The following is a 144,179-nucleotide window of genomic DNA, read 5'->3' on the forward strand; positions in this document are numbered from 1 at the left end:
ATGATCGTGTCCGGAACGTGTCGGCTGTTGATAAAACCTTCATTACCTATTTTTATTATCACCTGTATGAATTACGTTGCCCCTTTTCCTCCTACACTCACTTCTATGCCCCTTCCCTTCCCTTCCCTTCCTTTCCCTTCCCTTTCCTTTCCTTTCCTTTCCTTTCCTTTCCTTTCCTTTCCTTTCCTTTCCTTTCCTTTCCTTTCCTTCCTTCCTTCCTTCCTTCCTTCCTTCCCTTCCTTCCCATTTCTTCCTTCCTTCCCTTCCCTTCCCTTCCCTTCCCTTCCCTTCCTTCCTTCCCTACACCTCTTCGCCACTCCTCATTCCTGATATAGTTCCCATACCTCTTCTATCTCTTACATCCACACTCCATTCTTCTCTTTCCATTCCACTTCTTTTCTACCCGTCCCATGCCTGTTCTCTACCTGAATATCCTCTTTCATTTCATTTCCACGCCCCTTCCTCGCCTTTACCCATCACTGTGACATTTTTCAAACCCTATTTCTAAGCCCTTTTGCACGCCTCTTCCCTCCCCTTCCTTACTTCGCGTCTCATCTTCCTCCTATTCCTGTTTTCCTTGTCCTGCTTTTCCTTTCACGCCCCTTCCCCAGCTTCACCTATGCCGTCTCCCCTCATTTTACGCTTGCCCTCCATTCCAAACTCATTCCCTTTATCCACTTTCACGACCCATCCTTCCCCACGCTACCCGCCCAGGACATATGGGACGGAGATAAGCATCGAGGCCACGCGTAGCTTAAGCGTATGCCCCCGACCTTACCTTTCCCCTGCCTTTCACTATACATGTTTTCTACCCACAGCCACCTCTATTTCTTCTTCCTTCCCTCCGAATCTGCTACAATAAGCCAGCGTGTCGGCGCGTCCTGGGTGCAAGGAAGCCAAGGGCGTCCTCAGAGACCTCCCGCGGCAGGAGTGTGGCCTTCAGATATTCACGGGTCCTCGCTTCTTTGCGCGTCTCCACAACTGATCAGCATTCAGGCGCCGCTAAAAACCCTCTTCTAATCTTTCCCTGGAGCTTAGACGCGCAGTGAAGCCTCGCATGGGACTGTATTGTCGAAATTGCATCTGTTATGTGTATTGAATTCGTAAACAGGACGAGAAAAGGAAGGCTAGGGAGAGTCAGGGAGGAAGGGTTAAAACATTTCTCCGTAATAATTTGTGCTTGGGAAAATAATGTACTTGAGAAATGATGAATGCACCGAAACGAAGGAGAAAATCGCGTATAGTTTTCTTCTCTTAATGACGCGACACTCATGAATATGGAACTTCGTCTTGCGTGCCAAACTTTTTCGAGACACCGCCCAGCGAAGGACAAGGGGAAGTGGAGTCCTGGGAGAGTGGCTGACTACTTGGAGTGGCGTGCGGGAAGAGGAGGCGGAGGAGAAGGAAGAGATGGAGGAAGGAAAAAATCAAGAACAAGAATAAATAAGAAGAAAAGGAGGAAGAAAAAGAAGAAAAGGAGACGACGACGAGGATGAGGACGAGAAGAACGAGGACGACGATGATGAAAAAAAAACCTAAAGGGCAAGAAATAAATTAGAGGAAGATAAAGAGGAAAAGGAAAAACAAGAACAGGAACAAAAATATATGAACAAGAAGAAATAATAATAAGAAGAAAAAGGAAAGGAGGACGAGGGCGAGGACGAGAAGGACGATGAAAAGAAAAACAAACGGGACTGAGATAAAGAGGGAGGAGACAGTGAGTGAGTCTGGTGTAGAGGGAATGAGAGGAGAGCAGAAAGATGAGCAGGAGAGGAAGAGTGAGGTGAGTGGTGGGAGTCAGTGGGAGAAGAAGGGAGGACGTGGCTGACAAATGACGGGGGACAGAGAGAAGCGAGGCGGGAGGTGACGGAAGAGGAAAGAAAACGGACGGCGGGGATTTTACAGTGAATGAACGCTTCCCGCTGATGTGAAATACGGGAAAGTGCTACAGTCTGCGTGTGTGTGGAGGGGAGGTTGTTTTCACCATAGCATACGCTGGAGACGACAAAGATTAATCAGCAGACGATTAAAGGCAGCCTGTCAAAGAAGGCCTCTAATACCAGCTGAAGTACAAGGATGTTACAAAACTTACCGACTTTTTTTAATCGCATTCGGGCACATCTGTCTGTCTACCGGTTTTTCGAAGCTGGTCCTCGATCCTCTTTTGTAATGAACGAATGTGGTGCGTGCTCTCAACGGGATCAGTCAAGAAAAGAAACGCGCAGCGGACGATGGTCAACTCCTGAAAGGGATGAACCAAGGATTTTGCGGTGGCGAAACGCGTATAGCTTTTATCTACCTTTTTATATTTTTTAACAGCAAGGGAGGCAGCTCAAAGGAAAAAAAAAACAGCCCGCCCGCTGCTCCGATAAAAGAAAAGATAATAGGTCGCTAGAAAAGAGATCAATTTCGGAAGAAGAGGTGTCTTGATACTCTTCTCTTGAAAGCGTTCAAGTCGTAGGCAGCAGGAAATACAGACGGAGGAAGGCTGTTCCACATTTACCAGCGGAAGGGATAAAAGACTAAAGATGCTGGTTAACTCTTGCATAAGGGATTTGAATAGAATAGGAATGTGCAAGAGTAGAAAGTTGAGTGTAGCGGGGCCGCAGGAGGGGGGGGAGGCATGCGGTTAGCAAATTCAGAAGAGCAGTCAGCATGAAAACATCAACAGAAGATAGAAAGAGATGCAACACTGTAGCTGAATTTGAGGTAGAAGACTGCTAGTCTGAGGAGGGAAGTTGATGAAACGAAGAGCCATTGACTCCACTCTATATAGCAGAACTGTGTGTGTGGATCCCCCCAAACATCAGATGCATACTCCATATGAGGTGGACAAGGCCCCTGTATATGGACAGCATCTGAGAGGGGGAAAACACTGGTGGAGACGATACAGAACGCCTAACCTCGAGGCAGCTGATTTAGCGAAAGAAGAGATTTTGAGTTTCCAGTTTAGATTTTTAGTTATGGATAGGTCGAGAATGTTTATTGTAGACGGTGACAGCTGTGTTTTATCGAAGAATAAATCGTTCCCGTGTAATACCCGCTGTAAGGGATAGGTATTTGGAAAACTGTGTCGAATTGACAAGTGGAGATATTGAGTTTTTGAGTCACTGAAGGACACCAAGTTCCTCCTGTCCCATTCAGAAATGGTAGCAAGATCTGAGGTTAAGCTCTCTGCGGCCTCCAGCCTAGATTCATGTAATTCCTGTAGGGAAGGTCTTCTGTTAAAAGATGTTGAAAATTTGGGCGGCTTTTCCGATACCCTACGCCCCTGTCCACCCAGCAGTGAATGGGTATACCAGATATTAATCGGGGGTTGTGTCCCGTCTCCTGGGATCTGTTCCCTTCTCCTAGAATTCCGTCCCCTTCTGTCTCTCTCCGGCATATGACCACAGATGTTGTGCCGACTAAACGAAACTTTCCAACTTTCCAACTTGCTTAGAATCCATCACTTTTGTCTCTGTAGCCAAATAGATTACTTAAAGGAACTAAAAAACATAAATCGTAGAAAGGTAGGCCAACACACACACACACACACACACACACACACACACACACACACACACACACACACACACACACACACACACACACACACAACGGTCCTTTTACCACCTACGCCTACCGCTCCCCCCCCTCACCCCCTTCACCCCCGCCTTACCATTCCACTCGCGTTTCAGCAGCCCGGCAAAAACGAGAACAGGATACTGAAGCCAATATTTGAGTACATGTGGTTAATTGGAAACCTTATTATTAATACGATTGCGTGTGCAGGAGGGGGGAGTGGCTTACAGGTACGCCAGATGTATTATTTCCTTTGTCTCCCTTCACCTGTTTCGGAAATAATGCAAACAAAAAGGAGCTACTGCGCATTATTCAGTTCTGTAATTTTTATTCCTTCCAGGTTTTGAATATATTTAATGAACACTTACCTAAGGCCCTCGGATTTCACTTTTCCTTTTCCTTTATCTCCTCTTCACCTTCCTACTCGTCCTCTTCTTCCAATGAGCAAGTGATATGAAGGGTAGCGGTTAATAGGCGAGATTTAACATACAGACAGTGCCACCCTCGGCCAGCCAGGGAGCAGTCGAGAGGGGTCTCCTGGTATTGGTTTGAGACCCGATTGATGACAGCTTCGTGTTGATAGGAAGTTAGTCCTTCTAGCACCAACTTTCGTGTAAGCAGCTCACACCCCTCACTGGCATGCATCAAACGTTATCATTGACTTTATGGAATCGTCTTGGTCTTGGTTCGGGTAAAGAGAACCAGCAAGCACGCCTGACAGCCGTTTATCTACTATTTCAATTCCATTTCCGTCCTCTCTTTTAGCCCTGTTTCGGGACACACTCCATATTTCCTTCCCTTCCTCCGCCTAATCCACCGCCCAGTCTCCTCCTCATTCCCTCCGTCCCAGTCTTTTTTTATTATAGTTATTTTTTCTCTCAAATCGCTGTTCCTCTCCCTTTATCTATTTATCTATACCTACCTATTTATCTATGTCTTTACCTCTATCTATTTATCTTTCTATCTGTTTATCTTTTTCGTATAGTTTATGCGCTGCGCTACACTATACTTTCACCTAGACATAAACTCAACTGGTTAAACTTATTACGCGAAACTTGTGAATTCCCTCAAGTGATTTATCGAACTACACAAGATTCATAAAACACACCCGTATATGGGTCGTAATAATTATTGCCTCCACGGCTTACCCTTAAGAAACGACGAGCTGTGAATTTAAGCGGCGGACATATTGAATTATACATTTTTAATTTAGAAATTTCATCAAAACTTCCTTCTGCCGCGGCCTCAGGAGGGGAGGAGGAGGCGCGGCGACCCACTGGCCTACGACAGCAGGTCCGAGGATTTTAATAACGCAGGTGGAGGAGGCGGACAGGCCCTGGACGCACACACACACGCACACGCGCAGGGCAAGATGGATGACACCTCCTTTATATAACAAACGAGTACGCATCATTTTTCATTACTTTGTGTTATTTGATCATTATTTTGACATCTTTCTCGGTCTTCTTACATTATAGAAGCAGAATGTTACGGTTTTCCTTCAAATATAATTTCATGTTGTTCTTTTCCCGTGTATTTTACTGTTTAAAGAATACGTTGAGGTTATAATGGTAGCGGCGGCCAGCACCTTTAAATGCAGAGCTAGTTTCATACGCTTGCTGGAAACAATACTAACAAATATTTCCTTGTTACCAATACGGTTAAACTCATATTCTCTTGTTCCAGCCCTTTTATCACGAGAGAGAGAGAGAGAGAGAGAGAGAGAGAGAGAGAGAGAGAGAGAGAGAGAGAGAGAGAGAGAGAGAGCAGGCAACGAACGCTCCAGCAGTCGCGTTATTGTCGTAAATCTCGCTCTGCCTTTCTCCCGCTCGCTCTAAAAGGTTCTCTTGGCGTTACGGGCACATGGGGAAAGAAAGAGAGAACCACCCGTGCTCCTCCACCCTACCACTCCTCCTCTTCCTCCTCTTCCTCTTCCTCTTCCTCCTCAGCATTGGGAGAGAACCGCCCATGTACAATCATGTCACCGCTTCAACTCTTTCTTTTCCTCATCCTCTTGCTTCAGTTGTAGGAAAGCTACTCGAGAGCATAATTAGAGACAAAATTGTGAGTAACCTTGAAAGACACTCATTAATTACAGATTCACAACATGACTTCCGTAACAAGAGATCCTGCCTATCAAACCTATTGACCTTTTATATATAACGACCTCTTCTCAGCTTATGACGTAACCAAATCATTGGACGTAGTATATCTTGTTTTCCAGAAAGCGTTTGATAAAGTTCCACACCAAAAATTACTTTATAAAATAAAACAACTAGGTATTTACGGCCAAGTACACCAATGGAACGAAAATTGGTTGAGCAACAGAGGGCAAAGAGTGGTGATCGATGGATTTAATTCAGGGTGGGCGCCTATCACTAGTGGCGTCCCTCAGGGCTCGGTTCTTGGCCAAGTCCTCTTCATTATTTACATCAACGACGTGGACGTTGGAATTATTAATCTCATTAGTAAATTTGCAGACGACACATAGACTGGTAACTCGGTTCTCACTGACGAAAACAGACAAAACCTCCAAGAAGATTTGCATAAAATTTCAGCTTGGTTTGATAGATGTAGATAAGTGCTAGGTTCATCAAGTTGGAACAAGAAATAAGAGGTTCGATTATGGAATGCGCGGCGTCAAACTCAAAAGCGTTCAATGCGTCAATGACTTGGGGGTCAAAATCGCGTCAAACCTCAAATTCTCACAGCAATGCATCGATGCAGCAAATAAAGCGAACAGAATGTTGGGCTTCATTAAAAGAAACTTTTTTTTCATAAATAAAGAAGTAATATCTCCGCTTTACAATAGTTTAGTCAGACCCAACTTGGAATATGCGGTACAGTTTTGGTCTTCCCACTATGCAAAGGGCATTGCTAAATTAGAAGATGTTCAACGTCGGGCAACAAAAATGATATCTTCCTTGCGCAACAAACCTTACGACGAAAGGCTCTCAACCCTTAACTTGTTCTCTCATGAGAAACGTCGCCTCCAAGGAAAACTGATCGAATGTTTTAAAATACTTTTAATGGCTTTACGAATGTGAACAAATCTAAATTGTTTATGATCGATGACACTTTGCGAACGAGAAATAATGGCACAAAACTGAAATCTAAACAAGTAAATTCAGACTGCACCAATTTTTTTTTCACGAACGTTGTAGTGCGAGAATGGAATAAGCTCCCCCTTTCAGTGGTCCAGTGCAACACGATTGACTCCTTTAAAAACTAGCTCGACCGACACTTCCTTCAACTTAATATTTACTAAAGTAGAAATGCAAAGTTTTGGAGCTATCCGATTAAAGTAGAATCACTTAGGTGGACAGACCACCTAGTCTGGACCATAGGATTTGTGTGGTCTGAATTTCTATGTAAATCTATGTAAATCCTCTACTTCCTCATTCTCCTCCCCTACCTTCTCTTCTTTCTTCTTCTTCTCCCCCTTCCCCTCCTCCTACTCTTCCTTCTTCTTTTCCTCCTACTCTTCTTTCCCCTTCTCGTCGTCGTCGTACTCGTCCTCTCTCTTCCTCCCCCTTTTCGTCCTCGTCCTCGTACTCCCATTCCTCCTCGGCCCGCAATTACTTTTGCCCCTCGGACGGACAGCTTGCGGCGTCGTCAGTATGGTAGCACGTAGCGGGAGGGACGACATCAGCCCCGCCGCGACGACACACTTACCAGACCACACCTGTGCCTTGGGCAGGGACGATTATCGTTGAGGCCCATTGTTGAGGGGGTCGAGTTAGTCTTTGATTATGTTGATTGATAGGATGGTGCGCGGGTAGACAAGGAACACACACACACACACACACACACACACACACACACACACACACACACACACACCTCCCCCCCCCCTCCCCCCCCACACTCCTCCAAGACTCCTTCATACTTGCCTTTGCATATTAATTCAGATGTTTTGCGGTCATCATCATCATCATCATCATTGTCATCATATTCAGTCATCACTATCATCATCATCATCACTCCAGGAATAAGGCCTGTCCCAACATTGTCCACCTCTCAGTCTTTCACCAGGTAACTTTTATATTAAACTTATAATCTCGAAGCATTATTCAGGCCAGCAGATACAGTATATATATTTAGTCTCACTCTGAATTGAAAAGGAAAAAATGGCATTCAGCCGGATTTTTTTATTTTATTTGTATATATTTTCAATGTGATTAAGGTTATTCACTTTCTGTGAAATCGAAAACAGAAACTTATTTTCTTCCTCAGGAATCCGGGAGTTATCATAATGTATTTTTATTTATATATTTTCACAGTGCGCGGTAATGAAGGAGGGAAAGAAAAGCAAATCCACTGCATACCTCTGGCTTATCTTATTTAAATTTGCTTTCCTTCTGACTAGTTTATTATAACTTGTTTGTTTTTCCAGACTAGTTTACATCTTTGTTGTTAACCTATATAATTGTTTCTGCAGCAATGTATTTTTAAGAGGGGGTGTTTCGTTTATCCATGATGCTTTCTCTTGTCTTATGCAGCTCATGTGGGATCACCGACTGTAAAAGAAGATTTAATAACAAGGGAAGTAGTTGGGCGGGTGGATAATAAGATCCTTGAGTGTAGAGTATTGAGTGTTAGTAAGAGTAAGTAACTAAGAATGCAGAGTAAGATTACAACCAAACTAACGAAGGACAACTATAACAAATTATATTCTAACAAACTATAACAAACAGCCAAGCCACGACTTAATTTTAACATTCAAGCGTCGGCGGCGGCGGCAGCGAGCGTGGCGGCGACGGCGTGACAACCCCCCTGCAGCACTTCTCTCTCCGCTGCCGCTGCGGGAGAAAGAAAGACATTTTTAAATCCACGTGGAGTGCTAGTTTGTGTTGGTGAAGATATTTTCCTCTGATTCCAACAATAAGCACGCACCCTCAGGCCCTCACTGCAGGTCGCGTGTTAATGATACACATATACGTGATGTAGAATTGTATAGCTTCGGTGGTGGTTGGGAGGAGGAAGAGGTTGGTTGGTGCATGCATAGGAGCTGTCGTGACGGGGTGAAAGACATTACCTCAACCATTTCCCTTCTGGACGTTTCCCTCTCGACTTGTTCCCCTCTGAACCCTTTTCCTCGTTAGACACCCCCCTCCCCACGCCCTTTTTAGATATCTATCACCAGTTTCCGAACACACCGTCCCCGACATAATGGGGAAAATAACTGGTCCGACAAAACTGTAAGGCACTGATAGGTAGTTACTAAATATAAAATAATCAGTCAAGAAAACCGAAGTCATGAGGGGTTTGAAGATGGATAGATGGATGGATGAATGGATAACAGGTAGATAGATAGAATGGCAGAAAGATAGATAGACAAATAGATGGAAAGATGAGAGACAGTAGATAGGTAGGTACACCTGTATAAATAAAGACACAGTCCGTATCTTTTCTTTTTTTCAATACATTTTAAACACATTGTCACGTTGTGACATCGTGTGTGTGTGTGTGTGTGTGTGTGTGTGTGTGTGTGTGTGTGTGTAACATAATGGAGAAGGAGCTGCACTACTAAAACACACGACCACCAGCACAAAAAAAAAAAAACTTTTCTGTGCATTATGAAGTGTTGGCCTTTTCCTCTGCGTGGTGTGCCTCGTCCCTCCCTAAAGAGAGGCCCATGCAGGCGAGCCGGCCGAGGCTTGCACTCCAGTGGCCCTGCTTAATGCAAAACCCGTGTACCGGCTTCCCTCCCCCTCCCCGCGTTGCATGGACCCCACGGGGTCCTGGATGTGAGAGTGTTTCGGCACGTCATGTACCTCGGACGCGTTGCTATGAATACCTCCCAGTAAATCTTCTCAAGTCCTATACACACACACACACACTCCTATTAATAACCACTTTTTTATCTCCTCTCCTGAGTACATATGAGTGTTTCGGTGCCACATGCACGGCAGAACACGTTGCCGGGAATAACTCCCAGCTTTCTCAATTCATACATTTTTTTTACAGGTAAGGAAGCAGCTCAAGGGCATAAAAAAAGTGCAGAAAAAAAAAACCCGCAGAAAAAAAGCCCGCATGCTCCTGTTCCTATATACGTTCACTCTCACCTTATACCTGCCCTCGTTCCCCCTCTCCGCCTCCCAAGATACACTCGTTCTTCCTTCCATCTACACACCTCTCACTGCATATGCTCATTTTTACCTTCCCTTTTCTTCCTCACTCTTCCTTCCCCAACTCTGCCTTCCCCTCCCTCTCAATCCCTACACACTGAATCATCACCCTTCCCCTCTTTCCCGCCTACCTCCCTATCCCAAACATCACTCCTCCTCCATAGTCTCGCCGTGAGCTCGTGCTGTCATAAATAAGTTCACTGCTGCGTTTCACTGGAAGGTCTTTTTGCCTCGGACACTGTAGAGAGGAAGGATAATATAACTTGCTAAAAGAGGGTTGACAAAGCGTAAAATTATCCCCATTATTTATTATTTAAACAACTGAGTTTGGCATACGTAGTACATCCAGATGAATGGTGATATTTGGAACTTATGAATATAAGGTTCGGGTATCGAGGGAGCCTATGATAAAACAAAGCATTACAATGTATTTCTAATAAAAGAGAGGGACAAAAAAAAAAACGTACTTGTATGTGTGTGTGTGTGTGTGTGTGTGTGTGTGTGTGTGTGTGTGTGTGTGTGTGCTTGCGTGTCTGCTTACATGTCCGTGTGGGTGTTTGTGTACATATTCGCGTGCACATAAATCAAACAAAAGAAAAGAAAAACGTACAAGCACTTTAAACACCTGCATACTTCACTGGAGGAGTCAGAACACACACACACACACACACACACACACACACACACACACACACACTAGTGAACTCGTATATAATAGTAATACAAAGACGTTATGATATATTTCCTGATGAGATAAAAAGCCCGTCACCTCAGGCAATCCATCGCCCCGCCCCCTTATAGCTCACCCTTCCTTGCAACAGTGTGGACGAGTGCAACAAACTGAGGAGATAATTATGTAGTTGATGCAAACACGACTGAACGTTTTTAATTAATAGTGGTTAGATATCATTATGAAAGGGGAAGAGAATAGGTGAATACTACTACTACTACTACTACTACTACTACTACTACTGTTATTACTACTACTACTACTACTAATAATAATAATAATAATAGTGTTATTACTACTACTACTACTACTACTACTACTACTACTACTACTACTACAATATTGAGAGAGAGAGAGAGAGAGAGAGAGAGAGAGAGAGAGAGAGAGAGAGAGAGAGAGAGAGAGAGAGAGAGAGAGAATGAAAAAAAAGGAATATGCAAAATAAGCATGAGGGAAGCAATAAGGATAAGAGGGAAACGGATGCTGCCCCGGAAACCATCCCAAGGTCATTTGGATGATCTGTCACGTTCCTTCGGCTCTTCGTTCTGCCATCTCGGATCCGACAAACTCCGTGATCGGCGCCTTCACGGTAGTTTCGATTAACTTGATTTAATATTCCCGTCTGGTGGTTTAAGAGGCAAGTCTTGCTCCAACCCTCCTCGCCTCAGCGGGGCTGGGGAGCGTCAGGGGGCCCAAGGTCTCCCTGGCGAGCTCAGGGCCCAGGGGTGTGTGGCCAGCAAGACTCCTGACCATCTTAATAACTAGATGATCTAGGTAACGACACGTTCATTACACGTTGTAAAAGGAAGGTATACTGAAGGCAATCGTGTCATATCTACAATAACAACAGAAAACAGATCAGAAAAGACAAAAATCTAGGCTGGGTTCACACGAGACATGGTCAGTGCCCGCCACAAAAAGTGGCCACCATAAAAAATGGTCGCCACGAAAAATGGTGAGTAGGTGCACCCTGCACAGTGTGCACACTAGCCACTCGGTGGCGGCCACTAATGAGGTCAGTACGTGGGGTTACGGATCTCGTAGAGGTAGCACCTGTCTGTGCTCTCTTCGCAAAAAGCGCAGAAGAAAGTACTGGGCTCACCCCATAGTTAGCAGCAGACTGCTGCGTCTAGCATTCCACACATAATTTACAGAGCTAAAAGAGCACCCTGATACAGGGGCGGATACAGGGGGGGGGGCCCAGGGGGCCTGGGCCCCCCAAAAAATCTCCGCCCCCCCAGAAAACCTCGAGTGTATGCGGATAGTCGGTACATAACTGACAAGCTTATAATGTGCTGCAACTATAATACGGAATGTGTCGTCGGCTGTAGGCATATGCAGGCGCGGATACGGGGGTGGGGAGCCAGATGGCCCGGGCCCCCCCCAAAAAAAAAAAAATATTAGAATAACTAAAATATTTGAAATACACATGAATTGAGAAAACCTAAAAATATATTTAAGATACCCCTAAAAAGCTAGAGCGCTGGGGAGCGAAGCCGGCCGCCGCTAGATAGCTCTGGACGCTGTCCTTCAAACTTTAAAAAATTCCTCCTCTTTAAGTTCCTTGGGCCTTACTACGCGGAGGTGGACGGGATGCTCAGGCAAGATTAAAAAATTTTCGGTGTCTGATGTAATTTTTCACTCCTGCAGGGCCAGGGCACAACGGGCACGTCCCCAGGGCCCCGCGCTCTTATGGGGCCCGCACTCATCTAACAATCTATATCTATATACTCGTACAGGGCCGTAGTACGCCGTACCCAGGGTGTGTGTGGGGGGGGCCGGGGGTGTCGGACGACACCTCCCCCCCCCCCCCCATTTGCTAAAATGTCCACTTTCAGAGAGTCAAAACGAAAACTGATACCTTTCTGTTGGATTTCTGGAGAACTCAGGATTTTCTTTATTTATTTTCAGTATTTAAGTTACGGAATCGTATATTGAATAATATAGAGCAAGATTTAAAGACCTAGGAAAAAAATCTTTGTGACCTCATTCCTCACATGCAAGCAGAAAGTGAATTTTAGTGAAGGCCACTATCATCATTCGGCACTTCGAAGAGGAAATAAGGGAAGACTTCCTTGCCTTTGTGCACACTCATGACCTCACCGGTAAAGGTTTAGCCTGGCTCCTTTTGCGCACCGTTGAAGACCTCGGATTGGACATGGCCAAGTGAAGGGGACTTGGTTTCGATGGAGCAAGTGCCATGCTGGGAAAATTCAAAGGGTGTGCCGCATTACTCATGAAGAAGCACACCCTGGGCAAGCCAATGCACTGCTTTAGTCACCGGCAGAATCTAGTACTGACGAAGGCGTGTGACGTCAAGGAAGTGAAGATCGCTCTTCAAACACTGACCGAGGTGGACAACTTAGTTCATTCTTCGAATATGAGCTCTCTCCGCTTCACAGAGGTTGTCAAGCATACCTCGGCCAAGCGCGAAAAGCTTGTTCCCCTGTGCCCCACCAGGTGGATTGAGAGGCATGACGCAGTGCTGGTTTTCGTTGAATCGCTGTTTTTTCTCGAGGAAGAGCTTGACGCCATCGCTGGGCTCCTCATCGCCATACGTGTTCCCCGTTTTCACACACACACACACACACACACACACACACACACACACACACACACACACACACACATTATATATATATATATATATATATATATATATATATATATATATATATATATATATATATATATATATATATATATATATATGAGAGAGAAAGTAGAGGAATGTTGTACTCAACCCATCTCTTTACACAAACTCCTCTTTTGAGTATTTTGTGATAAGATTAATGTTATCAACTTCAGTGGCGCCTTGTTGAGTGTCAGAAGCAGTGAAGCAACGAAGGTTTAAGTAGGAGTCACCACACGTCCCCAGTGCAGAGACACGCCAGTCCTCGTCGACGGACCGACTTGGTCGGCTAGATTTCGATCGCCGATAGAGTCGGTCTGTCGGCTCTCTGCTACGGGCCGCCTTTGGCAAAGGCCCGTGCTCCCTCGTGCAAGAGGGAGCAATCTTCCCCGCCCGCCCGCCCGCCGTCCCCAGTGACGCTCATGGATGTACACTCTCCACTAAAAGCTCTCGAACGCTTTAAGCACCATGCATTCTGAGATACACGGACGAAGAATTTTGAGACACCTCTCCCTGTGTAAGACGGGTGGTAGCCCTGTGTACACAGACTCTGTGTGAAGGAGTGACATGCCAATGGCTCCGTATTACATTCGCACTGATAAGTCTTGTCGCTTAATCTCGATAATGTATTGCTAATATGCTGTGGCGTAAGGTGAATATATCGATTATGTAACCGTATTTTAATAATCGGTTATATGTTGCGGTGATAATTCCTCGCCACCAGTGCGTTTATCGTCTGCAGGATGACGGCATTCTGGTATTAACTAGTTTAGCACCGGGTCACTGACATTAGGTCGTCATTGCGTTACAGAAATTATTGACAGATTTCATGAGGCTGTCGTGAGGATAAAAAAAAATTGTAACCCATTCCGCTTCAGGACGTTATCAACCAGTTTAAATGCTGTGGCTGACGTCATTCTTACTCAAATGAGGGAATGATAAATCCACGTGATAGTTTGAGTATAATTGCCAGTAAAAGTATGTAAATTTAAAATATCTACTAAAATCAATACTTAAACCACATACTGCGATAGCTTGGTTAAGTGTAAGATATATGAGGATGGGAAGTACTTATTTAATAATGAGTGTATGCACCGCCTGCGTCGATTATACTGTTTAGTCTGCTAGGAAGCTTCGAGGCGTGTCACTAGTGGAGCCTGTTTCCACATAGGCTATCTGTCTTGTGGGGTCTCCACTGTAACTAACGTGAGCATGGCTTACTGCGCCCAGCAAAACAACATGGGATTGAAACGTATCATATACAGTAATGGATTCAGATGCGTCATCACAATCGGGGCACTAACCATTTCGAGGCGACCAGTCTTAATTAATTTCTCGTGTGTTTCGATACACGCAGAGGTCGTGTTGAAGAATAGAAAACAGAAAAGAGAAAAATGAAACTCGGAGCATGACATCCTTATGTTCTTATTTGAGTGGCGCGGTCAGGCCGGGAAGCCACAAGGGGTGGAGGAGGAGGAGGCGTGTTGACAGTTCCGTCTTCCGTGCGGGAGTCTGTCTGTGGCGGGCTGATGATAAATTAAAATAAGGAGGGATAGTGGAACACCAATGGAAGACAAAGTGTGTGAATAAAGAGAAGATAAAGTAAGAGAAGGAGGACCTACGAAGCGATACAAATACAGGTCGCTTTGAGTCCCTTAGGGCGAGACAGTCCCTCGGCGGCCAGGCCATTGAGACCAGCTGATCGTGGCCGTGCTGGGCAGACATGGCCTTGGTACGCTGCTCCTCCCTGTGCCGCGGCCTGGGCGTGCAGAGACAGGCCCTGCTGGGGTGCCGGGCCGTGCTGGGGGGCGTGGCGCGGCCGTGCAGTGGCCCTGGCAAGGAGCTGGGCTCTAACATAACGCGGCGGGAGCAGCAGCAACAGAAGGGGCAGGACAGCGGTGCCACTTACGGAAGGATCGGCCGAGCCGGTGAGGGGTGGGATTGTTACTATAGTCTTGTAGTGTTGTGTTGTGCAGTGATTTATCAGCGTGGTCTGCCTCGCCTTCATGGTGTGCAGGGAGGTTGTTGAGAGCGGATCTGATTGAGTGTTGGAAGATCATTCATGATGGACCATGTGTGGCTGACTGAAGATATATATCTATATCAGCTCAGGAAAAATTGTGAAGTTGACATGGAAAGCATTGATATCAAAGTTAGAGAGTGTTTTCTTTGTTTATTTTTCTATTGTATATTGTTGCCCTGCAATAAGATCAGGATTTAAATCAATGAAATTTAAAAAAAATCAAATAATATAAATTTTGATTTAGAATCAATGATTTTTTTTAAATCATTAGATTTAAATCTTGATTTAAATCAAACAACCCTGCTGGAAGCAGAAGCTGTTGACCTCACTGAGACACAAACACCTGGCCTTCCTAGTGTTAGGGGTGGGGGTTGTCAAGATGCCTGACACCCTGATCATTTTGATAAATTTCACAGAACGCAACACTGATACACCCATGGCAGGTACTCAGCAAATATTGTAGTGTAGATAGAATTTTTTAAAAAGTCCATTTCTGCTTGATTTCACAGGGCTTTCATGCAAGAATAATATTTTATGATTATAGGCTTCCACATAGCATATGCATCTCACGTGTGGGGGGGCTCCACCCACACAGCTCTTCTGGACAGAGTGGAGGCTGAGGCTCTTCGTCTCATCAGCTCTCCTCCTCCTACTGATAGTCTTCTACCTCTTAAATTCCGCTGCGATGGTGCCTCTCTTTCTATCTTCTATCGATATTTCCACACTGACTGCTCTTCTGAACTTGCTAACTGCATGCCTCCCCCCCTCCCGCTGCCCCGCTGCACACGACTTTCTACTCATGCTCATCCCTATGCTGTCCAAACCCCTTATGCAAGAGTTAACCAGCATCTTCACTCTTTCTTCCCTCACGCTGGTAAACTCTGGAACAATCTTCCTTCATCTGTATTTCCTCCTGCCTACGACTTGAACTCTTTCAAGAGGAGGGTATCAGGACACCTCTCCTTCCGAATCTGACCTTGCTTTTGGCCACCTCTTCTGATTCTTTTTTTAGGAGCAGCGATTAGCGGGCTTTTTTTATTATTGTTTTTTTTTTTTTTTTTGCGTGTCCTTTGTTGTAAAAAAAAAAAAAAAGAATGATCAGCTACATTTTTATTAACAACAGTGTCACTTATTGTACTGAAGAGACTATAATGATGCCAAGTTTATTAAAAGGACATCAGCAGGCTATCCATGAAAAACAATTAAGACTCACTACGACGTTGTGAATAAGTGCATATCGAGGATTATTATTGAGGCTAACATTGTAATTGTTAACGGACTTGTGGAGCATGCGCTGGCAATGGAACGGGGCCTGAAACCTCATCAACGGTAAATGGTAAATGGTAAGTGTAATTGTTACAGTCATAGAGAAGCACAGGTAATTTACTATAACAAAGAACATTTCAAGCTTTTGGGGCACAATAACCTATTTGCTGGCAACTCTGAATATACCCCATTAAGCAAACCTATCCACCTCTTACCCCCCTTATCTTCTAACCAACCCTAATATCACCTCCTAATGGGAGAGGGCTTTGACCCCTTAATTTAGCCAATTCTGCAAGAAGTGGTAATAAATAAACAAATGGTAATATAAGATCTATCAGAAAAAAAGTGTCAATTTCTGGAGTGTGACAGGTGCTAAAATAGCTAAATACCTAAGCACTGGCTTGAACAGTATGCCATCATCATGGTAATGTTATAAAAGATCCATGAAAAGTTCATGTTTTCAGTAAATAAGGTGGTTGAACAATGTCAGCCATACAAACCATACAAGTTTGCTGAACCATAAAATGTATGAAAGGATGTAATTCAAATAACTTTTCAATTTTGTTTCCAGGACTCACTGACCACAAAGTCAACAAACTTGAAAGGTACATCTTAGTCTGGGGTGGAAAATTCAAGAGCCTTGATGAAGTTCCAGTTTTTGTAAGGTATGTAATGAGTGAATACATACTGTAATGAAAATGGTTTTAGTAGTAATAGCAGTAGCAGTAGAAATAGTAGTGGTTAGTGTATTATTAAGTAATTTCAAGACAAAATGTTGAAGGAGCCTCAAATTCCTTGGAATATGGAATAAACACAGCATTATACTTGCAGTGAATCTATCCCATCTTGACTGCCCTCAGTAAAGGCAAGTATATACTGTATTTCCCGCCATACACAATAACCGGCTATTTTGTATCTTCACGGCTGTCTCGAATCTACAGCATCAAGACAACAATCTAACAGGCTTTGTTAAGTTTATATTTTAGCATTATTTTCATTTGTACTGTACGCATTATCTAATAATTTATGAACAAATTTCATTCTGGGGACATCTGGGAACTATTTTGTCTAATGGAGGTGTTTTGGGTGTTGGTCTCATACCAAAAACATTAACCCCTAGCCCTATCAAAATGTAACCATCAAGGTATAATATGCAGGGTGATTTTTATTTTTATTTTTTTATTTTTTTTATATATATATGGCGGGAAATATGGTACTTGTCATTGATTTCAACTCATCCTTATGGGCCGCTTTCACAGTCACTTTGTTTTGATCATTACCAATGGCGGCGGTCGACGCTATAGTTTTCCACGTGGAACTGGCCCATGGGGTAGTGGCGGCTGCAGAGGAAGCGAGAGGTGTTGAGTGTGTGTGGTAAAGTGCGGGGCTAGGCTAACCCCGCAGCCGCAACTTCCCTATCAGCCAGTTTTACGAGGAAATACTATAGCAGCGATCGCTGCCATTGGTAACGATCAAAACAAACAAAATGACTGTGAAAGCAGCCCTAAATCCCATAACAATAACACCTCAATTTAACACTATTTGGAATGTCCATTTTATTACTAATGTGTTAAATTGAAGGTTAGTGTAGTTTATGAAATTTAGGTCTAAATTGTACCATATTAAGGAACAAAGTTTCATACAGTGATTTATATATAACTTAATAACCTTGAAGAATGAGCTAGGTGTGGTAATATGTTCTGAGGCAAGGGGCTCAATGTGTATAGTTGACTCCTTCTATTCCCAGCTTCATCATAATGCTGGTTCACTAATTTGCAGATTTTGGGAGGAGTTTAGCAGTTTTTAGTTTCATTTAAACCCATATAATGCATTGAGGTTTGTCATGTGTTTAATATGCTAAAATTAGGAAGTATATGTAGCATATGGCAGATTGTAGTTTGTATATGACTAATGTCTTTAAGGTGAATTGCTAAAGCTTGTATAGTTTTGCCCAAAAGTAAAGCATAGTGGGGTGTTTGCAACTTTTTTATTCTTTTGTAAAGTAGCAGGAATGCAGGCATTGTGTAAGTGAAAGAAACTACCATGCTTTTCAGCCAAGACACAATCGAACGTGCTCGTAACAAAGCCAGAATCAAAGTCAACCTAATGATGGTTGCTGCAACCTTGGTTGGTTGTTTGGTTATGATCTACTCAGGAAAGATGGCTCGGGATGCTGGAGAGTCGGTCGTCAAGATGAATCAGGATTGGCACAAGAAAATCAATGAAGAATATAGGAAGTCCATCGACAAGAAGGAAGAATAATATTTTGTATACCATGACTTCATATCCTAACAGTCTTTCTAAAGTAAGTATTTGCAACCCAAAAATAATATGAAAAAAATGGTGCATTTTGTATGAACACAACCTCAGCCTAAAACTTCATATCTGCCCCTCTGGCTCCTGGACAGTTAAAATCTTTCTTACCAGATAATTGGTTTGATATTTTGTAATGTAGCATTTGATATATATATATATATATATATATATATATATATATATATATATATATATATATATATATATATATATATATATTATATATATACAGTAAACCCTCGATATAACAGACTAATTGGGGGGGGGGGAGGGGGGGACTAACTAGTCCGTTAATGCTAAAAGTCTGTTATAAACGGCAGTAATTTGAAAATATGTATAATATTACCGATGAACCTAATAAACGTAGTTATATATTTTTTTTATTGTGTATGTTGTCTGCACGTTATCTGTATAGCTGCACAGCACACTAGGCGATGGACTGCGAGTCACTGAGGCTGCCAGATTGGCAGTGGGCCCCAGTGGGGGGGCCACATTGTTATGGGTATGGGTAAAATTTTAAAAGTACACCTATCGCACTGGCAGACAAAACTTCTTTTTTTTTCTGTGTGCTATGAAATAATCTGCTAACTGTTTGTCACAAATCGTTGACTTTTTACTGCCTGTTGTACACCCGCCACCGCTGCAGTTGCAAAATTGCTTGCAGAGAGGGGTTCAGCTTGCTTAATTAATGTTTCTATATTTCACACACCACTCACAATGATCACAAGTTGACAAACTAAATCAAAATCAGGTAAATTAATGTTTATCCTTCTGTGCACCTATTCTCCCAGTGCGCATGCATGGTGGATAGCAGAACGACTTGTTTCTGCAAGGAGTTATTTCTCACAACACTGGCCCGCATAGTGGGCGCCCCTGCCCTGTCCTGTCCTGCGATGCCCATTTCCACTACCCCACACTATGTGCCTAATAAATTCAATCTAACCAAACCTAACTTAACCTACCTAATGGGCAACCCCTTAAGCTGTGTCAGTACCAACACTCACAAACACTTGGGTATATTCCATTATATTTACATCCTGGATTGATGCATAAGACTTTCTTGTGGTGTAAATACTTTCATTTAAATGGCAACCACAAGGAGGCAAATATTTTATCAGGTGTGCTGAAAAAGACTACTGAAACCGAAGGATGGACAGCAGGTAAGGCAGGCGGACGAGGTGGCAAGCAGACGATGTTGTAGTTACCGGGCACAGTTGGTTCAAAAACTATTCTCGGTCGGTCCCCGTGGATTTCTGACCCTCTGACCCTGTTCGTTTTATCCGAAACCATTATAAGCAGGTCCGATATATCGAGGGTTTACTGTAAGTATATATATATATATATATATATATATATATATATATATATATATATATATATATATATATATATATATATATATATATATATATATATATATAAAATGCAACTTGTATATTTATATGTATACTATATTCGGATAAAAGTATTTGTAAATAGAGATGCCATTAATTAATGTTAGGTGATAGAATATAGGTATGCATGTTTAATACATAATTTATTGCCAACAGGTGTTGATACATTCTGCAAAGGTTTCAGTTTCTAAATATAATTTTCTATTGTTCTGAATGTTAAACTGTTTTACTTAAAACTGGCAAATTGTGTAGTATCCTCAAAGTTATTATTTAAGGAGAAAATTTATATATTTTAAAGTTAACTTTTCTAAAATTAAAGATTTCTGAGCCGTTTTTTCCTCCTTTACTCCCTTGTTATCTCAAAATATGTACCTTGAAAAAAGGAATAAAACTACAAGAGAAAACGGATCATTTTAAAGCCTCAGATGAAGCCTTACAATTGGCTGAGCTCTGAAAACACGCTTGTGATTCGCTAGGAGTCCGACGACGTCATCGGCGGCGCTCACCCGGTCAGTGACCTCGCTGCCTTGGGGCAGTGTCACACTGGCCATTTTCTTCTAACTGTTGTAGCTACTGGCAACTCCGTGTGCCCATCCGGGAGCGAGTTGTCGGTTTTCCGTAACCTGCTAGTGTCACACTGGGCCATTTTCTTCCTACCGCGTTGGCGGCAGTTTGGGCAACCAGCAAATCCAACTTTTCCGGGCCAAGGTCGGTTGCCCCTATCCACATCCACAACATGACTAAAGCACTTGCCCTGTATCAACATGGCGTCGTCTGCTAAAGTAAGGGCTGTCGCAGCTTGTGCTGTTATTACTCAATTTATGGATTTCTTGCATCAGTTAAATTGCAGGAAGAAGCTGTTGTGGGTGTGGTGTCTGTGGGTCCTCTGTGCCAGTTCTCACTGTCACCATTGCGCATGAGCGGCCAATCCACCCATCTAGACTCCAACCACATAAACACATGGATCAAGTAACAACAAAGACACACACACACACGCACGCACACACCAGACTCGTCATGAACCATGGCAGATGCTTCTCACAAACAAAAATGGCTTTGCCATTTCCTTGAGTGTGTTAGAACTTATTTGGTGAGTGGTTCATACAAACCAAACGTACCCAATGGCAAGAAAAGAGCAGTGTTAAAGACGACTGCTCTCTTCTTGCCAAGAGCTAGGTTTGGTTCATGTGAGCCACTCACCAAATACGTTCTAACACACTCAAGAAATGGTGGTCATTTCTGTTTGTCAGAAACATCTGCAATGGTTCCTAATGAGTCTGGTGTGTGCGTGCGTGTGTGTGTGTTGTTATTCAATCTATGTGTATGGGTGGGTTGGCCGTGCATGCACAGTGGTGACAATGAGAACTGGAACCACAGACACACCACACCCACAACAGCTTCTTCCTTCCATTTAACTGCAGCAACAAGTCCATAACTTGGGTAATGGCAGCACAAGCCGCAACAGCCCTTACTTTAGCAGATGACGCTATGTTGATAGAGGGCTTTACATTGTGGATGTGGATACGGGCAACCGACCTTGGCCGTGTGTGATGCACACCAGGAAAAGTTGGAGTTGCCGGTTGCCCTAGGTGGTGCCAACGCGGTGGGAAGAAAAAAGCCCTGTGTGACACCAGCTTACGGATAACCATGAACTCGCTCCCAGTTGGGGCTACGGGCAACGCCCGTAGCCCCAACGGTTGGACAAAAACGGCCATTGTGACATCGCCTTTAGGCAGTGAAGCCGCTGATAAGGTGAGCATCGGCAATGATGTCATCGGACTCGCAGCGAATCACAAGCGTGTTTTCAGAACTGTCAGCCAATCGTAAGGCAGCCGCCTTCAACTGCGGCTTCAAAACGACCCGCTTTCTCTTCCCGTTTACCCCTCTCTCTCTCTCTCTCTCTCTCTCTCTCTCTCTCTCTCTTGCCATGGCCACAATGTTTGGAGGAAAATGTCCAGTATGATACTACCTTTAAAGGTAGCGTGCGTGACGCCGATGGTAAGTAGACGTGACCCGTACGTGTCAAAGCAGCGCGAAACTCGGAGTGATAATGTGCAAAAGTCAGGATGGTAAGAATTTAGTACTAACTGTGAAACTCGTGGATCGCGAAACTTGGAAAGCACGAAACTCGAGAGGGTACTGTAGTCTTTTGTAGACTATGGTAGAGCACCATTCCATGACCTTTGTACTTTCTGCTCAGTCCCAGTCTTTGGATTGAACTTAGAACACAAAGTTAATGGAAAGTATGATCAGAGTTTGCAGAGACTGAATTTTCAATGATGTGATACACAGTTGGGCTGGTCAAGGAGGAAGAAAAAATTGATGGTGACTTGGGAGTGCAAAGATAAACCACAGGAAGACAGAGGATGCTGCTCAAGACATGAGATGAGCATCAACAGTGTGTAACCAGTTGTGTATGCATGTATAGTACACTTCAAAGTTTTGCGCTTGCTTCGTTCCGAAGGTATAGCACTAAACTCGAGCTTTGTGAAGCTCAGGGGTATTGAAAACACTGAAAAAGCGCCTATTTGTTCCGACCTGTGGAGAAGTTGACTTTTTTCCCCCTTTACTCCCTTGTTATTTCAAAATATGTATCTTGGAAAAGGAAGAAAATGGGAAGAGAACGTGTCGTTTTGAAGCCGCAGTTGAAGGCAGCTGCCTTATGAATGGCTGACAGTTCTGAAATCACGCTTGTGATCCGCTGGGAGTCCTATGACATCATCACTGGCACTTACCCAACCAGTGGCTTCATGTCTTAAGGCGGTGTTACACTGGCCCTTTTCTTCCAACCGTTAGGGCTATGAGCAACGCCCATACACCCAACTGGGAGCAAGTTGTTGGTTGTCCATAAGCTGGTGTCACACCGGGCCTTTACTTCCCACCGCTTTGGTAGCAGCTAGGGCAACTGACAACTGCAATTTTTGCGGGTGTGCGTCACACACGGCCAAGGTCGGTTGCCCGTATCCATATCCACAACGCAAACAAAGCACTTGGCCTGTATCGACATGGTGTCGTCTGCTAAAGTATGGGCTGTCACAGCTTGTGCTGTCATTACCCAAGTTATGAACTTGTTGCTTCAGTTAAATGGAAGGAAGAAACAGTTGTGAGTGTGGCGTGCCTGTGATTCCTCCGTGCCAGAATTTCTCATTGCCACCACTGCATTTGCACGATGGCCAACCCACTCATCCCATGTTCTGAGTGTGTATAGGTAGTCATTATTGAAACTATTGACTTAAGCAAGTATCAATATGATCTTTATTATATATTAACAGCAAACATAACATTATATAACAAACTATATGTATCCTAGAATTCATTGGTTCCCAACCTTTTTTTCAGGCGACCCCAATCATGCACCTCCAGACATGACCACGACCCCACTTGTTCAGTAGTATATGTGTTATGATATAATAACACAATGTTTGATATTTTGAGGTCTTGGCAACCCCAGGGTTGGGAAAGGGGGTTCTAGATATACAGTGCAAATTTATTGCATGTAATTGGAGCCTAAACTGTATTGCTAAGTTTCCTCCTTATTGAACAATGGCTTGAGGCAGCTTGTTGCACTCGTAGAAACTGGGTGTAATATGTAGCTCACTAATGTTAGGCAACATGTTTTGTTTCTTCTTTGTTGTACAGTAGAATGGCTGTGGATCTGGACTGTGATGAAGAAAGTGGTTATGCAGTAATGGTAGAGAGAGAGAGAGAGAGAGAGAGAGAGAGAGAGAGAGAGAGAGAGAGAGAGAGAGAGAGAGAATTATTTATGGGACTAGGTGACATATGTACTCTGGGGTCCTGTGGGCTGAGATGAGAGGAGAGAGAGATTATTTATGTGGCTGAGGGGGTCATGTGACTGTGGGCTGAGAAGAGAGAGAGAGAGAGAGAATAAACTCCTATTATTGTTTAGTATAGTTATAGTTTAGTACTAACTATAATTATTCAATTGAAGCTTGCACCTGATCCAAGGCTGCATTTATCATGCCTCTCCTGATTGACTGGACTGTTTCCTTGCTAACATGGAAGAAGGCTGTTGCATGTTCCTCTACTTTTACCTTAGCTCTGTTCCTATGCAGTAGAAACCATATTAGTTGGTACCATTAGAATTGCCATCGAATTTAGAACCTTGTTAGTTGGACTTCAGTGATAAAAATAAAGAAATTTTGAGTAATAAAATGGAAGAAGTGCAAAATGTTCATACCCCCACATATTGCCATTTGCAGCAGTTATTGAATCAACACCAAAATATGATGAATTATGAAGAAAAGTCCTTGAATACAATGGTGTAATCAGATAAACTTGCCCTATAAGCTAAACACAGATATTCTAAAAACAGTGTCCTCTGAGGAACACCTGGTCGTAACACAACTGCTGCTGCTTATTGGTGTTAAGCCTTTAATGTACACTTTTTTTTGTTCCCCGTAACAAACACTCAAGCTACCTCATTATCTCATTCCTCACACGGTGTCTTTTATTTCAACTTATTTTTCCGGACTACTGAAATTGTGCCAAATGTATTTGTCCTTGTTTTTTTTGGGGGGATAGCTTTTCCCAAGACCCCTTGACCACACCAGTGGCCCCCACTAGTGATGTAACTAATATATATATATATATATATATATATATATATATATATATATATATATATATATATATATATATATATATATATATATATATATATATATATATATATATCCAGTTAGTCAAGATAAAATTGTAAATGCCCATTGCTATTTGCAACAGCTATGGGGAGGTCAATCTGCTGTAGATATTGACAACAGCAAAGCAGAAGCTGCTGAGAATCATAAGAACAATGACAAAACAAGACATGGGTTATCCCCTTCAAATGAATGAGTTATTGTATACATTATCCTTTTAAGCCACTTCAATCAGTTAAAAATGCAGAATTTGACTAAGAAGTGGAGGACAATGAGCAGCAGAAGCAGTAGTGTCCAGCTGTGGCACCATCATGAGTAATGTTACCATACAAGTGTGTTAGATATATCTTAGACTTTGACCTTATCACACATAATCCCAGTAAGTTCTTGATGAATGAGTGGAAATCTGACACCATGTGATGAATGAGAACTGAGGTAGAATAAACAGGGAACAAAGTAAGCACACATTAAGGGGCTGACATCGCCAATAAGCTCACGTCCAAGCACCCTTCGGAGGATGCAACATATTCCTTGATTTAATTCATTGTTTTGCTTATATACTGGTTTATCTTACTGCATCATCGTGTTTGAGACTTTCCTCACGAGTTAAGATAAATTCAGTATCAATAGCTGCTGCAAATGATAATGATGCAAAAAGTGTTAGAAATATTTGAGTGGTCTTTCATTTATACTCACGATTCCTTTGTTATTTTTCCATTACCAAGTTTTAGCAGCCAAAAGACATTAGGGTTCTGCAATCCCTGCAGAGTCTAATTATACCAGCGGAAATGGTCAGTCATGTATAGGAGATGAGCTAAGGCAAAAAATATAGAAAAGTGTATCGCCTGAGCATGTGTGGGTGGCACCTACTTCCCTGTGAACAAGAAAATAATCTAGTCAATCATGAGAAGCATAACAAATGCAGCCTAGGCTTGGGTGCAAGTTTCAATTAAATGTACTATAGCTTCTACCAAAATTCTAAATGATGACTCTCCATTCCAATAGACAAAACTGTGTAAACTTTTCCAGACACCCTTCATAACACAAGAGTAAAGGTGAGGCAGCCTAACTACTTTACTCTCCTAGTGTGAATGTCCTGTGGAATAGTTCATACAAAATAATGTCCTCTGGAATGGGAAGTCTCTAAATCCTCATAAAATTGGTATAAATGTGGGTGGAAGGGCAAGAATGATTATAATTATTAAAAACTGCCCTTCTGTCTTCATAAAATTAGTACATTGTAGGTAGGTGGGCAAGAATGATTATATTACCTAAAAACTGCCCTTCTCTAAATTCTCATAAAATTATGTGGGTAGGTGAGCAAGAACAATTATAATTCCTAAAGGTTACCATGAGCCTCTAAATGTGTAAAGTTGTCTGGAAGTGAAAGGCATAAACCTTCAAACACTTTCTTGAGCTCGGTTGAACTCAAACACACTCCCTCGCTGGATGTGTCGTGCCTTCTTCTCTGGAGGTCCCGTGTAACTGTCATCAGAGTTGCTTTCATCTGCCTTTCCATAACCTCCTCCTCCTGGAGTCAGCAGTTGAAACATGTCCTGGGTAAGAATACTGAATTAGGGACACACACTATAAATCTGCATTCAGTTCAAATACAAATTCTCCCTTTATATTTTACTTTGAAGAGTCTGCTTGCCTTTCATGTGAATTTCATTTACAAAAATTCATTAATGAACAGTCCCCAGGTTATGAATGAATTTTATCATTAAAGCAATATGTAAATCAGATTTATGCTTAGGACCTATAATAGGTACAGTAATCCCTCGTTTATCGCAGGGGTTAGGTTCCAGAACCCCCCACGATAGGCGAAAATCCGCGAAGTAGCGACCTTATATTTATTTTATTATTTATATAATTTATATATTATATTTTATATATATTTTTTATATAAGCACGCATATCTCTGTGAATCTCGCCTCAGCCCGTGTGAACAAGGTCACCCAACCACTAGTTTCTTGAGAGATTCAAAGTCGGCTACATTTCACAGGAAACTCATCGAAATTCTAGTCAGAAACTCAGTCACCAACATGTCGGTTACTCGTGGGGTTGGTAAGTTGTGGTCACAAGAAGAAGAAGAGCGTATCGGCTGTTCGGTTCAGTAGTTCTTTACGTGTTTATTCCCGTACCGCAAAGAGTTCCACGAAACTAGATAAGCTTGGAGTAATCATTTTGAGCAAGTTTAGGACTTTAGTCTTGTTCAAGTGTAGTCATTGCCTCATCCTGTCTGGGTCCTCATTGCCAACTTCTCGAGCATTTAACGGTAGCAAGCTGTGACACAGTCTCCATTTGTCTTCGAGCTAACCACTGACGAACCAACAAATGCTTCGGTCGCTGAGCCAATCAGCGCCCAGGATACAGAACACAGCGCTCTGGTTGGTCGCCTCCCATCCACCAGTCAATACTATGCCGTGTACGATCACACGTGGGCAAACTAGCTCAAGCATAAGCGGCCGTAGCTGCGTTTTACATACGTGCAAGTCTTTGTCTACTCATCTGCAGTGCGCTACATATTTTATTTCAATTTAATATTATTTCAATATATTCATATTAATACTTTCTTAATTTTTTTATATTGTTTACAATTTTTTAAGGCTAGAAAATGCTTCTTTTACTGCAAAATAAGTAAAATAATAAATATATTAAAATACCTCGATACCGCAAAAATTCCATGATATAGCGAAAAATCCGCGAATTTACAATTTTTAAATCCGCGATACAGCGATAAGTGAACCGCAATATGGCGAGGGATTACTGTATATACAGTCGAGTCGCGTATGGTGTGGTTTATTGGTTCTGAGTATTGGCTGTGCCATAGGAATAACTATACCTATGGAGAGAATACAATTTGGTTCTGGCCTTTGCTATTTTGCTCCACCCACACTTTTTTTTCGTTCATTCTAGCCCGTGTGCACTGACAGGCATATCTGCCTTTTGATGTTGTTCAGTCCGACCCCATGCTCACCACCTTATCCACTCAGCCACTGCCAACACCCACTTTTTCACTCAGTACATATGGGGAAAACACAATTTGGTACTGGCTAGCCACCATTTTATTGCACTTGCGCTCACATACGGGGAAAATTCATTGTTTCCCGCCTATCACTCTCAATCCTCCTGATTTCGTCCAGCTTCTGCTTGTACGCCAGTGGGTGAATCTTGCCCGTGGGTTTCCCAGAAGGTTTGCAAGCCATTGCATGTGCAGCACATGTGTGGTAAGCGAGCTGACTCCTTGCCATGTGTGGGCCGAGGGGTTAACTATACGTGTACTTGTCAGGTCGGGACCCGCCGCGCTGCTGCCACATTCTGCCCCAAAACCGCCCAACCATTTACTTTCCCTGCCAACCTAAAATCGACAAAAATATTATTTGGCACGCATATTAATGCAATAATTAGTGGTGACCAACCACTTTCAAAGATCTCTCTCGTTAGTTTCTTTATACACCTTGTCTCTGATTTCTTCCCTTTCGGACTGGGCAGCGGAAAAAAAAAAAAAAAAAAAAAAAAAAACGGATCGAAAGGCTCTGGGAACACCGGCCAATTTAGATTTTTAAAAGCCAGTTTGCCAGCAGGCTGATGTGCAGAAGTGGCGCCTGCTGAAGATTTTAGTAGGCTAGTTAGCCAGATTGCTTTCGTTTTTGCCTGCCAGAATAGACAGTTGGGCCAGGTCCACTTTACATGAAAAAAGGAGCAAAGGAGGGGGAAAAGATTGACAGGAACAGATGCGGAGCGGTCGGGGTGCACGCACCATGACTGTGACTTGGAATTTGAGTGAGGGCCACGGCAGCCGTCTGCGAACGTTCTTCTTGTCTACATCTATAAAGTTTGGCTATATTATCATTCTGAAAGTGAGGATAATTATTTTTGTAACTTACTGAATACAAAAATGTGCAGAGAGAGAGGATTCTGAAACTATACCGCGCCTTACGAATCTGTGTCATACGCGACTTGACTGTACTTATATCTACCTCTTTCCATCACAATCAAGTTTACATCCTATCACAAAGCCTGAAGAGTAAGTTTGTGGCTAAGGGGTGACCTAGGAGTTGTGAAACAGCATATGGTCTCATATTTACTGCCTATGAATTAAAGTGTGATGAAATGGCATGGTGCAAGACCACCCCCCCACTAGGGGGTCCCAAAGAGTGCAGGGCATTCCATCACCCAGAGCCGTTGGGGTAAAAATCTGGCAAAGAGTTCATTATGAAATTGTTCAGCTACTGACACAATGGGCAGAGCAGCTGTTATGTTAATGGTTCTAGTAAACAAAGTATACAGAGAAAAAATTTCCAATACTTTGTTTTACTCCCGAGTCAAAATTTCAAAGATAGGAGCAAATGATCAGATAGAGGGGTTGGGGATTTTTCCAGAATTGACCTGCTTCATGTGGATTTACCGATATACGAGTATATATCTTAATAGTAGCAAACTAATCTGACACTACTTATATCACTTATCAGTAAATTCACTTACGCCTTTCTCCACTTTCACGGATGATTTAGAGTGTAGACGAATCTTGCGTCCATTTTTCCTAATCAAAAAGTTGTTACCTCTTTTTCCATCTTCACCACCTGAAACATACATTCATAAAACACTAACAAATTCAAAATATATCTCCAGATCTTCAGTGCATCTAAAGTTTCAACACCCATAAAAGGTAATTCAATCATTGAAATATTTAACAGCAAGTGTAAATATATGCATCATATCATAGTCAGTAACTTAATTTGCAAGATAAATTTCTTAGCTGACCTTCAAGACCATAAGGAGCAAAAACTCTTCTCTCAGTGAGAATGGAAAGAGTGAGAGGTCGTCGAAACAGAAGTTCTCGTACCACACCATCACCACCTCTGCCCGAAAGAAAGGGCAGGAATATCAGAAGTATAATATGAATCTTCAGCCCATACTGACAGGGTTGTGTTTTATTGAAAGTGGCAGTGAAGTGAAATACTGAGTAACAAACCAGTTTTTCCCCATGTAAATAGGTGGGGTTACATTCCTGACTATCTCCTTGAGCCAAGAATAATTCAATTGTTCTCAATCATGCTTGTTTCCACTTTAAATCATTTCCATTTTTCTTTAGTGCTACCAGGCTGTGTGGTTTGTGTGATTTTCGCTATGCTAAATACTCATGATCACATAATGTTGGCTTCTGCTGCTGTAGGAAAAAATACCCCACCTAATGGCAAGTAACAAATACACGATAAAACATCAGTTGGAGTATATCATTATAATATGAAGGGCCTTGTAGTGGGAGACAGGATGAATGTTACATACCTGAACTTTCCACTGCCCCCTGTGTTCTTGTTCAAGGTAAACCTGTTGAGAATGACAGGGTAGCGGCGTTCTAAGATTTCTGGGTCAGTTATGCGCGTGTTTGTCATGTGCACATGGACCCCACTGCGCCCGTGCCACCCGGGACCCTGGGAAATATTTGACCTTTTAACTTCCAACTAATCCCTTCTGCAGATGTATACCATTTTTTTTTCTATGTGAGCTATTCAAATCTGAGCTACTAGAGGTTCTCATATGTCAACATTACATTATAAAAATTTAAATAATACATTATAAAAATTTAAATTAATAATGTAAAAGAATTATTGAAGCTTAAGCCAGTGAAAGCTATCGTATAATGGAGAAAATAACAGCAGAGGAAAAATCACCACAGAGCATACAGTCTGCAGTTTTGTCCCTTCCAGCAAAATTTTTGTATAATATGAAGCTCAAACACACTACATGAAGGAATCACTTACTGCTCCAGCCCCTTCTCCAATAGCCACACAGTATTCACTGGGTATGAACACAACAGAGAATACACAAAAGAATCACTTACAGCCCCTGCTCCTCCTGCAACTGTCTCATAGTATCCTACACTGTCATCCCCAAAGGTAATGTTATTCATGCAGCCCTGGGAGGCAGCACAGGCACCAAAGGCACGCAGGATGACATCCACAACTCGCTGGGACGTCTGAACGTTGCCACCCACAACAGCTGCATCCTCCGAGGGGTCCAATATGGAGCCTGGAGGGACCTTGATGGTTATTGGTTTCAAACACCCCTGAAATATAGCATAAAAGTATTACAATAAAGAAAGAATTGAATGAATGTTGACTATGTTTGCCTTCGCTATAGTCATACCTACTGTGTGTCCCCTCTAACTTCCCAAACCATAAGCAAAATAATAATACATTTTTTCCTGCTCAAAGTACAACTAAATCCTCTAAACTACAGCTATTTTGTCATTTACTTAATTCTTTTCATCATTTGCTTCTTATTTTTCAGTTAATAAAATTCTGCTTGCTGGAAAACTCTTATCACCTGATTGAGTGGTATATCATGGGCAACCATTGCTCGCAGACAGTAAATGATGCCTGACACGGTGATGGCTCTTGGTGCATTGCAGTTACCCCAAACTTCAGGTCCTGTGCCTCTGAAATATTTAAATAATTAGGGAAGGGAAAAGCAGACAAGTATAGCACAGATGGGCCTCACAGCAGTTTTTTGGGTCATTTTTAAACTTCTAGATCACACAAGACTGATAAGAGCCTATTGTTTAGCAAGACAAAATTAAAATATTTGCATCATCTAAATGTTAAATTAATCTTTGTTTTTAACAAGAATTTTTTTTTCTTCTCAAACTTACCCAAAATCAAACAGAGCAGTTCCATCTTCAGGATTTATGTCAACAGTCAGCTCTATGGGTGAACCATCATCCATATAGTCAATAGCATGCAAGGAGTAGGCTCCAGTTTTTTCATATACACGTGCTCCCACATCTTTCAATAAGTCACGCACAGCATACTCGGCACTCTTCTGAATGTGGCTCATGTAGGCTTGAACTACTTCTAAACTGTAGAAGTCAATTAGCTCATTCACAAGTTGGATACCCTGAAATGCAAAATGTTATATCCACTCATTATTAATTGACAAAAGACTTAATGTAGTATTCTTCATCTGACAAAACTATCCTGGTTCCACTATTGCTACATAATTTCAAATAGGATGCTTTCAACATTTACATCTCTTCAAGGTGACACAATATTAACCTTGTGATTTGCTGCAACCTGAGCACGTAGGTCAGACAGATTATCCTTCAGATTCCGAGTTCCAGAGGATCCTGGGATCTTGCCTGGAGCCATAAGTGCTTCAACTAGCTTTTCCTCCTGTAAAATAGGCACGAAAAGAACACAAACCATGAGTCTGATCCATGTTTTAGGGCTGTAATAATATCTGTAAACAAAGCTACTCGGAGTATCCAGCCAGACACAATGAAACAACATTCTTAAGGAGTGTATAAAATGCCACCAAATACCTGGAAAATTCCTTGCTCAACCAATTTGAAGGACATGAACACTGCTCCTTCTTCCTGGATGGAGGTGGAGTGAGGAGGCATGGACCCGGGTGTGATGCCGCCGATATCTGCATGGTGACCTCGGCTGGCTACATAGAAAACTGGGCTTTTCTCATTTCTGTAAAAAAGTATCAATTACCTATGTACAGCAATGGAAAGAAATGTACACACACACACACACACACACACACATCATTTATTATTGAGCTTTTACTCGAGTGACGGACATAACACAGGAGAGGGATGGATGGGTAGACTGCGTGTATTTGGACTTAAAGAAGGCTTTCAACAAAGTTCCACACACAAGCAGTGTTGGGCGTAGAGGCACTACTAGTAGCGCCGCTATGTAGCGAAGCTATTTTTTAGTAGCTGTAGCGGTAGTGCCACTTTTTTTAGAAAGAGCGGCAAAAACAGTAGCGGCGCTACATTTTTAGGTAGTTCTAGTCACTACTTGCTACTCACTACTCGCGGTGGACCAACTACGTACGTGATGAAAACACAAATGAAACATGTACAGTTCAGTGGGCTGAGCCGCGGCGCCGGGCCATCACTCTTGTCAGTCACCTAACGCTCACTCAGTAGTGAATCTGCGACTGGAGGTGTGGCTGGCTGGCATTGACATTAGTTGATCTTATCATTCTATTATATATTGTGAAGAATGTGGCTATAGGTGTAAGTATGAGTGGGTGACTGTGGTTACGAGAGTGAGGTGAGGGCAAGCAGCAGCGACTGGCGCAGAGTGTGGGTGTGTGTGCCGTCACTGTGTTGAGACTCCCCTCTCACCACTAAAGGAAGATACTTCTCCGCTCTCAAAGGACGAAGAGCGCTAGTAAACCTCATAAAACACCTAAATACGGAAATTATATTTTGAATTTTAAACTGGCTTTAAGTTACATTATGTTCTCTTAATTTTCCGAGTTTGGATTAAATCGGATAATAAACAAGCATTAATAAAAAAACACCCACACGTGTTTGTTTGTGTTTTCTAATAATTAACACAATTTCACACAAACACTGATTCCATCAAATTTGTCTTGCTGAAAACTTTCTGTTGATGTATGGTGATATTGATATGCGTGTTTTTCATTATGCTTGACTTTGAAGGCTCAAAACTCAAAACAAGGTAATTGGCTTGTTCGCCCCTTGAGCACTAGACGCCTCAAATGCACACATCATACACATGGGAATAATGAATTGCATGTGTTATTAACCCTCTCGCGCACGATGATGCATTTAGCATCATCAAGGATAAAAGGTCCTGCCGCACTATGACGCAAAATGCGTCTTAAACTTTAAAAAATTGATTAAAAATTAAGTTTTCGGAGAAAATGCGTCAAATTTGGGAGCTTCATTTGTTGGGATAAGTTTCTTAATGGTAACATATGGCAACCTTTCTAAGGAGCGTAGATGAGGAGCTTTGAGCGCTTTTTGGATTTTAGCCTACTCTGACAGGAGGAAAAAAATACAGTTTTCTCGGTGTAACTCGGGAACTAATGGGCATATGAGGATTTTGAGGATACCATAAGAATCCTCACAAAATTCCGCTTCGAAACATATGTTCAGCTAAAAGAGTTGGCCCACAAAATTTCGAGCTAGCGAATGGGGAAGAATTGGTACTTAGAATTTGTTGTCTACAATACTCTATACAGAGACTTGAAACAAGTCTGTATTGTTTATATATTATATTTTCCTCTATTTATAGTTGCGCATGTTCTAATTCAAGTTTTTATGAAGCCATTGATACCAAATTTATTGGGGTATGATATATCTGTGAGGGTAAAATACGACCAGGAATGTAGAGCATCGTGGCGGCAAAAAAAGGCCGGTCGGGCCTAAGAAATGCGTGGTGAGTGGAATAGAAACTTATTGGAAACTTACAGTGCACGAGAGGGTTAATCATGGCTCATAATATTCAATAACTGGAACATCTCAAAAGTGCATTTATACATCATACCTATAAAATACTGGAGTAATAACAGTCAGGTCAGGCAAATGTGAGCCACCTGCAGATGGATGGTTAGACAGCAAAACATCTCCATCTTTAATTTCATCTCCTAGAACGTTCAACTGGAAAGACCATAATCAATATCAACAACATTGTTATTACTGCAGTCAACACAGGAAGGGTTGCATGAGGCTACAACAAACAAGATATTGAATTACTGCAAGAACTGGGAGGAGTTGAAATTCTTCCGGTATAGTTATCCCCTTACGGGAAGTTACTGGAGGGAACAGCATCAGAGCTATAGATAGATAAATAAGATACAGACCTACCAGAGGAATTGGTTATTGCTATACTTATAATACTAAAGTGTTATAATTTCATGCTTTTACAAACACTGCTGCCCATAACACATGATCCTATATTAGTTTAGAAGCTTTCTGGGTTCTTGGAATGATATTTTTTTTATTTCTTCTAAACAGTCTTACCCTTTTCCAGTCTTTATTCCAAAACAGAATTTTATTTGCCCTTACACATGCATAGGTGGCAGTAAGTGATTTGCTGTGGCAAGTTCCTTGTTATAAGTCTCTAGAAGTAATAAAGAATGAGGAATAGGCACAAGGATTAATTTCTAAAATATGTATACAAGAAATAACAAACCTGGTATTGGACAGTCTCTTGCATTGCTCCAAGGTGAACAGGAATATGAGGAGCGTTGGACACCAGCCCTCCATCAGGACCAAAGAGAGCACATGAGAAGTCTAATCTCTCTTTGATGTTTGTTGAAATTGATGTTCTCTGTAGGATTCTGTGAAGATCAGGATATGTAGATGTTTAATACCCAACCTCAAATAAAAAAAACTACTTATTCATTACATCATACTGATCATGAAAGACATACCTTCCCATCTGTTCAGCCAAACTCATAAAACGATGAGAGAATATGGAAAGCTGGATTGCATCCATTTCCGTGCCAATCTTCTTTCTTTTAGTCTCCCCAATCTTGATTAAGACATCCCCTTTGCTGGTGATACTCGCTGTGCAATCTGTAATTATAAAAAATCTAGTAAATAAGCAACATTTTGCTATCACACCTTGGATACCTCCATAACTTTGTTTTCTGGAGATTCCAAGTCTTGTATTTTCACATTTTCTGAAAACACACTCCATCAGATGGTACACAGTGCCTGTGCCTCAGCTATCCCTACTAAAGGAGTGTAGAGTGGTGCTGCTGAAAACAACAAAATATTCATAGGATGAAAATACAGTAATGAATATGAGGTGTTTGAAAGTGAAAAAAATCATGTGTTGAGACAAAAAGAATTGGAAAACCAGGACTATTTCTACTTGAGAGGAAATAATTGTGCGTCTTTGAATCTTTAGCCTACATCAAAAGATGTGGACATGCTGAACAATGTTTTGGAATTACACAGAGCAGTGAGGATAAGAAATTAAAGAAGAGTGAAAATCACTAAAATGCAATAGTTGAGGTTAATGTGCTACCTCTGGCAAATGACCAAGAGAAAAGATTGAAAGTTTCATGAAACAAAGCTTCATTTCTAAATGATAACTATCAAACACATAACAGAGGGCTAAATCCCTATATGTGCATTCAAAACAGATGTACAATAACAACAGTGATCATGCTGTATGCACAGTCAATTCAGAACATACAAATACAGTTATTTATTCAGATCTTGTGCAGATCTTTTGTTATGTTGTACAGTGCTGAAACATGAGGAATGACAGGAAGAGTAGAGGATATCCTAAGAAGATGTGATTGAAGGGTGCTGAGGTATATGGCTGAGTGAGGCGGCAGGACAAGGTATCCAGTGAGGAAGTAGCTAAGAGATGTGGTTTGCAGGATACAGGGGACAGTGAGACAGAAAAGTTGCAATGGTTCAGGCATAGAAGAGAGATAGACAGAGGGTGGAGTGCTGAGGATGGTGGAAGAAATGGAAGTACCTGGAAGATCAGTTGGAAGACCAAGGAAAACATGGGGAGAAACAGTGCAACAAGACTTGGAATTATTAGAATAGAGGAAAGATTAGCACTGGATCAAGCAAAATGAAGGAGGATCATCGCAAATAAGACCCCAAGAATGGGAAAAGACGGACTATAAATGAAGATCTTGTGCTTGGATATGATGTCATTTCCATTGGCCTATCATACTCCCTGTGACAGATGGTTTTGGCTTCTTAAGGAACATTCTCTATCCTCCTGCACGACTGAAACTGAATAATGATAATGATCGTTTCACTTACTTGATACAGATAATTAGAATCACTTTGTTTATCCAGCACATATAGTGTCAAGTACACACAAGTCTAATTTACATACACCAATATGAAGATTAATTATACATATTCAAATGGTCCAGTTACTGATACAGACATGACTGAACATACCTGGTTCAATCAAAATTGTGGATAACTTGTCCATGATGATGGCTGGGCCAGCAATACAATGGCCAGCAGATAATGAGGACAACATGAAGACCTTGGTGTCCAGCCAACCCTCCTCGAAGTATACACTTGTTACCTGTTAACAACATAAGCCATCTTGTACTTGGTGAGCCTTAACACCTTGCTGTGTTAGTAGATTGCTAAAGACTGAATTCTACTGCACAAAAAAGTTCATTATCACACAAATGAAAATATAAACTGTTTAGGAACAGTGCTTACAATTTCTGATGTAGGATTTCCTTCACATTGAGCAATGGTTTCTTCTTCTTCAATAACAGACTTTCCTATTCCACGGACTCTTATGTCATCAACAATGATCTCTCGGTTTTCAATAATAAAACCAAACTCCCTCTTGTATCTGAAATAAAAAAAAATAGAAATATTTCAATGACTTTCTTTTTGAACATCTAAAGGGTGGTCATTAAAAACTCTAAATAATACTGAGGTAATAAATTGTGAAGCCCTGAATGTCCGCAATACATTACAAAATATGGATATTTTTAGTGGCACAGTCTTGTATAACTTTTAATGTCACTTTATAATTACAAGAAAACCTTTTGGCATCTCTCTTTAGCTGCTAACCTTTCTATAAAGGCTTCTTGGAAGTCACCAAATGAACACACTTTACTCTTCTCAGTACTTGTTTTCTTGACAGCTGAACACATCAATGCACAGTCTGTTCCTTCATACCGAAGATTCAGGTAAGCTTCACAAACGATGTTTCTAGAGCAAAAGCCTTGGTTCTTGAGTGACTTTATGCATTCAGCTTCTAAAACTTCAAGACGAGAGTCAAAGTACCCAAAGTTCTCTAAAACAGAAAAATATTTACAATAAAAATCATTGAGAAGATACAAGATTTTTGTTTCATATATTTTCTTATTCTCAAACTAAGGTGAAAATAAAATAACCCAAATGAAGTAGACTTACCGTATTTCGCGGTGTATAACGCGCACCGGCGTATAACACGCACCCCAAACTTTAAGACAACAATTTTGGGAAAAAAAAAAAAAAAAAAAAAAAAAAAAAAAAAACTTAAAATGCTCAGAAATACGTACGGTTAACCCTTTCATTGCTAAACGCTCGCAGTGAGCGTTAGGCGTATATGCTGGTGGTGCAAAACACTCACTGCGAGCTCCACCCGCACTCAAATCTCCCGTGTATGAAAGTGTTCCAACACAAATTCTCACAACACAGGATTGCCAATTGAGCGGGTTATTCACTAAATTTGGTGGAAAATCATATCAGCCCAGCGTGGCATATCTACAGACGAGTAACTGGTGGATGTTCTTGCCCAATATAGCGGCATTTTTGCATAGCTTCACCTATCGCCTGACTGATTCTTTGACCAAATAGTTGTAAATATTGCCGTTGGCAATACTCCCTTGCCAGAATCTGAAGGAGAGATGTCCGCAGTTCCCTCCATATGGCTGATCATCCCGCACGCACCGATGTAAGTGTTAACATTCAACACTCCCTGAACGTGCATGTACCTTCGCAAGAGAGGAATACATAACCGACTCCTATAGATCTGGACCTTCTCTTTCCAATGGTGTTTTTGGTTTTTAGCTGTGATGAATAGTTTTTGAGTTACAGAGGTTAAAAGAGACCCCCCATTGGGCTGCCTGACTGCGCCTGAGGGGATAGTCGCGTCCCGTCCCGCGCGCAAGGAAAGGGTTAAAGAACACTGACGATGTACAGTTTCCTGAAATTTATATATTTTTGGTGTAACCTGTAGCTACTGCTTGAATTGACAAGTGTCCTTGAGTAAAGCAATGAAAATGGCAGTCGGGGTGGTGTTGTGAGAAATACATCCCGTACATACTGATGATGCACAGCTTTTGATATCATAATTAGCGTATTATTCTCACCATCTCTCGTAGGTTATAACAGACAACTAGGCAAGACACAATTCACGCGGTTCTGGTGACACGCGGCATGCAGCTGTTTGTTGTATGGGTGTGGTTGTGCGGTTTTCAAACAATGTAAATTGCGGCCGGGTTGGTGTTGCGCGAAATAACTCCTCGTACAAGACTCATGATGTACAGTTTCTGATATCATATTTACCCCATTATTCTCACTAATATTAATAATTAATAATGAACACATGGATATTTTTTTTCCAATATGATTTTTTATGTAGCTTAATGCTCGAATTGGCAATGGTGCTCCTTAGTCATACAAAACAATGCAAGTGGCGGCCGGGTCGTGTCGGCGCCTGACGGAAAAGCGGGATAACAACAAGGCATGGGCGATCCTCCACAGATTTCATTTTTGTATAGCAGTTATTTGATCGTCCTGTATTCCATGGTAACATATTATAAGACATCTATGGACTACGAAGGATTATAAACAATAATAAAGGTAAGTCTGCAGTTGTTATTGGATGAGACGAAAAAAAAAAAGACCCTTAAAACACCCCAAAGAAAAAAAAAAAATCAATAAAAATTTGTATCTTCGGCATATAACGCGCAAGGGTAAACTTTCAGGCATTTTTATGTGAAAAAGGTGCGCGTTATACGCTGCGAAATACGGTACCTGCTGCTTCAAAGGATAAGCAAATTTAGTCCCTGATACAAAGTTACAAACAATACTTCACTACTTTACTGACAATTATTAGTAAATAAATATACATCAAATCAGAGCTCTACCCTTCATGTATAATTATGCTTTTAATCATATACTTACCTGGCTCATAGACTTTGGCACAGGGCTCTTGTGCCTCATGAACAACATCTGCAAGGGCCATTCCATATGCTGAGAGGATGCCAGCATACTTATGAATGATGACAGTTTGCATGCCAAGTGCTCGAGCAACAGCACATGCATGCTGACCCCCAGCTCCCCCAAACACAGCCAGGGCATGCTGAGAGGTGTCATGACCCTTGGCCTGTAAATAATATTAGTCTCACAGTGTGTTCTAATTATCAAAACAACCACGACATACATACAAAAAATGTTTTTTGCAAAGGTTAGGTAATGGATTATAAATGACAAAAATTAAGAAAGGAGAAAATAGATCCTTTAGTGAAAAGACAACATTTTTGCATCATAGGATGTATATGGCATCAATGAAAGTTTGAGGTGATACAGCAACTGAATTGGACCTTGGTCATGTATTGTCATTTTGTCCACTTCAATCCACCAACCAGGAACTATTTAGCATAAGATTTGTTTTTAAGTCTTTCTCCATTTTCTATCCACCTAGTCAGTTTGCATACAAGAGAAACCTGAACACCACTGATGAACATCTGATAATTGGTCAAACAAGTGCAGCTAGACTTTTCTGTGGCACTTGATCGTGTCATCCATGATGGTCTCTAGTTTAAACTTTGTAACATCGGGGTAGGCAATGCTGCTCACTCTAAAAGGAGATGATCGAAAAGCGTATAAACTACTAAAAACTATACTAGATGTAAGATAGGCCCTACGACTGGACAGGAATTCTGCTTGAGTGCTCAAGGAATACAAAGAACAACTGCCAGACAAAATGCCTACTCTAATTGTGTGTTCAGTGGGAAAAGGAAAAATGCCACAGGAATGGATAAGGGATAATGTGGTACAAATTCACATTAGGGACATATTGCAAAAGATGTATGAATGGAGTCAGGTGAGGAAAATGAAATGAAAATACAAAGAAATATTGGAAATGGATAAAAGTACTATAGTCTGACTCGGCTAAACGTGCGGTTGGGGGGGGTTAGTGTAGGGGGATCCCCTTGTACAGCTTTGCCGCATGTCTCCTAGCCCACGATGTAGAAATGTTCTAATATAAGTAAAACCATGGCAAATATGATCAGCAAATATTCATACACATTTAATCTTAGAATTATAACGTATGAAAGAACAGTTAACTTATTATGGATAAGATATTTATAAGCCTATAAAGAAACGTGGCATACATATTTTAGTGTTGCTAAAAAAAATGCTATACTTATTATTGAGTTTCCCTTTCGTTTATGGGATGTGTAATCCATTCTATGAGCATGCATCTGCATGTGTCAAAATTACTGGAGAAACAAGTGAACATTTTGAGATAAAAGTGGGCTTAAGACAAGGGTGCGTCATGTCACCATGGTTATTCAATATTTATATGGATGGTGTCATTAGAGAAATGAAGGGCAAAGTTGGAGAAGTTGGAGTAAGACTGTTCGATGAGGGAAGGAAGTGGGTACTGAATTTGATACTGTTTGCTGATGACACGGTGCTCATTGCAAAAAATGAAAGTGACCTACAAAATTTGGTCAGTGTTTTTGAGTGTCTGTAATAGGAGAAAGCTGAAAGTAAATGTCAACAAAAGTAAAGTGATTGTTTGTGAGTTAAGTAGAAGTGAGGTTGCAGATTTTGCATGCCCATATAGAGTGGGAATTGAATGTGAAAAAGAATGCAAAATAATTTTGAATGGTGAAGAAATGGAGGAGGTCAATGAGTTTAAGTACCTTGGATCAATTATGTGTAAGCATGGTGGTATGGAGGGAGAGATAAGAGAAAGGGCATTGCAAGGAAGAAGGGTGGTAGGGTCTTTGGGACGAATCATGAATGGCAGAAGTGTGAGCATGGAAGTAAAGAGGGATTTGAGAAATACAATAATAGTACCAACCCTCACATACGCAAGTGAAACGTGGGCCTGGAATGAAAGTCAGAGGTCTAGAGTGCAGGCAGTGGAAATGAGTTATTTGAGGAGTGCTTGTGGCGTGAGTAGAATGGATGGAATGAGTAATGAAAGTGTGTATGAGCATTTTGGAATGTGTCACAGGGGTGAAGGGAAGAAGTGTGGAGTGGTGGAACAAGTGAAGCGACAGACTTTAAAGTGGTTTGGCAACATGGAGCGAATGGAGGAGAGTAAGATGACCAGAAGGGTGTATGTGAGTGAGACAGAGAGAGGGAATGCTAGAGGACGACCTCCAGTGAAATGGAGGGATAGGGTGCAAGAGTATGTTGGGGAGAGGGGGAAAAGATCTTTGAGAAACTTTGAGCAGGCAAGGAGGGAGTGTCTGGATAGAGAAAGTTGGAAGGTCTTCTGCCGTGGCCATCCCCTGGTGAGAACTCCTAGGAGCAGGCGTCGATGAAATGATGATGATGATGATGATGATGATGATGATGTAAGTAGTTTCACAATTATATTTAGATTATATCGTGAAGGAATGTACGTTAAAATAAGCTGACATAAGTAAGAATAAAAATACATTCAAATCCTCATGGCGGTAACGCCACGAGAGAGAGAGAGAGGCAACCAACGTGGGGTTAAAAACGTGGAAACACTTTACTCCCGCTTGTTCCTCATAGGGCACCAACACAGCCGCACTTTAAGGTGAGTCTTACTATAAGAAGTGGTCATTGAGTGATTCAATGGGAAATTAAGATATCATAAGAACAAAAGAGGAAAAGGACCAGGTCCAGGATAATGTCACTCAAAAAGAATAAAAACGATTGTAGGTGTGACGTATAAACATAAAAGTAGCATTTCACTGCATAGACAAAGCGATGAAAAAATGAGAAGACGTTGATCTGTCCATGGTTGGAATATGCAGTAGAATTATGGTCCCTACATAAAACCAAAGATTAAAATAAGATTGAGAGAATACAAAAAGTAGAAATCCAGATGGTCCCCTGTCTGACGTATTAATCATACAAAGAAATCATACAAAAAAAACTAAAGTTGTTATCCTTGGAAGGAGAAAGACAGGTGGGACTCCATGAGAATAGCTTATTTCCTGCATATAAGTACGTAAATATATAAACACACATGCGAACACATGCAATTAGAAAGATTGCCTGCCTATGTTTTTGGCAAAGCAACTACCACAGATCTGCAGTAATAGATTACAATTCACAGGAAAGTGGTAAGGCTCCACACAATGAAAACAACGTGCATCACAAGAATGTTACATACCTGTGTGAGGGCTCTAATGGGCCGACACATTGCTTCATTAGCCACTCGGATGAACCCCATGGCCACCTCCTCAACCTTGATTTTCTTGTTATCTAAGTTGAAGGCATTGACCTGCAATGGAAAACACAGGACATATATATGAGACCCATGAATAGCAAACTGCATGCATTTTTACACCTCACAAAAGGCAGAGAATAAAATCAAGAAGGTTGCATCTTTACACAAAGTTAATGTCTATAGCTTATCATAAATTCCAATTCCAACAGCAGCAGGATTGAGTCAAAAAAGGCCTCAATAAAAAATAAAGCAAGCAAGTTGGTCTAAGATAAGTTATTCAACTACATAGGCCACGTACCACTGCAAAACACCCTGCTGATCAAACCTCCAATTATATGATTACAAGCCATTGACATTGAGTGATGTCTCACAACTATCTGGATCTGCTAGGAACATATTTCAGCATTCTACATTGAGAACAATATATCCCCCCTACCCTTTGCAGTATTACCGCTTTGATTTTCAATGAATGTGTTTGACAACACAACCCCATAAAGGTTTCCATTACCTCTTTAGCAACTTGCTTGAAGGCTTCCATTGTTCTCTTTTTATCAAGAGGCTCATTTTCTTTGGGACCAAATATCTTGGGGAAATACTGAGGCAACAGTCTTCCTAATGCTAAGTTAGCATCAGTAACAGCCAGTGGACCTCCCTTTTTGTAACAAACAGGGCCTGAAAAAGATTGTGTATAGTAGCACTGGTTATCTGATTTGTCATATTATGAAAGGGATTACAATGCTTTTTGTTCTTATTTCTAATAACAAAGGCAGGGAATCACTACTGGTGAAAAATACAAAGAAATGCCTTGAAAGTTTAAAATGCTCAATGGGCTTGCTAAGTACAGTACGCGACGAAAACACTGGCCGTGTCAGCCATAAACTAATAAACTAATGCAGGAGTACACATTATATAATACAAGTAAAAGATGCCTGATTAGTGTATTTTTATCTCCATACATGGCATCCATCTATGTCTTGTGCATTCCCTTGTGAGTGATAAAACATCATCTTTCATATTTAAGAGTGTTGAGAGGGTTTTTTCTACACTTCATGAACAGTAACGTTAGCAGTGCTGCCTCTTTACATTGTAAGCAAACGCAAATTGACCCCAAGACAAAAATGCTTAAAATATGAAAGGTATCTTTCATCATATTAAATTTATTGGGTACATGGCAACTCAGTATGAGTAACTGACACAAGACATCTGTCACTGTCCAATCTCAAGGTCACTCAGTACCCCTAGGCCATTGTTTAGTGGAGTTTTTTTGCTCGTGTGTTCTGTGAGGCGCTTGGAATGCCTCATTATTTCGCCTTTTTTGTAGATGATTGTGAAGTACAGACCAGTGTCCAGTGACGATATTGGTGCTATTGCTTCACTTTAGAAAGCAGAGGACTCAGTGAATGATATTGCACAAAACACAGGCGTTAGTGTAAGAACTGTCAGACGCTGGGTTTCCCGCCTCTCAAACACAGACAGGGAGGCTTTAGCTCACAAGGCAATACTGCCTGGCAGGCCTCGTAAAACCCATCCAAGGACACTCAACATCATCAAGCATGATGTTGAGAATTGTCCCAGCATCTCTGCAAGACAGTTGAAGGAAAGTAACAGTCAGTTGCTTGGTGAAGTATCAGTGAGAAAGGTGCAGAGGTGAGTTCACGACGACCTTGGGTTCAAACATTACGTGGCGCGCCCTAAGCCTCTCCTCACCAAGGCTCATAAAGAAAAAAGACTGCAGTTCTGCCACAAGTACCTCGTCTGTGATGCTGAGAAGTGAGAGAGAGTGTACCGAAGACCAGGTAGTGACCCATACGAGCCAAAGTTCACCAACAACTCTGCAAAATTCCCAGATTCTTTAATGGTGTGGGGATGTGTCTCATACTATGGTGCTGAAAATCTTGTAGTGTTGCCCAAGAATGTTTGCATGAACCAATATAATTATCTGGAGCTGCTTTGTGACAACCTATCTGAGTGCTTCGAGGCTTGCCAGGCTCACACATTCATACAGGACAATGCACCCTGTCATAGAGCAAAATCAGTTACAACTTGGCTTAAGGACTGCCATATAGACTTCACTGAGGACTGACAAGCGAATTCTCCTAACCTAAACGTCTACAGGAGTGCGTAAGAAGGAAGGGGATGCCGACAAAGTATTGATATTAAGGTAAGTTGTCCTTGTTTATTTTATAAGCGATGTTTTCATCACCATGTTAAGTTACAGGCATACACGGCCAATGTTTTTATCGTGTACTGTACTTTGAAAATGTAATCATTTAAGCAATGGGGGCATAAGCTGGGGGATATGTTGCCTCACCCACCCTATATCTGTATTTATGTGTGAGTTGAAGTGCACTAAGTTTACATTTTTATTGGTCAATATGAAGCTGATAATCATGTTACAGGCTCTCTGGTTTTGCTCTTCACTTTCACTTTACTTCCTACACCAGTGAATAGTGACTCTAGACACTATTATGACCCACAAACCTGGGTGAGCACCCGCTGACTCCGGGCCAACCACAAACATCCCAGAGCGGAAAAATAACTGTGATCCACCACCAGCAGCAACAGTGTTCACGTCAAGCTGGAAAAAAATACTGGTTAGAAACTTTATTCTCATTTTAATAGTGTGTTTAAGCGAAATATGAGGATGGTCATTTTAATTTTTGGAGAATTATCTCTTTTCTGTCTTTTGCATGAATATGCATCAAGCTCTCTGCCCAATTAATAAAATAGGCACAGAGTTAAAATGTAAATTTAATGAAAAATATGTAGCCATTATTTTATTATGCTGCTTGAAAAGGACTTACCTGTGGAGCCTGAATTGTAACTCCAGCTGTTGTGCTCTCAAATACATGTTCATATTGACCAGCATAACGAGATACATCTGTTGATGTGCCACCCATATCAAATCCAATGACTGGCTGACTACCAAGCTGCTTATAGCTGGTCATAGCATATCCAACCACACCACCAGCTGGGCCAGACAGAATGGCTCGAGAGCCATTGAATCTGAGGATCAAACAGGAAAGTGAAAAGGAAAAGATGCTTTAACAATATAAAAAATACAGCTTCCCCAGTAAATGCTTTGAACAGTGGAATAGCCTAGACATATAGGTTATAAGATTCTAAAAGTTGAATAATTTAACCCCTTTCCTGCAGATTTCCTACCAGAAGACATCACCAAGCTACAGGAATGGAACAAAAAGTGGCTGCTACAATTCAATGAAGAAAAGTGTAAAGTCCTGCACCTTGGGAGGGGATGTCCAGCACACAAATACCACATGAGAAACACTCCACTATCCACCACCGAGGCAGAGAAAGACCTGGGACTATATGTTATCAGACTACCAGTGAAAGGCAAATCCGTGCCAATCACAGTGGGCGGGTTAAAGCTAAGTTTGATCAATTGGAAATAAGATGGGACCCCACAGGTGTGGCTCATTTCCATGTCACTGGACAAACACATCAACAGGATAAATAAGAGTCACAATGATAAGGCCAGGTTGTAGTATGCAGCAGTGGTCTGGTCTCCTATAAAAAAAAAAAATAAAAAAAAAAAATAAAAAAAAAAAAAAAAAAAGCTGGAAAGAGTGCAGAGTGGCAGCTAAGATGATACCAGAACTTCAAGATCAGACTTATGAGGAGAGACTCAATAGCATGGGGCTCACAACCCTGGAGAGAAGAAGAGGAAGAGGGGATCTGATAGCAGTGTACAGGGTGGCGAACGGAGTGTAGCATTTGGACAGAGAGGACTTGTGTGTGTGTGGAACGAGAGAGGAACAAGAGGACATGGAAAGAAGCTGAGGGTGACCACGTATAGGAGAGATGTGAAAAAGTTTAGCTTCCCAAATAGAAGCATTGAGGTATGGAATAGACTGGAGGAGGTGGTCTGTGCAAGAAACATTCAGGATTTTAAGGAAAAGTTGGATAAGAGTGGATATGGAGACGGGACATTGCAAGCATAGCTCTTTTCCCATATGTCACAACTAAGTAAATAGTATTTACCTAGTGACGATAATAGCAACCTGTGTACCACCAAGAACAAATTCATGGAACAGAGAAGAATACGAGACGATGATTGAAGACACCATTCATAGTTTGAATAGGTTAATCAAAGCAAACAAAAGAGTCTTGTTAGTTGGAGATTTCAACTGCAAGGAGGTAAACTGGGAAACATTTGAAAGTGGAGGTAGTGAGACAGCATGGGGGGAAAGATTTCTAAGACTGACTATGGAAAACTTGATGATGCAGTGGGTGACGGAGAACACAAGATACAGGAGTGATGACGAACCAGCGAGACTGGACTTGGTGCTGACGAAGGGAGTGCAATTGTTAAATGAATTAAGATATGTGTGTCCCCTGGAAGGAAACATGATTAGTGTCCTCTGCTAAATTTATAATTTGCATTCAATCAAAGTTAAACTGTATCTAGTTTGTCTAACAAGCTTGTTTACAGGTCATTTTCATGATACATGGGATACAATAAAAGTAACACACCTTTTCCATCTTACTGCTCTAGTTTGTTTACTATGCCTTCAGCAATCAACACAGAATCAAGGTACAAAGTAATGGGTGCACAGTCTTTACAAACCTGTTCATTTGTGTAAGTCCACCATCACTCTGCATGAAGAGCACATTCACATCTTTCAAATTGTTCTTGAAGCCCCCAGAAAATCCCTGCAAAATATAAGCATATTACATCTTTAAAGCTGTCTGTTACGATCTTCAGTGTTTTTATAACAAAAAAATATGATCCAAAACCTGCAGTGGAGGTATCTTTTAATTCTTTATCATTACTATCACTCATCATCACTATAAGCTCCCTGTTTCCCACATGCACTGGGTGGAGAGGTGAATCCCGGGAAAAAAGGCAGTAAGTAAAACCACCACCAAGCAAAATGGTCTAAACTACACAATAATGCACCTTTTTGTCTAAACTCAAACATTACATATGCTCAGGACATTGATAATGACACCATAATCTACATCCCACAGCATATCCACAGTAAAAAATAGTCAGTGTCTCCAAATACTTGCAGTAACTTTATGTTATCCTACTCAAACATACTTGCTGAACACGGCAATCATATAAAAAGCAATAAAAATACAAGGAAACTTCACTGAAACACTACTTTCTGGCAATCAAGAATGCAATACAATAAGCAGTAATTTTTGTGAAGATTCAATTGAGTAGATAATGCAAGACTAAGAATTATAATTTTTACAAGACATACAATAGTGAAAAGAAAAACAACCTTGAGATATGCCTTGATGTGAGGGGTGAGATAAGCATCTGAGCTTGCAGTGAAGCCTCGGGGCACAGCCTTCACCATAGGAATGACATGTGAGGAGAGAGAGACGTGACTGAATCCCATTTCAAGGGCAATGGCTCCAACTTTTTCCTCGTGAACCTTATACCTGAAAGGATATGAGTCCCTTACTATCCCACACCTCAAAACACTCTCTCCCATGAAAGTATTCTTTGTATGTAAATCTATCATCACAGTCACCATTTTTCCAAGTTTTATGTAATCTGATCAATAACTTTTGGGCAAAAAATGTTAATAATTTGCAGAGTGAATAGCATGACAGTGATGCTTAGTTAGAGCAGTTGTCTAAAGAATGAGGCAACATGGCCACTGCTATGTCTATGCAGTGGTTTGGTTGTCTAAGTGGAGTATGTACAGGGTTTATTGCAATGTGTGTATCAAAACACAGTATTTGGTGTTCTATATCACTAAAGTATAACTAGTATAACTAAGTAACTACCATTCCAAAAGTAAGATAATTTAGATAGTTTACTGTAACTAAATACCAAGGAAAGAGGAGCTCCTTAGGGTTGTATTTAACAATATGAACAGACTGAATGAAGAATAGAATAGGAGACAAGTGATAGAAGTATTCATGAAAGGAAAATAGATATGTTAAGTGTTGGTGAAACACGTACACCTGAAAGGAAGTGGTGTGTGGAAGTGACATTGAGATGTGGATAGGCTGAGGAGTGGTGAGAGCAGGGGTGATAGGAAAGGAGTAAAGGTAAGGGAGGGAGCAGTGAGGGGCAGAAGGAAGGGTATTAGGTGCATTGAAGAGTTATGAAAGGAAGTAGTGTGAGCACGAGGATAAAGAATGATATAAGAAATGGCATCATTCTCCCAACTTTGCTCTGAGATGGATTGGATATGTGATGAGAATAAATGGAGATGACTTTGCAAAGAGAGTATACAAGGGCAAGATTGAAGGAAAGTATCAAGGAAGACCACAACTGAAATGGATCAATAGAATGGATGAGTATTGGAGAGAGTTGGGAGGCAAGGACTGAGTATGCTGAGAGGGAGTGCCAGAACAGGGAAAGTTGGAGACACTTCTGGTACAGCGGCCATCCCTTTGAAAAATGTTCCTGTAGGGATAAAGGGTGTTGCAGATACAGATAAATAACATGGTAAAATGATAAAAAGCTATACTAAAAAGCAGTGTTACACATGCACGTGTTATCTAAATACATTTCCAGAGTGAATCCCATTTTTAGTGGAGTAGGGAAGAAAATGTTCCTGAAGAAGTTTAATAAGGATGGAAGTCTAAGAAAGAGTGCACTTAAACAACCATTCATTATGAAGTTGGCATTCTAACATAAATAACCCGAGGTGGGCAGCATAACCAACAGACTAGTTACAAGCAAGAGTGATCACCCTCGTGGAAGGGGCCAAACATCCATTCACACACCAGTCAAACTTTCACCATGTACAGATCTACTTTACATGGTACTTGGCAGGCACAGTCACATACTACAATTATTTTACATTGAGACTTTTCATCTCATTTTTTCTCTCCTACATTGCAAGAGGACATAACGCTGCATGTACCATAGTAGTAGATGAAGATGTGTCTGCCAGTTCTTGATGGTTAGGAATAGATAACTATTCTGTTCCTGATGAGATGCTCCCTCTGTGGGTGGCCACAAGACATTTTAACACTAATAATATTGCTCAGCTTACAAGAACATGTTCTGCATAAAACTAATTTGAGAAAGAAATTTTCAAATGATTTGTTCCTTTGGAAATGTTTGTCAGATATTTTTCATACAAAGATGTTATGGCTTTGTTAATTAATCTGCTAAATGAAAATCATCTACAGTGATGTTCAGGTGAAAGGGTGTGAGACTCCTTCATGTACTAGATATTCAATTATGCACCACAAAGTTTGACATGAGTTGAGCTTTCATATTTAATGAGAGTCATAGACTGAACTGCACTTTTCATGTCAAACACTTCTCTTGCCTCCAACCACCCAGCATTTTGGGATGGGCTAAGCCCCCAGTGTTTCAAGGTCCTAAATACGCCCCTGCCTGCCACACCGCTTTTTGTATTGGGGAATGGTGGAAGGCGGGAGGTCCCAGCTGGCCGCTAGGAGATGCATGATGGTCGACTTGCCGCGACCTGTGCGCCTCATGATTTCTTTGACTGGCACTTTCTCCTCCCTAAAACCCAAGATCCTGGCCTTCTCCAAATCAGACACCTGGGTAGGGCCCATAATGAATAGCTGATACAGTCTGAGAGTGACAAAAAGCGGGATATAGAAAATGTCTCTCTCGGACAAGGAAAGCTTGCGAAAAGCAAACTTCCCTATTGACTCCCATGATCCAACTGCTACTCAGACGCTCTCCTGGTTTGAAGCTGAGGCATGGGAGAATTGCCATATACCACCAGAAACTTGCTGATTGCTACATATCATAATATAGGGACACTTATAATGGCACATACAGAGCAGCGCGATTACAGCAGGCGGGTCCCAGTACTTGCGGCGCCCACTGTACGTGCTCACATTTCTAAGACTACCCATGTCACTAATAAAGAAGGCAATGGGGTCAGATGTCTTAAGGAAGGGGAAAACAAAGGAAAATACTGTACAACAAGGAATTGGAAAAATATCAGCCCTGGGTATGTCAACCACAAAGGTGGAGCCACCAGATAACACCATATTTACATTTCATGACTTACTACTGATTAACCAGGATGAGTGTAGGGAAATTGTCTGGCCTGCAATTACACAGGAAAGTAGAAAGTTTTGTTTAGTCGGCGCAACATCTGTGGTCATATGCCAGAGAGAGACAGAAGGGGAAGGAATTATAGAAGGGAACAGATCCCAGGAGATGGGACACAACCCCCAATTAATACCTGGTACCCATTCACTGCTGGGTGGACAGGGGTGCAGCTGTAGGGTATCGGAAAAGCCGCCCAAATTTTTCAACTCCACCCAGGAATCGAACCCGGGCTCTCTCGGTTATGAGCCAAGTGTGCTAACCACTGCACCACGAAGCCCCGAATTACACAGGAACATTTCTAGCAATTTGAGGTATATATGGTGACATTTATAGGGGAGTATATTTTCCCTCATACAGTAAATTGCATTTCTCTTGTTGTAAAAAATCCAGAATGGTGTTGATTAGCTACTGAACCTTGGGTTTACTTATCTTGTGTTATATACTTTGAAGGATACTTAGACATTAGACACCCTATGTATGGTTATGATTGCTGGCAAGGCATGCTTAAATGCTTATCAACTTCATTAATTAAATTATTCATACAGAAGGCGGTGGCCAAGTGGTCAGCGTGCGGGTGTGATGAGCCTGTGGACCTAGGTTCGAGGCCCACCAAGACACGCTGATTTTTCAAACCATTGCCAAGTGGCGGAAGATTACCCACATGCTGCCCAGATCTTCAATCAACCCCACCCTCAGCGACCTTGTTCAAGTGGAGCACCGGTGGGCAGCATGGGCCAAGCAAAGAGTCATATATCATGATAAACACTATAAATAAAATTTGCCTGCACCACTAACAGGCTGAGGCCAAGCAAGAGGCCCTTCAAGAGAGCCTATCGGTGCTACAGGAAGCACCTTAAAAAAATATATATATATATATATATGTATATATATATATATATATATATATATATATATATATATATATATATATATATATATATAATAATAATAATAAATAAACAGAATAAAAAGTATTTTCTTCTCACAATAAACTATTTAATGCAGTTTCTTCAGTCAAAAGTTAAACACCAAAACAAACAAAGCCTTTTTATTGAAAGGAATTGTAGAGAACTAAGAGTACCAGGAAATGGTTAAAAAATCTGTTAACCCTCTAGTGCCCAGACAGAGAAATTTATCGGCTGTATTTCTATGGCATTACAATCCTAAGGTTCCACAGCAGCTCTTATGCTTCTGATTTGGACATTTTTGTCCTTGTTATCATATATCACTTGCATGCTTCCCACTGACTAACTAAGCTTCCACACCATGGGCAACAGACAATACAGAGGGGGAATGCTGCCACAAAGTCTATGTAACCAACTCACTATCAGTCATCATGGAGAATGCTGAAGGAAAGCTTCCTTGTCTACATAACAGTCAGGGATATTTCATGGTTTTGTACAGCAGTAGCAGCAACAGCAGCAAAACCACAAACAACAATAACAGAGCGAGGGAATGCTCCTCCTCCATCTATCATCCGTGCAATGTTTTTTTATATAAAATTAGAATATCTATGGATGGAAGTGATGGAATAATTCAAGTGATTTAAAAGGGGTTTCAAATTAAATACTAATTTATTTGAAGAACATGAATGATGAATACTTACATGTATGAGTGTAAAAGCACAACAGCCAGTGATGTTATACCCTTATCCAAGATTTGCTGCAAATCTTGCCTAAGCTGAACTTCATCAACTTGTTTCATAACAAGAAGCTCTTCTCCTGTTGACCCTTGTTCAACTCTCCATTTTTCTAAAGCAATTTCCTCTGTTGATGTATCTAAGCGAGGCACAATTCGTTCTCTCACTTCCACTACTTCTTCATAGAGTACTTCAGGGCACACTATTTTCTGTTAAGGATAAACAGCTATAATAACATTTATGTCCTGCCACTACAATGGAGTAACGTGCCTGGCTAAATAAATAAAACTTACTGTATTTGACGGCTTATAAGACACACCTTTTTTCCAGAAAAAAGACCCAGAAAATCACCCTGCGTCATATAAGGTCAAGGTTCAACTTTTGTTTACTGGCTAGTGAAGTTTTAGTGGTACAGTGGCACTTAAATTAAAGCGGATGGTTGTTCACCAAGCCTCTCCACAAACGTGAATAAAGTGGCAATCACTGCTACGTCAACAATGTCAACTTTTTCTAAAATAACTACTGTATGTATAACAGTAGTACTTAATGCTACTTCATATAAATTAACAAGAGTCAGGAAGAAAATTAAGTGATGATGCTTAACCACACTTGTACGTAAACAAACTAGCGGATGGCTCCTTCCTGCTCAGCCAGCGTTGCCGAATTATCATAATGGACATCGTATTTACCATCCTTAAGCCTCAAAGTCTCATAACCTACACAAATAACGATGGAAAAGCATAAGTTAGTGTAAAGACTTATTCATTGATGTTTCTTTGTTTTTTACTGTAGTTATCGGTCGGAAACTACAAAAAAATGCAATGCGATGAGTACAATGGTTTGGCAATGCTGTGCTCAGCCTGTGGCATCAGTGTTTGCTGGGCCCTTGAAAGGTAAGAACGCCGCACTGCTCGTTTTCCACCCCACCACCAAATATTGGTGAATTCTCGTCTCTCCTCTTTGTGTTAATATTCATGTATATCCATATACATTCAGTATATTATTAATTAATTTGAGTGTTTGCTGGGCCCTTGGAAGGTCCGTTTGTGTCTGTTCCTGGCAGTACGCCCATACAAACTTTATACCCATTACCCCTCTGCCACTGTTGCAGTCTCCACCATGTCTGTTTACTCATCAAAGCAGTAGCCTCGAGTCTCTTAGAAGAGGACCAGCTCTGGCAGGTCCCAGTAAGTATAAAGCATTTTAAATGTAAAATACTGGGATTTAGTAAGGATCAGATTACATATGAAACTTTAAAAATTACCTGTTAGTGGTGAGGGAAATGAATGTCAGGCAAAAAATCTTCACCAGAAACTCGTAGTTTAAACCCGTTTATTTATTTATTTATTTTTTTCAAACGACAGCCCAAGTTGGGGGTACGTCTTATAAGCCCGTGCCTCTTATAAGCCAGCAAATATGGTAAGTCTTCTTTAAACATTGTTTTAATGAAAACACAATTTAGAACACTGCAGATATCTGAACTAAAATTGTCACTTAAGTAATAATGGGCATATAAAAAGATATTCTTGAAGGTATTTCTCACAACATATTTATGATTGACAGGACAATCCAATAATCCTTCTGCTGTGGGTTTCTGATCTAGAATTATTAAGGACAAATTTGAATAAATACCAACCCTTTGACAATATATGAAAAAATACATGCAATGTTTCTCAAAATATGATGTGATAACTTCTTCCTTGAACCCCCAGAAACATTGCCCATTTCCTGTCCCGGGAAGACTGGAAGAACCAGAGATGAAAAGTAATAAATAGTTGCATTTCAAAGAGAACATGATCTAGAGATATGAGTTACATTTGCATCCTTCATCCACCACATCATTATTTCAAATGCACTACAGACACTTGCTCAGCCACTTGTGCCATCAAGATGTACTGGAGCCTAGAATTCCACTGAACCTCATTCAGGAACTCCCACATCTAACAGGGGAAGATGGGCAAAAGTTATATCACCATGTTAAACCTTCAAACTCTTAAAGTGAAAAATACAGAAGACTGCTTAATTGCAACATGTGGTAAGGTTTCCACTTTCTGCTGCTGGAAAAAAAAAAAAAAAAAAAAAAAAAAAAAAAAAAAACTTACCAAATCAAAAATATTTGGTCGAGCTTGGTTGCCAATGTGTAGTACGTCCCTGAAACCTTCAGTTATTGCCAGTGCTATTCTCTCCCCTTTCCTTTCCAGGAGGGCATTGGTAGCCACTGTTGTGCCCATGCGAATCCAACCAATATTGCTTGTATCCACTGGCTTTGTTCTCGGAGAACTTTTTCCAGTTTCCTACAAATGAGATATTTCTGTTAGATACCTACCAATCACTTATGATAATTTCATTCTACAATTAAAGAAAATTGCTAATATGCTAAGAATCACAAAGATTATTATACTAAAAAATTAACAAAAATGTTAAGCCATGCATTATCAAATATTCAACTAGATATAACTACACCTTTACAAGTTTTGTACAAAATCTGATTCTACTTTGAATAATACTAAGTACTGACAAATACTCACATAATTAAGGTACTTATATGAAAGAGGATAAAAAATTAAGAAAAGCAGATAAGATAGAGAAAACTTTCCTTCAAGAGATACACTCACAAGTCATAATTGAAAAGTAGTAAATAGATAACAAACCTTTTATCTTTTCATTATCTCCTTAAGGAAAGCTGTAAACAACAATGACATATTACATTACAGAAGTCAAGAAGCATTGGCAAATCATATTTCATCAGGGGTTTCCACACGTGCTTTCAAATAGTATATCAGCATTGCAAATGACTGCCAGATGACATCCTCATGGGCTGGTATCATACTGACACTCACCTGCCTCATATGGATACACTCTTCACTTCACTTATTACCATGTTGTCAACCTCATCTAAACATGTTAACAAACAATGTCCAAACTTTGATGCAATCATGCATTCAACATGTTGCGCAAATGGTAAAGGGCATGTAAACGCGCCTTTACTGGGAAATATATTTTTTCCACTATATGTATTGCTATATTTGTTATGCATAACTTAATCATTGACTTGTTTCAAGTGTTTTATTGAGCAACCGCAATGCTTTTACTTCCTAATTGTGACTGTTTGTTTCCAGAATGAAAATAATCTTTAGTATACAGAAGCATTTCAGGAGAAATGTTTAAGTGCTTATGGGGCATGTTATCATTCCCAACTATGAGTCTGTGGGCCTAGGTTTAAATTTCGACCTTTGCAGTTGGTGTACTGCCCACTCAACAGTTTTTCCTCCCTTTTGGGTTGGTTGATAAATAGTCTCTGAAGAAACCTGGGGAAGGAATGTAGTGACCTGCCTGGCATGGAATGACTTCCACACTCACTTAGTGATGGGGGTACTTCTGGACAAGTAGTTAAGGAGTGGCTTTCCTATCTAGCTGGTTGCAGGTTCGATCCCCGGTGCTGGCAAAATCCTTCCCAGTTCTGGATTAATTTCTTGTGTGTTTCAAGACACGTAAAAATAGTGTGGAGGTGTGATAAAGTGGAATTCAAAGCATTAAAGTTAACCTTTGGTACCCGGATGTCATACTCCCTTTGTCAAGGGGTAATGGATTCTTACCCACAACAGATGGCATATAAGACTGAAATAAACAGAGGCTAACTACACCTATGGTGTATGCCTCAAACTTTACCTTTAGATTTATGCTTGATCACAAATAAATGCCATCACTGTAGTATTCATCTAAGTGCATGAAAAACTAACCAACAACACAAGAACTGCTGAGCATGCATCTACTTACCTTTTCTTCTACAGATTTTGTATGTTCAAAAAGGTAAATTCAAAGGGTTAGTGTTTAGTCCCTACAGCAGATATACCTCCCTTCATTAATCCATACGGCATATTCAATATATGCTGTCATCAAATCCTTATGGATTTTAACAATGCATAAAACAAACATAAATGTAGTAATAACATGGGTGGAAATGGTTGACTAATATTGTGAAATGTCATAAAACATTTCCAAAATGTCACTTCAATTTTATGAAATCTCAGGTACCTAACAGCCAAATGTTGAGTCACCAGTAAGCTGTGTGGTGAGCAGGAAGGCCAGCTTGATAGTGCCCACCAAACACCCCAACCTAACCATCAGAGAGTAACCTGCCATTGTTAAAGTAGTAATCTCTTGCCAGTTGAGAACTATCTATGAACTGAAGCCCATCATAAGTTAACAAAATAACCTATCATTGCTAAGGAGTTAAATATCTGACATTTCAGACTTTAGTATGGCTGCCACTTGACTAGCAGATGCTCCATTACCAAGTGAAAACTCTGCCAACTTTCTGAAGCAAGTCACTCCTAAGCATGTGTACCTTTGGCCCTGTACATGCCCTTCACATGGTCAATACAAAACAAATCAGATATGGGGACTGGAAAGCCATAATATGACCTGGGCAATCTTTACCTTGGCTTCATTCATATTAGCAATGACTTCCCTTCCTCTGTTCCCCCCCTAAACCTTCCCTCCCTTTTAACATGACACTGTTCTGCAGCCCTCACCTGGTTGGTTTTATATATATATATATATATATATATATATATATATATATATATATATATATATATATATATATATATAAATATATATATATATATATATATATATACTATATTATATTTAATGGCCCCCCCCCACACACACAGTGCCAGCCCATGCCAGCTGAAGGAACCAAACACAGTGCCAGCCCATGCCAGCTGAAGGAACCACTCACAGTGCCAGCCCATGCCAGCTGGAGGAACCACACACAGTGCCAGTCCATGGCAGCTGAAGGAACCACTCACAGTGCCAGCCCATGGCAACTGAAGGAACCACTCACAGGGTAAAGATTCGTATTAGGTCCGTGCCAGTATCTCATAATCTACTTTATGAAACATCAGTATCTCTTCATATATCTTTTCTACAAACCTTCAACAGTCATGGAAACGCTTTGAAAATCCAATTCAAGGACTTTTTTTTTACTCTTGAAAATAGGGGATAATGTTTACGAATGCGCGTCGCCTCCTCTGCTGGCCGCAGCCGCAAAATAGCTCGCAGAGGGCTTAGGGTCGGGGAGGATATTTAAACTACTCCAACCGAACTTTACGACCTACTAACGGGGGGGCTGCGCCCCCCTGGACCCCCCCTCATGTATATGTGACTTATTTCAGCGAGGAGGTATTTCTCGCAACACCCGCTGCAGCCTCGCCGTGGCCAGCAGAGGAGGCGACGCGCTTTCGTAAACATTATCCCCTATTTTCAAGAGTAAAAAAAAAGTCCTTGGATTGGATTTTCAAAGTGTTTCCATGACTGTTGAAGGTTTGTAGAAAAGATATATGAAGAGATACTGATGTCTTAACCACTCACAGTGCCAGCCCATGCCAGCTGAAGGAACTACACACAGTGCCAGTCCATGGCAGCTGAAGGAACCACTCACAGTGCCAGCCCATGCCAGCTGAAGGAACCACACACAGTGCCAGTCCATGGCAGCTGAAGGAACCACTCACAGTGCCAGCCCATGCCAGCTGAAGGAACTACACACAGTGCCAGTCCATGGCAGCTGAAGGAACCACTCACAGTGCCAGTCCATGGCAGCTGAAGGAACCACTCACAGTGCCAGCCCATGCCAGCTGAAGGAACTACACACAGTGCCAGTCCATGGCAGCTGAAGGAACCACACACAGTGCCAGTCCATGCCAGCTGAAGGAAGCACACACAGTGCCAGCCCATGCCAGCTGAAGGAACCACTCACAGTGCCAGCCCATGCCAGCTGAAGGAACTACACACAGTGCCAGTCCATGGCAGCTGAAGGAACCACTCACAGTGCCAGCCCATGCCAGCTGAAGGAACTACACACAGTGCCAGTCCATGGCAGCTGAAGGAACCACTCACAGTGCCAGCCCATGCCAGCTGAAGGAACCACACACAGTGCCAGTCCATGGCAGCTGAAGGAACCACTCACAGTGCCAGTCCATGGCAGCTGAAGGAACCACTCACAGTGCCAGCCCATGCCAGCTGAAGGAACTACACACAGTGCCAGTCCATGGCAGCTGAAGGAACCACACACAGTGCCAGTCCATGCCAGCTGAAGGAACCACACACAGTGCCAGCCCATGCCAGCTGAAGGAACCACTCACAGTGCCAGTCCATGGCAGCTGAAGGAACCACACACAGTGCCAGTCCATGCCAGCTGAAGAAACCACTCACAGTGCCAGCCCATGCCAGCTGAAGGAACCACTCACAGTGCCAGTCCATGGCAGCTGAAGGAACCACTCACAGTGCCAGCCCATGCCAGCTGAAGGAACCACTCACAGTGCCAGCCCATGCCAGCTGAAGGAACCACTCACAGTGCCAGCCCATGCCAGCTGAAGGAACCACACACAGTGCCTGCCCATGCTAGCTGAAGGAACCACACACAGTGCCTGCCCATGCTAGCTGAAGGAACCACACACAGTGCCTGCCCATGCTAGCTGAAGGAACCACTCACAGTGCCAGCCCATGCCAGCTGAAGGAACCACACACAGTGCCAGCCCATGCCAGCTGAAGGAACCACACACAGTGCCAGCCCATGCCAGCTGAAGGAACCACACACAGTGCCAGCCCATGCCAGCTGAAGGAACCACACACAGTGCCAGCCCATGCCAGCTGAAGGAACCACTCACAGTGCCAGCCCATGCCAGCTGAAGGAACCACACACAGTGCCAGCCCATGCCAGCTGAAGGAACCACACACAGTGCCAGCTGCAACCGCAGCAGGGCGCGCTCCTCCCCCCCAGTCACCTGCTCCACGATGCGCCTGATGCCCTCGGTGGGGGCGTCGGGGTAGTTGCTGGGGTCCTCGGAGAGCAGCTTCATCACTCGCACCCTTCCCCCCGGACAGCGGGCATACACGTCGGTGAAGGTGCCGCCGCGGTCAATGGCGAAGCAAAACTTGTCCTCCATGGCGGGCAGGTGGTGCTGACACTCCCGGGTGACGGCTGCTGCAGGCGCTACTTGGCTGACTCTCCCCTGGTCCCTGCTGGCGGTGCCCGGCTGGCGACACAACGGTACGTCTGCTGCTGCTGTTGCTGGCCAGTGTTGCAAACCTTTCCACGGTCGGTTTAAGTAATGTGTGCATGCCGGCCGTATATATTTAATCTACAGCCCCATTAATGACATGTGCATAGCTGTAGATAGCTGATATATGAGACATGACATTAATACTTGAGTAACGAAATGTCGACTATATATTCATAGCGCAACGGGACCCATTTTCATGTTGCCTATAGAGGTTAAGCTGGCTAGCTTATTATTATATCAAAGCAGGAAATAACTTATTTAACTATTATTTCATATATAACATTTCAGAGATAGTCAAACCGATGCATAGTCAAGACAAAGAAGCAGATCGGTATGTGGTTAACTTGCTTTAAGTGAACCGGCCAACGTATTAATATTTAACTTTGGTGCATGATTTTAAATTAAAAAGTATGTAATATGAATATATCGGCGAACTATGTCAATGTAATGACAACACTATGGTACCATTATCCTTGCTGAAACCTGCGAAATAATTTCGCCATTAAACAGTGCGGTTGGCAACACTGACCCTTGGCAGGCCCCGCCTACACCGATACCCATGAACAGGTGTCTCTAAGGCTGACACCTGTTATAGGCTATAATTTTGTCCATTCACTTCCTCGACTGAAGTATTTAAGACCAAATTTTAATGCAACAAGACTCATACGGAGAGAGAGAGAGAGAGAGAGAGATGTTGATTTGTCCTAGGGGTGGGCCCGTCAGAGGATGTCTTCAGTGTTCAGCTTATCGAGGAGGTGGGGATTTTGCCACCACTTCTGCCAGGGTGGAGTCTTGGGTGAGGCTCACTCGCTCTGCTGCAGTCTGGGGAGCCGTGTCGTCGTCAGGGTGGAGCTGTGGGTCGGGCGGGTGCAGCGGGGTGGTGAGGGGGCACTCCAGGATGTAGTGCAGCAGAGGTTTACGGGTGGCTTGCCAACAGTTGGGGCAGGGTGGGCTATCCTTGTTGGGCACCTCCTCGTAGCAGGCAAACCCGAGTCTGAGGCGGCGGATGGAGGCGAGGATGGTATTGGGTGTGGTGTGGGGGAGCTGTATGACACTGGACCACTGAAGGTGGGAGCTTATTCCATTCTCGCATAACAACGTTGGTGAAGAAAAATTTGGTGGTCTGAATTTACTTGTCTACATTTAAGTTTTGTGCCATCATTCCTCGTTCGCAAAGTGTCATCGATCATTAACAATTTTGATTTGTCCACATTCGTAAATCCATTAAGTATTTTAACACAAATTCAATCAGTTTTCCTCGGAGGCGACGTTTCTCAAGAGAGAACATATATTAAGAGTGGAAATTTAAGCCTCTCGTTATAGGGTTTGTGGCGCAAGGAATTAAGGGATCATTTTTGTTGCCCGACGTTGAACACCTTCTAATTTAGCAATGTCCTTTGCAGAGAGAGAGAGAGAGAATTTATCAGCGTGCGCGGTCTACCGCAGTATTTGTAGTCTAAGTATACACTAAACTAGGGTGACCAGACGTCCCCGTTTTCAGTGACCTGTCCCCGACTACTGCTGTCCCCGGTTTTCAGTGACTGAAAGATCCTCTTATTTTTACTATATATTTTAGAATGCCAGGAATAATGAGGAGGCATTAGTTTGGGTGAAGTGTCTGGCTGATAGGCTACTTGTTTTTTACAGCTGATTTTATGGATGTTCTTGATCTCAGCTACTTTGATCAGAGAAAAAGTCAGTTAATCAATTGAATTTTTATTAAATTCGTTTGCAATTTAGGATAAATAGGGTGAGATAAACTTTTGAATGCTGCTTTATGAATGGTAAGGGCAAGGGTAAGGGTCCCCGTTTTAGTTTTTCAATGACAAAAACACTACATGTTTTGGAGGTTTTTACGCTTCGATTTGAACCGAAAATGTCCCCGGAATTTGTCTCAGAAATCTGGTCACCTTACATTAAACATCGCGGTCTATATCCTTAACTCAAAATTTTAGCTGGAAACTTCACATCTCTTCTCTCGCTAAATCAACTTCCTCAAGATTGGGCTTTCTGTATCGTCTCCCACACACAGATGCTGTCCATATACAGGTGCCTTGTCTGTCCTCGTATGGAGCTTGCACCACATGTGTGGGGGGGTGCTCCACACACGCAGCTCTACTAGACAGAGTTTAGTCAAAGGCTTCGTCTCATCAACTCTCCTCCTATTAGTAACAGTTTTCTACCTCTTAAATATTGCCGCAATGTTGCCTCTCTTTCTATCTTCTATCGTTATTTTCATGCTGACTGCTCTCCTGAACTTGCTAACTACATGCCTCCCCTCCTTCCATGGCCCCGTTGCACTCGACCATCTACTGCAGCTCATCCCTATGCTGTCCAAACCCCTTATGCAAGAGTTAACCAGCATCTTCATTCTTTCATTCCCTTCACTGGTAAACTGTGGAATTGCATTTCTTCATCTGTATTTCCTCCTGCCTTTGACTTGACCTCTTTCAAGAGGAGAGTATCAGGACACCTCTCCATCCAAAATTGACCTCTTTGGGCCACTCTTTGCTTTTATCATTTTTAGCAGCAGCATTTAGGCTTTTTTTCTACTTTTTTATGCCCTTGAGCTGCTTTGTTTCCAGTAAAAAAAAAACTATAATGACCTGACCGGTCTCCTGATACCTCATCTGATGTGGTCTTGTCGCCCGTGTTCCTGCCTCCTGACCGGTCAATATAAAAGGACTATCAACGAACACCCACAACACTATCCTTCTTATAATGAATTAAGCTGATGCCATCAATATACTGTGCCTCATTCTGGTAACTGGAATGCTGTTAAATGTAAATGGCCGAGTAGACTGCATGTGCAAGCAGCACTGAGAAAGGATCAGTGAGAGAGAGAGCACGTACCTTGGCACTGTCCACAATACAAGTTCATGCCGTTGGGGAGGTGGAGTGATACAGCTAAGGATCAGTGACAAACATGACTGGTTCAAACAATGCATTTATAGTGAAATTTTATTCCACTTAATTTACAACAGGATTCCATCTGAATCATTTATTTAACAAACAAGTTAAGATTTCCCTTTTACAATAATGTTCAGAAAAAAATACGAAAACACCTATTTCGAAACCGATTGTACCTAAGCTTAGTTTTGGTCCAAACGTTCTTTATACAACACTGAGGTGAAAGAAATTATACCCAGCACCAAACTAGTGATAGCGACAACAAGGTAATACTGTGTCTACTAAAAATAACTGGGCTAGTGTAATGGAAAACCTCTAAGTTCTCGGGACATCTAACAGCCACCTTCCATGAAAACGAATCTAGCTATGCTACAAGGATGAAGTGGCGAATATAAATAAAAGTGACTATTTACACTAAAACAGTAGTTACCCTGTAGAACAAATTAATGCGTGACACCCAACAGAGATAGCAATGTAAGTGACCACACGCCTTTCACTGGTAAAGAAGAAACAGAAAACAACTGTGCCTTGTATGTTGTTGCTTACATGAAGTCACTGGTCTACTTTATGCAAAGTAGTTGATCAGCAAAATAAAGTTTCCCCAACTAGACACCTTGCAGCCGAGCTAAGAAATAGAAAAGCTAATTTTGTACTTCCTTGTCCTTGTCAGGTTTCTCACCGAAACTGTGGTAAGGCGCCTCCCTGGTCTCATCCTACGTGTAAGCAAATATGATAAACTAATTTATTAAAACTTCAATAGCAGCCACCAGGTATATAAAATTATTCCATTAATTACCTGTTTCAGTCAAGCAACTTAAAACAATACTTGTTGGTCGCCATTTTTAGCCTCTTTTGGTGACAAAATACAAATGGTGTTGCATAAATGCTCTCAATAACCAGTAACTTTTCTCCTCAACTAAACAACTAATCCTCCACAGAGTCTGCTGCAGAGGAGGCATGGCCATTGGTTGGGCCGATGTCAGTCTCCTCATGGGCAGGAGAGGTGGAGTGGGCTTGTCTTAAGTCAGGTTTCCCTGGATTTTGAGCGACATTAGTGATGGAATTTGGGTTGGTTGAGCCGCAGGAAAGTGATGGGTGCCTTGCACTTCGCCGTGGCAGATCAGGAAAACTTGCCAGACACTCACGGCATCCACCCTCAGCGGCCTCAGGGTGAGAGAGGGCGTGGTTTTCCAGCTCTGCGCGGAAAAAGAAGCGCTGATGGCAGTGGTGGCAGTCATAGGGGCGTGCGCTTAGGCCATGCTCTACCATATGCTGCTGAAGCCTGGATGCGGTCGTGAACACCGAAGAACACATATAGCAGGTAAAACTCCCGCAACCCTCAAAGGTGTGCTCAATGAGGTGGCACTGAAGACGCAGTGGTGTATCAAAGGTGGCGCGGCACAAATGACACTCATGCACTGAACCCTCATGTAGCAGATGAGAGGCGACGTGAGCTTCAATCTCTGCCTCAGATGCAAAACTCTCTTGGCATTTGATACACTGATAGGTTCGTGATGAAGATGCCATGGAACGAGCATAACTGTTTTGCTGCTGCTGTTGTTCCTGTTGCCGCTGTTGTTGTTGATGCACTGCAGCATGAGCCTCAGCTTCTTCTGCAGTTTCAAATTTGAGATGACATTCCTGACACCTCTGTAAGGGGGAGAGACGAGGGCTGCTGCTGCCACGACTACCATTGCTGTTACTGCTGCTGTTGCTACTGTTAGTGGTTGTGGTGAGAGCATTGCTAGCTGTTGTCATAACCAGTGAGTTTGATGTATGAGGATGTAATTCGCCACTACTTAACACTGATGCAACAGAAGCTGCTGCAGCAGCTTGGGCGGCTTGGGTGGCATGGAATCTGGCATGAACACCAACCTCCATATCAGTGACAAGCGTCTGTCTGCACACAACGCATGGCTGAGGCAGCGGGGATGGATGGTGCTCATTCTGGTGTTGAGTGAACTGCTGCTCAGATGTCAGAGGTTCGCGACACACAGCACATGCACTTCCTGACACAACTTTGACGTGTGTAAGTTTGTGTTGAGCCAGCATAGCAGCCGATGGACATAATTCATCACAGATATTACATTTATGACGACCACCATTTCCTTGGTGAGATTTCATGTGAGCCTCCAGGTCTCCTCTAGACTTACAAGCTTCGCTGCAGTATGCGCAGAACAGACTCAAGGATGCAGCGGCTACCTTGGCAGTGACACCAACAGACCCACTCTTGATGTTGTGAGCTTGTTTCCTGTGCGTCATGAGTCCTGATTCCGTGGAAAACTCTGCATCACAAATATCGCATCTCAAGTCCTTTTTCTGGGGACTTCGGCGAGGCTTGGCCAAGTTTTCTGGCTGGGGAACATTACCATTGAGCTCAGAATTATGTTGGGTTTGCATATGCTTGTCCAACAGGAATTCCACATGAAAAGCATCATCACAAAGGGAACACTGAAACTGACGCTGGTGTGTGGAGACGTGTGCTGCCAGCTCGGCCTCAGAACTCAGGCTGAGGGTGCACAGCAAACACCGGTAGGACCCTCCCCCAACCCCTACACCCCCACCCCCTCCCAAGTCACCACTCATCTGGCTGCGTCTTATGTGGCTGACACGTATATGACCCTCAAACTCAGACTGTGACCGAAATATGAGCGAACATCGGGTGCACTTGTGTACTTTACACTCATTGCTGTGCTTGACAGCAAAGTGTACTTGAATCGATACTTTGGAGTCAAACATTTCCTTGCAGAGAGCACACCGGTATAAGTGATGAGCATGAATGTCCATCAAGTGTTTTTGTAACTCATCTGGTTTTGAGAAGAGCTTCAGACAAGCCTGACAGCCATATTCCGTGGAGGTGATGCCCAGGTGCGTGGCAAGATGACCCTCAAGGGCAGCCTCTGAGGTGAGGGGCAGCCGGCACTCGGGACACGCCAGCTGGCCTCCGCTGCCTCCTGTCGTGACCAGCTGCTCTCCCCCATCCAAGTGAGACTTAAGGTGTCTACGAAAAGCTTCAAAGTTTGTAAATGGTGCATTGCACTGACTGCACAACAATGTTGAGGCAGGAAGATCTGAAGTCAATCCATCATGCCTTGATTTTTTACTTAGGTCAGTTGGTGTATCTGTGGGCGGGGATGGCGGCCGTTTGTTGAGCACTGCCGAGAGAACAGGTGACGCATGAACCAGCTTGATGTGTTCGGCCAAGGCACCTGGGTTACTGAAGGGCAACAAGCACTGTGCACAGAACACGCCTTCTGCAGCACGTGCCAGTAGATCAGTGAAGGTGTGAGCTGTAACCACATGACGTTGCAGAGCTGTGACACCACCCACACGTGCGCCACACAGCTCACAGCTAACCCCTCGGGAAGACCCAGGCCCAAGAGGGGATGCCAGTGACGTTGCCATGCCGCCCGCGCCAAGAGAAGCGCCGAGGGATGGGTGAAGGCCCAGCATTGTTGTCATGTCTCGCATTTCACCATTCATTACAGAACCTGCAAAGAATTGGAAAAATATTTTATGAGACTGAGTAAGATAGTTGATTATATTATTAATTAACCCTTTCCATACGTGACGCAGACATCGGCATCACAGTATGGAAAGGGTCAAGAGGAAATGGAAGAGGATTAATCCACTTCTAAACCTTTCAATCCTCTTCTAAATTCCTCTTAATCCTCTTCCACTTCCTCTTAAAGAGGTTTAGAAGATAATTAAGAGGAAATGGAAATAAGAGGTTTAGAAGAGGACTAATGGTGATGAAGTCGGATGCCCTTTGGACACCGACGTCGGCGTTGCCGGATTGAAGGGGTAACTGAATGATTAATAACATGTTGCACTTTAAAAAGGAATCCTGAGCATTAGACTAACCAGCACTTATAGAAGTAGATGTCATCTTCTGTTCAGTGTTTGGAGGTTGAAAAGATTCTAAATGTGACACAGCACTATTGCCCCTTAAGGAGAGAGAAAACACTCTTTGACCTCAAGTGCTCTCCAATATACTCCATTGTAGCTAGGAGAGTTTGATGTTTGAGGGTGTCCTCAATGGTACCAAACACACTGAACTAATTTGAAACAGTCACTGCATACACATCAAGCAGCATAGCAATAACAAGCCTATGATTAACTAGCAGTTGCAAAGAACTCTGCACTTCAGAAAACAACTCCAATGAGTATCCACTATAAACAACTGCCTGCACCAAAACAGTCTGGGGCCAACCACCAGACCCTGCTGAGGAAGCCTCGGTGTTATGGGCAAAATGTAAAAAAATAAAAAAGTAAATAACTAAATAAGTAAATAAAAATTTACAAGGCTGTGGCCAATCATTTTAGCTACCCCTTCAGCTTTGCTATACCATGCCTAGCAGTGCAGCTTTGGTAATTGATACCAAGAACCTTCAATTCTCAATCTTCTGAATCTTTTGAAATTCAGGAAAACTCATAAATACACAGTGCAAAAATGTACAATCATGAATGAAACTATTATTGCAACTTATGTATATGATTATTATTATTCACTGTAGTCTGCTAAATAATTACAAATGATTACTTTATCACTATAAAAGCCCTACGACTGCAAAAACGAACCTCCAACTTCCCATTGGTGCACTGAACACTGCAAGTACCAACCCACCATTTCCCATCAATAGTTTTGCTGACATAAGAGTAATGAGACACACCATGAGAGGACTGAAGGTGCAGTTGCAGTGCCTCAAGTGAGGGGAAGCCATCCCTGGAGCAGTAGAGGCAGGCCAGCTTCCCTGACACCAAGGACAGCAGTGGGTTGGACAGCGGGCGTGGCGAAGGAAGGGAAGAGGGTGGGCGGGGTGATGGGGTGGATGCTGCTGATGATGCCCCACCCACTGAGGAGGTGCCCGAGCCTCCCCCGCGTGAAGCAGGTCGCTCTAGGGGCACCAAGTGCGGGTCCTCCCCGTGGTAGCGAGACACGTGACGCTGAGAAAACCAATTACTAAGCAATGCATTCTGAGCTACAGAAACATTCAAATAACATTACATATAGCATCTGTAGTATGACTGAACACAGAAAAATACGTATAGTGGTAGTTGTGTAGTATTTTATAATTCACTGGGGTAAACGTTGATCATTGCCAACAAACAGGGCCCGAAAGAGATGGGGAGAGCTGGTATCTCAGCACCAGGGCCCGGCCTCAGAGGGGGCCCAGTCGCCTGGGCATGATGTGTGTAAATTAAGATACTTAGGGGCCTAGAATTACTTGCAGCACCAGGGCCCAATGGCAGCTCTATCTGGTGCTGCCAACAAGACCCAAGGAATTCACAAAGTTGAGTGTATTAACATACCTGGAGATGAGCTTGGCTTCTGCAGTGTGTGTGGCAGAGTGGGCAGCGGACTGTGGCCACTGGGGACAAGGAGGGCGAGGGTTCCCCAGCAGGTGAGGTTGTCAACTCTCTCGGGGAGGATCCAGCTCCTATCTCAACTCTTTTTGGGCTCAGCAGCTGTTCCTTGTGGAGAAAGGGCTGTTATTGAAAACATTCTTGAAGAGAGGAAACAAAGAACATTTTGGCAAAATAATATGGCACAGAGCAGGCCTGTAATTTTGGCAGATTTTTTGGGGTGGGGGGGTAGAGGGATCATAGTTTCATGAGTGTGGTGGGAGAGGGTGGCGAGTGAAATGACCATGCCCAGCTGGGGGATTTCTTTAAATCAATCACTTTTAGGGGTATTCTGAGCCTCAACCCTGCAGAGAAACTTGTAGCTCGCCATTTTAAAGTAAAATTACAACCCTGCAGAGAAACTTGTAGCTCACCATTTTAAAGTAAAAAAAAGTAAGCAAAACACATATACACACACACACACACACACACACACACACACCTTCTGTCCATCCTTAAGGAAATGGTTGAGAGACTGGGTGTGAGCCTCAGCTGCTGCGGAGTCCCTGAGCAGCTGGGTGAGAGTGTGGGTCTCTGCGGGTGCTTGGGCATCCTTCAACAGCTGGTTGAGGGCATGCGCGGTGAGCTTGGCCTTGTGGTTCTGCATGTGCGCTGTCAGTGCCGCTGCTGTGTTGTAGCCTCGGTTGCACACGGAACACTGGTATGGCTTCTGAGTGTCATGGGTCTTCTTGTGGATTTTGAGGTGATCGCTAAACAGGGAGATAACAAGTTAAGGTTGTACAATATCTTAAAGGGTGGTGGTAGTGATGATGATATGGATGATTATGATAAGGAGGAGAATGAGGAGGCAGCAAAAGACAGAGAGGAAGGGGAAGAAGGGAAATAGGTGAAAGGGGAAGAGGAAGAAGAGGAATAGAAGTATACAGTCAATGAATAAACAAACACAATAAGATGATGATGACAATGAGGAGGAGAGTCCATGTATAATAAATATACTAACAGATATTTCAACAGCTGCATCAGAGATTATGTGCATACAGGGTGCTGCCTCACCTCCTGGAGAACGCAGCCTCGCAGTGGCAACACTTGTATTTCTTGTCGCCCGTGTGTAGCTTGACATGGCGGTCCCGGGAACGCTTATGCTTGAACAGACGTCCGCAAAACTCACAGCGGAAAGGCAGCTGGTCAGCATGGGTCTGAACGAAAGACAATCTGTAGTTAGTAAGCAGCAAAAATGGTGGAATTATGATAAAAATTAAGTACTCGGAGTATCAAAACCCCCTGGATCTAAACTGAATTCTTTTTTGGCATCTTTTGTTCTTTATAGAATGAGCATCAATATTTTTTTTATACTTTTTGATCTGTCTCGTTTACCATAAAAAATTAAGAAGCAAGTCATCCAAAAAAATTATTCTCAAAGGTGCTGTATGCAGAGTACAGTGTAACAGGCATGGCAGCTTACACACATTACACTGGTGTGGGCATGCAGGCAGGTCAACGTGCAGGGAAAGACTGTGTTGTGTCCATGCATGACTCATATACAGGAGGAATATGAGGAAATATATTGGAGACAGGGAAGATGGACAAGGAGACAAGAAAAGGGTGCAAAAGAGAACATGCAAAGGGAAGAAACACTATATGAAAAATGGAGTTTAGGCCAAGCAAGAGTAACAACAAACACACACACACACACACACACACACACACACACACACACACACACACAAAAAAAAAAAAAAATTCTTAGACTACATGTATACATTTTCTACGATGTTTATCCTTGTCATGTTCCTTGAACTTGAGCTCGAGTCGATCAGATACCTTGTAGGTCCATGAATTCTAACACAAATGATAAAAAAATACATAATAGTTAATATTACCAAACAGGCGAGTTATGTGAAGTGACAAATGACACTACAGAGGAAGATCGTATTCAAAGGTAAGTAAACTCACCGGACTGTCACAAGCATCACCAGAGCTGTATTTTCTTTCTCTGTCCTCGTCGTTTGATTCGGTTCCATCTGATTCCCCCTCGTCACTGCTCACCACATCATTCATGAGCTCAGAGTCAGATTTTCCTTCCAAATTAATGGTGGAAGTCTCCTTTTCTGCAAGTATTTCTTCAACACCATTGCTGGTCTGAGGGGGTGAGGATGTGGTGGTGGTAGCAGCACTTTGACCTAGATAGGCCAAGGACACATCTTCTTCAACTGCTCTATGTCCATAATCAAGGTTCCTTTCACAACTTTCCTGAGTGTGTGCTGAAGTCTCAGGTTCCTGCTTCTGCAGCTCCCTTTCCCAGCCCCCTCCTATGGATCCCTGCACTGAAGCTTCGTTGTCCATGGCCCACGAGCATCCTAGTCCATCCTCAGTTGTTAAGATGTCAAACAAGTCTGCCTGGATTGCCTGACGAAGTATGTCCTCTCCTCCTACAGTTTGGGAAGTTTGAGTTTTTTCTTGGGAGTCACACTGTGAGGATTGCTCTTCATGATGAATGTGTGAAGTAACAGAACTTGAGATACACTCAGGGTGGTGCCACGCTTCCTGGTTGCATAAGTCCACCCTTTGTTTATTCGTCCCTGGTGTGTTACCAATCAACTTCCTCTTTTTGAACTTTTGATAAGGAAGATCATCCACATGAGTGCTTGCAGATGAATGCCAAGATTTCTGGTTGTGTAAGGTACTGCCAACATTACTTATGGCACAGGTATCAGACTGATTTACTGAATAACTTTCATTCTGCTTCTGTCTTTCCTGAGGGTCAGCTGGAGTACTGTCCCACTGGTGTATCATGCCTTGAAGGTCAGGTGATGACTCTGTCTGAACATAACACTGGTCTTTGTCGTTCATTTGTTCTTGTTCCAGGGAAATGGTTGGATTAGCATTTAATGAAGGATTACTAACTTGCAGCATGCTACCAACAAAGGAATCCATAGGTGGGCAGCTTTGCGAAAATTTCTGCCCACCAGACTGACTTTTACCAAATGATGTCGAGGCAGAGCCCCAGCCCATGGAACACTTTCCCTGGGGCCGAGAATTTGCTGCAACCTGTGCCACATCCACCAGTGTCGAGATGATGGAGGCAGTGCCAGCAACATTTGTCACCTGCATCTTGACTGGAGATAACATTTTTAGCTTTCCAACTTTAAGATTTCCCTTAGTGATCTTTCGTGTACATGTGCATGACTCTTTAGAGAGGCAGTGCTGTGGCGATGTTTTCACGCTGGTGGCACGAGCCTCTGAGGTGCAAGGGGCGGATGGTCCCACCTCAAGGTTTCGCCTTAGAAGTATGGCACTATCACTGCTCCAGGCAGCCTTAAGGGATGGAAGGAGCTGGTAATTTATGGTGTATATAGACAAGCTTTTATCTTTATTTTCCTCCAGCAAAACATCTGCTCGATACACCTCTTGGAAGCGTGGACTTAATGCAGGAGAATGCAGTTTATGAACGGTTTGGAAACTTTGCTTCATGGTTGCCCTTCCTTCACGTAAATTCCATGTCAAAGGAACATGACAATATTGACTCCCAGTGCTTGGCTCACTTTTGTTTCCAGTTAATGGATCACCAGACCAAGCACTGCTACCTGGCTGCTCCCTCTGGTGAACATCCAAATCCACCCTTTTGGGGCTGTTCTTGTTTTCAGGTTCTTCGTTCCCACAGTCTGGCTGAGAAGGAAGAAGAGACCCTGGAGCACGTGTCCATTTCTTGGGTTCTGTGCTCCATAGTTGAGGCAGTTCATGGGATAATGTGTTTCCTGTCTCCTCAACCCTGGTTCTGTTGACATGGTGTGTCTGTGTGCTGGATGACCTCATACTTTTCACAGGGTTGTCAGTTTTATTAGGTTGGATTATTATTCTGTACGTGTTTCGGGCTTCTGTCTTGTACACAAATTCCTTGTTAGTCAGCGAGTCTGCACGTATCCTGCCATCTGCTGGATTTACAAGAGAATGACCAGCACCATTTTCACCAGTAGAAGAAAAATCCAGAACGGCAGAATCTGAATTTGGGTTGAAAGATTCTTCTCTTTCCTGAATGGAGTTTCTGCAGTGCCTGTGAGTGTTTTTGTTATGGATGCGTTGTGAACAACTGGAGCTGAATTTATTATATGTATCTAATTTATTCATATTATTAGATGAATCAGCACCAGGAAGACACTTGCCTCGTGTACTGATGATAAACTTTCTATATTTGATTTCTTCCCATCTGCTGATATCCACAGCACTCTGTGGTCTTGGGTTTGCTGTCCCTTTGCCTCCATGACCTAGCTTCTGTGGGGTCTCATTAATCACACTTTGCTCTGGTGCACTGCTAGTCTTCATCTCCAGTTCTAGGTTCCTCCGAGGTACTTGAATGATCAAATTACATGGCTGGTCTGATGGAAGGTCAAGTGCCCTTTTAAGAGTTTTCTCATTTTCTTGATGTTGAGATGAAGTGGATGTGGCATTCAACTCTGGCTGAGCCATGTTGTTCTTGTTGACTTCGTTTTCCCCACACCCCAACAAGCCGCCTCCATGCTTGGTGTTACTCACAAGGCTACATAGTAAATCAGATTTAGCCATTTTACCATGGTCAGAACAACCCTCTGCCCGTGGCCTTCCATTTGATGCACATGGTGGTCCATGTGAAGCATCAGTAGAGGGTAAAGAGTTACTTTTGTTCCTGGTCTGACTTGCAGGAGGTCCTTCTGAGGCCATGGCTCCACATGCACTCATGAGAGGGGTTGACCTAACACTGGAAGGAGCTTGCTGCAGAAGAGTTGTGTTTGTGCTTTGAGTCAACGTCTGGACCAAGGGAGGTGATGATGAGACACACACATGGGGAGCAGAACAAATGCAAAGAAATGCTGGCGAGAGAAATGGGAAAATGGTAGAGGTGCTGCTGATGGTAGTGATAGGAAGATGTTGTGTTGGAGTGGCTGCAGCATGAGGCTTGGGGACAGCAGAGGACATACTTGGTTCTTTGGAAACACTTGAACTGTCCCCATCAAAAATATCCAAATGAAACTCTGAAGGTCTTGATAATTCTGAGACTGGCATTGCTGCAGGCAGCAAAGGAAGTACATCTGAGACTGGCAAAGGGTGTGATGGCTGACCCTGGATGCTCAAAACACCTGCTGATTGGCCATTCACCTGCTGTGGGAGTCTCTGAGCCACCTGAACACTGGTACTCGATGTTCTGAAGTAGCCTACTTGTGCAATGCCTTGGTAGCTGCCAGTAGCCACCAAGTTTTGCTGTTGAAGATACTTCTTGGCAGGGGTGGTGGTGCTACTGCCCGAGCAGGTGTATGGCTGAACCAGATGAGAGGCACTGTGAGGGTTGATGTCACTCATACAGGGAATGGCAGTCTTGCTGGGCATGGGTGGAATACACTTTTTGCAGCCTTCTGTGCTCAGAGTACAAACTTCTTTAATGTTGTTTTTAGTTTTGTGCTGGTGAGTAATTTTAGATAGTTTCTTATATCTAACTTTTCCCTTTTTAATCTGCAAATTTGTTCTTCTCTTTTTAAAGGAATTTCTTTCTGTACATTCTTCATTGTAAGACCGTTTCATTGCAAGAGAGGAAACTCTACCCACCATGTCATCTTGAGCACCTTTACGGGGGCCCCACAGTGCTCTGGCTGTTGAAGTGGAGCGAAAATTAATTGATTGAGATGGTGGAGACTGATCAAGATCTTTTAAACACAACAAGCTCTCATAAACCTCTTTTTGATTTCTATTGTTACCTTTCTTTTGACTTCTATGCCAAGAGAAATTTTGCAGCAGAGCTTGAGTGGTTGATGTCCCATCGCTGGACACAGTTGACACCGTCCTCTGTTGGTCATCATTTCTATCAGGGCAATTTTCTGGACAATATTCACTTTGAGGAAGAACTTGGGGCGAAGTCTCCAGTAACAGTGTGGAATTTAATTTCTTCAGTTCCATCTCAATGAAGTGAAACAAATCACCAGAAAATGGAAAACATTTCTTCACAGGAGCAAGCTTGTCTTCCATCTCTCTCAACTCTTTCTCAACGTATGTGAAGACACTGTCCTGCATCCACACGTTGGTGTACTCCTGGACCTTCCCTTGCTCTTGGATCCTCATGTTTTCTATTGTTCATGAAATTTCAACTTCAAACACCAAAACACAGCAACTATTTTGCTTTCACTGTAGCTACAAGCACATGTTTCATTGCATTAAGGGCAGGATTTTCATCTTAAATGACTAGATGAACATGCTTTCCAAAACAATTCTGCAAGGAGCGGCCATGAAGGAGACATCTGGCACAGGTGGTAACGAGGCAAGGATCATGCACAGCACAACAGGGAGAGCATAGACTTTCCAGTCAACATGCAGCTGAAAAAAGGGTTAAGAAAGCATGGTGATATCAGACAAAAGCAAGCCTTGCATGCACACAATATTTTTTGCGCCCTAAATTTTAAATACTATGGAGTAGGCTACATCAGAAATTTATATAGGAATTGCTTCAAAATCATTCTTTTGGAGTATTAAGTTTACATAGGTATCTAATTAAAAAAAAAAAGGCCATCATAAATCACATTCATAAGTGTCAGGAACACACTTTAGCTGTATACACAAGGAGACTGTGTGTGCAAAAACGATTCATGAATTTAAAGCCAAACTGGATAATAAGCGTTATGGAGACAGGACAGCACGAGCCTAGTATGGCTCTTTTCCTGTATTTCACAACTAGGTAAATACAACTAGGTAAATACACACACACACACACACACAAATAACTGGGGAAACATACAATCTTCTTAGAAACATAAAAGCGGCATTTACATATCTAGATGAAGAAATGGTGAAGAAACTAATAACATCGATGATACGTCCAAGACTAGAATATGCAGCATTAGTGTGGTCACCTAGTTTGAAGAAAGAAATTAGAAAGTTGGAAAGAATACAGAGAGCAGCGACCAAACTACCGGAAACTCTGATAGAACATACTTATGAAGAAAGACTGGAGAAATTAGGACTAACAACACTGTAAAGAAGACGAGAGAGAGGGGACCTAATAGCATTATACAGGATACAAGAGGGATTGGAGAAATTGGACAAGGAAGACTTAATGGTACGTGATAGGAGTGAGACAAGAGGGAATAGTAAAACTTGAAGAAGAGCATCTGTAGGAGAGACGTCAAGAAGTACAGTTTTCCATACAGAAGTATAACAACATGGAACAGACTTGACAAGGAGACTGTGTCCAAAAACAATTCATGAATTTGAAGCCAAACTGGATAATAAGTGTTATGGAGATGGGAGACGGGCTCTTTTCCTGTATTTCACAACAACTAGGTAAATACACACACACACACACACACACACACACACACATGGCCTGGTAGCTCAGTGGTTAGAGCATCTGCCTCACAACCAGAAGGACCGGGGTGAAGATAAGTTGGGTTTATCTTCTTTCACGTGTAGCCCCTAGCAGTGAGTAGGTACGCGACGTCAGGCAAGGAGTTGTGACCTCGTTGTCGCAGTGTTTTGTGTGTGAGTGGTCTCAGTCCTACCCAAAGATCGGTCACAGAGCTCTGAGCTCCTTCCGTAGGGGAACGGCTGGCTGTCTCGAAAGAGAACCGCAGCAGACCAAGAGGTGAATTACACACACACAAAGTGCGAGTAGTTTAGCATGCTCTATAGAGACAATTCCTCTGACTTTTCACACTATACTACATGCACGCAATACACACACCATTTCCTCAAACATTAAAAAAATTCATAATGGCTTTGAATATTTGTGCATCAGTGCATCAGTCCATCTGGGGCGGGAACCATAAATGCCCCAGGATTGGACTCCATTTCTGGTCCACGAACCAAGAGGTGTCTTGATAACTCTTCAGTCTTTTTCTTCATCAACTTCTACAACATTCATGGTCTTTATTCTACTTTCCATTCTGTGGAACACCACCTCTTCTCCTTTAAACCTCACCTTCTCTTCCTCACCGAAACACAGGTTTTTTGAGGCTACTGACAGTAATCTTTAGTAGTCACAGATGTACACGGTAAAGCCACAAATGTGGCCCGTCGCTGCTACCAGGTTAAAAATTATGCTTCCGTGCTGACACCCTGCCTAGTCAAACTCTTTCGTCTCTGCCTTTCAACATCTACCTTTCCTTCCTGCTGGAAACACACCTACATACAGCCTGTGGCAAAGAAGAGTGACCATTCCAGTGCCTCAAACTACCATCCTATAGCTTTACTTTCCTGCCTTTCCAAAGCTGTTGAATCAATCTTTAACTGGAAGATTCATAAGCATCTATCCACTTCTGACCTATCTGGATCGGCAGTATGGGTTTTGCAAGGGGCGTTCTAATGCTGATCTTCTTGCTTTCTTGACTGACTCCTGGTCATCCTCTTTTAGGCATTTCAGTGAAACGTTTGCATTTGCCTTAGACAACTCAAAACCTTTTGACAGTGTCCGCCACAAATCTTTGCTCTCCAAACTACCCTACTACGGATTCTATTCTTCTCTCTGTACTTTTATCTCCAGTTTCCTTTCCGGTCATTCTATCTCTGCTGTGGTAGACGGTCACTGTTCTTCCCCTAAACTTATCAACAATGGTGTTGCACAGGGTTCTTTCCTATCTTCACTCTTTCTGTTATTCATCAATGATCTTTACAAAACAAACTGTCCTATTCACTATATGCTGATGACTCTACTCTGCATTATCCAACTTCTTTAAACAGAAGACCCTCCCAGTAGGAATTACAAGACTGCAGACTGGAGGCTGCAGAACCTGGTGTCCTTCAATGCCTCAAAAACTCAACTTCTCCTTTACTAAATCAGCTTCCTTGAGGTTAGGTGTTCTGTATCTTCTCCACCAGTTCTTTTCCCCTGCACAGATGCTAATCATGCTATCCATATACAAGGGCCTTATCCGCCCTTGTAAGGAGTATGCATCTCACGTGTGGGGGTCTCCACACACACAGCTCTCTTGCACAGAGTGGAGTAAGGCTCTTCGTCTCAACTCCTCTCCTCTTACGATAGTCTCCTACCTCTTAAATTCCGCCGCCATGTTGCATCTCTTTTTATCTTCTACCGACATTTTCTTGCTGAATGCTCTTTTGAAGTTCCTAGCTGCGCCCCCTCCTGCAGCCCGGCTGCACTCTACTTTCTACTCTAGCTCATCCTTATACTGTCCAAATACCTTGTGCAAAAGTTAACCAGCATCTTCACTCTTTTATCCCTTCCACTGGTTAACTCAGGAATATGCTTCCTTTGTCTGTATTTCTTCCTGCCTACGACTTGACCTCTTTCAAGACATGAGTGTCAAGACACCTCTTCTCCCGAAACTGACCTCTCTTGTGGACTCTTTAAGCCCCTTTCACACTGTGTCGAATCTGGGCCACGACAACCCAGCGACTTTTCCATTTGACAAGTTGGTTCCCACGCTCCAAGAAGGGGGGGGGGGGGTTATTGGGGTCTTGGTGTCTTGCTGACTGTCTGGGACAGTCTGCCGAGTGCCAACTAGTTGCCAGGATGTCGTACTAACTCTCACGACTCCTGTCACGACATCGGGGCAGCATTCGGCAATTGCCGAATGCGACTGTTAACAGTCTCAAGACCTCTTTGAAGACATGTCCGACCCTTTCACATCAACACTCAAGACCTCGTGTACCCTAGAGTCGTGGGTAGTCGTGGCCCGGAGTCGGCACAGTGTGAACGGGGCTTATTCTGTTTACCTTTATTAGAGCAGCGCCTAGCGGGCTTCTTTTTATTGCTTTTTTGTTTTATCGCCCTTGAGCTGTCTCCCTTGTTGCACACACACACACACACACACACACACTAGAAAACTAAGAAATCAAATCAGCCTTGCACAAATGCCCAAGCTATTGACTTTACCAATGGGGGGAACGGGAATAACATTTTCATGAGGAGCAACTGCTCATCCTTAATTGCCACCCCCCTCTCTCCAGACGCTCATGGGAGTACTATAATATAATTCAAATAATATATATATATATATATATATATATATATATATATATATATATATATATATATATATATATATATATATATATGTATATAGTATGAACATATAACAAAGAACAAAGCATTACTCACCTTGCTCCTTTTCTTGCAATAACAAAGCTATTCTGCTGTAAATCTAGCAGTCTCATTTTCCTTTGGCAGTCTTCTTATGCGAAATCAGGGTTCTGAGATGCGACCATTCAAATTCAAATAACTATGCGCATGTATCAAATGTCAGCCACGTATTTTGACGAAAATATCTTTAGAATAAATGATCTTCCTCTTCAGTGCCTTATAGGGGTCTGGTTGGGCCATGGGACCAAGGCTTCTGAAGCCCCGGCACTGCAGCTTGTACTTGATTAAAAACATTCTTTCATGTTGTTTACGAAGGCCAAGCCCTGCCCACCAATACGGGAAACGATCACATAGACAAGGCAAAGCTGACACAGTCGATGCATGAGCTTAGTTAAACCACAAGCATTATAGCCTACATCGCGTCAAGTCTGATTCAGTCACCATTAATTATAGCTACCAAGACGGCGGGAAAAAGCTGGGGCTGCCAGGTTTGCAACATAATTTATATATTTCTCAAAATATAAAGGTAAGCAGTGTTTTCTTCAATTCTATATTTTCATACAAAATTATTTGAAAGAAATAACGTAGTCGTTGGCCTACAGCCCCTTTAAGGAAGTCTCCTTTACGGCTACGCCGAGGGCCCGGATACAGTGCTGCCCTCTTCTAAAGTAAGCTTAGAAAGTCCCCCATTGTAGCACAACCTTAATTTCCGCGGCGCCAGTAGCCAAGGAAAGAACATACAGCAAGCAGGAGAGCAGCAGCAGCAGCAGCAACACGGGCACAGGGCAATACAGACGCATCGAGCACTCACCTGCTCATGTCGCTTGAGGTAGGAGAGGCGTGGGAAGGCTCGATCGCAGAAGGAGCATTGGTAGGGCGTCGTCTGAGTCACGCCCACCGTAGCCGCCGCCTCCACGTCCGTTTCTGAGGCTGAAGTGGGCGTGGCAGACGATGCAGGAGAGAGGGAGCCTCGCCCATCAGAACCCACGTCCCAAGAAGACCCGCCCACGCTCACCTCTGCGAAAAAAAAGTACATGTGAATATTAATTAAGTGGTGATCAGGCAATACCCTATTTTCTACAATGGTTTAATGCAACTTTTTCTTTTATTCTAGTAGTCTGTGGACCATAGGGTCTGTGTGGTTTGAATTTATATGTAGATCTCTAACGGGCAAAACAAACTTGTGAGTCTGACGAGTTTAAGAAACATATATTAAAAAATAAAATGCAGGAAGCTGGACTGAAAAAAAAAAAAAATCAACGTTGAAACAAAGGTTAAAATATCTACGAAGCAAGTCAAACCGAATATAAAAGAGATGGAAAACAGCCGTAGTGCAACGTGTTTTAAATGGAGGACGTAGGTGACGGGCAGCGGCGGGGGAAGAAGGGGAGGCCGGCGAGGGAAGTTGAGCAAGGGGAGGCGTGAAAGGAGAGAGGGGAGCACTGTCGGAGGGGAAATAAGAGGGAGACTATGACAGAGGGAAGAGAGAAGACTGGAAAAAAAGGGAGAAAATGGTGACAGACTGCAATAATATAGTTGAAAGGGAGGGTGAGGGAGGAGGGAAAGGCGGGAGGGAATGGCGTAAAAGAAAAAGAATATTGTGTGATGTGGTGACTGTGTGGGGGGCAGTTGGAGGGCGTAGCAGAAGCAGGAGCAACGGCAGCAACGCTCTGAAGGGATGAAACAAAAAAAAGGCTTGTATTCTTAAACATTTCCGCGCCCAAGTACACATATTTGACAAGGCTTTCGTAGGAGTTTGGGGCGTTTCCAGGGGTAGTTTTGTGACCCTGGTGGTAGTTTGACCCTTCTACTGTACCATGAACCTAGAAGAAGCACTCATGAGAACCCAGCTGATCTCCTTTTTGGCCTTTGGAAGTAGTTGATGTGGGAGGCAGAAGTGTTTAAGAATACCAGCCTTTAAGATGTGATGCAGCAAGAAGGAAAAGTCTGAAAGAGGAGAAGGCAGATGGGGCCTGAGAGGAGGGCGGGAATGTGTCCGCGGGGAGAGGGACATAAGGAACTCGAGGAGGATGAGGAGATGAAGGTGTCCGGGAGGAGGAGGAGCATCTTCCCCTGGAGGCGCACTCACTCAAGACGGTCGCGTTAGGTGGTGTCCCTAGGCGGTCGCTACACACGTGCACGCCGCCCCGAGAACTGCGTCATAGTGCCCTTATTATCAAGACTTCTGGCGGAGGAAAAGTCCCCTGAGCTACACCTAAACCTGGCACAGTGTCGCCGCTCCTGCTTTGCTTCCTCCTCTTCCTCACTCCTGCTGCTCTTCTTCCACCATATTATTATACCTTGTCTCTAGTCCTGCTCTTTTTTATTTTTCCTTATTCCTAAACCCACTTCTTGTCTCCGCATTTTCTTGTTCTCTTCCTCACTTCTTGACTCCGCTCCTCTACTCTGCTTCCTCCTTGTCTACGCTCTTGCTCTTCTTTCTCCATACTCCTGTTCTCAAATACTGCTCTTTTTCCCCTCATTCTAATCCTTTTTCTCTTCCTCCTCCTTGTTTCCGCTTCTTATTTTTTCTCAACTCCGCTTTGGCTTTCTCTTCCTCCTTTTCAATTAGTGTCTCTGGTCTTGCTCTTACTCTTCTTTCTCTTCCTTCCCATGAGTGAGGCGGCTGACACTCCAACCACCCCAGTATAGTGCCTTCCGCTCCCCCCTCGAGTTCCAGCGCCCGTTCGGACCCACCCAAGTCATGAGTAAAATACTGTCGCTCTGCCATTCACTGTTTCCATCATGCACGCCCGCCAGCCACGCCGCGTCAGGCTTATGTGGAAAGGGCGCAGTTTGTGGGGTCCCTATATCGCAAGTGAATCTTGCACGGAAAAAACTGTTGTATATCTAATTTATTGCTGGAGTTTGGAGTTCAAATTGGCCGAAACGGAGGTGAGTGAGTGCACTTTGGCCCATCAACCAGCCAGCCAGCCAGCCAGTGCTAGACCCTGTAGCCCCGCGCCGCCACCACCCTCGCTGGATTGTGAATGAAGTAATTTTTCGGTACAGGGCGTCGGCGGGAGATGCAGCGAGGGGGAGGGAAAACCTGCAGTGGAGGAACGCCACGCTGTCTGTCCCACTTCTGGCGGAGGCTTGGTGCTTGTTGTGGTTGTAAATAAAGATTTTGTCTCGAAAAAGACAGAACGAAGGGAAGCTTCTGAGCGATTTGATTTTATTCGCCTGTGTGTTAATGGTGGATTACGGTTGTGGATAAGTAAGACTTAGGTGACCTGAAACAAGTGCTGGCGACCCATTAGTGCTCTGTAAGGATACATTTCAGGACTGCAGTAAAAGTGACAAACTCTAAAAAAAACTTTTGCAACTAGAAAATAATCATACAGAAAAATGCAGGTTTTCAGCAAGACAAAATATAAAATCAGAAAAAAAAGCGAGGAAGTCCAACTCATGTAATACATTTCACTAACAACTTATATAGATAAACACAAAACACTAAAGATATCGTAAAACAATTAGTCGCTTTTCTCACTGCACGATTTGTTTACCACTTTTCATTATCCCCTTTAAAGTAGTATTAAAACAAGTGCCTCGGCAAATATTTTCCGTACTTTATACATTTTCCTCCTATTTACTTACTGGCAGGAGCACTTAACGGGAAGGAATTATTAATGACGTGTTAGAGCGCTCGCTGCATAAATATAGGAAAGAGGGAGGAAGGAGGGGGAGAGGGAGGGGGGAAGGAAGGAGAGGGAAAAGGGTTTGTTGACTTGAAACTGTACCGATAGGCGCGTCAAGGCAGAAAAATACGTGTGTGTGTGTGTGGGTGTGAAAGAGAGAGAGAGAGAGAGAGAGAGAGAGAGAGAGAGAGAGAGAGAGAGAGAGAGAGAGAGAGAGAGAGAGAGAGAGAGAGAGAGAGAGAGAGAGAGAGAGAGAGAGAGAGTAATGACAATTGAAAAGTTTATACTCATACAACAATAACCCGTGAAAGAATAACATGAGCGTGCGTTCTCCCGTCAAGTACTGGCATTATTCAAAGAAAATATTCATGCCCGTTTACGCACAGTTAATTTGGCAAAGAAAACCAACAGGTCTGCAATCATATACACAAATCTGGACAGTTTACGAGTGCTTCTTGCCTCGGGACAATGGGAACATTCAACAAAATTGCGCCGGTAGGGAAAGGAAACAAAAATTACATCGGTAATGATACTTCACATGTAACAAACTTTGAAGTCTCCACACCACTTCCTCTCATAACCACAGACGCTCCTCGGGTAAAAACTGTGATCAGTTAGTTCAACACGCCACCGGGAAGGAGTGCATTTTGGGAAGTCTTGTTACATGACCACTTCTACAGCAGTAACGTAACCGTCTCCTAAGGGTTTGCTCGTGGTAGTCTACATGTGGTATTTAGTGATCACCGAACGGCAGGGCAAAGGCATGTATACTCATCAACAAAACACTGCTGCCCGTGTACGAACCCCACAGCCGCAGCACAGAGCCCAGTCGGCCGCCGCTCTTCCCGTCGGGTTGTTCCTACGCCGGCGTGCAGACGGGCTTCCTCGCAACACGCCGCGCACACACAAACACACGCAGGGTCGCCACCTTACTGCTGCCGTAACCTTCACATCCCTCCCACATAACTAGCCTCGCTCACATCCACCACACCCACACCGCCACTCCCGCGGCGCCACCACGCCTCCCCCTCGCATGAGGGTGAGGGAGGGAAGACCCCCTCGGGAGTCGTGGGGAGGAGGGCGCGGACTCCCCGGGGAAGCAGCCGGCGGCGCCCACCTCTCAGAATTACACCAAACTCTGCTCCACCATTGTTCCACTGTCGCTGGCTGTCAATTCTTGTTCCACAACACCGCCTGAGCCACACACGTTGCAGGGAATCAACAGTAAATAATATTATACTCTATGTGAATGCGTGTGTTAGACCACTACCTTGTGTGTGGTTGTTGCTCATGTGTTCGAAGGCCAGACACACGGTTGACAATTTATCTTTGCATCATTCATGCACCCAACACATCCTCCACCACCTTCAGGTCACATTTCAGACCAAAGCTTCTCCAGCTGTCACACACATCCTTGTCACTCTCACGCTGTTCTTGACCCCCTCTCACGCCGCCCCTGGCCATAAACCACACCCCCTCTCGCCCCCCCTCACTGCACACCGGCCACGCGCCCCACGCCCTCCTGCCTCGCCGCCCCCGTCACCACAACCACTACTTCGGCAGGTCATCTTATAAAATCGGATGGAAAATCCTTGAATGATATAGCAAAGATTACGAGGATTTACCACATTTCTATCACCTCCAGTGATAGATAGCGTCAGAGTCTGAAAATCTAAACGCAACTGTGTGAGCTTTTATTCATTTATTTATTTTCATTAATATTTATCTGAATGATGCAGCAGGCAGAGTCTACGAGGATAAACCTCAATCTCCAGTGCCTCTCAGTCTTGCGTGCACTGGCACAACGCATCGACAACCATGTCAACAGCGGTCTGCCTTGGTGCTGTGGCAGCATTTAGCGGCGACCATGCAAGTGCCGTCAATGGGGCGCTCACTGACCCGTGTTGCACGCTAAAGATCATCGCCAAATGTTTTTCTTTTCAACCCTGGCACGACTGGCTGCGTCATGACGGAGACGCAGTGTACGCCGCCGCAGGCTGGGGCACGCCGCCTGCTGCAGGCGCGTCCGCCGGTGCAGTGGTGCCACATTAGTCAAGATTTAATTTAAATATGAACAATATGCGAGGTTTATTATATACACGCGCGTGTTATAGTGAGCCTGCCAGCACAACAATCTCTCAGTCGCTCAATATATGCGACCAAGAACCTTGTTGAGCTATACCAAAATTTCCAATTAAAGTAGCGAAGCAGCAAATTCCCCTGTGGCGAGGAGCCGGGCGGCGAGGGAGTGGGCAGCCAGGCTGCTCGGCGGCCAGACGGCACTGCTGGCACAGCGGCGGCCCCGAGCACCTCTTATAGGTAACTTAATGCGATAATATCCTAAACATGTAGTGAAGGGCGGCGGCCATAACCGGCCGCTCCCCAGGTGGGTCTGCCCCAGGTGGCCCAGGCACTCAGCTGGGGAGCTGGACGGCGCCAGGGCTTCGTATTGATCCCCACCCGAACCCTGCGGCCCCTGGGGAGGCTGAAGACCCCTGGGGACCACCGGCACCACTCCCTTCACCGCGCTCGCCGGGAGGGGACGGCGCAGCCAGAAAGGAAAGGAGGGAGCGGAGCCGCCGCTGCAGGCTCCTCAGCATGGCTGAGTTTGAAGGAAAGCGAAACAGATATTGGAAAATAAAAATAGGAATTCAAATACACAACACCCTGGGAAATAAGGGAACGAAGCGAACAATTTGGGATCTTTTTAAAAACAAAGACAATGTTTCGGGGATGACGTGGAATGAAGACAACACTTAAGTCTGTTGCTCTGAAAACAAAACAAAAATACATATAAAATTAATAAAAAGAAGCATTACATGCATCCATAAGCTTTTAGTAGATATGTTTAGTAAACTCTCCAGCCTTCCTAATCATAACCCTTTACTCCTTCATTCACCATAAAAAGAGAATTTTCTTCATAAAATTTTAACACATTAAAACGCGCCCAGTCTATGAGAAAGCTGCGGCAATCCTTCGTGCGCACATCACGGCACTCCACTCCACTCCACGCACACACCTCGACGCGAGCAAAGAATGAACTACGTAACACATGAAGGCAAAACAACGCTCAGTCATTACCACAACATGCCATTAAGAAAAAATAATCAATGGATTAAGGGTCTTTAGGAGGAGGAGAGGGAACTCGAAATACCTACAGATTAACGCACACACAAAAAAAGTGTGTGTGTGTGTGTGTGTGTGTGTGTGTGTGTGTGTGTGTGTGTGTGTGTGTGTGTGTGTGTGTTATTTGCATTTGGCGGTGCCAGACTACCATCTCTATGGGCTGGACACGACCCCGTACTGATGCCCTGTGCCCATTCACTGTTGGCCGGGCAAGGGCACAGGTGCAAGGAGACTGGCCATCAGTCTCCACATCGCCAAAAAATTAAACCTGCAGGATCACTCGGTTGTGAGTCAAGCATGCTAACCCCTGCACTAGGGTGCATCCTATTTGACCCCCTCCCCCCTCCTCCCTCTCCATCTACCCCCACACACGCACCGGGGACACGCCCCAGACTCACACCATGGACCCAGTACCCATTCCCTGCTGGATGGACACTAGACAGGGACACGTATGAAAAGAAACTGCCCATTCGTCTCTATTCCGCCCGGGAATCGAACCAAAAACCTTCTGGTTGTGAGCTGGGAGCTCTAACCTTTGTGTGTGTGTGTGTGTGTGTGTTGGTCTGGAGGAGAGCCGTGCAGAGCTGGGGCAGGTGGGGCGGGTATTGATCCTCCACCCTGCAGGCGGCGCCCCTGGAGAACAGCAGACCCCAGGGGAGGCCACGACACTCTGCCTGCCAGCCTGCCCCTCCCACTCCACCGGCGATCCCAAGAGACTCTCCCCCCAGGCCGTTCGCCGTCCCAGCCGTTCGTGGGGGGAGGGGCGGCACGGAGGCGAAACAGTGAAGCCTGGAAGGAAATGTCTCATTGTTGCGGGGAAGGCCGGAGGAAAGGAGCAAAAGGGCCCCGATGGGAGGCGACCTTATTTGTAGCGTTGGGTCCCTCACTTGTCCCAGCTGGCGCACCACGACGCGGCCTGACGTGGTTCTCCCTGCGGCCGGTGCTGAGGGGGCGGCAGGGGCAGGAGCGAGGGACAAGGAGGCAGCAGCAGTGTGAGGAAAGTGGTGCGTCTAGGAGGGCCGCACGGAAAGGTGAAGGTGTGAGGAAAGTAAGATGTGGAGGCGTTTGTGCATGGGTCGGTTTGGAAAGACTATAAAGCTGCATGCTGCCCGGAGGTAGACAGTTTCTGAGACTTGGCGCTGCAACATGCCACATTGTATTCTAGGATTTACTGCCCCTTACTTAGTCAGCTGATGAATAATGGTTTAGTGTTTGCCTCTGTCATCTGCAAAGCATGAGACCTCCCTTCCACACACACACACAATCCCTCCTACCCCCCCAAATACAAGCTTCAATACTCGTTGGTTTATTTGATGCATGAAGTAATATTTCTCACAACGCATGTGGGTTCAATCGCGCGGCAGCCATCTATACAGTGCGGGGCGAGGTGAGGCGAGGCAAGGCGAGGTGCAGGAAGAAGGTTGTGGCCCCGAGCCGGGTGGAGGTCGGGGCCAGTGCCGACGAGCAGGATAGATTGGCGTGGAGTGGCTGTTCTGGCCTCCCAGGGGCCTCGTGCACCACTACAGCGCTCTAGGGACCCGCTCACGCATCACCCCGTGCGCGCGCAACGAACTTCACGCACGCCATCAACATTCCACTTCCCGAGGAGGTGCGGACTGCCTTCTACTGCTACACCACCCTCGTGAGATGGCATGACGCAGTGAGGAGATACAGATTCTCAAAGTGTGCATAAATTGTTCCTGCTGCCTCTCCTTCTTCAGCCCTTAAATGTATATCGTGCTCAGGAAAAGGCTTGGATAGTTAACAGTACCGAAGGGTTTGCCAAATCCGATATTTTCTCCCAACCTCACCCTTCGCTACGATTGCCTAAACGTTCTCCAGTTCGCCGATACAACAATTCCCTTTCCTCGCAATTCCACGCCCACCTTTCCCCTAACGCCCCGCCCCGTTTTGCACAGGGCTTGGAGACTATCATGCCCAGAGGATGCAAATGGGTTCGCTACTCCTCAGGGTAATGTGTTATGGTCAGGTCGCCCCTCTATCTTCCTTCTACATCACTTGATAGTAAAACAGAGACTCGTCGTCTACTTCCCCCTCCCCCCAATAATAAGACGGACGTGCGGCAACAGGTTCCCGTAGAGTGCAAGTAACTCGAGCCACTGAATCTTTCATGAATGGGTTTCTGAAAGACACACTTTTCTTCTTTTACTGGAGGTTAAAATAACATGATAACGAGGGTTGCTGTGCCCACGCTGTCAACAAGGTCGACACAAATGTTTTCCCGCTACGGTGCGCAATCGTATTGGACCGAAGGAGTCTCTCTCCTCTTCTCTTTGACTATGCAACACCCACACCTGCTGTATTGTCATCCAGCAAGAATGCTGAGCTAGGAAATGAATCCTTGCAAAGGTAGAAGGGATGAAGAAAAAAAAAAGTGGGATTTCATGTGACTAAGGAGACACCGCAAGGAGGACGACCGGTTGTCTTGGGAGAGGGAAGTACGAGTAGTAGACATGTAAGTAGGAAGGGGGTCGAGATAGTTACTTTAATAATACTATGAGGAAAAACAGCTAAATAAAAAGAACAGCAACACGGTGGCAGGTGACTACAAGGTAGCGCTGCGAGAATGAACGAACGCACATACATAAGGGATCAATGAAGGTCTGACAGCGTATGAATTTAGATTATGTTATCTATGCATATTATTCATGACAGGTTGGCCGGATAATGCCGGGTTACGCGGCTCAGGAAAACTATAAGTACCAGTAATAACACCTTTGGGCATGGCAGGACCACATCACCAGCACTAAAGTTAACGAATAAGATAATGCTTCGCCCGGTAATTTCAGCCATTTGGGGACGTAACAGCGACACGCTTGGCCGGGCATATAAGCTGACCTGCCCACCTCGGGAGCCCTGACCCTGCCCGGGGGTAGTCAGGTGCGACTCACAAGAGTCATCTCCAGCAATGTGCCACAATGATGCCTGCCAAACATTACAGTGATCGTTAATTGTATTTTAACCAACGCTCCCTGACCTGGCTCATCACTTTTCCAGATTGCCTTCCTGGGCACGCCAGCGCCCGCAGCCCCGCCTTGACCAAGGATGCTGCTCCCGGCGCCCTCCGCATCAAGTGCCAGGGACACGGATAATAAATTTGTTGAAACCCGACACTGATATAAGTGAAGGAATAACTGAACTAACAGTGAATGAACAAAGGTTCAAAACTAGCAGGACCTGAAACTTCTCATTTCCGTATTCATGAAAACATGAGATGCATTGAACGCTTGGCCCACATCCTTCGACAGACAGTTCGAATACTGCTCGAGTTCTTTGGTGGTCCAAAGCGATGCTTGTTTGACTCAAGTTATTGCAAACCAAATGGGACAGAACCAGTATTCACTAGTTTACACACACACACACACAATATATATATATATATATATATATATATATATATATATATATATATATATATATATATATATATATATATATATATATATATATATATATATATATATATATATATATTACACACACACACACACACACACACACACTAGTTTTACACAATCTCCTCAGCACAGCCACCCAAACATGTGCACCCTATTGCTTGCCTTTACTGAGGCAAGTCAGTAATTTCCCGTCACCCGCTGTGAGATTCACCCAAGGCTGAGATAGCTTATCTAATAACAGTGTGTCGGCGATGCAAACCTGAACCAAAATCTTACTAGAATTAGACCTGTTTAATTTTTCAATCCGGCGGCCGAGTAGTACTGGCAGCGGGCCACGCCTAGGCCGCAGACACTGCATGTGGTTGCCCACTTACCTTCATTCGCCACACTGCCGGTTTCACTGTCGGCTCCGTTTTCCTTGTTGGCTTGTATTTTTTCAATCAATAACTCCAGCTTGGAGCTCTTGCCTTTAAAGAGCATTTTACAAGGAAACCGAGAGCCTTTGCGCCACGCCCATCACAGCGCTTTGCGTCACCACATCACAAAACACACGAGCAGCGTCAGCAAAACACTACCACCGGCCCAACTAGCGCAGGGGCTTCCCGTCAACTGAAACAGAGGTGGCTCCCGCACCCATCCTTGGGGGAGCTCGGCTGGGGGTGGGACGTCGGGGGAGGAGCTTAGCACCCACCAGGCTCGCTCATTGGTTCTCCTCTTCCAAGACCCCACTTCCATTGGCTGAGATATAAATAAGCCAGATTGCACTAATTGCTGCTTGTCTCGTGACGGTAGATGGCCTTTATAAGGTGCAAATTGTAAGAGCGGTGAGAAGTTGCGCCTCCCGTGAAGTTAATAGCGCCATTGCCTCATGAAGACAGGTTATGAGCCCAACACGGGGGATGCAGAGAAAGACACTAAGCAGCGTCACCCGTCAGTCTCTACAATGGTGATTACAACATACTCTTAATCTGTCACACCACAACAGTAGATTCGGCGACGACTTTCTCAAGCCAGTGACATGCTCAGAAATGACGCACAGGAGTTCCTTCCTCCTCCCTCGTCCGTGCGCGGCAGGAAGGGGTGGCGGCGGCGGCGGTGGTTGTGGCGGCAGTGGAGATTGGCTGAGCGGCGGCGGCGGCGGCGGCGACTGACAGGTGCGACAGGTTCACTGACGGTATTCTGCTCCCGGACTTCGGCTCCCGGGGCCCGGTAATCAATTGCGGCACTTGGGGCTGAGGAGAATATAGGCGGATAAGCAAGTCGCCCTAATGATTTATTTTTACTTAACTTATTTCAAGAAGCAAGACGTGTGCGGCGGAGGCTGAGCTGGGCGGCGGCGGGAGAAAGATGTACAGAGTTGTTTAGCATTCGCTTTGTTTGTGCTGTTGTTTCTTCAGCTGATCCTCTTTGCTAAACTGCGATGGAGCTTGCAATGATCCTTTTTTTGTTGCTAAGGATTTTCTGATGTATTTAGTTCCCGCTCGTTTCAAACATATTATGTTAAGTATTCCCTCTCATTTTCTCGGGTCATCTTTTAAATGCAAACGTGCATATGCTTCTCGAAATTAAGCATACCCTCTCACACATTTACAATACATACATAACATTAACGAGAGAGGTTTACAGGAGCAAGGATAGGAGGGGGAGGAAGAGGAGGAGGAATAAGGATGGACGACGGAAGCCCCTCCGTCTCTACCCTTGTCACCGACGGAGAAACCATCGGCTCTGCTCAGGAACTCTGCTGAACACTGAGATGCGACTTTTCTGCGAGGGACGACCGGAGGCTGTAGTGTTGGATCCAAAGGCGAACAACAACTAACGACATCCGTAAAACTCAAAACGTGATTCTTGCCTCAGGGAAGGGAGAGAAACCATGACAAAGCGAAGATAAAATACAGAAGGTGAGTGTATACTTGATTTATCTGACTAAAAAGAGATTGGTAGATATAGAGACATAAAAAAGATGGATAGACTGTCAGAGGCAGATGGATATGGCTAATATCTCTCTCTCTCTCTCTCTCTCTCTCTCTCTCTCTCTCTCTCTCTCTCTCTCTATATACAGATAGATTTATAGAGATATATAGATAGATAAATAGTTATATATATATATATATATATATATATATATATATATATATATATATATAGAGAGAGAGAGAGAGAGAGAGAGAGAGAGAGAGAGAGAGAGAGAGAGAGAGAGAGAGAGAGAGAGAGAGAGAGAGAGAGAGAGAGAGAGAGAGAGAGAGAGAGAGAGAGAGAGAGAGAGAGAGAGAGAGAGAGAGAGAATGCACATAACACACTATATTGATAGCCCCAAGAATCGCATTGGTTACACCCTCGTCATGCATGGGCGAGGTGGCGAGGGACGGCAGAATTATACTGGCACGCAATAAACTTCAGTTAAGAAATAACGGGCGTGCTGCATTATCCTCTCTCTATTCTGTCTTAATAGAGTCATCTGCCTGCTTGGCGTGCCTGAGAGTGGTGGAGGGGGGAGGAGGAGGGGGAGGCTTGTAACAACGCCTTCTGGAATCCGGGCTCGGCGTCTAGAGTGTTGTGATGTGATGCAGAAACGGGAGGAAGTAAATGAGGAAGGTATTACAAGGCATAGAGGTGATGCGGTGTGTGTGTGTGTGTGTGTGTGTGTGTGTGTGTGTGTAATTTGCATTTGGCGGTGCCAGACTACCGTCTCTGTGGGCTGGACACGACCCCGTACTGATGCCCTGTGCCCATTCACTGGTGGCCGGGCAAGGGCACAGGTGTAAGGAGACTGGCCATCGGTCTCCACACCGCGTAAGAATTAAACCTGCAAGATCACTCGGTTGTGAGTCAAGCATGCTAACCCCTGCTCTAGGGAGCACCCTATTTGACACCCTCCCCTTTCCTCCCTCCCCATCTACCCCCCACACACGCTCCGGGAACACGCCCCAGACTCACACCATGGACCCAGTACCCATTCCCTGCTGGATGGACATAGACAGGGACACGTATGAAAAGACACTGCCCATTCGTCTCTGTTCCGCCCGGGAATCGAACCAAAAAACCTTCTGGTTGTGAGCTGGGAGCTCTAACCTTTGGAGTTATTGATTGAAAAAGCCAACAAGGAAAACGGAGCCGACAGTGAAACCGGCAGTGTGGTGAATGAAGGTAAGTAGGCAACCACATGCAGTGTCTGCGGCCTAGGCGTGGCCCGCTGCCAGTACTATATACTCGGCCGCCGGAGTGATAAATTAAACAGGTCTAAGGGCCGCTTTCACAGTCACGTTTGTTTGTTTTGATCGTTACCAATGAGCGGCGATCGCCGCTACCAACAAGAAATCTGCTTTCACAGTCGTCTTCGCGGCGCTGTTTGTTGGCATCAGTACCAGAGATTGGATGGAACCTCTGGTAACGGAGCTCTGGTAGCCGCGGGGGCTCCCCAATGGAGCTTACCAATGACATTAATTAGTAAATAGTACAGATTCTTTCTCTCTCAAGTGGTTATATTATGTATTTCTTTAAATAGATGTGAAATAATATTACACAATACAGCAACACGTTGTGAAGGGACTGTACGAGTATAAGTCACCCGGTTTCACACACACACACACACACACACACACACACACACACACACACACACACACATACGCGCGTCTCCAGGAATACAAAGAGGGAAGAGGAAGAGTGCACGCACGCAAATATTTTTTATACGAAGCGGAAGTAAAAAGAAAAAAAAAGTGCAAAGATGATGGACGTAAACAACAACATCACGAGGCACAGGAATAAGTGACATGTAAGGTATTTAGTAAAGAAGCTATTTATAGATCGCAGACACGGGAAGGGAAAAAAAAAACAATTACAAGGCGCCTTAACCAGTAAAGAGGTAGAAGGTAGCCATGATTGATCCATAGAGAGAGAGAGAGAGAGAGAGAGAGAGAGAGAGAGAGAGAGAGAGAGAGAGAGAGAGAGAGAGAGAGAGAGAGAGAGAGAGAGAGAGAGAGAGAGAGAGAGAGAGAGAGAGAGAGAGAGAGAGAGAGAGAGAGAGAGATACTTTACTCCTCATCCTCTTCCATGACACATACAAACACAGTAACAAACAAACAAGCATGCACGCACGAACGCATACACGCCGCTGACATCCCCGCGTCACACGACAAATGCAAGCTATTAAGACGACCATTTTCCCAAGCTTTGTATTTATCCCAGCGGGTTATTCAGCGCTCAAGGAAGTTATTCTGACCTCACTCTTTTTACGCCACAGAGAATATTGTTCCTCAGCTGAATGCTCGCCTCCTCCTCCTCCTCCTGCTCCTCTTTTTCTTCCTCCTTCTCCTCTGGGTGCTTCTTACAAGTGGCGGAAGGGATTATTTTCCTCGCTTCCATTGTTTTAAGACCCAAGGTGGAGCATGACAAGGCGACCACTTACACTCTCGCCTCAACCTTCTATACTTTATCTTTCTTCCCCTCCCTCCCTCTATACCTCCTCCTCCTCCTCCTCCTCCTTGTCTCTCCTTCGCACACTCACCACAACCACGCCCCCTCCCACCTGCCACCCGCCGTTCCTTTCTTTACCATATTTTTTATCTTTTCCATTTTCCTCCTACTTCTTCCGTCTCTCCGTTTCATATGTAGTTAATCGTTTGTCTTTAGTAAAATCTGTGTGTGTGTGTGTGTGTGTGTGTGTGTGTGTGTGTGTGTATAAATGGTTTCTATATAAAAAAAAATCCTAGATGAAGCGCTATAAAAAGTTTGTTCTCAACGGTGTTCATAAGTTGATTGAAACTGCAAAACGAACTAAAATAAAAGTAAAACAGAAATGTAACATAATGAACGTATTCTTCTGGAACAATCTGACCTAAAATCTCAAAGGCATCAATAAACTACACTTTTCGTTTTGTTGTAAAATAATTATATTTCTATTAAAATCGTATGAACTTTATTCCCTTCTCTGTCTCGAGATACTCTGACGAACTTTAAATATAAACTTTGTGGCTTTGCCCGTCTACTTATTTATTTATTTATTTACCGACGAAAGTTTTAGTTGAGATTAATACAACTTATGAGGCATTGCGATCGTCGCGGCGAGATGGTAAGGTCTTTACTTTCGTCCCATGAGATCAATGAGTCTGTGTCCTTTCAAAAAGATTCGCCTCAGTCTCTCCTCACCACGGACGGCCTCTGTATCTCTACAGAAAATGGAAACTAAAACGAACTTTCCTGCACAGAATTAAAGAGCAGCGCGAAATAGCCTGAACGGAATAACTTCTCGATATTTATTACTCACAGTGGTTCGTGTATAACTATTAGAGTAATTAGTAACCCAATGAGCACATAAAGGTGATATGCCGATTCTGGTACTCCTCCTCCTCCTCCTCCTCCTACTGCTACTACTACTACTACTACTACTACTACTACTACTACTACTACCACTACTACTACTTCATCGGTAACAGGAGTCAGATCAAGAGCTAAATACACACACAGGTAAACAGATGGATCGACTGATGAAGATCTACTACTACCACCACCACCACCGCTACTACTACTACTACTACTACTACTATTACCGCCACCACCACAACAACAATCACACCGTTCCTGCCACAAACACCGCTGCAACACAAATCCCATCACAAACACTGGTTCTTACCCCCTACAACAACAACAACAACAACAACAACAACAACATGCAAGACACCCAACCACTTCTATTTGCCACGCGACTTCCCTGAAAACGATTTAGAAGCAGTACAACACGACGCGAGGAGGATGGATATTCGTATTCAAGTCATCTCTCCAACGTCTCTCTTTCGTCTCCTCCCGGCGGAATAAAGAGGAGATCCCCGCCCCCGTCACACTAGCCAACCATTACCCTTCACAACACGGCCGCGACCACCCCCGCAACACAACCGCCGGCGCCACAACGCACAACAACAAGCCGACACGCACGCCGCCCACCGCAAACCGTCGGGGAGGTTCTGCGGCCGTCTAATCAAGCAAGGCACCAAGGAAGACGTCGCATTATGAATTCTCGCACACATGAACGTTCCGCAGACGCACCCCGGAACCTTTTTAACGGAGCTTATAATTAGGGTAGAGAAGAGAGATGAAGACGAGATGAAGAAAAGGTTGATAGATAAAAAGACGAAAAAAAAGGAATCCAATAATAATACTTCTGTGACTGAGCTTCTAAACAGGAACGAAGGAACTCATGGCTTGGTAATTAGCTTAGTCTTTTTTTATTTATTCACTTTTCATGCTACATCTTGAGCTTTTTCTAGGGGATTTATCGGTTAAAGGATATATGGACAGCATAATTCCTATCTAAAATCTTGCTGAAGTAAAGGCAGGCAAACTCTCTCTCTCTCTCTCTCTCTCTCTCTCTCTCTCTCTCTCTCTCTCTCTCTCTCTCTCTCTCATAGTCACCACCCTTTAACTCGTCAACCTCCCTCCAAAGACTCAAGCATCCATAACTTCACCTCAAAACCCCATCCCCAAGCACATACTCCTCTTCCTCACCCCTTCCCCTTGCACCCCTGCTCCCCCGGCCACCCCTCCAGCTCCCAGGAGGCTGTGTTGAGGCCGGGAGACGAGGGCGCTGGAGAGGAAGAGAGAAGAAGAGAAAAAGAGACAGAGACCACCATCGGACGTCCTCCCCCTGGGTTTGCGCGGCTCTCATCCTTAACGGAGTCAGAAAAGTCCCACGACGGAAAAATCAGGTCCAGGCTGCGTCTCCAGACTCTCCCTGTTTTCGACCCCCATCCTCCTCCTCCTTCTCTTCCTCCTCTTCTTCCTTGGAAAGGCAACCTAGAATTCCCAAAGGTGTGTGTGTGTGTGTGTGTGTGTGTAATTCACCACTGCCTGATCACGAGTTGGACTCGCTTTCGCCAGCAGGTACCCTCACGACGTTAACCAGTGCTCCATGTTGTCGATCTCTGGGTACTGCGCGGACTTCACACACCACACACCCCATCCCCCTTGCTCAGGGGGGAACAGTAACCACTCCTAGTCAACGGAAAGAATCCGGCCTGAACGGGGCTCGAACCGCCGCCTGTTTGGCAGTGAAGCGTTGCAGCGGGGCGCTCTAACCGATTGAGTTACCGGAGCGGTCTCTGTGTGTGTGTGTGTGTGTGTGTGTGTGTGTGTGTGTGTGTGTGTGTGTGTGTCTTTCTGAGTCTCTCTCTCTCTCTCTCTCTCTCTCTCTCTCTTCTTCTACAAAACGGACCAAGACTTGTCTGCTATCCCCGCCGTCTGCAACAGGGGATCAAAATTTTAACTTAAGGGGTGAGGGGAGAAGGGGAGAGAGTGGAGAGGCTGGGAGACGTCCTGGGGAGTCTGGGGAGCTTGGTGACGTCACAGAGTCTCTGGGGAGTAGCGGGACGGGGAGAACGGGGGACAGGAAATTATGGACAGCAGGGGAGGCCGAGCTGGATCAATTGTTTTAGTCAGGGTAGCGGAAGAGGAGGGCGTGGCTGGGAGGATGTGTTGAAGGGTGTCTATGGTGATGATGATGGTGATGATGATGATGAAATGGGTGCCTATGATGAGGAAGAAAATAATGGTGATGAAATATAAAAAAAATACAAACGAAAAAAAAGGATTTAGAAGTAACAACAAAAAACAACAGCAACGATAATAACAGATGTAAAAGAAAAGAGTAGGATGAAAAAGTAAGTAAAGAAATAAGGAAGAAAAAGAACAAAGACGAAGAGAAGAAAATCAAAAAGAAAAAGGAAAGTAAAAGGAAAAAAAAAAAAGGAGTGTGTAGGGTCGAGTGTCGAGGGTACAGTGAAAGAGAAGACACTGTGCAGAAGAATAAGAGGTCAAGAAGAGGAGGAGGCGAGGAGGAGAAGCTCGTTGACGGAGAAGATAGTGTGTGTGAGTAAGGGGGGCGAGGGGTGAGGGGTGAGGGGCGATTTAGTGTCACAAACAAGGAGAAAGCAAGGAAGAAGGTAAAGAAAAGAAAAACAAGTAGAAGGAAGAGAGGAAGGAGAATAAAAAAGAGTATATTGAAGGTAGTAGGAACACGAGATGGGGGGGGGGGGTAGGGAGGAGGGAGGAGGGCATTAGAGTAGAGGTGTTCTGAAGGTACGGGAGAGAAGTAGAGAGAGAGAAGAAGAAAAAGGAGTAGGAAAACAAGTAAGAGGGAGAAGGAATAGAGAAAGAATGAAAAGAACAAGAAATATAAGCAAAACAAAAAGAGTAGAAAAAAAGTATGCAGAGGAGAATAGCTGAAGATAGAAGGGTGAGGGGATGAGAAGATAAACAAAAAACAAAGTGTGGGAATCCAAAGCCAGCATAATTGAAGGGACAACTAATTCATATCCTAGCCGTTGCATACTTCATCGAAATGTACCCGGGAAAATACTAACGATTGTGTGAATAAATGAGAAAAATGAAGGGGCAAGTATGTAGTGTGTATGTGTGTGCGTGTGTGTGTGTGTGTGTGTGTGTGTGTGTGTGTGTGTGTGTGTGTGTGTGTGTACGGGAGGGTGAGGGGATTAGGTCCAGCCCCGTTTAGTCACCTGTGAAATTGGCCCCTACACGTCCCATTGCTCGGCCACTTAATAACATGACTCTCCTCTAGTGGTGGTGGTGGTGGTAGTGATGGTAGATGTGAAGTAGTGGTGGTGGTGGTGGTGGTGTGATGTGGTGGTGGTGGACTGGTGGTGGTGGTAGAGGTGAAGTAGTGGTAGTGGTGATGGTGGTGGTGGTGAGTCATACGGAGGGATGAGCGGCCTTGGCTCTCGCGACTCATCTCTCTCTCTCTCTCTCTCTCTCTCTCTCTCTCTCTCTCTCTCTCTAACATACACACACACACACAATCACAATTTGCCAAAACGTAATTGTATGCAACTAGATCTACACACCTCCTCCTCCTCCTCCTCCTCCTCCTCCTTCTCCTCCTCCTGCTCCACTAAACCCCATCACCTGAAAGCAAGAACGAATAATTATGCCCACAGGTAATACAAAACATGCGATAGGGACACGCACATCAATACACCAGGTGGAGACAGAACTCAGGTGACTCGGTAGGCGGCCTTGGAGAGAGAGAGAGAGAGAGAGAGAGAGAGAGAGAGAGAGAGAGAGAGAGAGAGAGAGAGAGAGAGAGAGAGAGAGAGAGAGAGAGAGAGAGAGAGAGAGAGAGAGATGGGTACGGGCGTGGTCAGGTGTGTGAATCGGCGGGGGGTGAGCTGGACATCTACGGAGGCTTGGTGTGTGCTCTTAGGGCGAGGGGGACACTTTGAAGGAGGAGGAGGAGGAGGAGGAGGAGGATGAATAGGACAAGTTAAATGGGTGGTAAGGGATGCAAGGATTAGAGGAAGAGGAGGAAGAGGAGAAGGAGGAAGGGAAGAAGAGGAGGAGCAAGGGGCGTTTTGGAAGGACAGTGAGGAAGAAAAGCATGGAGATGAAGAGGGAAGGAAGGAAAGACACAGAAGAGGAGAGGGGACAGGAGTGACGTCTGTGGCTGTCATGGAGGCAGATGAGGAGGCGATACGGACAGCAGGTGAAAGACGAACATGGGGTGTCGGCGGCGGGGCGCGGCGGGGGGGAGTGCTGGGGTGATGGGGGGTGGAGTGTGGTGGTGATGGGGGGAGTGTTGGGGGTGTTGCCATCAGTGCAGGCGATCATTTCCCCTGTACGCAGAGGAGCCTTGCAAGCAGCCTCCCCCACACACGCGAGGTGAGATAAGAACTGACCTGCCTGACCTCACTCCGCCTTGGGGGACACAGAGGAGGACAGGAGGACTCGAGGATGATGGAAGATAGTCAGGAGATAGAAGAGGAGGAGGAGGAGGAGGAGATCAGAAAGAGGACAAGAGGTGGAAGTCAAAAGGAGGAGAGGACGAGGAAGATGATAGGAGTAGGTGGGCAGGTGGAAGAAGATATGTAGTGGAGGTTAGGAAGTGGAGGAGGAGGAGGAGCAGGAGAAAGAGGAAAAGGAGGAGGAGTAGAAGGAGGAGAAAACAGAGGAGGAGGAGAAAGTGGAGGAGAAGGAGGAGCAGGAGAAAGAGGAAAAGGAGGAGGAGTAGGAGGAGGAGAAAGTGGAGGAGAAGGAGGAGCAGGAGGAAGAGGAAAAGGAGGATGAGGATGAGGAGGAGAAAGTGGAGGAGGAGGAGGAGCAGGAGAAACAGGAAAAGGAGGAGGAGTAGGAGGAGGAGAAAGTGGAGGAGGAGGAGGAACAGGAGAAAGAGGTAAAGAAGGAAGAGTAGGAGGAGGAGAAAGTGGAGGAGGAGGAGGAGCAGGAGAAAGAGGAAAAGGAGGATGAGGATGAGGATGAGGATGAGAAAGTGGAGGAGGAGAAGGAAACTAATGTACTCGACGGCTTTGATAAGACAACAAACAAGAAACTGGACCTGCAAGAGCGACTTTGTATCTTGAAGCAGGGAACCCCAGCTTAGGCGGAGCGTGCAATCGAAAAAAGAAAAGACAAAGAATCCATCTGCATCATTTTAGTTCTGCTCAGGATATAAATTGTCTGAATACGAAATCTTTAGTCCTTTTCATTTTTTGTTTTACTTCCTCAACTTCAAATAACGAAGCGTATTATGAAGGGTCAACTCGAAAAAATAGTAGATTCTTTAAAACAAACTAATTGACTTACAGATAAAGAAGCATTATTTTCAGTTCTGCTCAGGATATAAATTGTCTGAATACGAAATCTTTAGTCCTTTTCATTTTTTGTTTTACTTCCTCAGCTTCAAATAACGAAGTGAATTATGAAGGGTCAACTCGAAAAAATAGTAGATTCTTTAAAACAAACTAACTGACTGACAGATAAAGACGCAAATAGAGACAGAGACTCACTTGCTCACAATACAACACCTCAACACAGCACAACACCAAGCTACACACACAAACACTCTTCACACAACACAAACAAAACAAACACACACAACATAGCCCCCGTCGCGCATGTGGGCAATTCTTCATCAGCATTTCCCTGTCGCCTAACCACGAGCGGCTGTCGGGGCGGCCTCGGGGACCCACCACGAAGCTGGTCCGGCGAGGTCAAGACAAAGCTCCTCCGAATGACAAGAAAGTTACGTCTCGCAAATGGGGTGAACTCTCGAGGGAGCCGCGGCGGAGTGCTGGGTGCTGGAGGAGGAGGAGGAGGAGGAGGAGGAGGACGGCGAGGGAGGGAGAGAGAGCAGAAGAGGGGAGAGAGGTAGAGATATTGAAGCACAGTGTAGTGTACGGTGGAGTGCTGTGCTGGCCGGGCGTAAAGGGGTAATGGGAGGAAAGGGAGGGACAGAGAGGAAAGATGGAGAAAGGGAATGAGGGACGGGAGGGAAGGGGACATACTCGACCAGGGGAGGAGTTACAACAGAGTGGATGTCCTTACAGGGAGGCATGCAGAGAGGGAGCAAAGGGTAGGGAAGAGTTGTGGAGAGAAAGAGACGAAAAAGGAAAAGAAGACTGCGAAACTAAAGCATAATGTAAATATATAGAGACGAGGGTGAGAAACAACAACAACTACAACTACAACACACACACACGCACACACACACACACACATATACATACCGCTCCGGTAGCTCAGTCGGTTAGAGCGCCGCGCTGCAAGGCTTCAAGGCTAAACAGGCGGCGGTTCGAGCCCCGCTCAGGCCGGATACTTTCCGTTTACTAGGAGTGGTTACTGTCCCCCCTTGAGGAGGGGGGATGGGGTGTGTGGTGTGTGAGGTCCTGGCAGTACCCAGAGATCGACAATAATGAGCACTTGCTCACGTCGTGAGGGTACCTGCTGGCGAAAACGAGTCCAACTCGTGATCAGGCCGTGGTGCACACATCACCGTGTTTACCCAGAGTACTATGATAAGGGTAAAGGAGAAGGGGGGGGGGGGTCCGTGTAACATATATATACACTTTCAGGATGAAGCCCAAGAAGATTGCTTTTAATTAATATCACCTCGGTGCTTCCTATTAATGCAACGGCCTGATTAATTCCCGGCCCCGCTACTACAGCCCGGACCCGCGGCCTGCTGGGCTTCCTCGCGTGGCTGCCATTAAACGCGGACCTTTACTTATCTCATTAATTTCGGGCCCAGCCAGCTTTGCATACTGTTCAAAGCAGAGGGGCTTGAATCTACACAGGCGATATATTATGCCTACCTGTCTACCGGTGCCGCTACCAGATGTGGCTCGTGGAGATAAATAGGGACAGAAAACAATGTGTGGGGATGAAGACATTTACTTATCTTTTATTATTTTTTTTTTTTTTCGGTTAAAGAGGCAGCCGAAGGACCGAGTAAAATGATAGACAAAATCCTGCAACATGCCGCTCTTAAAAATACAATATGAAAAAGCCAAGAGGTGATTGTTAAGTAGATCTGAGAGTTGTCTTGATGCTCGTTTTCTCTGCTTAACCTGCTTTGTTTTTATAGGAGTGTGGCACATAGAGTAAAAATATCACAGAAGGAAATACAAGCGTGTGGTGGTGGTGTATCGCATATCCAGGTGTAAGCACAGGTATGTATGAGTCGCTGCAGGGGCACGACGAGCGTGGGTGTGGAACCTCCATCTTAGGGCGTAGGGCCCCGCAGACCCCCACCCTGTGCGTGTGTGTGTGTGTGTGTGTGTGTGTGTGTGTGTGTGTGTGTGTGTGTGTGTGTGTGTGTGTGTGTGTGTGTGTGTGTGTGTTTAACTTATTACAACACAAGGAGCTGAAAGACGAGAAAATACCGGTCAGCCTTCAGTGCCGCCGGGAGCAGAGGGCACAAGTAGTGGACAAAACGATCCAGCTTTTTACAGTGACTCATTAACAGTAGAACTCACTGGTTTGATTGCTCTGAGCCTAATTAGTGCTTACACCTGGGCATATTAAAGATAAGTTTTGCGCATCACTTAACGGCCTAATTTGAGCTAATACACCATGGAGAACGTAAACCTTAAACACGGGCAGCCATAAGGAAAATAAAACAAGATAGATATACACGTACAAGGAACGCATACGTGATTAATGGCAGGACGTGAAGTCAGGCACAGGTAAAGGTTTAGGACATCAAGAACAAGGATGAGAGACAGCATCAATAGGCAGAAGACAGAACTAGGGACAGATATGTGAACAGGGACAGGGAGAAGCGATAAGAAAAGGGCATGAATGGGGCCAGGGAAGAGAATAGGAACAGACAGGCATGGATATGGAAAAAGCCAGGAACGGATTCAGGACACACACTGGGACAACTGTTAAAGACTATACACACGCTATCTAATGCTAATGATTATGATATGTCTTTTGAGGTTACGAGCAGGACATATACTTTATTCATCGAGTCTTTAAGTAACAACGACGCGAGGTGTGCTTAAAGATGCTGAGGTAAGTGTGAGCAAATCTGTGTAAGGAGGCGTGAAATATAAAACAGAAGATACGTTTCCTTTGAACTTCACACAAGGGTTTGAGGCGTGTATAACTAGATTCAATTTACAATATACTCATCAAGGCTCATAAAGTGTCTGCGTGCATAAGGAATGTGTAGAATCGCTTTTTACGTCTGGCAGTGAACTACGTAATGATGAATGTGTAGCACTCGTATCAAGGCAAAACCGGAGTGATAATAAGCGGTAATGTGTGTGTGTGTGTGTGTGTGTGTGTGTGTGTGTGTGTGTGTGTGTGTGTGTGTGTGTGTGTTACTTGTGTGATTTTGTCGGTCTTACGGTTTAAATATACGTTGATGGAGGCTCATTACAAGGATTTTGATTTTAGTGTTATTGTGTATTTTTTTTTATCCCGTTGCGAGGACGAACATGAGGGTTAAAAAAAAAAAAAAAAAACTAAGTACCACTCGGATTAAGAAATCATGACTTGCCAAAAAACTTATATGATGTTACGACAAAAAATAAGTATAATAAATAAAAATCTTGCCAAAAAAATAGGAAGAACAAAGGACTTTTTGATACTGCCTTCTTGAACGCGTTTGTCGCTTGTAGTGGGAAAAATGTAACTTTTTTTTTTTTACTTTCTTTGTGTTGCGCTTCCTACAACTTCTTCAAATGTATCAAACTTTAATCAGTAGTTGAATTTAACTTATTATTTACGAAAGTGTATTAGTTTAACCTCTCTCTCTCTCTCTCTCTCTCTCTCTCTCTCTCTCTCTCTCAAAGCGAAGGGGCGTGTGCACATCTTAGGTGAGGCGAGACAGCGCGAGAACAACTGGTGGTTTGGGTGTCCTCGTGTGCGTGCATGTGTACGTATTGCTACACCTCCGACCATGCCTCGGACGATATAATAGGTGTACGTGGCGCCAAGGTCCGTGTGCGTGACGGTCGGTGGTGGTGGTGGTGGCTGCCCGCGAGTCTCCTTTATGACCTACACTAAAAAAGAGGAAAAGAAGAAAAAAACTCGACCGCAAATACGCTCAGATTACAGCCCGAGAAAGTCAACTGCATCCGGATCCATATCGTGTGTGTGTGTGTGTGTGTGTGTGTGTGTGTGTGTGTGTGTGTGGGGGCGCCCCCACACACACACACACACACACACACACACACACACAGAGCCCCCCACCCCCCACTCCGAAGAGACATCTCGTGTTGGGCCAACATTTTATTTATGGTTTTAAAAACCGTGTCTTGGTTTTTAGCTTCAACGATGTGAACAAGAGAGGGATTTTATCAACGGCAGGATTAACATAATATAAGTACAACAATATCAACGAAAACCTACCACTGCCACTGTTTCATGATTACTACAACAAACGATTCCTACTAACATCAAAACATTTAGACTCACACAACTATAAATCAGAGGACTACTGGGATAAAATTGTTCTTGAGGACACACACACACACACACACACACACACACACACACACACACACACACACACACGGGGCGCAGCAGGGAAGGGGGAAGCAGGGATCGAGTAAGGGAGGCCCCGAGGGACGCTGCAGGGGCTCGGGGCTGCTCAGCGGGGGTGCCGGGAGCCCAGCCAGCCTCGCCGCGGGGGGGGAGGGGGCGGCTGGGTGGGGCACTGACCCCCCTCGGTGCCAGACCCACGCCACCATGTTCGACACACCTGGCGCGGCTCACCGGGTGGGGGCGGCGGCGAGGCGTGCGGCGTGGCGGAGGGTGTGCGGCGGCGGGGGCGAGGAGAGCGGAGACGGGGCGGGATGGACAGACACAGGGAGAAGACATGGACAGGGATAGGACATGAATAGGGAGACAAGGACTGGGATAGGACAGTGACAGGGATACATGAACAGGGGGCGACATGGACAGGGACAGGACACAGACAAGAGAGATATGTGCAGGGGTAGGATATGAGCAGGGAGATACATGGACAGGGGGAGACATGGACAGGTAAAGGAATAATCAGAAACAAGAAAAAGACAGCCGGAGCAGGTAAAAACAAACAAACAAACAAACAAACAAACAGAAATAAGGACTAATGAATGAAGAGGACCAGAAAAAGGGTAGGGATATACAAGGAAAAAGATAGGAACAAACGATACATGGATAATGAATACGTCGGAAACAGATACAGAAAACAGAAGCAACAGGAACAGTGACGGCAACAGAGGAACAGGAACAAGATAAGGGGATGGAGGAATAAGACACGAGTAAAATATAAACAGAGAAGCAGGAATACGAAAACGAAAAAGGAACCAAAGAAAACGATAGGAATAAGGAGACAGGAATAAATAAAGGGAACGGGAAGACAGGGGAAAAGGCATCGAGGAAATAGGGACCGAGACAGACATAGGGACGGGTTAAAACATGGACGTGGGACTGGTCTAAAGAAAGGGACGGAGATTAAACAAGAGAAAGGGAAAGAGACAAGGACATAGGAACACAAATGCGAGCGAGCGAGAATATAAATAGATAGATAGATATAGATAGAGAGAGAGAGGGGGGGGGGTGAAAAGAAGGCACATGGGGGAGAGGGAAGCAGGGAAGGAAAGGGAGACAGGAGGAGGGCATGGAAGAGGAGGCAGGGAGGAAGGGGAAAAGGAAGAAGTCAGGAGATAAGGAGGGAAAGGGAGAGAAACAAGCTGTAAGGGAAAGTTGGTGGGGAGAAAAAGAAGAAGGGGAGGATGGGTGCTGGGAGACAGAGGGACAAGGGAGGCAGGCAGGGTGGAAGAGAGGGGGGCAGACAGGAGAATGGAGGGCAGGGCAGGGCAGGGCAGAGACAGTCGATGTGTGCGTTGGGAGTGACGCCCGCCAGGCCACCCCCGAAGGCTGTCACGACGGGGGGCGGGGAGGTCGAGGGCGTGTGTATGGAGGCGCGGCAGGGCGTGGCGGTGGCGTGTATGAGGAGGGCGGGGGTGCGGTGATGAGCCCGGCCGGAACAGAGGGTAGGACGCGGAGGGGTGATGGGGTGTGTTTGTTGTGTGGGGGAGGTGACGGTGTGAGGGGAGTTGAGAGGGGTAGGGTAGGGGGGTTAGTGTGAGTGATGGGTCGGCAGGGGACGGTGGGGTTAGCAGAGGGAGGGAAGGGTTAGCAGGGAGTGTGTGGGCTAACGAAGAAAAGGACTGGCAGAGGTGAACGATTTGGTGTGTGTGTGTGTGTGTGTGTGTGTGTGTGTGTGTGTGTGTGTGTGTGTGTGTGTGTGTGTGTGTGTGTCAGACTTGGGTCCAAGTACATGTACTCGTACTTAAGTACAACATATCATGTACTTGTACTTGTACGTGGGATCAAAAGTTCCTCAGTGCTTGGACTTGTATGTGGCCTCGGACTCCAAGTACTCGATATTTTGTGAGTATTTTCAAGTACAACAAAAAAATGGAAACGTGACTGGCGTGGTGTTTGACGACCTGCATGGATGGAAGTGAGTTCAGGTTGAGGGATTAGCAAAGGTGTGTCCTAAAGTTGGGACTTGGGGAGGCCAGGTGACCTGGGCCCTGGGGAAAGGTGCCATTGAGGTCATGTGAAGTGACTCAAGGCAAAGAGGGGCTGGCAGTTTGCCATTTAACAAAAGCAGAAAAGCATAAAAATGTTAAGGTTAAGTCAGTAAAAAGTATTTGTACTTGGATTCGAGTGCAGTATAAAAATACTCGTACATAGATTCGAATTTAGTTATATACTGGGTAATTGTATTTGTACTTGGATTCGTGATATTTTATGTAATCATACTTGGACTTGAGTACAATAAATGTACTTGAACCCAAGTCTGGTGTGTGTGTGTGTGTGTGTGTGTGTGTGTGTGTGTGTGTGTGTGTGTGTGTGTGTGTGTGTGTGTGTGTGTGTGTGTGTGTGTGTGTGTGTGTGCTGATCTATTTGTGTTTTCTACAACTGAAATACAAGCTTGTGTGTCCCGGGTAGGAGGGCCTTGTGTTTTCATTCCTGGGTTACCCCGGGTGGCGGGACGCAACCCCCGACTGATACTCCGTACTCACTCACTGGAAGGGGTTATATTTAAAATTCTAGACTTAAAAAAAAAAACAACTTTCTTAAAGGTGTAACACGTTCGGAAAGCCTCTATGATAAACAAACAAGTTTCTTGCTTGTAGGACTTTGGCAACAATTTTTGAGCGAGACTTAGAAATCCAGGGACGCCGCGAATCCAGACGAAATAATATGACGGAATAATATATAAAGGAGGGAAAATACGTCCCCATGAGACCTTCCATGCATGCCCTGATTAGTCTTCGCGGAATCATTACACGAATCTCGACATGATTACCGAGGGACCATTTCCGAGAGGCAGTCAGTCGACCGGACCAGCCCAAGTCAATACTACAGGCGGACCGTGACTCTGCTCCGTAATGATGATAATAATAGGCGGGACAAATGGAGGGGAGAGGAATTTAGTCTGTCTCCGTGTGTGTGTATGTCTCTCTCTCTCTCTCTCTCTCTCTTGTAGTAGCAATAGTAGTAGCGGTACTGGTTGTATTAGTGGTATTATTATTATTATTATTATTATTATTATTATTATTATTATTATTATTATTATTATTATTATTATTATTATTACTAGTAGCAGTAGTAGTAGTAGTAGTAGTAGTAGCAGCAGTAGTAGCAGTAGTAGTAGTAGTAGTAGTAGTGGAAGAAGTAGTAGTGGTATTATTATTATCATTATTTTTATTATTATTATTATCATTATCATTATTATTAATGTTTGTATTACTATTATTAGTGGTAATAGTAGTAGTAGTGGTAGCAGTCACATTAACCATAGTAGTGGTAGTAGTACTAGCAGCAGCGGTAGCAGTCGCATTAAGCGTAGTTATAGTAGGGGTAGTTATAGTAGTAGCAGTGGTAGCCGTCGCCTTAAACGTAGTGGTAGTCGTGGTAGTAGTAGCGGTAGTCATCGCCTTAAACGTAATGGTAGTAATAGCAGTACCGGTAGCCGTCGCATTAACCGCAGTGGCAATGGTAGTATAGAAGTAGTAGCAGTGGCAGCATGACCGGCAGGACCCAGCAATGCGCCATATAAACTCCAACCGCGCCATAAAAGAATCGAGGTGCCGCGTGGTGCATGTTGTGGCGTCTGCGGAGACTCGGTTCAAGTGTTTCGTGGGAGTTTCATTTACTCGCCTTTTTTTTCCAGCGGGTGTGACGTAAGAGGAGCGAGGTGAGGGTGTTGGAGGGGGGGGGGAGGGAGGATGGACTGCCGGGAAGGCGTAGGAGGAAAGTCGGCAGTTAAATTGTTTATTGTGGCAATGCGTGTGAGAATGATGTGTGTGTGTGTGTGTGTGTGTGTGTGTGTGTGTGTGTGTGTGTGTAGTATTTTTTTTTCATTTTCTTTAATCATTTTTTCTTGGGACTTGTATTTTTCGAGTGTTTATTTTGTTGAATGTTCTATGTGATGTATTACCTATAATTATTGTGGACTACAGTATTTTGATCATGCATAACTCGGAATTCAGCTTATTCATGTTCAGGTCATAACGTGTGCGAAAAAAATTATTGTAAAGCTGTGGTCAATAAACTACTACTACTACGGTGTGTGTGTGTGTGTGTGTGTGTGTGTGTGTGTGTGTGTGTGTATAGTACCCCCTTCTAACCTGATGTACCAGACAATTAATCATGTGAAGTTTTATGATAATCTATATATGATAACACACTAAACGAGACAAGGTAAATCATAAAAGAAACAAATTTAGAATAGCGATTTGGCCTATTTCGCGGGTGTGTATATTAAAATCAAACAACTGTAGCTAACACAGGGTAACCATAAATATATCAAACTGTACTCTATATTTTTTTGGCAAGTCTTGCGTGACACGTTTCAGGCTCGTAACGAACAATTGAAAACAGGCAGGTGACAGGTATAGTGGTGCTTCATATTAATAATTCTGGATGTCGGGAGGAGGAGGAGGAGGAGGAGGAAAGAAGAGGAAGAGGAGGAGGCAGGAGTAGTAGTAGGAGGAGGAGGACTAAACTCAGACTCAGATACAAGCCAACCTAACCCACACACGCACGCACAACGTCTTCATCAGCGGGGAGGGGGTGGGGCCGAGGCGCCTGCTGCGTGTCTGTCAGTCTCAGGGCTGGCGTGATAAATGACACAATCTGAGGAGCGCGGGGGGCGGCGCCGGCGCCCCCGGCCCACCCGTGCCCCTCACCCAGCGCAATTATCACCTCTATCATGCCCCGCCATAAACCTTCTTATATTGCAACAGTCACATGAGCACTGTAATACATATAGTTCCCCTTACCACCTGTTTCTCTTCAGGGTAGTCGGTGACTTCTGAGTGTCATGGGCGGGAGGGGAAGGGGGGTTCGGGGTGGGTCATTCGTTATCGCCTTAAGCCCAGCCATTGCCTTCTGCGTGTCTTTGGCGGCGCGGTGGGGGGAAGGGGGTTCCGGTGGGAGTCTCATCATCGTCTTAGAGTAGCCAGTGACTTTTTCAGGAGTGTCTTGGGCGGTTGGGGAACGGGGTTTGGGGTGGAGCCTTTGCAATCGTCTTACGAGTAGCCAGTGACTTCTGAGTGTCTTAGGGGTGGGGAAGGGGGTTCGAAGTGAGGTCTCTTCGCCATCACAAGAGCACAGCAATACACATAAGTTCCCTCACCCCATCTCGCCTGTTCTTTCATATGACCTTGTTGCCAGTGATATATTTCCTCATTTCTGCCTCATCCCTTCTACCCATGGAGGTATAATTATATCTCCATGCTTCTACGTATATGTATGTTGAGGTGGTGGCTCCTGAAGGTGCTTTTGTCTGGGGGAAAGGAAGGGAAGGGGCTGGAGTCGGTGTTATGGGAAGTGGATGACTTGTGCGACATCATCCATATTTTTACTGAACACTCCCGGAGCCTGGATCAGGTGGATGGTTTGTGTGGTCGAAGATAAAGAAGCTAAAATTCAACCCTATATCTACATTTCCTGCCCTTCTGTCACACAGCAGAGGCGAAGTACATGGGAACAGTCCACAACACAGGGAAAAGGAAAAACTAGAACAACCTTAACAACTGCAACATGAACAGCTTTACTAAGAACAGCAAGATAAACAACATAGCGAACAACAGCAACAACAGATAGCATTATCAACAGTGGCAGCAACAGGGGCCAACCTTACCACCAATAACTGAAAGATAAACAGATTTGCCACTAACAGCAAGAACAGGAACAACTAAACCAAAACAAGATCAAGAAAACAACACATGAAACTCTTTTATCAAAAGAGAAACAACAACTACATCAACAACAAAAACAGAAACAGCAGAAGCTTTCCAGACAACAAAACAACAACAACAACAACAACAACAGCACAAGAAGGAGCAACTTCGCCAACAACAGCAGCCACAGAAACAGCAGCAGCCAGGCACCACGCAGCTATCCCGGAAGCCCCTTGGACAGACCAAGGCTCCTGCTGCCATTCACTCGTAACCTCGATGCGTTTTTAGCCGCGGGGAGGCGATGGGCTACACGGCGAAGGAACTGGCATTACACCGAGTCAAGGCCAGTAAATGGTTGAAAGGAGAAGCCGCGGGAAGGGAGAGGGAGGAGGGACAGGGCAAGGTGGAGGAGGACGGGCGTGGTGAGGGAGGGGCAATGGGGAGAAGCTGGTGGCGCTGCTGTTGTTAGGAAGAAGAGGAAGACAGGCGTGGGATCTGTAGGTTGGGAGTGAAGGGAGAGGAAGGGAGTCAATGAAAGGTGTGGGGCCAGCACGGGAAGGTGACTGCTGGTGTAAATGAAGGTGGTGTACAGACGTGTCAAAGTGTGGGAGCGGGTCTGGCCGTGCTAAAGATGACAATGAGTTTGGAATTGGCAGCAGCAGAAGTGACTGACTTGTATTGGGGAATGAGAAGGCGAAGGAGGACGAGGCGTGCGGGAATCAACACGTGTGTGAAGGTGCGGGAACAGGTTTGGGAGGCAGAGGACAAAGGGGTGACGTGTGAATGGAAGGGAGAGAAGTGAAGCCCTGCAGTGGGTGAGCGGGAATGACTCTGGGATGCGTCTCGGAACAATCACGTTCTGGGGAGACTTCATTAAGGGGTGCCATGCTATAGAGAGAAAAAATAAAAGGATTAAAAAAATAAGATATGTATAATAAATAAACAAACAAATAAGAATAAGTAAAAATAAATGAATAAATTTTGGAAGGGTGTTCGCCAATTCATACCCATCATTTACATTTGTACTCAAACAACTATTAAAAGAAAACAATTTACTGGTGTCAAAACAATGGTTATCAATCTTTATACTGACCAAACCTTTACTTAACCTTACTTTAATCTTGAGTACTGATTGGAATCGTGCGTACGAACTGGCAAGGATGCCCTAAAATGATTACGTCTCTTCCTTAGCCAGTTCCGTGTCCTCCACAAGAGCTTTTCATGTGTCCCAAGCGCGATGGGGATGAATGAATGAATTTTTCTCTCTCTCTCTCTCTCTCTCTCTCTCTCTCTCTACGGAAAACCTAATTAAACAGCCGTGAATGGAGGCCGAGAAAATAATCAGGAAAGAGACGACACGAAGACTGAAGTTTATTTTTATTTTCATTTCCAGCGCCTCTGAACGTAAGTAGGTGAGGATACCGTGCTGGTGTGTGTGTATGTGTGTGTGTGTGTGTGTGTGACAATTAGCACCAGCCACCGACACTTTTAGCAACACGCGGCCTGAAGAGCTTTGGGGCATAACGTTAGCTGCTTAACCATCAACGGGAAACAGCAGCATTACAACTTTCCCGCGCCGTCAGCCAATCAATTATCACGATCATTAGCGCGGTGTAAAGACGCGGAGCCCTCGGGACCCCGGGGAGCAAGGGCGGGAGGGAAACTTTCGGATTGTGGCTGGGGAGACTGGGGGACGGACGGAGGAAAGGGGAGAGGACAGAGAAGTGGAGGGGAATAGGAGGAGAAAGAGAAGGGAGAGGGAAAGAGAGGTAAAGAGGGTAAAGGAAGAAGGGGAGGGGAAGGAGCTGTGATATGGGAAAATATAAAGACGGGAAGGGAAGGGAGGAGGGAGAAGTGATATGGGAAGAGAAGCGGAAGGAAAGGGAGGGGAATGGAGAAAGGAAGGGTAAATGATGTGAGGAAAGGAGAAAGGGGAGAGGTGAAGAGGGGGAAAAGAAAGAAGTGGAGGAAACGAAAAGGTAAAGAAAGGAAGGATGAGAGGCAAGGAAGGAGGTTCGAAAAAAGGGAAAAGGAAATGAGACGAAAATAAGGAAAGAAAGGAATTGGAAAAGAAAGAAAAAGATGCAGGAAACAGACAGGGAAAGACAGATGGAAATGATGGGGTCTCTCTCTCTCTCTCTCTCTCTCTCTCTCTCTCTCTCTCTCTCTCTCTCTCTCTCTCTCTCTTACCCGAAGGTGGTCCGCGTCACCAAATAGATATGTCAAGCGAGGTGGGTGGACCCGCCCAGGTGACACCCACTCACCCCGGGCCGCCCCGCCACCCACGGCCCACCCAGCCGCGGCGGGGGGCCAGACCCGGGCCTCTGCCTCCTCGGAAACCCACCCACCTCGCCCACAGCGCCAAATCCAGACCAATGAAAACCCACCATTCCTCTGCAGCCGTCTTCTGATTGGCTGGGAGCGGGCAAGGTGAGGGTCGACGTGAGGCCCCGCGCTGCCCAGGCTCCCGGTAAGTGAATGCCCGGTAATTGGCGGTGTAAAGGCTTCTGTTGTGTTGTCCAATATAATTTAGGAAAGAGTCGATGTAGATGTTGGGATAATCTGCATGAAAGGAAGAGGAGCCGGGACAAAGGCGATGAAGATGGATGTGTCGGGGCTATAAAAAAAGAGGACGTTTCCCGGCGCGGGCAAACTGGGCAATAAATCTGGGTGTTGGAGGACGTCTTGTGTGCGCCGCCGCCCACCAGACAGCTCGCCCCCAACAGCTTCATTCACGGTGCTCCTCCTCATTCCACTCTCCCTCTACGGCCTTCCTCTTCCTTTCCCTCAATGCCCTCCTCCTCCTTCTCTCCCTCCATGAACTCATATCTTCCTCCTCCTCCTCCTCCTCTTCCGCACGCAGTCTGTTGCAGTGATATCCCTGCGACCCTCTGCGTGGAGGACTATGGAAGTTTATTTGATACATACGAGTAAAACTTAAAAGACCAGAAACGAAGGAGACACAAGGCATTTTGGAGACATGAACGTTGAGGAGAGTAGGCACATCAACCTTTACTCTTACTCTACAAATGCTTACAGTTCACTGATGCTTATTCAAGAGTGGTAGCACCATTTTTTCTAGTTCTTTTTTTTTTATAATGCTGCAGAAAATGCAGTCTTTGTAACTAATTATAGGGAGGGGGGCTGAGCGTAGAATGAGGGAAACAGATGGACGGAAGGGCAGACAAGACACACAGCGACTCGGTGAACAACGAAAAGACAGACATTTACATACATGCATATCCATTGAATATGTATGGATGAAGGGAGGACAAGCAAAACAAAAAACGAGGAGGAACCACCGGAGCTTGTTCGGGGCCATCAGGTCAAGCCACGGAACTGTAGGGATCAAGGCAGGCAGGCAGGCAGGGCGCAGGGCAGGGTGAGCGAAAAGGGAGGGCAAGAAGGCAGAGACACCCTGTATTTATCGGTGCATAAAGCATGTACAGGGTCACGCTTTCCACCACGAAGTTGCCAAGCCTCCCAGCGACCTCCCTTTGTGTGTGTCTGCGGGACCGGGAGGGAGCCAAGAGGGGGCTGAGAGGGGGCCGCCGCCGTCAGTTTGTGGTTGGGCTTGTTTTGAGTGGCTTGGGAAACCTTGCGTCAGCCACACCTCTAAGAGCTGCTGTGTATTAGACGGCAGTGAAAGGGAAGGCGGGGAAGGCGGAGGGGTGAAGAGGTGGGGGTGAGACAAAGTTGGGTGTAGGGGTGTATAGGTGACTTACATAGCTTTATATAGTACCGCACAGACCTTAGGGTCCAGACTAGGGGCTCTTCCTTAACCGACGAGTATGTGAAGCGACACCAAGACGCGTTCTCTTCTTTAACATTACTGACTAGATAATCCCGGGGCACTATAGGAACAAAGAGATTCGTTATAGTAGTTTGTCGCATTGGAATTATAACTATTTAATTTATACAGTTATCTCATGAATTATGCGTTTGTCATACGGTATCAAATAGTGACGTTCATTCCACGTGAGAAATGTTAAAATCTAGAGTTAGGGACTTATTGTTGTGAGGTGTTTTAAGGCTGACGCCCTACTTGGCAGTGCTCCTGAAATGTTGATGCTAATGCTAATGATGATAGATAGATAGATAGATAGATATATAGATAGAGAGAGAGAGAGAGAGAGAGAGAGAGAGAGAGAGAGAGAGAGAGAGAGAGAGAGAGAGAGAGAGAGAATAAGCTCCAGGGAGAGTGAGTGAGGTTCAACAACTTTGGGATAATTGTGGCGGTGTTGAGGCGGCGTAGGGCGCGTGGCTGCGGGAGGACGAAGATTAATGAGCCGAGTAGGCGTTGGGCGAGCTAATAATTGGACTACTTGAATGTAATATGATAAAACAGCTTTCTTAATTTTATTTTATCAATTTTACAATGCTAATAAGGATAAAGGCGGGTGAATGAGCGGTCAAACTGTATCCCTGAGCCGACTATACGTTGTGTGTGCTAGTGACTGACCGACATGAACATCAGAAAATCAATTATTACTCTCTATACGTGCTGATATAGTAATTAAAATGAAAAGCGATTTTATATTATTTCATATTTTTTAATTTTGAAGGTTGCTCCTTTTTCATTGCTGTATTTGTAGTGAAATGAATATATTATACCTCAGAAAACGATAATAGGCGATGGTGGTGAGAAATATCGAGGAAAAAAGACCCATCAGAAGGTAGCAGTCAGAGAAATGGATAAAAGTTGTGAGACAATAAAAATACATTTGCGGAGTGCAATAATGAAGAGGTGTCGGAGAAAGACCCCAAAACACGTAGCCAAGTCAAATGAATAGATAAGAGTAAAGAGATTGTTTATGAAAGAGTGGAATGACGAAGTAAGACAGGTAGATAAGTAAGACAGGTAGATAAGTATGACAGGTAGAAAAGTAAGACAGGTAGATAAGTAAGACAGGTAGATAAGTATGACAGGTAGATAAGTAGGTCAGGTAAATAAGTATCTAAGAAAGACCCTAAAACACGTAACCAGGTCAAATGACTAGATAACAGTAAAGAGATTGTTTATGAAAAAGTGGAATGACGAAGTAAGACAGGTAGATAATCAACAATACGAACGGATGACGGTTTTGAGAATTAACATTGCGAGTCCGAAGCGAGGAATGATGAGGAAATAACGAAGAAAGACTCATTCAATTACACAATCAGAAATATGAAAGGATAATAGTTGATGATTAACCTTCCGAGGCAGAGGTGATGAACGACGAGGAGGGACTGGGACGAGGAGGAGGCGGCCGGAGATCGTGGCATAGAAGACGAGCGAGGTACGTAAGATGAGACGGTGCGTGCAGGTGGTCTGTGGTTGAGCACGAGACTCGCAACAACTGGGAGTGAGTGAAAGGAGGATGAGGAAGAGGAGGAGAAGGATAAGATGAATAAAAGTAATAAGAAAAAACTAAGAAAAAAGTGAAAGGAGTGAGACGAGTGACAGGAAAGGGATAAAAGGGATAGGGCGGTATGGGGAAAGGGGATGGAGGGAAGAAAGGGGGAAAGGAGAGAAGAGAGAAAGGATGGTAGGGAGATATGGGTGAGAGGGGGCAAGAAGAGGAGAAAATAGAAAAAATGGGGAAGAGAGTGGAAATGGACAGAAAGGGGCTAGAAGGAAAAATGAAGGAAAAGATAGGAAAGGGTGACAGGAGGAAAAGATGTGGATGAAAAAGAGATGGAAAGAATGACATAAGAGAGGAAAAGTTAGGAGGGATGGGAAAGGATAGCACAAAGGAACTAAGAGGGTGGGAAAGAGGCATTAACGGATGACAGGAAGAAACTAGGAAAAACTGAATGAAAAGAGGGATTGAAAGGGGGACTGAGAGGACACGGTTGAAGGGAACAGGCCGCAGCATTGCCAGATTATCGTATCCACCATTGTATTTACCGTTTTCAGACACTTAACTATAGCAAAAAGACACTAATAATTAAACCTTTCAACGGTAACTATAAATAAATGTAGTTATTGGAGTGGAGGAGACAGTTTTGGGGTCGGAAATCGGAAAACATAAGAGGCTAAGTACGACAATCTGGCAACGTTGGAACAGGGATAGGAAAGGAAGACAAAGGGCCAGTTTCACAGTTCCCCATGATGGTTAGTAAGCTCCCAAACCAATACCAGAGCCTTCGAAATTTCCTTGTATAGTGTCTGGTGTTCACAAATTTGATGAAGCTATACAGGAAAAGTCTTGTGTATTTAGTGTTGCATCGAAGACCTCACCATTTTGGATTGTATGGGATTCTATAGTTTGGTTCGGGCTGTAACGAAGACACTGTGTTGGACTGTGAAATCGGCTCAAAGGTACGGGGAGTAAAGGATGGAGAGAAAGAGGGATGAACAGGATGATATAGAAGAAGTGGGAGGTAAATGTTTGGGTGGGAAAGAGAGGTGGGGTAGAGGAGGAGGAGGAGGAGGGTAACAGCTGCAACAGAACATGGCGGGGGAGCATCGCTTACACTCTCAGCATTCCTCTTTGGTGCGTGTCCCGTTTTTTCCTCCGCTGCGATACAGTTCATTAGCATGGCGGAAAGCGTCGCGCGGCCCATAACGCATTCCTCGGCGCATTACATGAGTTATATGGTCTGTAAAGCGTCTGTAAAGTGTCTCAAGGCGTAGAGCTACAGCGAGGAGGGTGGACTGTGTGGGTGGGTGAGTGTGGAGGGGTTTTGTGGCCGGGGAAAGGGGAAGTGGGTGGTGTGTGGTTGTGGGTGGGGTGGTGGTATGGGGGTAAAAGGACACCTGTTGACTGCCACCCATCTTCTTTTTCCTCCTCCTCCTCCTCCTCCTCCCCCTCCCCTTTCCTCCTCCTCCTCCTCAGCTAGTCACCCACAAGACTCCTTCCTTGATTATGGTTCTTTGGCTTTCTAACTCACCTCCTGTAGCGGCAACGTGATCCCCGGTGTGTGTGTGTGTGTGTGTGTGTGTGTGTGTGTGTGTGTCACGTGCGGGCGTTTTCAAGGGCCATGCGGAGTGAAATCATTATCACACACACACACACACACACACACACACACAGCAAATCTCACATTCATGCTTATGCGTATCTCTCTAAAGCATGCAACATTACTTTTACCATTATCAATAATAATAATAATAATAATAATAATAATAATAATAATAATAATAATAATAATAGTAATAATAATAATAACACAGGCAACTCACCCTCACCAAGAGCAACAATACCCTACATCAATACCACCACTGTCATCAAGAAGCCTGTCACCGTCACCATCACTACCGCTGTCTAACGCACCCACCACCACCACAATCACTACCAAACGCACCCATCATCACCACTTGCTTGAGCACCCATCTTTCCCACGACGACCTGAGAGCAAACACACACTCGGCGGATCTCTATAGGCCTTGTTTTTTTTATACTACTTTATAACACTGGTCTGATGATTTAAGCCTAATAGTAGGATAGTGCACGCCCGGGAGGAGGAGGAGGAGGAGGAGGAAGGCGTCGTTTATTATGGACGAGGCAGGACTATTTTGGCTGCTTGTGAGGAGGAGGAGGACGAGGAGGAGGAGGGGTGGGCTGGTGGTTATGGGAATGAAGACATCAAGGTCACTTACGTTACGACAGGTGTTTCTTATTACCTGTGGAGTTCTGTATTTCATTTTATTTTATGTATTTTTTCTTGGCGTGGTGGGGGCGAGGAGGGGGATGGGGTGTTTGAGCGTAATGTTTTCGTTTGTTTTTTCTTTTTCTTTGCTCATATTTAGATTTGCACAGCAGAGTTATAACAATTTTGGGCAGGCAGAAGTGGGCGGTTTAGGAAAATGAACGTTTTGATCAAAGTGCCCTTTTAGAATAAGTTGACTGACATCTATTTACTTTTTCATTCCTACTTAAGACATGTAAACATCCCCGGAGCTTAAGATTACTGCCGGGGAAGGAAATAAACAACTATATTCATGCTCATAAGTGGTCAGCAGCAACAGCCATTATAGTCAACTGAAGGACAAAAAGCTTTCCCAACCCTTTTCCATTTCTCTTCTGGCTTAAAGAATAATAATATAAAAAAAAGTTCCTATAGCAATAAACAAGTAAATAAAACAAGCTCACATACAAAACAAGGCAATAAAAATAATTCATAAAAGAACTAACACTAAATAATAATAATAATAATAATAAAAAATACTCATATACAAAAACAGGTCGGCTGGAATATACAAAGAAACAATGTATAAGAGAACGAACTATCCTTAAATAACAATAAAGAATAAAAATACAAACACAAAATAAACAAAATGACCGATAAAAAACATATAAAAGAACAACTCTAAATAATAAAAAAAAAAAATAGCTACACAAACACATAGATTAAGTCATAAAACGAAGAGCCTGTCGTGTGTTTGCAGGAGCTCGGGGGTCTACAAAAAGAGGAAGGTCAAAGCTCAACGCACGACAATGAAGCGAAAACGAAGAGGTGGTCTAGGCCAGCCACAAAGTCCTGGGAAGAGGGAGGGAGGGAGAAGGAAGAGGAGGTGGGGTGGCTGGTGGGAGGAACGATGGGAAGGTGGAGAGGGACGGAAGGAGAGGGGCGGAGGGAGGGAGAGAAAGATTGGGAGAGGTGGTGGAAGATGGTTAGTGGGAGGGGGAAGATGGGAAGGTGAAGGGACGGAGGGTGAGGGGAAAGGGAAGAAGGCGAGAGGAGGAAGGGGAGGGTTGGTCGGAGGAGGAGAGGGACGGAGGGAAAGAAGGAGAAGGGGAGAGGAGGTGGAGGGTCGGCAGGTAGGAGGAGCGGAAGGAGGAGGAGGAGGAGGGAGGATGGGAACGTAAATGGCGTGATGAGGAGAATTGGTGGTCGGTGAATAGAGATTTAGTTGGGAAGTTTAGCAAAATACGAGACAAACTAACGAGGCAATATGCTAATAAACCTTCAAACACAAGTAGGGAGAGGTTGGATATGAAGAAATTGAGGTGATGAGAGGAAGGGACGGATGAAAATGTGTTTGTTAACGAATTGAGGTTAGGGAGCGTTCAAAAGGAGGAAATAAATAGATAGATATATAGACATAGCGTGTGTGTGTGTGTGTGTGTGTGTGTGTGTGTGTTATATGTTAGATGTTCTCCGCCTTACCTATGCAAACGAAGACTTGAACCTGTATACCCAACAACAACAAACACAAACTCTTACACATCTATCCTTCTATCCATCCCTTGCATGTCTTTAGTGTTGGTCAAAGCTGCATTGTTTCCTGGGCCATTACATCCACCTTTACGGCGCCACAAAACACACCGGACAACCATAAATCTCTCCCGACTATGCGGTGATATTCTTATACGAGGAGAGAAGAGGCCGGGATAATTTTTGTGGTCGTTTTGGTGGTGATGGTGATGGTGGTGATGATGGTGATGGTGGTACTTTCCCTGGGTTATCGTTGTTATACGGGCGTTGCTGTCATCAAGGGGCCGGAGTTACATCGACGAAGCGGGAGTTACAGCGATGGGATACAATGTGGTTGCGTTGGAAGTGAAACTGATGGATGTACTGGCTGGGTTACTGGTGTTGTGATGGAGTGCGGTGGTGGTGGTGGTGGTGTTGAGGATGGTTAAGTACGAGTGGTGGTGACCGAGAAGGCAGGCAGGCGTGGGTGGTTGGTGTATTATGGTGGCGGTGGTGGTGGTGGTGGTGGTGCTGAGGCTGGTTAGATAGGTGTGGCTGGGTGTGGTCGGCATGCAGGCAGTGTGTATATGGTGTGGCAGGTGATGCGGACCTTTGATTGACTTCATTCAAGACATCCAAAAGCAAAGTGAATAAAAGAACGCGTCCTAGAATCAAAGTGAAGCTAACGCGACTGAAGCTCTTCCGATACTTGAATAAACATGTTTAATACTGTAAGTTATGAAGAAACTCAGGAAGGAGCGAGGTCAATTTCATTTTCTTTACTACTTTCTTTGGATCAATATATAACGGCAAGTTTGGGTCGTTACTGAGTTTACCATGAGTGGAAAATCTTACCGACACACACACACACACACACACACACACAAAAAAAAAAAAAAAAAAAAAAAAAAAAAAAAACCCCAAAATCGGTTAAAAATTGTAACATGTAATACACTGTAATATTTTTGGTGCTAAATTTTGATATTATGGGGAATAGAGATAATCTGGCAGACGTCCTGTACTACCGCCATCGCCATCACCATAACCAACCATAACCACCGCCATCACCATAACCAACCATAACCACCGCCATCACACCGCCATAACCGAGCACAACCACCACCATTACCACCACCATCCAGTTAAGACGATTCAAGGGATCAGAAAAATTCATTCGTGAAAAGTGGAGGAGGAGGAGGAGGAGGAGGAGAAAGAGAAGAAGGAAGAAGAGGGAGAGAAAAAGAGGATAAAAGAAGTTGGAGGAGGAAGAGGAGAGTAGAAACACCAAAGAGGAACAAAACAGGTCACTAAACTCATCGACACTTCATTACCTGCTGCTTCTACCTGCTTCTGCGTGTTCACCTGCAATTATTTCCCCCCGTTCACGAGATGGCTTATTTTACTCATTAACTGAACACCTATATACAATTTAGGATCATCTCTGTAAGTGGTGGTGGTGGTGGTGTGCGTGAGTGGATGTGCGTGCGAGAGAAGTATAAAAATGTGGAAGCCGGCATGGAAGAAATACGTAAAGAGGTTCAAGAGTGGAAATTAAGGGAATGCAAAGGATGAAAAGGAAGAGGAAAGGTGAGTTGATATGTGTTTACTTTCTTTTTGTTTATGAGCTCACCATTATTGATTACAGGTGATACGCTGCGTAGGAAGAGTGAGGGGAGGGAGGCGGGGGAGGATGATGTGAGGTGGAAAACGAAACCTAGGAGGGCGTGCAGCGGATGGAGGTAAAGTATACAGTGAAAAGTCTGAAGCCTACGTTCAGACGTTTTCGGCTCTCAAAACATATATTACCAAAGGTCACAAAGACAAGAAAAAAATATAGCATGCCAATGTGTTTATACATAATTTCATGTGTTGGAGAAGGGGTGGAGTAGCGATGCGAAGGACATCTCTAAAGGAAAGGAATAATAATAGTTAAATAATAATAATGATAATAATAAGATGAAGAAGAAAAAGAATGTATATAATGACTATATAAGAACATAAGGAGTGTGCAAGAGGCCGGTAGGCCTCCTGTGTACCTAACCTCTTTTTTTTTTTTTCTTTTTTACATCCCCGCCTATAGCGCCGGTAGGCTTTCTTCAGGGGTCAGATGGTCGGCCCAAGCCCGTCGTGGCGCAGGCAATTTTTTTATAGTGGCGCCAGTTATGCTTGGCTCATGCTGCCCCCCGGAACTCATTCTTGATTCACTGGACGGTTTCTTCTAGAGTCCGGGTTGATGGGTGGTCTTCTGGACAGCATGTGGGTAGTCTTAGGCCACTCGGCGCTGACTGAAAAATCCCAGGTGGTAGCGTGGGGATTCAAACCGACGTTGTCCATGGCGCGGTGAATGTGAGCCCAGCACGCTAACCACTCAGCCACCGCCTACCCTACCTAGCCTCACTATCCATAAATTTATCTAATCTTTCTGATGTACCTATCGTGTTGGCCATCACATGACTGCCAAGCCTGTTCCTCTCATCCACCACTCTGTGGTGGATGAGAGGAACAGGCAAACGATGCACAAGTAAGGAAAAAACCCGAGGAAAAAATATACCATAAACCAAAGAAGGTATACAACTCGACTGGAAAAGGAAATAGAAAGACAGTGAAGAACATGTCATCCACCCAACGACCCTGCTGGTCTGAAGGAGGAGGAGGAGGAGGAGGAGGAGGTAGTGGTGGTGGTGCCCAGGCCATCACCATTACCTCGCCGGCGTGTGTTGACTCTTCAGTGTTGGATGGTGTCCGCACAACAACAGCTCATAATGGTCTGGTGTTGACCTTGTGGCCGCCCGTGTGTGTGTGTGTGTGTGTGTGTGTGTGTGTGTGTGTGTGTGTGTGTGTGTGTGTGTGCATGAAATTATAGATAAAAAGATAAAGCAGAAATAAAAAAAAATGAAAACAGACAAAAGTTCACCCACACACGGACGCAGTGAACAAGAAAACAAACCAATACTAAAAAAAAAAATAAAAAAAAAATAAGAAAAAAAAAAACAAGACAAATACACTGCACGCACACCAGCACTGAAAGTTCTTGACAATAATAACACTTTTGCAAATTACCCAAACAACCAAATTGCCGGCACATAAACATGCGCCATCAATAACGTGACTCCTCCAAAGCGAGAGTTCCAGTGGTCCAGAAAACAGAACAAAATACTCACCAAGATGATGATAATATATATATATATATATATATATATATATATATATATATATATATATATATATATATATATATATATATATATATATATATATATATATATATATATATATATATATATATATATATATATATATATATATATATATATATATATATATATGTATGTATGTATATATATATATATATATATATATATATATATATATATATATATATATATATATATATATATATATATATATATATATATTTTATATATAAGACGGAAGGTTCAGACAAGACAACAATATACATGATTCCTCCTTCCAAACCTTGGAAATAGTTATTTTTCTTTGCTGACTTCACTTAAGCATAATGAAAGTTTATAGGTAAAAAGATGTATATAAATTTAGCAGCGTATTTCCAAGATTACGTATGGCCTGTAGTGAGTATGATGGTGATGGTAAGTTTTGAGGTGCTGGGTAGTGGTTACCCTCGCGGGCTGCATCCCTGAGGCTGGCCCGCCTCTCGTTGATGGTCGTCTCACTTAGGGATCATGATGTCTCTCCATTGGTCGAAGCGCCGACATGCCAGAGGAAAGATGGGCGATCGGAAGTGATGCGCCGCTCCTAGGGCTTCGAGCAAAACCGTCAGGATCGGATTTTCCAGCTCTCCATCTTCGCTGTCGGTTGAGCAGCTCTAACCTCGTTAACGTCACTGACGACACGTAGTGCCTTTCCCACTGTACTCGGCGGCGGTTGGTGTCTGCGCTTCTCTCGACTCGGTCTCTGGAGGTGACTGGCTGGCCTGGGTCACTTGGTCCTTGGTGGTCGGTGGCGGCGGCGTCTGCGATTCTTGCGTCGTGGTCTCTTGGGTCGTCTGGCAAACCGCCTCCTCGGTGGGCTGGGGGGTGGTCTGGCAGGCCCTTCTTTTTCTTTTCCGGCACGTTTGTGTTGAGGCGTCTTCTTGCGGTGGTGTCGGTGTTCTGGTAGGTTCCGGGGCGGTGTCTACCACGCTCGCCTTCGGACTGGGAGAGAGGGGTGAGGCAGGAAGAGCTGCTTGGGAGACAGCCTGGTTATTTGGGGGCAAGGTGTCTATAACACCCGAGGGCCGAGGGGGTAGCCTCGTCAGCCGTTCGGGGCAGCCCTTGAACCAAGCGTGGTGCCTTCCGCCACAGTTCGGACATCGTGCAGCCCGGTTGGTTCCGGTCCTCAGTGTCTCGATATACTGTGAGGAGGGATGTTTCCCGCTGCACACGCCGCAGAGAGCTCCGGTCCTGCAGTACTCCTGCACATGGCCGAAGGCTTGGCAATTGAGGCACCGCAGTGGCTCGGAGGTGAACCTCCTGACAGAGAAAACACCCCAGACGCCTAGGTCAATAGACGCCGGGAGTGGCCCCCGGAACGTCACCTCGACCTGCCGCGTGGGCTCTCTGCGACAGTGACCTATGTTGTAAGTACACCTCCTTGCGAAGGTGACGAGCGGGTCCTCCAGGATCGGTTGGAGAGACTGGCCAAGAGGATATCGCGAAACGATACCCTTCGACCTGCCCTCGACCTCTCCCAGGGAGATGCCGACTGTGGTCTCTCTGCTCAGGCGAGCGAGAGAGAAATCAGCTTCCTCGTCCAGGGGTTTGATGTAAATCGCACCCCCGGATTTCTCTTGCATCCGGACCCGGAGGTCGGGGTGCTCCCTCTCCAGCCGTCGGATGGCGTGGAAGGTGCTGGTCTCGTTGTGGCTCAGGATCTGATAGAGTCGGTAGTCCGGGGCCGGTGGTGGGGTCGGGGCTCGTCGACGGCGCTTGTCGACGAGGGTCCAGCCTTCTTCCTCTCCCTCGAGTGGGGAGAGGTTCTGGCGCTTTCGAGGGCGAGAGCGTGCCATGCCGGGTGAAAAAGAACCCACTAACCCGGGACACAGGGCCAGTGTGACATCCGGGTTGCCACAATTTACCTTCCTCAGGTTTCCCCAGACACCCATTTATTGACCATCCCGAGAGGGAGGATGAACAGCTGGATGCCCTGGGCGCTAACTGTAAAGGCCGGGATCAAACCCTGGACCGGAACGACATTGCCTTAGTAAACAACTAAAACAAAATGGATTACGTGAAAAAAACAGCATTGACAATAAGCTGTACAAGACCTGACCTCTTCTCATGACCAGTTCTGATTTTTTATTATATACGGTTAGGGAGAAGTTAATCTGAAGTGCCTGAATACCCAAAATGGCTTAAGTGACGAAAACAAACAAACAGTTAAACAGCACTTGACAATGCCCGCCGTGGACAAGACCTTTTGATCCTCATGACCACCAGTTAAGCTGAAGTGGGTGGCTGGGCGGCTGGCTGGCTGGTGGCCCCGATACATTGTTAACAGCGGCTGGCGGCGAGGCAGGCCCCGGCGGAGGCTGTGGAGTGCCGCGGGGCGTGGCCATAACAAGGACATAATGTCACACTGTGCTCCTCCTCCTCAGGCGTTTCCAAAGTGTTCGTGTGGATGAGATTTTTTTTTTTTTTAGATTAGTTTTTTTTTCTTTTATTTGAAAGGTATAGTTTTATTATGTTGATGAATACTGATGATATGATTATAACAAAAGAGAATATGAATTATATTAAACATGTTATTGATGGTGTGAAAGGTGATCTGTGGGGGAAGCATGGCTGATCTCTCTCTCTCTCTCTCTCTCTCTCTCTCTCTCTCTCACCTGTTCTCTTTTCTTGTTCTCTCTACATATCCATCTTTATCTATTTATCTAATTTTCGATCTATCTATCTATCTACCTACCTGTATCAATCTATCTGGGACTAACCCCGTCCACCGCAGCCTCGCTCAGGTACACCGCCGGGAGAGGGCCGCCCCCAGGTGTGTCCGCAGCCTGCTCGTCCAGTCCCCAGGTGCTTATCATCATACTCCTCAAGCCCCGGCAAAAAGTGGGTGGAGGAAGGGAAGAGGATGTTTGGCGTCTTATCATCAATGTACTAAAAAGTGATATAACAACCGTTGATGTCTTCAACAACAGTAGTTTGGATTACTAAACCTTTCCTGTTCAGTGCTTTGAAAATAAAATACGAGGAAAATGACGACGCTAAAAATAATTATAAAATCATTTACGATGATTTTCAAATTCTTTAAGCAATAAACTATATATTACACGGAAGTTATGTTTAGTGGCAAATAGCCTGAATGAAAACTTACAATCATACAAGGTTTCTACAGGTTCCAGCGGTGTTTTTGTATTAATGCTTCCGGTCGCCCTCCTCCCCAAAGAAGGAAAGTAAAAATTGCGAGGTTATGACGTTCCGATGTTAATTTTCATCCACGGCGGGTCAGAGCATCAGCCATCAGTAACATCCGTATCCTCCGCACCCTCCACTGTCTCGGTCCCCCTTCACCCACGAAAAAGAAAAGAAAAAAAAAAAAAAAAAAAAGAAAAAAAGGCATAGGTAAGACGTTCCGAAGCAAATTTTCATCCACGGAGCGTCAGGGCACCAAGAGGCCGCCATCAGTAAACGGCGGGGCCACTGCCTCTGCTATCTAGGACGGCAAGACCGATATATTCCGCTGTAGGTATTCTAAAGGTATCGTAAATACAGACAGTGATGCAGGAAACATAAAGCTTGATAGTTGTAGTGGTAAATATAACAAACTAACCAGACCCATCCCCAGCACCCTCGTCATCACTGATATTACTACTACTACTACTACTACTACTGCTGCTACTACTACTGCTACTACTACTACTACTGCTCCTGCTGCTGCTGCTGATGATGATAATACTTCTGCTAAAATAAACGAATAGCTTTTTTTCCCAAGCGATGGAAGCCGACTGCATAAGAAAGAGGACGAGAACGAGGACGAGAGCAAGGCGACGACGAGTTTCATTTTGTTTGTTTTATGTCTTCCTTCTGTCAGTTAGAGACAAAGAACAGGCGGCCAGGAGACGGCCTTTCCCTCTACACCTTTCCTTTTTTTGTGTGTGTGTGGCGTGTCGGTTAAACGTGTGTAGTGCAATAAACACGTACACAGATATACAGAACCAGACATACATTCCCTCTTTTTTTTTGTCAGTCTGTCTGCCTGTCTGTCTGTCTGTCTGTCTTTCTCAGAGATTCTTGGCTGCCCTGAAATCCAGTATACTAGACTAAGACACTAAGCCCAGCTGCTGCCTGTAGTTTCATGCTTAGGCTCAAGATTCACGAGCGACAGAACCTTCATTACAGCAAAGCAACTCCCGCCCGGCAACAGCAGCAGGCCAAACATTACATCATTAAAGTTTTCCAAAGTATTTACACGCTTGCCCAGTCTCGATGCTATAAAACCAAGTCGATCTTTTGCCAGTGAAGTGTTTGTATTTACACGGTTGCCCAGTCTTGATGCTACGAAACTAAGAGTCGATCCTTTGCTACTGAAGTCTTTACACGCTTGCCTAGTTTCGACGCTACAAAAATAGATTCGATCTTCTACCGCTGATTACACCGACCGTTTAAAAGCTTCGATAATACAGGTCTATAAAATACAATACAAACTAGCGCATGACTCTTCTTCCTGTTGGTTCATGAAAGTTAGAACGATGTAAAAAATATATCTTAAAACGGATATTATAAAATCGAAAATGAGGTAGCGTGTGATTGTTTTCCTCTTCAAGTTGTTAGAGAAAAAAACAAAGTATAAACGATTATCTGAAGACGTGATCTGTATAGACCACCCTAAGCACTTTAGGAGCTAATAACAAATCGTGAGAAAATAAAATCCACAACTAATAGAAAAAGCGGTAACCAGCAGCGATCTAAACAAGCCCAACGCAGCAAGCCCGGGAAACTCTGGGGAAGGGAAAGCGTGGGAAGCGCCGCCAAGGCTTATCCAAAACACGTTCTCTTTAGTACGTCGGCTCGTTCCGTCCTTGATGGAGCGTCTCCGGCCGACAGTAATAGGCTGGTGTGAGACGCAAAAACCGCTTGTCAATAGTGATCACTGAATTATCTGAGTGGTAGTTTGGGAGAAAGCTTCGATTAATGACGAACGTTGGCTTGTTGGGATCTGGATTGAAGAGGCGAGTTTTGAAGCGGCGAGGAACGGAACTCAACCGGGCAATCTGACGCTTCTTGTGAAGGAAGAGTGCCAAGGAAAAAGTGAGGTAATTAGCGACGAGAGGGAAGCGGAAATAGCAACTTTGTTGGAGTAAATCATCGCGGCAAAAGAAGATGTTGAATTTTTTTTTATAGTTGTAATTGGGAAACGAAGCGCTCGAGTCGTTAACTGCTCCATTACGGCATGAACACTGATGATGCCAACGTCTTCATCTAAGAGACTCGTACAAACACGCTCCTCAGTCATTCTTCACGACACATTAAAGACATACTGCAACACAAGAGGCAACACTGAGAATTGTCAAAAGCTACTCCGAATGGTGGCAGCCGGGTAAGGGAATGTGTCTCCAGTGTTTTGGTGAGATGGAGATGTTTCTGGGGTTATGTTTCAATATAGAGGAAACTAGAATACTAAATATTGCGCAAACGTATGACGGCGTCTCCTTGCAGGTATTGAACATAGTCGCTCAGTTTGTGGTCCAACGATTCTTTATTTATTTAGGTTTCTTGTTTAAGGAAAACATGGAGAATCCTCGCCGCGCCGCCACCGCCACCGCCTCCCTCAGGACGGCTCGCCGGGGCCCCCCGCCAAAAGACACGTCCGGGGCGCGTCCCAGAACGGCGAGGACACCACAGAACCGTCACTCCCTCCCTCACCCACATCCAAGGAAACGCTAGACAAGATTCCCAAGGCTTCGCGGTGTGCGGGTGAAACTTTTCAAACAAGATATACTGCTGTCCCAAGGCGATATGGCGACTAAAGGACGATGGATCAGTACCTAGGATTATTCTCGCCTTATTTGAAGAAGCAGGGAACTGAGTCGGGCATTACATAACACGCCCCCCTACACACAGAAATCCGCCCACAAGTTAAACCGTGTTAAAAATCTTTAAGAACGACGAGCTGTAAAGCTAATAACAGACCAACAAAATCAATACAATATCTCCAAGTACATCTTTAGAGCAACATCACTGACAGATACACAGACAGAAAAAGTGCATTGACAAACAGACATGGCATCCACGTTTTTTCTTTTCTTTTACATCTTCGCTTGTGGCGCCGGTAGGCTTGTTTTTGGAGGGGCCTGATGGTATGGCCCAGCCCGTTGTGGCGCAGGCCAGTGTTTTATAGTGATGGAGATGGGGTAGGCGTGGTTAAGTTGAGGGTGGAGTAGGAGGGCTGAGTGGAGCAGGAGGAGGGAGAGACAAGAAGTTGACTGATGAGTTGAGGAACACCGAGACACGAAGGACGATGAGTGATGGAGAGTGAGAGGAAAAGTAGGAAGAGGTGGAGTAGGCGGGGATATGTGGAAGGTAAGTGGGGTAGGCGGGGATATGTGGAAGGTAAGTGGGGTAGGCGGGGATATGTGGAAGGTAAGCGGGGTAGGCGGGGATATGTGGGGATATGTGGAAGGTAAGTGGGGTAGGCGGGGATATGTGGAAGGTAAGTGGGGTAGGCGGGGATATGTGGAAGGTAAGTGGGGTAGGCGGGGATATGTGGAAGGTAAGTGGGGTAGGCGGGGATATGTGGAAGGTAAGTGGGGTAGGCGGGAATATGTGGAAGGAAAGTGGGGTAGGCGGGAATATGTGGAGGATAGGTGGGGAAGAATTGGAGAAGAGTGAGGGAGAGAAAGAAAGTTGACTATATAGTAGTAGTAGTAGTAGTAGTAGTAGTAGTAGCTGTAATAATAGTAATAATATTATCAGTATCAGTAGTATAGTAGTAGCAGTAGTACAGTAGTGTAGTAGTAGTAGTAGTAGCAGCAGCTGTAGTATAGTATTAGGCAGCAGTAGTTTATTATTATTATTATTATTATTATTATTATTATTAGTGCCGGACATAATTATTCTCCCCTGGACATTTACTTCACCGGATGTTTTCCTCCTTGACAAAGTCCCCCATGAACAAATTCCCTTCCGGATATTTTCCACTTTTAATTATCTATTTGATGAGAGCGAAATGATAAATAAATGAAAAGTAAAACAGACGACTGAAGATAAGGAACATGATAAAAAAGAAATATGGGAAGTAAGAAAGAAAGAAGGAAACGGAGGAAGTTTTTGGATGCTCTGTTGGCGATAAACGCGGCGAGCAGCGTATTCACGGCATCTTTGATTAATTTCATAATCCAGTCTGGTAGTTTTTATAGCGTCTTCCATTTAGCGTAACCCGTTTCTGGGTCGTGATCTGAAGAGTCCCTTCATAGAGCGAGTCCCGACAACCTAAGATTTGGACGCCATTTTTGGCCCTGTTTTCGCCGCGCTTTTCAAACGCTGGCACACGCTCTGTTTTGTATTTGTTTCACAGCCATACGGGTCGTCCACTGAAACTGAGCACACTTGTGTCAGACCTGCAAACCTTCCCCTAACAGCCAGCAGCGACCCAGCAGCCAACGAGCTCTGGGAAAATAAATAAGAGACAGTTTGTGTCTACACCAACAGGTATCGCCAATCCACCATTACGTCTCTTATTTATTTTCCCAGAGCTCGCTGGGTGCTGGCTCTCTGCTGGCTGTTAGGGGAAGGTGTGCAGGTCTGACACAAGTGTGCTCAGTTTCAGTGGACGACCCGTATGGCTGTGAAACAAATACAAAAGAGAGCGTGTGCAAACGTTTGAAAAGCGCGGCAAAATCAGGGCCAATAATGTCGTCCAAATCTTAGGTTGTCGGGACTCCATCTATCAAAGGACTCTACAGATCACGACCCAGAAACGGGTTACGCTAAACGGAAGACGCTAAAAGAAGCGAGTTCTTGCATCCACCCTCTTCGACTCTGAGGGGATAAAGAGCGCCAGCGAGCCGAAGGTCTCCATGGCGAGAGGGGCAGTACTACGAGGCTTCCCGAAGGGCGCCTCGTTCCCACTGTTCCCTTATTCGAAGAACCACAACACAACGGTCTTCCTTCTTCGTGATCAAGAGGCGAGTTCGCGCGGAATTGCAATATGAGGCTCTATAGATAGCCATTTTACTATACTGCCATTATTCCATCACTTCGAGAGCCAAAACAGCCTTCCACAACAGCCTTCCTTCTTCTGTATTTCTTTCTTCGCAATCATCGCGCGGGATTCCGATTAGAGGCCCTACAGATTTCCACTGTAATGCCACTTTTCCGTCTCTTGAACTACAAAATAACTTTATACCATTCCAGGAGGGCAGCAACATGGCACCTCTGGACCTAGATTTGATATACCTCTTATGGCATCCCCCGTTTTCTTTTAGGTACAGAATGTTGCTAGGAATTTTAATGTAGTCCTGGATCTGCCTCCCATTACTGAGAAAAAAAGCAGAGACAGAAACCTTCCATCAAACCTGTCAATGGTAATCTCATGGCCGTTTCACCGCACCAACAAAACCACAGCCGCTTCTCTACTCGTCAAAGGAATAGAAGGAAAAGAAATAAGCGCGTAAAAAAGGTATGTATGTACAGCGGAGTAATTTAGATAATAAAATAACTACAACTATGAATACGATAAAAAAACAACTATAATATGCACTGAGGGAGCCAATTGAAGGGAAAAGGAAGTTGTCAGAACGTAAAACATCCAATTAATCGTTTGTATGTGAGTTTTACGAGGCCACAAAAAGAAAACTCAACTCAATTATGCATCGCCACGGACCGGCACGCAGCGAAATTGCCAATGCAGACATTACGGCGCGTATTGAATTACCTGCTTGAGAGTAACAGCTGTTTCTTTGCTGTAGGGGTTGCAAGACGCCTCCCCGGCATGTGCACCTCCGTATCTTACTTTAGCTGCGTTCAATAATTCCTGTGGGCCCGAAAAATCACCGAAGGAAACACTGAAGTCGCTAAGTTAGTAAATCATAAACGCTGGGCTGCAAAGGTTGTTTGGAGCTGAGTGGGTGAAGAAGTATCTAAAGTTTATTTAGATCCTGCTCTGGCCTTTTAAAATTGTTAACTCTATCGGATTTCCCTCTTTACACGTGTCATTAAATCTGTCATCTACCTGGTGATTTAATTTGCTTTGGCATTAAGGTCAGAACAACCCTCCTGATTTTTTTTTCAAGCTGTGGGCCGGATGTAATCATATGACGGGCCAGATGTTGACCCCGGGCCATAGTTTGGAGATCCCCGATACAAAACAGTTTTGTCATAAGCGTAACGTGATCTTGAGTGACATGCTGATATGGACTGACTCACTGGATCTTAAGCGAGTGATGAGAAGGATGAAAGCTGTTGGTGTGGTTGGAATTTTACAGCGATGTGGAGTTGGTTAATCGAAGGCTGCCGAAGTAATCCGTGTGAGTTTCGGTTTGGGAAAGGAAGAAGCAACTCTGAAGAAGGAAGTTTTGATGTGGTTTAGGGGAACGGATTCTAGTGCCGTGAATTGAAGCTGAATTGGTTGATCGCTGCTAATTGATTCGTTAATGTGTGTGTGTGTGTGTGTGTGTGTGTGTGTGTGTGTGTGTGTGTGTGTGTGTGAGAGAGAGAGAGAGAGAGAGAGAGAGAGAGAGAGAGAGAGAGAGAGAGAGAGAGAGAGAGAGAGAGAGAGAGAGAGAGAGAGAGAGAGAGAGAGAGAGAGAGGGGTGAAGATGAAAATGGTTGAGGAAAGAACACTCGGCGTGCTTGGTATTACACACACACACACACACACACACACACACACACACACACGCACACACACACACACTTACGCAGGATGGATTACCGGCATTGAAGATCGAAATAGTGGCTTCGTAACTCGTTGCCTTCTACTTTATGTTCGTTGAATGCCGTTTAGCGTCGCAGGTAAACAACAACACAGATAAACCGCAGATCAGGTCGGTACGTCACCAGACACTCACCACTTCGATAAAAAAAAATGATGACAGTTCCTTGTAAGCGTAATGTACCTACGGAGTGTATATCAAAGGCCTCTCACCGCTCTAGCAGTTCCTTAGTATTCAACGCGCACGATACTTTGAGGCGATGAGTCGAATTTAGGAACATTATCGAACGTGATCTGCAGAAGCTCCCACGTGCAAGCTATGATCGAACGACGGGGGGGAGGGAAGGAGGGAAGACGGCTCTTAGGGTCCCGACCGCCGCCTCCTCTCATATGCGGCACGTTCCTGACCATAAAGCACAATTCAGTCAGTTACTCACGCTATTATATATCCAATCACTGGCGTAGAGGAAGCTTACAAGAAAAAGGAAAAGGGTTAGATCACTTCTTGAAGGTACTATGAGGATACAATGGACCGTATTGGCTATACAGGAAGCGCCACACGTGACCACTCAGTGAACTGCCAAAGCAGTACTTTCCATAGAACTCAAGTTCTGTACTAGAGTGCGTCTGAGGCTGCCTCCAGGATACAAGGCCTTGGTGTCGTTGGCTTGGATCAAGCCAACGACTGCACACACTTTACTCCTGCCCGATTTCCTGATTACTATTTGACATAGAGAAAAACTGAAATCGGGTAGGAGTGAATTAAGTGTGTGCAATCATCTCTTGGGGAGACGGCGGCATCATGGCCGTGTATCCCTGAGACAGCCTCAGACGCACTCTAGTCTATAAATTGAACTCTTTGGAAGGGACAGCTTAGAGTTGAGTGGCCACATGTGGCGCTGCCTGTATAGCCAATACGGTCCATTATATAGTGAAGATTACGTTCTTTGCTTTGGTCTGTTGACTTATAGGGACTAGACCAGGATGAAACGACGTATAGATTTTCTATTTGTCTTACTAGCCGGGAAAAAGTTAGTTTTGCACATTCCTTCTCCTCCTCCTTTCGCAGTCTTGCCTGACGTTAACATCTCGCAAACAGTAAGCAAAACGAGGTGAAAAAAAGGGAGACACATCAATCCAAACTAAGGGAAACATCTTCCACTCCTGAGAAATATTCACGAGAAGGGTCGGGGTGAGGAGGGAAGGGGCAAAGGGACGGAGGGAAGGAAAGGGCGGGAGGAGGTATCAAACAGGTGGAAGGAGTGAGCTTCCCCCGCCACGAGCGCCATAAATAATGATTAACGTGAAAATACGTATAATTCCCGACCATTGTTTGGATCGACAGCCGGTCCCGAGGCGGCGAGGTCCGGCCAGAGCTCGTGGGCCCGTGTTTACGCCCCCGTCAGGCGCCTCACGTGAGAAAAGTGGCGCCGGCGGGGCCACTCACGGCCACGCAGGGATGATGTATGGCCGCCGTGAAACAATAGAGATGGACGGGTTCTTTATGCTGTCGAATCAAAACTGCACACCCATAGTGGTACTGGTGGCGGTGGTGGTGGTATTGGCTACTGGAAATGGTGGTGGTGAAAATAAGTGATGATGATGATGATGATGACGACGATGACGATAACCATGACAACGAAGAAGAAGATGAAAAAGAAGAAACTAGTAACAATACCAGTTGTAGAGTATATAGTATTATAGCAGAGTATACAGTATTATAGTATTATAGTAAGTAGTATTAGTGGCAGCATCAGCATCAGCATCAGCAGCAGGAGCAGCAGTAGAAGTAATAGTATTAGAATGTCAGGTGTGTCAGTGGTAATGAAAAACTATTCAACATCGTAAGATTCTCCCTCGCTACCCCCCCTACCCCTCCTCTACATACAGAGCTGATGCTTAAGAGGATGCTGGCCTCCCTCGAACCTGGACTCTGTGGTGAAGGCCACGCTAGGCCACTGCCCATGGAGAGCGACGTGACCTGATCCTCGCGATAGGTTTAAAACTGTTGATTCTAAGCAGCAATTAGTCGTGCTATGTAATTCTTGACTTAGCGAAAATACTTTTGTTGATGTCCTCAAAAGAAGTCCGTGTTATTTTATGCTTCAGTAAATTCTAACTCTGAAAATATCTGAAAATGGGAGAACTGGGAAATAGAGGATAGACCTGAGTTATTTCCACCTATATTTTCTTCGTAACCTGTCGAAGTGTCAGTTTAGTATGCTTTTATATAGATGGAGAGCAGCAGAAAGTGGTAGTGGTGGTGTGCATGCGGAAATGACTATGCATGAAAAGGGCAGGGTGTTAGGAGAACGCTGTAATCACGCTGCCACCGAAAATAAAAAGTTGTGGCCTGAGAGAGTTCAGCGGTCCCTTTGAGAGGATAAGGAGGAAAAGAAAGGTGGAGAGATTTTTCCATCGTGATACAGACGGTGGAAGCAGACAAGAGAGCGCTCCAAGATGCGAGCATGCGCTACAATACCTTATGAAAGAACGTGAAATGGAAATGACATACTCCAAAGGGTCAGGAAGACGTGAATAATGCAGAAGACATGACCCAGAGTTGCATCTTTTTTAGCTTAAATCCCACTTACTATCATAAATATTCTAGTCATTGTTAAGTCATTATCTGTTGGCAGGATAATGGCGTAGGAGTGGTTGATGTCAGGCTTTGGGATAACAACAGATGACATGATTCTGAGTTTGCGTCGTTTAGCCCATTCAGCCCAACCACGTTTGGTGTCAGGATAATGGCGTAGTTGTTATCTTTTATAGTGTCAGGCTTCGGGGTAACAACACATGACGTGACTATTCTGAGCATGCGTCGTTTAGGCCACTCAGCTCGGCCATGTTTTCCTTTCTCATTACATAAGTTTGTTTATCTCTGCAGCCCCAAAGCCACATCCTGCCCCGGTGGTGGGAAAACAGGAGTATGATGATGATGATGATTAATGAGTTGCGAGAGTCGTTACAAATAATTTCAGAGGTGGAGTAAAACTAAATGGATGACTCGTAACATTATTTTCGACGTGGCATAAATTCAACTTGATAAGTGGATGAGGCTGCTGACGGAAGGGAAAAAAAAAAAAAAAAATGAAAAAAAATGTTGCACCTCCAGGAAAGCGTTAAGGCACAGGAGTCGCGTTACGATAGATAACAAAATAAGACCATCTCAACTGAAAGGTAAATCCAAGATGATAAGTTGGTGAAGCTGCTGACGGAAGGAAAAAATAAAAATAAAAATTACACCTCCGGGGAAAGCGTTTGAGGCACAAGCGCTCCGTCACGACAACAAGGTTAATCTAAAACAATAAGAGGTTGGAGCTGCTGACAGGAGAAAATAAAATTACACCTCTGGGAAAGCGTTTAAGGCACAAGAGCTCCGTCATGATAGAAAAAAAAAAAAGAGAATCTCGATCAGAAGGTACCGAGCCATCTTTCCCTTTGCCCCCGTCGCCGCCTCCTTCGTATCGCAATGCCTCACCGCTCAATTACCGCCAATCTTCCGTGCATTACTCTCAATCTCGGGCCATTACAGTCAAAATGCGGATTAATAAATACAGGTCAGTAACTACCAAACATGAGCGCCACTCGTACGCTTCTTTTCTGTTCACTATTATTTTTTGAGGGAATTTGATTTTCTAACACCTCACAATCGCTTTCTTCTCTTTTTTTGTGTCGGACGGGTAGATTTTCCAACACTTCATGATCGCTGCTTTTCTGTTCTTTTTTCTCTGTGGGGGGCATTGATTATTCTTTCTTCTTGTCACCTCACGCTCACGCTCACGCTCACCTCATGTCCTTTTCTCTGTACTAGTTTTGGAGTATTTTTTTAATGCCTTGCGTGGAGTGCCTCAAAACACCTCCACGTTGAATATTTGATGATAAGCACGAGCACACTTAAATGAACGAGTTTACTGACTATGCACGATGAAGAAAAGGGAAAAAAAGTAAAGCTGTTTTCTGGTCCCTCTCCGCCAAGGACCTCAAGGGATGAGTGAAGGAAAGCAGCGCCCACACCACATGTCCCTCCACCCTCCCAGAGCAGTCCACCCACACCACATGTCCCTCCACCCTCCCAGAGCAGTCCACCCCCACACCATGTCCCACCACCCTCTTAAACAGTCCACCCCCACCACATGTCCCTCCACCCTCCCAGAGCAGTCCACCCACACACCATGTCCCACCACCCTCTTAAACAGTCCACCAACACCACATGTCCCTCCACCCTCCCAGAGCAGTCCACCCCCACCACATGTCTTTCCCCCCTACCAAAGCAGTCCACCCCCACCACATGTCCCTCCACCCTCTAAAGCAGTCCACCCCCACCACATGTCCCTCCACCCTCTAAAGCAGTCCACCCACACCACAAGTCCCTCCACCCTCTAAAGCAGTCCACCCCCACCACATGTCCCCCAACCATCACAACCAGTCCACCCACACCACATGTCCCTCCACAATCCCAAGCAGTCCACCCACACCACCTGTCCCTCCACCCTCTAAAGCAGTTCACCCACACCACATGTCCCTCCACTCTCCCAAGCAGTCCACCCCCACCACATGTCCCTCCACCCTCTAAAGCAGTTCACCCACACCACAAGTCCCTCCACTCTCTAAAGCAGTCCACCCCCACCACATGTCCCTCCACTCTCCCAAGCAGTCCACCCACACCACAAGTCCCTCCACCCTCTAAAGCAGTCCACCCACACCACAAGTCCCTCCACCCTCTAAAGCAGTCCACCCACACCACAAGTCCCTCCACCCTCTAAAGCAGTCCACCCACACCACAAGTCCCTCCACCCTCTAAAGCAGTCCACCCCCACCACATGTCCCTCCACTCTCCCAAGCAGTCCACCCACACCACAAGTCCCTCCACCCTCTAAAGCAGTTCACCCACACCACATGTCCCTCCACCTTCTAAAGCAGTCCAACCCCACCACATGTCCGCCAGTCTGTCCGTCCGTCCGTTTGTCCATCCGTCCGGCCACCCTCCTCGCGCGGTCACCAAGACACCTGGCCGCCACCCTCGACACCTGACGACTCTCCAGCCCAATTACCTGCTTGTCGGAGCGCGGTGCAAGAGCTAAATACGAGATGCCGTAAATTTATGATGATGAGGCATGCAGCGGACGACGGGACGCCATTGTCACCCCGAACACGTCCGGGGTACGTAGTCTGAGGCATGACTTGTTCTTGTGCCGCCGTGTAGCACCTGCCGAAGGCGAGGCACTGACACATACACAAAAAAGTGTAATCATATTGTTTTTCACAAGCAAACTTTGTAACGGCCTGATTTTCTACAGTATTTCTTTCATCCTAAGACTTTCAAAACAGCCTTACTTCTGTTGTATCTTCTCAATTCGAACTTTCTAAACAGCTTTATTTCTCTATTCTATTTATTCCATACTAAGACTACCGATTCAGCTTTATTTTCTAAGGCCCTTCCTTCATCCTAAATCTTTCGAAACAGCCTTAGGTATTTATATTGTATTTCCTCCTTCCGAAGTCTTAAACACATTCGGGACGAGAACTGTCAAGGCACCTATGGAACCTGTTGGAAAATGTTCTTGTTTTCCGAAATACTCCTTTGTCAGTCTTAATGGGCGCAGCGTGTTGAGAGCATTGCTATTTTACGTTTTTTTTATACTCCTCTGCCAAGAAAACAAACTGATGCACGGATGAACACACCAAACAGGCTGATACGAAAGGCTCGCTAATTCATCTTCACAGGAGACCACAATTCTTCCGTCCTTGTCAGGGCTAAGGCTTATTCATTGGTGATAATAGCGTCATGCCATCCCCAGGTGACACACACACACACACACACACACACACACACACACACACACACACACACACACACGACCCTTCTTCCCTATCCCCACCTCCATGCCTTACCCCTCTCGTTCATCACCCAAAACATTATATTTGCTAATCACGCTGATTTAAAATGAGAATAAAGACAAAGCCGTGAGAAAATGTAACTTTGGTCAACGAAACTCTCTTTTACACGCTCCTCCACCTTGGGATTCGTCATGAACAGCAATTACCTGACCGTAATTACAGTTTTTCTTAATAGTTTGATAATTTTATCACGAAGGTCTGGCGGCTAAAAAATGGTCAAACACGGTACTAAGGAACTGTGAGTGACTTCTGATTACTCGAATAACAAGAACATGAATCCAGCGTGACCACACACTCCTCCTTCTCCTCCAATTAACTGTTCCTCCTTTCGGGTTAGTGTGTGAGAGGTACTAATCACTGAACCCTTGAATAACGAGAGCGAGAAGGAGAAAGAACGAAGGAACCATTGAATAACGAGAAAAATAAGGAAAAACGACCTTGAATAACGAAAAATGGGAGGGAGAACGAAGGAACACTTGAATAACGAGAACGAGAAGGAGAAAAGGACATGAAAACTTGAATAACGAAAAAGAGAAGGAAAAACGTTGGAACACTTGAATAACGAGAAACAGGAGGAAGAACGAAGGAGCAGACATGAATGCTTGTAGAAATAGAGTAACTGGCTCACGGAAGTATGAGAAAACTAAATAATTTGTTTAATAAAGTTTCTAGCGTGAGCAAACAAAACACAAGGTATCGGGTGTGTGTGTGTGTGTGTGTGTGTGTGTGTGTGTGTGTGTGAGAGAGAGAGAGAGAGAGAGAGAGAGAGAGAGAGAGAGAGAGAGAGAGAGAGAGAGAGAGAGAGAGAGAGAGAGAGAGAGAGAGAGAGAGAGAGAGAGAGAGAGAGAGAGAGAGAGAGAGAGAGAGAGACGCAGACAGATATGGCGCTAACTTCTACCAAACAAAAAAAACAATTAGTAGCAGTAGGTGAGCGGGCAGGGCATAAGAGGAGCATCTGAGCATGGGAGGAGGAGGAGGAGGAGGAGGAGGGCCAGCCCCCAGGAAGTGGTCGCCGCACCCACCCTCACACCCACCTCGGCTTTGCATTGAGGAAGAACTCACCGCCAATCTCTTCAGAACTTATGTGCTTACTGTGCATTCCCTCGACGTGGGAGCGTGTGTGTGTGTGTGTGTGTGTGTGTGTGTGTGTGTGTGTGTGTGTGTGTGTGTGTGTGTGTGTGCATAAATGGGTGCGTCTGTGCGTGTGCGTGTGTGTGTGTGTGTGTGTGTGTGTGTGTGTGTGTGTGTGTGTGTGTGTGGTGGGGTGAGCTTTCAAAGGGAAGGACTATCGTGAGGGAGAATTTGTGATCCTCGTCCTTTGTATTTTTCGAGTGTAATTTCAGAAAACTGCCGCGGATTGCATGCTGGTGAGGCGCTGCTGGTGACCTCGGCATATGGATTCCTTCCTGTGCTTTTACACCTTCCTGCGAGCTCCAGTTCACAACGTGGAGTCATCACGCGTTGGCGAAAGAATGTCTTCCTTTGTCCTCTGTGAATTTCAGACGATTTCGTTGATTTAAGTATAACGCTACGACACGAGATTAGTTTTTATTGCTCACTGGACCCACTTTTTTATATCTACATTGATAGGAATGGGCAGCCACACGCATGGGACGCCTCAGGACTTACTTCCCGTTAACTTAGGATTTTTTTGATTTTCCTCCATTCTATAGATTTACAAATGATACTTTTTAGTTTACTTGTACTTTTTTTTCCTCGTATAGAGAAACACACGATGAATTTTTATCAATGAAAATTTGAGTCCAGTCTTATGGCCCTGAATGACAATGGCTCAAGTCTAAGACATATTTTTTCCCACTATTATGTGTTTAGTTTATTACCTTTTAATGTGATTTTCTGAGCCTACGGCTGCACACCTGCTAATCTTTATTAATGCCTCTTTTTCACTTTCCTCTTACGTGTTTTGGGTTTCCGTTCGGTGGGTCGCACACCTGTACTTAGAGATCCAGGTGTAAAAAAAATAACTGTGGCAAGGATTTCGTTTTTCTCGTCTTCGCTTCGCCAATTCAGTCGTTATAAGTTGTACGAAAATACAGATTGGCCGGAAACTTATATTTTGGAGGTGGGCCGTGAGGCAATCGTGATTCTTCGTCCATTCTTTTCTTTCACTTTTTTTTTCTTATCTTTTAGTTTCTGTTATCGTATCACTTTATTTCTACCTCTGCCTTTATCTTTTTGTCATTGCCTTTGTTCCGTCTGTCTACGTTTCTGTCAGTGACCTCCCTCGGTGTGTGTAAAATTAATCATGGCATTCTAAAGGTATACTTGTAGGAATTGCATTTATATTGTTGCAATTACATTACTTGACACTTTTTCTTGTAGGCAGATTTTTTTGTGTTAGTGGTGTGTGTGTGTGTGTGTGTGTGTGTGTGTGTAATTCAACACGGCCTGAGCACGAGCTGGACTCGTCATCGCCATAAAATACCCTCCCGATTAGAGCAAGCTAAATATAGTCAATCTCTGGGTACCGCGGAGACATTCACGCACCACACACCGCATCCCCTTGCCCATGGGGGGACAACAGTCACTCCTTTGTGTGCTAGGAAAAATCTCGACCGGAGCAGGGCTCAAACCTCAGTCTGCCAAGCCGGAGCCTCGCAGCGCAGAGCTTTATCCACTGAGCTATAGGAGTGGTGTGTGTGTGTGTGTGTGTGTGTGTGTGTGTGTGTGTGTGTGTGTGTGTGTGTGTGTGTGTGTGTGTGTGTGTCCAAGTGACTAATAATTATTTTCCCGCTCCACAGACCACAAATGACCCAAATCTTGCGATAATTCCTTCGTTATATTGTATGTTATTTGTACTCTAAAAAGGTTGCAGGGACCAAATTCATCCTAACCTGGAGATAATTTTATAGTCTGCGATTCTTGAGGTGTTTTCTTGGTCTAACTTTTTTTTCTTCCTGAAGCAATTGGTGTGAAAGCGTTGTAGGATGTCAATAACCAATAGCTTTTACTCGCTTTTTTACTACAATCTTGTTCTCGCTTATTGCTGTGGTGGTCAGATTTGTCCGTAGCCTCGGGACAAGCATTAATTTTGTTGTAAGTTTTAGTCCATCGGTGGTGTGTGACTGACTTCTCTGGTGTGTGTGTGTGTGTGTGTGTGTGTGTGTGTGTGTGTGTGTGTGTGTGTGTGTGTGTGTGTGTGTGTGTGTGTGTGTGTGTGTGTGTGTGTGTGTGTGTGTGTGTGTGTGTGTGTGTGTGTGTGTAGGTAAGTTAGAACACGTTTATATAATACCAATGATGAAAAAAATCGCCTTCATTCAAACGTGAGTAAACAAAAACTCCCAGATTCACAGCTGAAAAAAAACAACAACAAAAAAAAAACAATGCAAAGTAAGAAGATAAAAAAAAGGGTTCGCAAACATGTTGGGACTTAATGATAAACTATTTATTGCATTCTTTGACTTTCTGCGTCTCATAATATTCGATTTTCTTGTTGTGTCCATTAATAGGTTTCAATATTCTGTCCACTTATAAAAATTGTGTATATGCAACTCTCTCTCTCTCTCTCTCTCTCTCCCACCTTTTACCTGCTTACCTGGCGATGCATTTCACACACCGCTCACTAATGTTCCAGGTGACATTCCTCACAGCATTCATTTCCGGCAGTTATAACAGCTGATTTCTTATTAGACGCTTTGATCTCTTTTCTTATAAATTCCTTGCCTTTGATTATGGATTTCGTCTGAAATTCAATTCTTCTTCATAGCATTATCTTGCCACGCTTTCCTTTGTAATTATCTCTTTAATTTTTCAAATTTATCTTCTTCTTTATTCAATTTCACAAAGCTCTGGTTTACATCGTAATGGTTCGGCTCCCTCCCTGCCTTCCTTTTTTTTTTTTTGTTAAAACTTCCACGAATTAAAAATACTTCCAATTCTTCACATTATTGTTCGCTTTTTTTTTTGTTAAACCTTCCACGAATTAAAAATACTTCCATTCATGTTCGCTCATTCGTGTTACTGTTATACTTTGTAATACATTGGCTTAGTATTTCTTATATATATGCTTTATTTTTCCTCCTAGAAAGACTTCGTCTGTCCTTCTTTCTTTCTCTCTCACTTTAGAGTTTTTCCCCCTAAGCTGGATAGTCAGTATTTGATGGCACGTTACAAGTTTCTGCCACGTAATTTCCTCGCAGGTGTATGCCAATCTGAAGATCGTTTCCCAGCCACTGGGGGCTCAGGGCGGCGCGCGAGGAGTCTAATAATTGCCACTACTGTTTGTAATGGCGGGGTGGCTCAAGTGTTGGATTGGCGGGGTTCTTGCTGCGACTGTTTCTGCTTTTATTACAACTTTTTACTCCAGTGTTTCTTCGCCTGTTCCTAGTGTTACAAGGAGGTCTTACATTAGTTGAATTGTAATTATTATGGCCTTTTTTCATGATATTACTACAACTACTACTACTACTACTACTACTACTACTACTACTACTACTACTACTACTACTAAGATTACGACTATAACTACTACTACTGCTACTACGACTACCACTATTACTACAACAACAACATCTACTACTACTACTACAACTACCGCTACTACGACCACTACCAGAGAGTATAGACAGTAAAGAGGGGACACTCGCGCTCTTCCCTATGGGAAACCTGTAACCGGGCAACGATGGCGCACCAGGCAGCGCGCGCGTAACAAGCAAGAATTCGTCGTTAGCATCACTTTACCCCTATTACGTCATCATGGCTTAATCAACTAATGACAACAGAAAAAACAGCAATAGAGGGAGTGTTGAGAAATGAAGTGAACTAAAATGGAGAGGGAGAAAATTAGGGCTTCTTTCTTTTTTTCTTTTTCTTTTCCATCTTTCTTCGATTGTGATCCCTTTCAATGTTTAGAGGAAACGACTCATGTGGGCCCGTCTACACAGCGGCGCCGCGCATTAGTTCTGGCCGCTGAGCAGGACGCCGCCTCATTCACCACCTCTGTTTGTTATTAACCCGCGCGGCTTCCTGCCAGACGGCGATGATGCGCAGGTGCCACTCTACTGCCCCCCAGCCTTCTCGCCTCCCACCCACACCTTTTACTCCTCTCCCACCTACACCTTTTACTCCTCTCCCACCTACATCTCCCCCTTCCCTCCCTCCTACACCTCCCCCTCCTCTCCCACCTACACTCTCCCCCTAATACTGCTGATCTAACCTCTTCCCGCGGCCTTTCTCCCACCTACACCTTCTCCTCCTATCCCACCTACACCTCCCCTTCCTCTTCCACCTACATTTTCCTCTTCCCCTTCCACCTACACCTTCCCCTTCCCCTCTCACACCTACACTTTCCCTCTCTCATACCGATGATCTAACCTGCTTCAGCGGCCTTCTTTCTTTCTCCTATTCCACCTACACCTTCTCCTCCTCTCCCTCCACACCTCCCCTTAATACTGTTGACATCACTAAGATTGTTACTACTGATGCTGCCGCTGCTGCTGCTATACTACTACTGCTACTATTACTACTGCTACTATAACTACTACTACTATAACCACTACTACTACTGCTGCTTTTTGTTTGTTATTTTGCTCGAAATGAATTTTTTAATGCTTGATTAGAAACTGATGGAGTACAAACGACTTTATTAAACCGTAAATAAGTTATATGAGGTTTATTAATGATAACAAATAAAAAATACAGCATCAAAACATTAATGATAACGATGATAAAAAACTATCAACATAAAATAATAATAATAATAATAATAATAATAATAATAATAATAATAATAATAATAATAATGAGGATGAAAAATAAATTAATCCCCCCCCCCCCGAAAAATTAATAAAACAGCACAGGAAAGTAAGGTCACCTGCACTGCACAGGTGAGCGCGCAAGGCAACACAGGTAAGGGAGCATCACAGGTGGATTGATTAATTATCAACAGTGTGGTATGTTCGTATTTCCGGACCTCACCGATTCATTCTCTCTCTCTCTCTCTCTCTCTCTCTCTCTCTCTCTCTCTCTCTCTCTCTCTCTCTCTCTCTCTCTCTCTCTCTCAAGTGCGTAGGTTTAATGTACTCAATACTTGAGCCTCGCTACGTCAAATATTGAAGCTCGATGAACAATTACAACATTTAATCCTATTCTTTTTAGTTTTAGTTTCTGTCCTCTGCGTCCTTCCCCAACTCATACGTGACGTCAATAATGCTGCTTGATGCGCACCTTTGGTCCACTGGCACTCTCCATTATAAGAGTTGATGTATTTTGTTCTGTTATAAAATAATGTAACCTGTTTGACTCGCATCTGCTCAACTTAAGCCTGCTGTGCTCTGGTTTTACTCTCCTTTAATCTATTGAGAACAACTCTGCTCTACTCCACCCAGCTATGCTTTACTTTTCCCTCCTCTGCTGGGCTGTCACTCTGGTTTCGTTTTGAACAAGAAAGTTTAAAGAGTAACAACAATGCAAGTTCTGTAATAGATCGGTGCAGGGACGGCGTTGTTCTTTACTGTTATCTAGGTGAACATCCAGCACAACAATGCAATAATCTTCCTTTTAAGCTTTCACGATTAAGTTTGGAGCAAAAGTGAAGTTCTTCCTTAATTCTGAAGGGTAGTCATTTCCAGGCACTTCTTTATCTGTAGTTCACAGCGACAACACATTTTTTTCAGTCCACATCCAGCGTAAAGTATTAGTATCTATTTCTCATTCCAGTCCACGTGGCACCACTACGAAATTCTTTATCTAATTCAGAACCGCCACGCAGTGAATCTTTTATTAATGTTTCCCCTCCAACAGCCACCACAAAATAGTTCTTTATTGATATTTTTACAAGTCGGGTTCACCACAATGCAATTTCATTAACATTTGGCCCAGAGGCACCGCAAAACAAGTTCGTGATCAATATTCTACAGACCATGACCGCCACGACCACAGCGACGCAACTCTTCGTCTTGTTAACCCAAGCCCGAACAAGCGTCACCTAATTATCGTGCGAACAACATTGCATTTGTCGGTTTTAGACCCCAAAAATATCGTACATACCGGCACAAACAACGATATTCAAAGTTATTCTTATTTTTTGTATACAGTAAAGGAAGCAGCTCAAGGGAAAAAGAATAATTGAGAAAAAAAAGCCCGCTAATCACTGCACCTGCATTAATTATCATTATTTTGTGCGATACTTATAGGTAAGAAACCGGGAAACAGAATATGCTGAGTGCGATAATCTGGTAACGTTGCGGCCCCGAACGTTCTATGCCTTGTGGAAGGACCGGCGGAAGGATGGATGGGCAAGGCAGGCGGGTGTGCTGGCGGGCGGGAGCAGCGCGTGGTTGGCTGGCTGACGACACATTTTTTGAAGGTGGTGACAGGCGGCGGACACTGGACCCTCCCTGACCCGCCCCAGCCCCCTGCACCGCCCCACCGCAGCCCCGCCACACAACACGTCACCGCGTGCCCCGGGGACCGCCGCCACCACCGCTAACTTGACTTGCTAAAATGATCACAAATGGCCCACCACACATGTGCGGCTGTGTGTGTGTGTGTGTGTGTGTGTGTGTGTGCTGGGTAATGTGTCTATGGTGTTGTAGAGGGTAATATTATCATGGTGGATGATTGTGCTTTATTTTTATACTAAGGATGAGAGAGAGAGAGAGAGAGAGAGAGAGAGAGAGAGAGAGAGAGAGAGAGAGAGAGAGAGAGAGAGGAGGGGGGGTGGGGAGGACGAGGTGAGGGATTTGGCTAAGGGGAGAGAACGGAAAACAAAATGTGTGCACAGCGTAGAGAGGTGGACACACACACACACACACAGAGGGTGAGACTCTCAACATCACGCAGCGCCGCTTACTTGAACGGGTCCAGAAGCGAGCCTGCAAAATCATCCTGGGCCCGCACTACACCAACTACCAGGACGCCCTCGACTCCCTCCATCTCACCAGCCTACAGCACCGTCACGAGACCCTACTACACCGGTTCGCAGCCAAGCTTCTTAACCAGCCCAGACACAGACACATCCTCCCACCCGCAGTGAACCGCCCTCAGCACTCATTGAGACACCACAACACTATTGCCCCGATACGGGCACGGACTGACCGCTATAAGAACAGCGCCGTGC

General features: G+C 44.4%; 4 protein-coding genes across 13 annotated transcripts; 2 read left to right on the forward strand and 2 right to left on the reverse strand.

Annotated features, from left to right (window-relative positions):
• Positions 1-14,714: 14,714 nt before the first annotated feature.
• LOC127007513 (UPF0389 protein CG9231-like) lies at positions 14,715-30,834 on the forward strand. Of its 4 annotated transcripts, none has more exons than XM_050878634.1 (4): positions 14,715-14,985; positions 16,918-17,011; positions 18,401-18,651; positions 30,618-30,834. In XM_050878634.1, exons 1-3 carry the CDS (start codon positions 14,781-14,783, stop codon positions 18,606-18,608), a joined length of 507 nt encoding a protein of 168 aa, XP_050734591.1. In that variant the 5' UTR covers positions 14,715-14,780; the 3' UTR covers positions 18,609-18,651; positions 30,618-30,834. The 4 variants fall into 4 exon arrangements, with proteins under 4 accessions (XP_050734591.1, XP_050734593.1, XP_050734594.1 ...); XM_050878636.1 differs by lacking the exon at positions 30,618-30,834 and adding an exon at positions 23,396-23,806; XM_050878637.1 differs by lacking the exon at positions 30,618-30,834 and adding an exon at positions 20,213-20,389.
• LOC127007512 (5-oxoprolinase-like) lies at positions 23,749-59,194 on the reverse strand. Of its 4 annotated transcripts, XM_050878630.1 has the most exons (26): positions 58,900-59,025; positions 54,760-54,791; positions 54,211-54,402; positions 52,076-52,317; positions 47,687-47,849; positions 47,023-47,108; positions 45,239-45,440; positions 44,916-45,012; positions 42,943-43,106; positions 42,378-42,488; positions 39,173-39,374; positions 37,070-37,295; positions 36,707-36,845; positions 36,431-36,563; positions 34,924-35,068; positions 34,683-34,830; positions 34,035-34,147; positions 32,042-32,198; positions 31,776-31,892; positions 31,373-31,617; positions 31,048-31,159; positions 30,563-30,787; positions 30,007-30,152; positions 29,482-29,579; positions 29,203-29,300; positions 23,749-26,270 (listed from the first exon to the last, which is right to left on the reverse strand). In XM_050878630.1, exons 3-26 carry the CDS (start codon positions 54,337-54,339, stop codon positions 26,115-26,117), a joined length of 3,654 nt encoding a protein of 1,217 aa, XP_050734587.1. In that variant the 5' UTR covers positions 54,340-54,402; positions 54,760-54,791; positions 58,900-59,025; the 3' UTR covers positions 23,749-26,114. The 4 variants fall into 4 exon arrangements, with proteins under 4 accessions (XP_050734587.1, XP_050734586.1, XP_050734588.1 ...); XM_050878629.1 differs by lacking the exon at positions 54,760-54,791 and having other exon boundaries at positions 58,900-59,194; XM_050878631.1 differs by lacking the exons at positions 54,211-54,402; positions 54,760-54,791; positions 58,900-59,025 and adding an exon at positions 49,292-49,373 and having other exon boundaries at positions 52,076-52,221.
• A 2,915-nt stretch (positions 59,195-62,109) lies between these two features.
• Positions 62,110-88,314, reverse strand: LOC127007511 (zinc finger protein 423-like). 4 transcript variants are annotated; one of them, XM_050878627.1, is made up of 9 exons: positions 81,955-82,508; positions 78,324-78,529; positions 73,179-73,791; positions 69,409-73,073; positions 68,509-68,651; positions 67,937-68,204; positions 67,402-67,563; positions 66,762-67,035; positions 62,110-65,579 (listed from the first exon to the last, which is right to left on the reverse strand). In XM_050878627.1, exons 3-9 carry the CDS (start codon positions 73,537-73,539, stop codon positions 63,013-63,015), a joined length of 7,440 nt encoding a protein of 2,479 aa, XP_050734584.1. In that variant the 5' UTR covers positions 73,540-73,791; positions 78,324-78,529; positions 81,955-82,508; the 3' UTR covers positions 62,110-63,012. The 4 variants fall into 4 exon arrangements, with proteins under 4 accessions (XP_050734584.1, XP_050734581.1, XP_050734583.1 ...); XM_050878624.1 differs by having other exon boundaries at positions 69,409-73,791; XM_050878626.1 differs by having other exon boundaries at positions 67,402-67,557; positions 69,409-73,791; positions 81,955-82,485.
• A 34,011-nt stretch (positions 88,315-122,325) lies between these two features.
• LOC127007564 (uncharacterized) lies at positions 122,326-134,584 on the forward strand. The gene is made up of 3 exons (XM_050878734.1): positions 122,326-122,370; positions 126,096-126,229; positions 134,278-134,584. Exons 1-3 carry the CDS (start codon positions 122,326-122,328, stop codon positions 134,582-134,584), a joined length of 486 nt encoding a protein of 161 aa, XP_050734691.1.
• The last annotated feature ends 9,595 nt before the right edge of the window (positions 134,585-144,179 follow it).

This window comes from Eriocheir sinensis, chromosome 35 (assembly GCF_024679095.1).
Source record: "Eriocheir sinensis breed Jianghai 21 chromosome 35, ASM2467909v1, whole genome shotgun sequence".
NCBI classification, from domain to species: domain Eukaryota; kingdom Metazoa; phylum Arthropoda; class Malacostraca; order Decapoda; family Varunidae; genus Eriocheir; species Eriocheir sinensis.

What these genes read in the sequence shown, in the direction of transcription:
- LOC127007513 (XM_050878634.1), top strand. Translation starts at nt 14,781, where the DNA reads ATGGCCTTGGTACGCTGCTCCTCCCTGTGCCGCGGCCTGGGCGTGCAG. An exon ending in CGGAAGGATCGGCCGAGCCG is followed by an intron (nt 14,986 to 16,917) that starts GTGAGGGGTGGG and finishes TTTTGTTTCCAG; the next exon opens with GACTCACTGACCACAAAGTC. An exon ending in GAAGTTCCAGTTTTTGTAAG is followed by an intron (nt 17,012 to 18,400) that starts GTATGTAATGAG and finishes CATGCTTTTCAG; the next exon opens with CCAAGACACAATCGAACGTG.
- LOC127007512 (XM_050878629.1), bottom strand. Translation starts at nt 59,061, where the DNA reads ATGGAGGACAAGTTTTGCTTCGCCATTGACCGCGGCGGCACCTTCACC. An exon ending in CAAGAAGCCTTTATAGAAAG is followed by an intron (nt 36,846 to 37,069) that starts GTTAGCAGCTAA and finishes TTTTTATTTCAG; the next exon opens with ATACAAGAGGGAGTTTGGTT. An exon ending in ACTGCTCTGTTTGATTTTGG is followed by an intron (nt 31,160 to 31,372) that starts GTAAGTTTGAGA and finishes TAAATATTTCAG; the next exon opens with AGGCACAGGACCTGAAGTTT.
- LOC127007511 (XM_050878624.1), bottom strand. Translation starts at nt 73,539, where the DNA reads ATGAGGATCCAAGAGCAAGGGAAGGTCCAGGAGTACACCAACGTGTGG. An exon ending in GTGATGCTTGTGACAGTCCG is followed by an intron (nt 68,652 to 69,408) that starts GTGAGTTTACTT and finishes TCTTTCGTTCAG; the next exon opens with ACCCATGCTGACCAGCTGCC. An exon ending in GAGGCTGCGTTCTCCAGGAG is followed by an intron (nt 68,205 to 68,508) that starts GTGAGGCAGCAC and finishes CTCCCTGTTTAG; the next exon opens with CGATCACCTCAAAATCCACA.
- LOC127007564 (XM_050878734.1), top strand. Translation starts at nt 122,326, where the DNA reads ATGCCGGGTGAAAAAGAACCCACTAACCCGGGACACAGGGCCAGT. An exon ending in ACCCGGGACACAGGGCCAGT is followed by an intron (nt 122,371 to 126,095) that starts GTGACATCCGGG and finishes CGCCTCCCTCAG; the next exon opens with GACGGCTCGCCGGGGCCCCC. An exon ending in AAGATTCCCAAGGCTTCGCG is followed by an intron (nt 126,230 to 134,277) that starts GTGTGCGGGTGA and finishes CCACCCTCCCAG; the next exon opens with AGCAGTCCACCCCCACACCA.